Source organism: Eulemur rufifrons, chromosome 1 (genome assembly GCF_041146395.1).
Source record: "Eulemur rufifrons isolate Redbay chromosome 1, OSU_ERuf_1, whole genome shotgun sequence".
Taxonomy (NCBI): domain Eukaryota; kingdom Metazoa; phylum Chordata; class Mammalia; order Primates; family Lemuridae; genus Eulemur; species Eulemur rufifrons.
The window spans coordinates 17,509,784-17,633,592 of NC_090983.1; the positions used below are offsets into that span (position 1 = coordinate 17,509,784).

At 45.5% G+C, this 123,809-nt stretch overlaps 6 protein-coding genes across 22 annotated transcripts; 2 read left to right on the top strand and 4 right to left on the bottom strand.

Annotated features, from left to right (window-relative positions):
* Window positions 1–6,735: 6,735 nt before the first annotated feature.
* Window positions 6,736–43,498, bottom strand: TTLL4 (tubulin tyrosine ligase like 4). Its single transcript, XM_069478610.1, has 20 exons — window positions 43,341–43,498; window positions 26,250–26,340; window positions 20,662–22,249; window positions 19,661–19,770; window positions 19,238–19,301; window positions 17,548–17,669; window positions 17,013–17,123; window positions 16,578–16,654; window positions 15,731–15,922; window positions 15,548–15,630; window positions 15,202–15,330; window positions 14,587–14,709; window positions 14,219–14,317; window positions 13,759–13,893; window positions 12,854–12,991; window positions 11,134–11,236; window positions 9,904–10,114; window positions 9,696–9,766; window positions 9,210–9,295; window positions 6,736–8,759 (listed from the first exon to the last, which is right to left on the bottom strand). Exons 3-20 carry the CDS (start codon window positions 22,149–22,151, stop codon window positions 8,501–8,503), a joined length of 3,603 nt encoding a protein of 1,200 aa, XP_069334711.1. The 5' UTR covers window positions 22,152–22,249; window positions 26,250–26,340; window positions 43,341–43,498; the 3' UTR covers window positions 6,736–8,500.
* A 3,756-nt stretch (window positions 43,499–47,254) lies between these two features.
* STK36 (serine/threonine kinase 36) lies at window positions 47,255–70,415 on the bottom strand. Of its 2 annotated transcripts, none has more exons than XM_069467003.1 (26): window positions 70,284–70,415; window positions 68,443–68,583; window positions 68,249–68,326; window positions 67,023–67,153; window positions 66,528–66,777; window positions 64,843–64,936; window positions 64,471–64,640; window positions 64,126–64,313; window positions 63,518–63,617; window positions 61,050–61,193; window positions 57,353–57,532; window positions 56,288–56,385; window positions 55,699–55,804; window positions 54,285–54,435; window positions 53,961–54,088; window positions 53,325–53,429; window positions 52,822–52,920; window positions 52,647–52,735; window positions 52,307–52,370; window positions 52,002–52,112; window positions 51,008–51,019; window positions 50,404–50,578; window positions 49,999–50,146; window positions 49,590–49,737; window positions 48,281–49,027; window positions 47,255–47,787 (listed from the first exon to the last, which is right to left on the bottom strand). In XM_069467003.1, exons 1-26 carry the CDS (start codon window positions 70,365–70,367, stop codon window positions 47,644–47,646), a joined length of 3,885 nt encoding a protein of 1,294 aa, XP_069323104.1. In that variant the 5' UTR covers window positions 70,368–70,415; the 3' UTR covers window positions 47,255–47,643. The 2 variants fall into 2 exon arrangements, with proteins under 2 accessions (XP_069323104.1, XP_069323096.1); XM_069466995.1 differs by having other exon boundaries at window positions 51,008–51,082.
* Window positions 70,416–71,134: 719 nt separating this feature from the next.
* On the top strand, window positions 71,135–78,284 carry RNF25 (ring finger protein 25). The gene is made up of 10 exons (XM_069467011.1): window positions 71,135–71,207; window positions 73,549–73,623; window positions 73,882–73,984; window positions 74,077–74,144; window positions 74,243–74,312; window positions 75,674–75,745; window positions 75,845–75,988; window positions 76,924–77,016; window positions 77,309–77,443; window positions 77,648–78,284. The coding sequence occupies exons 1-10, from the start codon at window positions 71,167–71,169 to the stop codon at window positions 78,221–78,223; spliced, it is 1,377 nt and encodes a 458-aa protein (XP_069323112.1). The 5' UTR covers window positions 71,135–71,166; the 3' UTR covers window positions 78,224–78,284.
* Window positions 78,285–78,750: 466 nt separating this feature from the next.
* BCS1L (BCS1 homolog, ubiquinol-cytochrome c reductase complex chaperone) lies at window positions 78,751–83,278 on the bottom strand. Of its 14 annotated transcripts, none has more exons than XM_069467043.1 (9): window positions 83,223–83,278; window positions 82,527–82,641; window positions 81,598–81,966; window positions 81,357–81,496; window positions 80,646–80,840; window positions 79,969–80,032; window positions 79,554–79,723; window positions 79,218–79,335; window positions 78,751–79,070 (listed from the first exon to the last, which is right to left on the bottom strand). In XM_069467043.1, the coding sequence occupies exons 3-9, from the start codon at window positions 81,915–81,917 to the stop codon at window positions 78,818–78,820; spliced, it is 1,260 nt and encodes a 419-aa protein (XP_069323144.1). In that variant the 5' UTR covers window positions 81,918–81,966; window positions 82,527–82,641; window positions 83,223–83,278; the 3' UTR covers window positions 78,751–78,817. The 14 variants fall into 14 exon arrangements, with proteins under 14 accessions (XP_069323144.1, XP_069323137.1, XP_069323124.1 ...); XM_069467036.1 differs by having other exon boundaries at window positions 83,166–83,278; XM_069467023.1 differs by having other exon boundaries at window positions 83,155–83,278.
* Window positions 83,279–83,515: 237 nt separating this feature from the next.
* Window positions 83,516–101,710, top strand: ZNF142 (zinc finger protein 142). Of its 3 annotated transcripts, XM_069478745.1 has the most exons (11): window positions 83,574–83,591; window positions 83,920–83,975; window positions 85,589–85,902; window positions 88,246–88,845; window positions 89,914–90,081; window positions 90,596–90,709; window positions 91,202–92,026; window positions 94,177–94,354; window positions 95,573–98,489; window positions 99,090–99,195; window positions 100,599–101,710. In XM_069478745.1, exons 3-11 carry the CDS (start codon window positions 85,623–85,625, stop codon window positions 101,066–101,068), a joined length of 5,658 nt encoding a protein of 1,885 aa, XP_069334846.1. In that variant the 5' UTR covers window positions 83,574–83,591; window positions 83,920–83,975; window positions 85,589–85,622; the 3' UTR covers window positions 101,069–101,710. The 3 variants fall into 3 exon arrangements, with proteins under 3 accessions (XP_069334932.1, XP_069335012.1, XP_069334846.1); XM_069478831.1 differs by lacking the exon at window positions 90,596–90,709 and having other exon boundaries at window positions 83,516–83,975; XM_069478911.1 differs by lacking the exons at window positions 88,246–88,845; window positions 90,596–90,709 and having other exon boundaries at window positions 83,516–83,975.
* A 1,113-nt stretch (window positions 101,711–102,823) lies between these two features.
* Window positions 102,824–118,274, bottom strand: PLCD4 (phospholipase C delta 4). Its single transcript, XM_069467123.1, has 15 exons — window positions 118,253–118,274; window positions 117,959–118,117; window positions 116,535–116,763; window positions 114,613–114,748; window positions 113,799–114,030; window positions 110,643–110,844; window positions 109,548–109,692; window positions 108,783–108,935; window positions 106,859–107,065; window positions 105,414–105,567; window positions 104,952–105,068; window positions 104,537–104,709; window positions 103,827–103,962; window positions 103,355–103,504; window positions 102,824–103,276 (listed from the first exon to the last, which is right to left on the bottom strand). Exons 1-15 carry the CDS (start codon window positions 118,272–118,274, stop codon window positions 103,170–103,172), a joined length of 2,322 nt encoding a protein of 773 aa, XP_069323224.1. The 3' UTR covers window positions 102,824–103,169.
* Window positions 118,275–123,809: the final 5,535 nt, after the last annotated feature.

Sequence of the window (123,809 nt, forward strand, 5' to 3'; positions counted from 1 at the left end):
GGATGAATGAATACGAGTGAGGAATTACTCTCAGGACTCTTGGTCTGGAAAGCCTTGAGTCCTGTGACCCCACTCTTTCTCTTCTACTCTCTCGTTTCTTATTCCTGCATGATGCCCTATTTTCCACCCTGTCAGCTGGGAAACTCCTAGCAAATGGGTAAACAATAACACAATGAAATATTATTCAGCCATAAAAAGGAATGATGTTTTGATACATGCTACAACATGGATGAAGCTTGAAATGAGCTTGTTAAGTGAAATAAGCCAGACATAAAAGGACAATTATTGTATGATTTCACTTATATGAAATATCTAGAATAGGCTGATTTAGAGAGAAAGAAAGTAGATTAGAGGTTACCAGATACTGTCAGGTGCTCGATAAGGAGTTATTGCTTAATGGGTAGAGTTTCTGTGTGGAGTGATGAAAAATTTGAAAGCAGATAGTGGTGATGGTTGTGCAACATTGTCAATGTAATTGATGTCACTGAATTGTACCCTTAAAATGGTCAAAATGGCAAATTTTACATTATACATATTTTACTACAATAAAATATATAGTGAAAGAAAGAAAGAGAGAGAAAGATCAAGACCAGCCCAGGGCTGAAGTAGGTAGGAGTTAGGTGTGACATGGAGTTAGAGGTCAGGCGTGGCGTGTCATTGAACAAAGCTGGATTCTGTGTCCATGCTCCTAACCCCCCAGATTGCTCACTCTAGAAGTTTGTTGCACAGTAGACGGTTGGCTGGGACCCATGGTGAACTGTACTCACTACAGCAAATGACAGACTAAGAATAAAAATTCATCATTCCCAGCAAGGGAAAATGTATAAGAAATAAATTTTATGGGAAAAACATTTATAAATTATTTATTACTTTATAATCACGAATTATGAAGTTGAACTGTTATGAACTGTCAGGGTGCCCTTGACCACCTGGTTAATTCATTGTCACGTTATTCAATCTCTTAGTATTCTTGCCTCTTTCCTTAAGGCCTCATATCTCATCCTTCCTTTAGCCCAGGCTTTCCCACTGATTTCTGAAGCCAGAGACTTCTACAAAGTACTAGGAAATACAGTGGTATATGTACCCATTAACTTCTTAAGTAATCTTGGACAAGTCGTCTAATCCCTTTGAACCTCATTTTTTATCTGAAAATAGGGATGATGATAATACCAATATCAAAGCAATTTTTTAAAAAGAATGTATGAGAATGGTGCCTGAATCATAATAGAAACTCCATTATTTGTTTTGTTCCAGCACCCACTATAGAGAATTGCACTTATATTAAGAAAATGTACATAATAGCTCTTCTAGAGACTACAATTCCTCTTCTGAAATATATCATTTTGAGATTTTTTTTTTTTTTTTTTTAAAGAGACAGGGTCTTGCTCTGTTGCCCCAAGGGTGGAGTGCAGTGGCATGATTACGCTCACTGAAGCCTCAAACTCCTGGGATCCAGCAATCCTGCCTCACGTTCCAAGTAGCTGGGACTACAGGCATGCTGTACCATGCCCAGCTAATTTTTCTTATTCTTTTGTAGAGATGAGTTTTTCACTATGTTGCGAGACTGGTCTCGAACTCCTAGCCTCAAGTGACATTCTTAATGCCAAAGATCCTGATCTGTTACTATCACAGCTCATTAGAAAAGTTATTTGTCTAGAGTAGAGATAGGCTATAGAAAAAAGTTCTTTTATCTCCAGGGATGTGGGCCTTTTCTCTTCTGGTAAAGAGAGGCAAGATGGAGAAGGAAGATATGGGCAAGAGGACCTAGTGAGGTTTATCTCAGGCATGATTGTGACATACCCGGCACTTACCAAGCCCATGGATCCTGATTTTGAGTCAGTTTTTCTACAAGAGAGATGTGTCTTAAAATGTATTGCCCTCTGCCAAAGAATATCCAGATTTGGGATGTCAATCAAACAGATTTTCAAACTCTAAATACACCACACATCTCTATGGTTATCATGATTATTCCAGAGAGCTGCACACAAAGGCTGACAATGCCATTGCCACAGAATTATTAGTAGCTGACCTGACTTGCGAACTCCACTCCGAGGTATATGTCTGTGGTGGGTTGTATTGTGTGTCTGCACCCCTTCTCCCACAAATTCATATGTTGAAGAGCTGACCTCCAGTATCTCAGCATGTGACTTTATATGGGAATAACGTCACTGCAGATTTAAGTAGGTAAGATGAAGTCATACTAGTAGAGTAGGCTCCTAATCCAGTATGACTACAGCCCTTAAGAAAAAGGGAAAATCTGTAGAGAGACATGCACATAGGTTGAATGCTATGTGAACATGAAGGCAGAGATTGGGGTGATGCTTGCACAAGCCAAGGAATGCAAAGATTGCCCGGAAACCACCTGAAGCTTGAAGAGAGCCATGGGACAGACTCTCTCTCACAGCCCTCAGAAGGAACCAACACTGCTGACACCTTAATTTGGGACCTTGAGCTTCCAGAACTGAGAAACAATAAATTTCCATTGTTCTAAGCCACTCAATTGTGGTAACTTGCTATGGCAGCCCCAGCAAACTAATACAATACCCAAAAGAATCAACCACAGGTACTTAAATACATGAATACAAATGTTCACAACAGCACTATTCACAATAGCCAGAAGGTGGAAACTGCCCAAATGCCCATCAATGGAGGAATGGGTAAACAAATTGTGCTGTATACATGCAATGGAATATTATTCCATTGTAATGTATGCTACAAAGTGAATGAACCTCAAAAACATGCTAAAAAGCCAGACACAAATGGCCAAATATTATTCCATCAATATGAAATATCCAGAATAGGTAAATCTATAGAAACAGAAAGCAGACTGGTAGTTGCTAGGGGCTGGGGAGACGGAAGAGTAGGGAGCAACTGCTTAATGGGCACAAGTTTCCTTTTAGGTTGATGAAAATGTTTTGGAACTAGATAGAGCTGGCAGTTGCACAACATTGTAATTTAATAAATACCACTGAATTGTTCACTTTAAACTATTAATAATTTCATGTCAACTTCACTTTAAATTTTTTAATGCTATCCTTAAATTGCACAGGTCTTCAATGTACAATTTGAGTTTTAACAAGTGCATCACCCATGTAACCAACACCCAAACCAAGAATTAGAGCACAGCCACCACCTCAGAAAGTTTGTCAATCTTTTCTTACTACAGTATTAACCCCTACAGGTTAGATTTAATTATATGGTACGCACTCTGGCTTCTTTCAGTCAACTTAATGCTTTGGAGATTCATCCATGCATCCATGTTGATAAACCAGCAGCTTGCTCCTTTTTATTACTGAGTGGTACTCCATACCACAGTTTATCTGATCTCCTGTTGAGTGGCATTAGGGTTGTTCCCAATTTTTTGTTATTACGAATAAAGCTACAATAAACATTCTGGTGGACATAGGATTTCATTTTTTGTTTTTTCCTTTTCTTTGGAGAATACCATGGAGTAGAATTGCTGAGCCATAGGTTGATACATGTTAACTTTGTAAGAAACTGTTAGCATTCCATAGTGGTTGCACTAGTCATGTATGAAAGCTCCAATTGCTGTACATCCTCTCCAACATTTAGATTTGGCTGCCTTTTAAAGTTTAACAATTCTAGTGTTATCGCATTGCGGTTTTAATTTGCATATGACTCATGAAATGGTATCTCCTTGTGCTTTAAAAAAAAATCAGTTTTATTTACTTATACACACTACTACTCACGCATTTAAGTGTACAATTTGATGAGTTTCAACAATACAGTCATGTAACCAGCACCACAATCAAGGATACAGAATCTTAAAGCCTGTGCCTCTTTATAGTCAACCCCCTCCCTCATCTACAGGCCCTGGCAACCATAATCTGCTTTCTGTGACCATAGTTTGCCTTTTCTAGAATATTATGGAATCATAAAGTTTTGTTTCTCGCTTCTTTCACTTAGCATTATGTTAAGATTCATCCCTGTTGTTGCATAAATCAATTTGCTCCTTTTTAATATCTAAGTTGTATTCCACCACATATATCACAACTTGTTTATTCATTGTTGGATAAGCGGTTGTTTCCAAGTTTTTGGACCTATGAATCAAGCTGCTATGAACATTTGCCTGCAGGAGTGGAACCGCTAGGTCATATGTTAAGGGTATGTTTCGCTTTATGAGGAACTGCCAAGCTATTTTCCAGTGTGCCATTTTGCATTGCCACCAGCAACATACGGATTCCAGTTGCTCTAGTCTCACTGATTCTTGCTCTTTTATCTTTTAAATGTGAACAATTTTAGTAAGTTGTGTATCACTGTAAATTGCTCTTCTCTAATAGGGGCTCTAATATTTCTAAGCTAATTATCTCAAATCCTCAGTTTTAAACTCCTATGAATAGAATCAAAGTATATTTTTATCATAGTTTTATAATATTAACATGCTATTGTAATATTATTGTGCACTATAGTACCATTACTTTAAGGAAGAATTATTTTTGGTGGTGGTTTTTGGTCTGTTTTAGAATCTACTATATTAAGACTGTACCATATATATATCAGGCACTTTGTTAGGTATTTGACTTTTTCTTTATTTAATCCCCATAACTATTCTATAAGGTAGGCTTTGGTGTCTCCAGTTTACTAATTGAAACTTAGATTAAGTATATTTTCAAAATTCTGTTAGCTTTTCCTGTGGCAGTCCCTGGCATTCCAAGTGTCTCAGTCTATTATAATAATTAAGGCACAAATAGGTTTTAGAAACTACCCTGCTATTGATCCTTCTTGTGTTCTTTCACCTATGTGAAAAATCTTAAGAGCAACGTAAGACTGCTTGCAGCTTCACTGGTCCAAAGCTGGTGAAGAGGGAAGTCAAATGAGCCTGTGACCCTTGGATATTGATGAGTGTGCAAACTCAGCTACCAGGGGAATCTAAAAGGCAAAGGATTGTCTGAGAAGCTCAAGCAGAATCTCAAAGGGCATAAAATGGAGCTCTTAGCCACACATCTCTGAAAGTCATCAATGTTTCCAAGTCCCAAAGCGGGGGATTTGAGTGGTAGTGAGAGGTGAGCCTTAGAGGACAAATCAAGAAGCCAGGAGGGGAGATCCTCTGGCTGTCTTTGGTGATCACCTTGTCTTGGGTAATTCAACTGAGGAGGAGGTGGAAAGGTCTTTGTATGCAGATGACCATCCTCTTCCATTGGCCCTTACCAGTGTTGGGTTGTCCCACAGGCCATCAGATATCCTTTGGCTCAGGTGACTGGAGCAATAGTCACCCTCAGACAAATAGCCTGATGCCATGAGAATGTATCTGTAACCTGTTCTTGGCTCCTGTTCCATCCAAGGTCTCTATTTTCTGTACCCTGCATCTCTTTCTAGCCACCTGACACCCACTGCCCCCCTGCTCTCCCTTTCTTATCAAAGCCTCGCTTGAAGTAACTTAGCAATCTCATTCAATTCACATACTCTTGATACCTAATGTGCTTCCTTTCCCAGGGAATTTGCATTCTGACTGTGGAACATTTAACCAAAGAAATAACTTGCCAAAACAGTGATAACGTAATCGGAGAATGAATCATGATGATCGTGTTTCTGTGTGCACGGGGGTGAAAGGTGAGGGTGTTGAGGTATCTAGACCCTGTTCTGGCTCCTTCGTTCTACAGTATCTTTATAGCTGCTCCACTTCCCTTGAAGAAAGGGTTTTACATTTCTTGCCTGCCTATCCCTACCCAAGGCACAGAGTTTGGACAGCAAGTGGAGAAAGGAGTGAGTGACCGTGCACGAGTGTCCTCTGTGTCCTAAGCACTTTCACTATACTTGGCTTAAATTTCCACAACCCTGCAATGTAGGCATTATATTCAGATTATAAACAAATGGAGACTTAAAAAGTTAGATGACATGCCCAAGGTCACACAGTAAACGGCATATCTGGGGTTTAAACCCAAGGTCAGCCTCTGAGGTTCTTGATCTTTTCCTGACACAATGCCACCTCGTTGTTAGTATTTATTCCAAGAAACTGAGTTTCCCATCAATCCTGAGTGGATGTGAAATAAGCAGGAATAGTGACCACCCTTCCACTCTCCACCCCACGTCCTTACTACTCTAGAAATAGCCTGTACTTCACTCCTTGTCTCAGGAACACTTGTTTCCCTGCCTCCAAATAGACTGGGTAAGTTATCGACTTAGAAAAACAACTGACATATTCTGAAAAATATTTATTTCACTATACTCCCAAACTTAAACTTGTACAAAAAAATCCCGTTACTTCTCAAAAATCCCTATTCAGCTGAATACCTCACATTGTGGTATTTGGTGCGGAAGTACATATGCTGAATCCTTAATACACAATTTAATTTTCTCTCAAGAGTGAAAGGTAAATGTGATACGTAAGTCTCATACCTTTCGCCCACCCAGCAAAACACCTACACCTATCAGATGCTCAAATGTGATGAAAACTTGAAATAGTGTACATATAAACATGTTTTAACACTGAGACCTCTATATTCTCATTGCTCATTTCTTTTCCTAAGTCCTTCCCCTCTCCCCCACCACCCTCCCCACAACCCTCACCGAGCTGCGGTGCTGGTCCCCTCTCCACCTGTGGCATGTAAATGGACTGGTTGTGCTGCACAGGGATTCTCAGACCAAAGAGCTGAAATTGGTTTTCAAGGAGTAAACCAGCTCAAACACGTCTTCATGCCTAAGTCCTTGCAGGGAGGACCAGCCACAACAAAGCTGCTAAGCAGGTGGCTGGTTTTCTCTTAGGAAGGCCGCATACTCCCCACGTCATCTACACTAGAATACTGTAGCCAGGGGCATGAGAGGGAGTTCGCTTCAATTATATCAGAAAAGATGTACCAGGCCTGTCAAGGACCTTTCCCACTACGGCTCGACTTTAAAGTTCTTATTATTGAGCAGCAGGTGCTGCCCTGGACTTTGCCACCAAGCTTTCTTTACAACTGTCAACATGGCCTTGGGATTGGCAGACAGCTACCTGCTCTGTGGCCTTGAACCCAGGCAGGCCTCTCAGTGATCTTTCCAGGGCTCCGCCCCATCTTGCCACAGAACCCCAGGAGCCATGAAGCAGGAGAGTCTCTTTTCAAAGCTCCAGGGAATGAAGGCAACCAGAGGCCAGGGGGGAGCCGAGTAGCCGAGCTTCCTGCCTGATATGCAAAGGGAAAACCTGTGTATCAGAGAGACATGGGGTCAAATGGCTGCTTGTATGTGCCACTGCTAGAGGAACTAAGTCAAGGGACTACAGGGAAGGGGAGGAGGCAAGCAGCAAGTGCTGGGTTAGAAAGGAGCATGGTTCCAGTGAAAATACCTTTCTGATGCAACTCTCCCACCTTGTGCTTCCCCCAGGAGAGAAAGTAGAACTTCTGGTTCAAGTGCTCACATCCTTCAAGGACTCTGTACGTACAGTTCACTCAGTCAACATTTATTCAACACTCACTGTTTACTGAGTCTAGAGGGAGGTAGATTCTGTTAAGTACAAGAGTTTAGGCTGGAAGCCCATCCTACAATTATTGAGCAACATGGCCTTAGGATTGGCAGATATCTACCTGCTCTGTGGCCTTGAACCCAGTCAGGCCTGTGTTCCCTTAGGAAAACTGGGTTCAAAGGTGACTGCTCCTGAAACCCAGCTGCCAAGCCACCAGAACCTGCTTGCTGGAGGGCAGAACATGAGACTTCTTCCATGTTGTGGGGAAACCACATCCTCCTTCCACCCTCCCCATGGAATGTGTCCTTTGATACATGGACACGATTAACAGCAACTGGGATTATCTGGGCTCCTTCATTGCGGCTGTGGGAAATTCACAAAGTTCACAGGACCTCTCACACCTCACAGAAAGCCAATAGCTAAAGAGGTGACAAGAGAGAAGTCTAGAAGGCTGAAGAAATAGTAATGTGAAGTCAGAAAAGGAAAACCTAGAGCTACTGGCTGTGTGGGTGTATGAATGGAGGTAAAGTCCCCAGTCCTCAAAATTAGGATGACATGAAATGGGCTAAACATGTCATGGCCTCTCCCGTCTGTCCCTGAGGAAGCCCAAAGGTTTCTGAAAGTGGTTCTTCAGGACGGGTGGGGGAGGGGTGAGGAGCGACCTAAGGAAATGTGGACCTCCAGAGGCACCCCCTCAACTGCAGAACAGAGGACTTCTGGCTCAAATATGTTCAGTACGTTTTCTCCTCTTTAGCTTCAACTCAACAACTGCACCAAGGCCCGAAACAAACCACACGTGGCTCTCTGAAGGTAGAAACCAAACCCTGCTTTATAAGGCTGCGTGGCCATCACTGGCTTCTCTACTGAGATACGAGGTGCCAGCCAGGCAGAAGGGTGACGGAGGGTGAAACTTCCTCACCTTCTCCCCATCACCACCATCCCTCCAGCCCTCCAAATACCCATCTCTACAATGCAATCACTTCAAAAAAATACTCTGATGAGGGGCAAGGTGGAGGGCAAGGTCAGGCTGGTCAGCAGGCCGGTTCCCATGAGGTAGCTGGCGCTGGGGCTCCTTGGCAGAGGCTTGTGGAAAGAGGCCAGTTATAGGCTCACAGTAGCCACGAGGGAGTCACTGGATGACTGGGAAGAAGAGGAGGCAGAAAGTCTTGGAGTCCACCCAGAGTACTTGACCACAGGTGACGTCTGGGTGGAGAGGCTGGGCTCTTTGCTGGAATCCTCACTGTCCTTTGAGGAACTGGGTTTCCGGGGGAAAGGGGGAAGGCCAGCCTGAGTCTTCTTGGGCTTGGGTGTGGTCCCGAGTTCAGACAGCAGTGGGCTTCCCTCAGAGGAGCTGTGTTTTCTGAAGGGAACAGGTGGGGAAAGAAGTAGCTGAGACTTTAACCTGGGATTTGCCTTCAGAGTCTGGACCAGGCATTCAGAACATTATGGCACTGTAGACCATAATGATATGAATATATTAATAACCATAAAAATATTTTATTTACTTGAAGACTTGCGTGCTTACGTACGAGTTTGAATGTGGGTGAGGACAGGAGGGCTAAGGACTTCTAAAGCTAGCAGGCATGGCTGAAAATGGCCGCTTCAGCAGATGCTTCTGTGCTCTAGCTTAGCTCCACTGGACATACCAAGAGCCACCAGGAAGAGGATAAGGTAGCTGTATGCTCTGATACTCCCAACTACTCCCAGTTGGATAATGCTAACCTCACTGCCACAGTCTGACTGGGAAGAAAGGAAGCAAACTCCCCAAACTCACAGCCAATAGCCCTTCCCTTGCCCAGGAAGCACTCACCCCAGCTTGCCAGTCTCCGATTTGCTGAAGGCATTGAGCGTTACGTCACCCTTTGGGACAGTCAGAAGTGATGTCGGGAGAGACCACTAAGAGCAAAGGAAGCAATGAGGCCAAAAGGGCTAGGAAGAGGCAAGGCAGGAGTCTGGGGAATTGGGACTCTTTTTCCAGCTCTACCTGAGTGATTAGGGGCTCTCCCCACTTCCCTACCCTTCAGGCATGGGCCCATGTGAGAAAAAGTCTTGGTTCTCTCCTGAATCAGACAAGAAGTTAAGGCCTACAAAGTACTTTTTGATCCTTGAAAGAAAGGCACCCAGGGAATCCTGGAGGTAATTATTCCCTAGAAAGGAGAGGGTGATGAGACACGGAGGCAGGGCCTAGGAGATAGGTGAGAGGGTCTGTATCTACAACCCAACTCCTGCTGTACTCTTAAGGCAGAGGAGGGAGAGGCCTGAGAAGGAGCTGTCCCCCAACACTGGCAGCACTCACCACCGGAGCAGAGTCAGAGACAACTCCTATGTGGAATCCTTTGTAGCACCAATTCCGAAGCAGATCTACTCCTAGAACAAGATTAGCAGGGGTTGGGAGACTTAAGAGGGTGGAATCAGTTGGCCAGTTCTTCTTTCTAGAGAGGCCAATTTCTTGGTGTACTGAAATTTAACCTCTCACTATACATGGCCACCTGAGGGCACATCACCTTTGAGCTTGTTGCCATGGTATTTCTGTTCCCACTGGGTGGTGAGAATGTTGAAATATCGCGGCTGCTCAAAAAAGCGGAGATAGCGAGAGGAGATCCGAGAAGGAAAAATTCGTTCAAATTGACCACGGCGAGAAAACTCATCTTCCATCTCAACCAGAATCCGAACATCATCTGGAGTCAGGACATCCAGCACAGATGCGTAGAAGTCCTATGGTCCAAGGAATAGGAAGGGAGAGAGTGTGACACACAGTGTAAGCTGGAGGCAGAGAATTAAGAAGCTGGGAGACGGGCAGCACGGTCCTGGGGTCCTATGGCTCCAGGACTTTCACGGGACCACCACAGCAGCCTGGTGGGCCAGCTCTGTACCTCATCTGTTCCTAAGTCTACTGAACGTAGGCAGGGCGTGGTGGCTCACGCCTGTAATCCTAGCACTCTGGGAGGCCGAGGTGGGAGGATCGCTCGAGATCAGGAGTTCGAGACCAGCCCGAGCAAGAGCGAGACCCCGTCTCTACTAAAAATAGAAAGAAATTAGCTGGACAACTAAAAATATAGATAGAAAATATTAGCTGGGCATGGTGGCACATGCCTGTAGTCCCAGCTACTAGGGAGGCTGAGGCCGGAGGCTTGAGCCCAGGAGTTTGAGGTTGCTGTGAGCTAGGCTGACGCCACGGCACTCACTCTAGCCTGGGCAACAAAACAAGACTCTGTCTAAAAAAAAAAAAAGGAAGAAATCTATGTCTACTGAACATAGCTGGTGGGGAAATATAACTCTTATTTGGGGCCAAGGGAGCCACTGGGCCTGAGAGGTTAAGTGGTTTGTTGGATAAAGGCAAGATCAGGATCCAGCAACTCATAAGACTTGGCACCAGCCTTGTGCCTGCCACTCTGCTAGCTGGCTCCCTCATCTGCTCAGGGAAAGTCAAACCTCCCAGGTCTCACTGTACCTCTTAGGGAAAGAGGCTCAAAGGATAGGTCTGCAGGTCAGACCCAAGAATGGGCCAAAGCAGCATTTTGCTAAGAGCAATGATTCTTAAAAACATGATAAAGACAATCAACTCTCTCCCAGAATGACATCCATGCCAACAAATCTCTGCAAACCAAGGGGATCAGAGACCTGGGTTAAAAAAATCCTGCACTACAGAGAGGAAAAACCGGTTGCCTTAGGGTCCCAAATGTCTGACCAGGGAATCTTTCTACTGGCAATGAGGGGGAAGACCAATCTCTTACCTGATCAGGGATTTTCTGGGTCAGATAATAGGCTTTTTTCATCTTCTGTGCAGTGAAATGCTCTGGAGTCATTTGACATTTGTCCCTGGGGGAGCTGGGCAGGCTAAGGAAAGGGGTGGAAAAAAAGCAAAGAGTAGGGTCAGCAGCTTCCCATCCTGAGGAAATATGGAGAGAAGGTCCAGCCCAGGAAGACACCCTTCTCAAGAGAAGACAAAGACATATGAACAGATGTTTGTTACTTGAGTAGATCGAACTAAAATACACTACACTGAACTAACGAGTACAAAGCACCTCTTTAGGTTGAATCTGAATAAGAAGAGAGGACCCTGGAATAAGCTAATCACTGTATACTTCAATTAGCTTAATTTAGCGAATACTTACTATGTACCCAACTCTGCCCTTACCCAACTCTGCCCTATCTGCTGCGTGACCCTAGGTAAGGGACTCACCCTCCCTGCACCTCAGTTTCATCATCCATGTTATTACAATTACTGCGATCACTACTGAGAGAGAACAAAGATGACGGAAGCCACGTGTGGTGGCACGTACCTGTAGTCGTGGCTTCTTGTGAGGCTGAGGCAGGAGGATCGCCTGAGCCTAGGAGTTCAAGGCCAGCCTGAGCAACATAGCAAGACCTTGTCTCTAAAAAACCCTGTCTTTTAAAAAAAAGATGACTAAAAAGCAGCCCCTGCCTCCGAGGAGCTTATAGCATGGCAGGTAGAATGAGTCAAATGACCAATGACCAATAACCACAGGACAGGGCCAAACGTGAGTCTACAGGGTACAGTGGGGAAAGCAAGTTTTGTTACAGGCAAATCAGGCCTTGAATTCCAGTCCTACCACTCTCTAGCTGAATGACCTTGGATGGGTTACTTAATCCCAGTGATCTCAGTTCAGTTCAGTTTTCTCATCCGTAAACTACAGATACTAATACTAACCGTACAGGGTTGTTGGGCAAGTTATAGGTTTTTCCTTACACATCTCAGATACTATTAGCTCCCTCCCCTCAAAAGTGGTTCCAAGTGCTTTAGGGGTATGGAGGAAAAAACCCATACTGAGCTGGCTTCATGAAGATGTCTTGAGCAAGGCTTTGATAGATAAGTGTGGTTACAAAAGGTAGGTCTGGCTGAGGCGCATTTCAGGAGGAAAAAACCTTGTGAGCAGAGGAAAGAACACTATAGGGGAACACCAAGGGGCAATGAATGTTTCACAGAGGAGACTGGACTCACTGACCCAACCTTGAAGTTCTGTAAGTAATCCTTTGTCAGAGCAGAGAAGCCAGGAGAAGGAATAGAGATGTATCTCAAAAAAGGAGGCTGGGACCTCAAATGTCCAGGTAAGGAGTTTAGCATCTTGATACATTTCCCAGGCTGGAGTGAAGTAGCTATTCACAGGCATGACCATTATAGCACACTATAGCCTCGAACTTCTGGCCTCAAGCAACCCTCCTGGCCTTAGCCTCCCAAGTAGCTGGGACTACAGGTGTACGCCCATGCACCTGGCTAAGGGGTTGAAATCTGATTACCAGGCCCCGTGATTCCTGAGCAGGGAAGCAATAAAACCAAACATACTTTCAGGCAATGGTGTGTGGGTGGACTGTAGGAGAAGACTGAGCAGCAAAGGCCCAAGCAGGAGGGAGTGCCCAGAAACCACTTCCTTCCAGAATCACACAGGGCTGTTCATGCTGCCCGCCAGTCCTCACAGAAGCAAAGGGGCTGACCTGGTGGTGGAGCTGCTAGAGCTGCTGGAACTGGAAATGACATCCTCTGTACTGGGCAGGACAAAACCTGCCAGGTTCAGAAGGTCACGGATCATCTGGCCTTTGATGCTGATGTCCAGTGGAGAGTTGGAGTGGAGGCTTTAGGGAAAAGATGCAAAGAGTGGTCAAAGTAGCACTCCAGAACAGTTTCTGGTCCTATGCCCAAGTCAGGGCTAGCTTCCTTTACTCCCTGGCTTCCCTAGGATGAAAGATGCTCAAACATTCAAACACACAATCACCCCGTGAGGGTCTCTTGCCCCAAAGAGAGTGAATAACCTCACTTAGGGTAGTAGAGCTGCCCATGACTTTGGTCTGCTAGAGCAGCAGTCCCCAACCTTTTTGGCACAAGGGACTGGTTTCATGGGAAGACAATTTTTCCATGGATGAGGGGTGGGGGGTGGGGGGGGGCAGTGAGGTGAAGCTCAAGTGGTGATGCAAGTGATAGGGAGTAGCTGTAAATGCTCCCTGCTGCTCAACTCCTGCTGTGCGACCCCCTTCCCCTTCTTAAGTTTCATGGGAGACAATTTTTCCACAGATGAGAGGGGGACAGCGGAGCTCTGTGGCCTGGTCCCTAAGAGGCCGTGGATCAGTGGTCCGCGGCCCAGGGGGTTGTGTACCACAGTGCTAGAGGAAAGCAAGTGGTAGGTATCGACTAGAAAAGAACAACTTTTAACAACCTCTCTCCATTCTCAAAGATCCTTAAGATAATGGCAAACAATGAGTAAATGCACAAACACACAGACCATCAAGGGAAAACACAAATTCTAGTGAAGGAAAGATCCTCCCCAAAGACTAGAGTGGCAATGGGATCATGTGAATATAGGAAGGACTGATTCTACTGTGAGTGCCCTGAGAATTCCACCTACCTTGGGGAAATGTTGACTTCCAGGACCCAGGGCTTGAGGTTCTCGTCCAGCATGATGTCGAAACCAAAGAGCTCGTGGCAGCTATAGGGCCGCCGCACATACATCTTGAGCAAGTTGGTCACGTAGGGCTCTGACCTAGTCGTGAGGATGGGGAAGTATTCAGCTTAGTTCTTCCCAGGGGGCCCTACTCAGAGCTACCCTGCTAACTGAGTGGCCCACAGATAGGTGGCAGAAGCAACCCAGGAAAGGTGGCTCTCAAGAGATGCCGCTGATCTGGGAGCTCCTGGGGATAAGTTCAGTAGATGAGCAGAATTTAATTCCATCTACTTCTTCCTATTATTCCCTGTCCTCAAAACTGACCCACAGCATGGTCAAAACCTGGAGCAGAACAGTGTGGACGCCAACGAGAAAGGAGGGGTTCAGTGGCAGGCCTCACACCCAGGGTGGCAGTATGACTCACGAGATGATGGTTTTGACAACAACATCCTTTATCTTGTCCCAGATGGCATCGCTATTGACTCCCTTCTGGCTCAGGTAGTTCCACAAAGCTTTCAGTGCCCTGCAGGGGGAATATCTGGGGTTATATTCTAGGAATGAGTCATGAAGAAGAGAAAGAAAAAGGAACAAGAGGCCTAAAGATATTTTCTTCCTATCTCTTCCTTTGACATTTTGAATTAAGAAAGAGGTGAACTTGGATACAAAGAGATCAATTCTGAACTGACAAGTGTTTATGTCATCTTCCACTCATCATCCCCTGAACCTCCCTAAACCCCAGAACCCTGTACTCCTCTAGGCATTCACTGGACTGGGACACTCTGCCCTCAGTACCATTTGTGTCCCTGGCAGGCCGTTTCATCTGCGTTGGCCTGGTACTCAGCATTCTTTTTATTGACACTGTAGTTGGTCAGGTGCATGAACTTATTGCCAAGGCTCTTCATGGAAGGGGAATACCTGAAAGTAAAGAGAAGACAGGCAGAGGTAAGATGGCGAGAGCACAGATGGAACCTGCAGCCTCAAGGCCACATGTGGCCTTTAAAAGGATTTGTTGTGTAAAATTTGGATTTGGTCAAGCAGCCACACACGAGGATCCGGAGGGCCACATGTGGCCCCAAATCCACAGTTCCCCAAATTCCCAGAAGGTAAAGGACAAGTGCACAGATCTTTTCAGATCCACAAGAGCCTGAGAAGTACATCCGTTGGCAAAGTTCTAGATAACCACAGCTCAACTCATCTCTTTTATCCCATGTCAATCCTGCAGGAAGACCCTCCCCAGATTCAGTGAAGTAGAGAACCTCCTAACTTCCTATTTCCTGCCTTCCCCCTTGCTAACAAAAACTACCAAAACGTTTGTTATCTTTCTGTATAGTGTCCTCTAGTTTCCCTCCCTCTGGGGAAAATAAATCCCCCAATACTGTCAGGGTGACACCTCCCACTATCACATACTTGCAACTAGCAAAGCGGACAAGTCCATCCGAAAAGAGGTAAATCCGTAGAGGATCGTAGGAAGTGACGTAAACATAGATCCGCAGATCAAACTTGCTGCCGCTGATGAGGTAGGGTTTGTGCAGATACCTACATAGGAGAAAGGCCAACTTCTCATCCAGCCAGATGACAGGGCTCAGTGGATAACTGAGCCTTGGCAGAAGCCAGCTAACAACCCCCAAGATAAAGACATTAAAATAGTTGGCCAAGGAAGGTCTTTGGCTAGGAGGACAAAGGGCAGAAGAACATTGTAAGAAGGAAACCTTGAGGCCAAGGAAGCAGAGAAGATGAGGAGAGACAGGCTCACCGCTGTACCAGGAGGGGCCTTCGCTTGGGGAGCTGACTCCACTTGTGAATGACCTGGATGCCAATGCCTCGAGCTGATGCTGGCTAGAAGTCAAGTAGAAAGGAGACAAGATTTGCTCTGGACCCAAAACACTGTCTTTCCTACTCTCAGACCATAGTCTCCTGCCCACTGTGATCTACTCACTGGCTTCACAATCCACTTTTGGCGGCTGCTGCTCTCCCAGGCTTTGCGCAGGAGCTTGGCATCCTGGGGCAGGATAAAGGACTGGGGGAAGAAACTGAACTCCTTCTTGCCAAAGCGGTTCTGCATGCGGGACAGATTCCGCCACAGCCGGTCCTTCCTCCCAATCTGGAATGAACCTGGGAAGTGGTTTAGCTACAGAAAGGAGAAAGGATGAGAGCCAAGGGAGGGCAGAGGTGAGACCACGAGGAAGATGACAAGACTCACTACCATTCCAACTTCCTTAGCAACATTCCAAGCTCCTATTCCATCTTGCTGTCGCTACCCTAATGGTCCTTAAGTACCCAACAGCTGAGCATGCACCCAAAGATGATTAAAACGCAAACAAAACACAATAATGATTGAAACAGACATGGTAATCACCTTAAGTGCAAAGAAAAAGCTGTTAAATCTTTTTCCTTGACGACCTAAGGGACAAGGACTGGAAAGCATCTAGCCTTTAGTAGGTCTGGGGGCAAGACACTAGTTCATTCCAACATGAGACCAGAAGCCCTCTTACACATACTCAGCTTGGGGGAATGGAGACAATGTGTGTGGTTACAGGGGAAACAATAAACTGAAAATAAGCAATGCATCCAGAACACATCAGAAGGAAAAATGTCCTAGAGAGGATGCAACTGCCGAAGACAATATACCTTAAGTAGAGATGTTCATGATCTGCTAGAGTCTCACATTGCACTCTCCCCTCCTGTACTTTCTTCTCCATAAACTTTCCTGACTTTTCTATCATTTTCCTCTTCCTGGCCTAGACCAAAGTCCAGGGGAACAGCTCCTCAGAAAGGGCCCCTACCTTCTGATGCTCTCGAATGGATCGGAAACAAGGAGACTTCATGTGGTGACCCCAGCAGCCCAGCCAGTCATCATTTCCTGCAGAAGGCACAGCAGGGAGTCAGTCCCAGGGACAGAAAGAGGCCCAGGGGCCCCAGAAATACCACTGGGCCTGGGCACAGCTCCCAGACTGGGTTTTTGAAGAGTTGCCATGGAGCTGTCCTACATGAGGGCCTGGGGCCAGGGATAGAACAATGGCTCTCTGTCTCCCCATTTTGAGCAACAGGCTCAGCCCCGAGGGCCTTCAGAGCTACTGTGCCCTCCTATGAGGTTGGAAATTTCAGGACATGGTCCCCAGCTGCCCCTACATAGCAAGAAGTATCTAGGGCTCTCCTCCTACTCAAAGTCCATCTACTGGGGCAAAGAGGACAGGCTCCAAGTAAGGCAAGTGACTTACTCTTGCTAATTTTGAAGTGGGACCGTCCAATGGTCTGCTTGACAATGTTGGGGGTCACTGTGCTCATCTTCCACCGAAGGAACTTCCTCTGCTCCCAGGGAAGTTTCTCCACTGGGGAGAGGTAGGAGATGGGGCACGGAGAAGAGGAGAGTCATGGTGAGGAGACAAAAACAATGGCACTGCTGCCCATCCTCCCCTAGGCCGGTAAGTCCCCAACTATTGTTCCAGATCAGGTTTCACAGGACCACACTTTGGGGAAGAAAGGGAGCTATGCAGGAATGAACAAAGAAAGAGGAGGTTGAAAGGAGGAAAGTGACCAGGTTAGAGGGCACGAACCAAGCATGAGATTATAAGGCTGAGGAGGGTCAGCTGAAGGACAGACAAGAAAATGCTTACATTGGAGTTATAACCAGGTGTGACAACAGCCACAACATTCATTCTGGAAACCCCTTCCACCTATTATCATCTCCTCCCAACTTAGCTAGCATCCCTCTCCTGGGGGATCTTCTGGGCCCTGACACTTGGCCAGGTTTACCTCTCTCATCCTGAGTGCCAAAATAGATGGTCGGGGGCACATTGGGGAAGAGACTATAGGTAAGGGCTGGTCGGACAACTTTCTCAAGATTGGAAGGTTTGGTCAGAATTTCCACACAGCTCCTAAAATGAAAAACAAACATGCAATAGAGAAAGGGAAAGCAACAGCCCTCAAGTGTTGCTACTGTTATATATAATTTCTTTCCAAGTGCTGTCTTTTACACTCGGATTCTAAAAAGACAAGTGCTCAATAATTATTTTGGATATTAATCCATAAGGTGCTAGGGCTAACCCACACACAGCTCACCATTAAATATCATCTAAAGACATGGTTTTCTAATACTTTATTCTGTAATACAGCTCTAAAATTTCCTACAAGTCACTGGCCAGGGAAGTCCCTGAAAAGAGTGGTTCTGAGAGGGGGGAATGAATTTGGGTGGATATTAGAAGAATATGCTACACTAAGACTAAGAAATAAATGAGGAGAGAAAAAGAATGATGTGGATAATTAAAAAGGCAGGCCACAAAAGATCTGAGAAGAGGCGTAAAGATTTTTAAAAAGAAAAGGGCCTACATTAAGAGATTGATGTTATTGGTTCCCTACTCAGAGATGAACATCACTCAAACTCCACCAAAGGCACTCAATAAAATAATCTGGATTAAAGCTAGAGAATTCCTTATATAATTTCTTATAACTAAGGTTAATGCCAGTCTTATTTCCCAATATAAAATTAACCTCATAAGGGAGAAAAAGAACATTTTAAAAAGCTCCAATTAGTGGTATATCTAAGTCAGAATTGACTCTGATATTAATAGTAGCACACATTTATAGTGCAAAGTGGCAATTATCCTAACATAGGTGGCCCAAAGGACTAAGAATTTACCTCGAACAATATGTTTCTTCATTAACTGGTTATTAATTTTTAAAATATTTCCTGAAATAATTTGCCTTTTACTTGACCAGTTTCTTGGAGCCTATACACCCAAATTGCAGCCTAAGAAACAAGGTATTACTGTTAAGCCCAACTGATGAGATATGTTTCTGGTCCCTATTCTAAAACTAAAGTAGTTGGCTGGGCGCAGTGGCTCACACCTGTAATCCTAGCACTGTGGGAGGCCAAGGCGGGAGGATCGCTCAAGGTCAGGAGATCAGCCTGAGCAAGAGCAAGACCCCATCTTAAAAAAATAAAATAAAATAAAACTAAAGTAGCAAACATAAAAATTTGTTGAAAATGCATTATGAGGCTGGGCGCAGTGGCTCACACCTGTAATCCCAGCACTCTAGGAGGCCAAGGTGGGAGGATCGCTTGAGGTCAGGAGTTCGAAACCAGCCTGAGCAATAGCGAGACCCTGCCTCTACTAAAAATAGAAAGAAATTAGCCGGACAACTAAAAATATATAGAAAAAATTAGCCGGGCGTGGTGGTGCATGCCTGTAGTCCCAGCTACTCGGGAGGCTGAGGCAGAAGGAACTGCTCGAGCCCAGGAGTTTGAGGTTGTTGTGAGCTAGGCTGATGTCACTGCATTCTAGCATGAGCAACAGAGCAAGATTCCGTAAAAAAAAAAAAAAAAAAGGAAATGCATTAGGGTTCTCAGGGCCATTAATGACTTGGGTAGTTAATTCCCTTATAATGTCAAAGAGACGAGACAGAAAATGAGCATTTACCAATGATCTACATAACCAACACTCACCGAGAGATCGCTGCCACCGACTCGCTGGGGGAGACAACACTTAATGAGGAGCACTCTGAGTCTCCTGGGGGAGGAAGATCAGAGAAGTTCCAACTGCAAGAGGCTGCCACACAAACTCACCAAGACTAGGCAGCTCTTCCTTGAACATCCTGGGCTCAACCCTTCTCGTAGAGCCACAAGCACCACCCTTCTGCCTTGCTCTGCCTTCCTTGAACTCAACAGCAGCAGGGAGAAGGCAAGGCCAGAGGGACAGGACTAGAGATCAAAGTCCCTCAGAAGTCACTAGCCCCCTTAAGACTTCCCAAAGCAAATCATTAATATAGTTGGTAATGTGAGTCAAGGACCTGATACACAATCATTAGCCCCTTCCCTAGCGGGCCATGCCCAACCTCCAGTTGGAAGTGAAAAAAGTTCCCTACTCACCCTCCTCCTCTTCATTTTCATCATGGCTACAGCAGTCTTCCAAACCATCTATTAGTTCTTCTTCTACATCTTCAGTCTCAGCCTGGTCTGACGGGAGGTCAGTAGCTGAACTAAAAGAAACAAAGAATCATGCCCCCAGCCCAGCCAATTCCGTAAGAGGTCACAGTTAGATTCTCATTCCTTCATCATCATCTCTCAGTATTTGTCTCTTCCCTATTACCAATCTTCTATCTCTTGCCTGGACTTCACAACTCATTTATCTTGCCCTCAAAGCTTAGTTCTAGCCATAGTTCCTCAACCTTACATCCTCCATTTTGCAAAAAAGCACTGTCTTCCATTTTCTTTGATGTCCCTCAGCATGTAAGTACAAAATTCTGCATACAAAAAGCCATCAATGAATATCTGGTAATTGACTTCAAATGTCCATAGGCTGCTCTCTGACAACTCAGAACAAGGCCTTGGTATACCAAGGTTCCAGAAAAATAACAAGACACAAGAGAGGAAACCAACTATGTATATGCCCTAATTGTAAATGTCGTCATGCCAAGAACGATTGGGAACCTGATTTGGCTTGGAAAAAGTAGGAAAGTCACAGGCCCCAATACTGGGTGTTTGTAATTCTTATTTCTCTCCTGGTTATAACTTAAAACAGGGGTCAGCAAACGTTTTCTCTAAAGGACCAAGTAGTAAATATTTTCAGTTTTGCAGGCCATTCAGTCTTTCACAAATATACCGCCGTAACAAGAAAGCAGCCATAGACAATAGTAAATGAATGGACAAAGCTGCATTTCAATAAAACTTTATTTATAAAAACAGGTGACAAGCAGGATTTGGCCCGCAAGTTACAGTTTTCTGAACTCTGCCCTAAAGTGAAAACCAAAACATCTAGGTAGGGCAGCTAAGAAATAAAACCAACCTTCAGAGGTATCGAGTAAGTGCCACCAAATTACGGTGCATACATTCTACTGTTCTAAATGAACCAAAAACAATCTCCAACTTACCCAGTATCCCTAAGAGGTGGATCCAGCTCCCTGGCTTCCTCAGGCCCCTCCTGCCCAGACTGGCCCAGATGGATGGAAGAGAGGTGGGTGGCCACGTCGGCTACGCCAAGGGGCTGAGGGGGAAAAGGAAGAAGTGGAGCTTTGTCTTCTCCAAGTGGTGAGGGGTCAATTACAGATCCACAGTCAGGGCTGTGGTTGAGCCCATTGGCATGTGAGGCAAGGAGGTGAATGCTGATATGTTTGGTACAGAAGACTGGACTGTCCAACCCCAAGGTGTCTGAGGCACCAGGAAGGATCCTACCGTCTGATCCAGCATCCTCCTGAGGAAACTGCTGGCCTACCCCAGGAGGTTTCCACCGCCTATTCCTGTTGTGGAGGTTCCACTGGAAGCTGGGGTTCACAAAACAAGACTGTTCAAGCTGGCAGCCTTGCCTTGGCATCTTCTCAAAGCCCCTTGCAGTCAACTTCCTCACAGCCTCAGTGAACCGAATCTCTTTAGTTGGAGCCTGGGAATCAGAGCTGTCCTCCAGGCCACAGGGATGTGGCTCTGCCCTTGAAGCTAAGTTTTTCCAGCTGTACCAGGAAGAGGCAACACTGGCGGTGGATGTGTTGAGGGAGCTGGGGGTAGACAGGGTGATATGGGCAGTGGCATCATCTAGGACAGTGCCAATGCTCCTGGGCACCTTATGGTCAACAGGCTGGGGTACACAGTCTCCAGTCCCCCCCGGATGATGCCAGGAGACCCGCTGGATCTTGGGGGAGGATACTGGCTTCAGGCCCTCTGTGGCCTGTGATAAAGGCACTTTAGTGCTAGTGCTGTTTGGCCGCATGAAGGAGTTGTTATTCAGCATGGGCTTGTAGGAGGAGGACAGTGGAGATGAGATCTTCCCTGAGAAGGCAGAGGCCAGGCTCTTCCCTGAAGGGTTTTCCCCAGCCGCTGCCAAGGAGAGGTATGGATCTGTGGATGAGGATGCCATGGGCTGGGCCATGGGGAAGACCATGGAAGAAGAGGCCTTATTGGCAGTGAGACTGATAGGGAGGCTCTTTTGAGGGAGAGAAAAAGGTCTTTTTTCCGACGAACGCAAGCAGAAAGACTCTAGTTGCTGGTATGGCTTGTGTCTATAGTTGGAACGGCGGTACAGCACGGTACTGCTGAACAAGTCTGGAAGAGAGTGCAGGTAACAGGAACTGCTGTGGCCTGCAATGACAGCTGTGGTCCCAGAGCTACATAAAGTGCCAGGGCAAAAGAAATATGCCGGCTTGGGTGGGAAACCCAAGGGGCCTGGGCTCGACCCTGCTGATAGTGTACCCACGTGCTTCTTTTCCAGCTTCCAGATTGGCTTCACCTGCTGATGGGCCTGAGACCAGACTCTGCCCTCAGAGAGTTTTTCAGGCGGTGGGGCAGGCACTGTGCCTGAGGGACCACTCTGCTTGAGGCTGTTTCCCCGGCGGAGGCCAATACTGTAGTGCTCTGTTCCTGCTGAGGCCATGAGGGGCCCACATCATAGCCATGTGGCCTCATGGCCAGGCTCAGGTAAGGTGCCACGCACCTCCAGTAGTAGCAGCTGCATTCTTGAAGTCCGTCAGTCTGAAGGGGAGAGAAATGATTGTGAACATTTAATGCCAGGAGGATGGACATCATGCCACAGTGGTCCTCAAGTAAGCAACAGTCCCACTTCAGCATTTCTTGGGCAACCAGCCTTGGTTATCATTTGGTGCCCTGGGGGAAGAACACTAGATTTCCAGAGAGTTTTCAGTGGTCTTCCCGGTGCCATCACATGATCAAAGCTGGCTTCGTCAAAGACCAAGACTTAAAGGTGCCACTGTCCTGAGGCTGGTCATGTGTCCCCATTCTCTCACTCAGAAAATTTCCTCTCTCCAAAGAAGGGTATATCTTTCTGTCTCATCATCCATGACTTTACATGAGTGACTATCTTCCCTCACCTAAAACCAATGTGGCTAGGAATAAGGCAAGTCTGGAAGGGACAGAGAAACCTGCCAATGGCTTCCTCCTCGCCACCAATTCTGAAACTCCAAAGATTATCTGAGAACACATTTTAAATCTACTGCTCCCTAAACCAACCATCAGATGCCTGTGGTCTGCTTTTCACAATTAAGCATGACAAGTTCAGACAGGAGCAGAGAGTTCCCCTGCTGACCCTGGAGTTTATTCTGGAGCTAACACAGCAATTTCATCTGTTCAAGAATCTTGCTAACTACACAGACTGAAATTCCATCCTGTGTGTTGGTGGGGGAAAAAAAGAAAGAAAACGAACTAAACATCAATATTATTTTTACTTAAAGTGACTTCATTTCCAGCAGCCACGATGGGATAGCAGAGTTCAGGGAGTAGAAGACAGAGGCAAGAAGAAGAGGAAAGACGCTTTCTTTACTCCAAAGCTTCAGTCTGGGCTGATCTCTCCTACGTCTTCTCATTCAATGTTTCCTTTAATGCAAAACTTCGGAACAAGCCTTGTAGTTCTGGGACACAAAAAGCTTGCTCAGCATGGTCGCTTACTTTCTAAATTGAATTCACAAAATATTCTCCAGTTTTCACAACTACAGGGAAGGGTGGGCCTGCTTTCATGGCAGCATCCAGGGGAAAATAACAAAACCTGTGCTTCTGAGAAGTCATCCATCAGGGATAACTCTAAATGGATGCCTGACATCCTTATCAGGTGTTTTCAGAGTAGCCAGGGAGAAGAAATTAGCAGAGTGGTTTTTTTTTCTCAAGTTACATTGAAAACACAAAACTAGGGAGAGGATCTTGTATTTTGATAAGAGAATAATGGCCAAGAAAGATCTAAGATTGCTGCCTACAGCTATAGGAATGGACAACACCAACAGAACAACTGCAGAAGCCTCATGAAATCAACCTCTTTTCCTGCAAAAGCTGACCTACTTTCTCAAGGAGAGTACAAAAAACTCACAATGCATCACTGCCAATATTCAAAATCACAGTGGGCTAAAAACAGCACAATGCTAAAACTAGATTTTGAGGCCAGTAACCTCAAAATGAGGTGACAGAAAATAGACCTCCACATAAGTTCAAACCACAGAAATACCACACAGGGAACAATTAGACTGTGCACTTATGGTAGAGAAGGATCCACAAAGGGAGGAGTCAACTCCTTCCCATGAGTTTACGAGACTATGTGGGTGTGAATGTGTGCGTTATGTGCACTCAAAGATTCACGGTCCTGACTCACTTAGCCCTCTTTCAGGAATCTACATCTTGCCCCATGAATGCAATACAACAGACACACCAAAGTGATGGGAGAAAATGGCTAATGAAATGAAAACTCCAGCTGGTATCCCCTTGAAAAACAACCCCACTAGTGACTCTCCATGTGCATCAAGCCATCTCAGACGTTCATGCCTTTACAAATGCTAGTTCTTGAAGAGCTTTCCTTCTCCTTCACCTGACTTAAAAAAATCAGCTCAAACATCACCTTCTCCAGGTAGCCTTTCCTGAAGCATCAGTTTGAATACGGATTCCTCACTTCTGTGCATGCCACCATCATTGTTCACATCACATTAGCTTTAATAATGAACTAACTCATCTGACTAGGAGCAAAAGAGCACGTTTTCCTCCCGCTAATGTCCCCAGTACAGTGTCTGACCAACAGTAAGTGCTCAATATTCTGATGATTAAATAAACTTAGAAAAGTACGGTAAATGAAAGGGTAACAAACTAACACTTATGAATGCCAGTTTGGGCACCTAATGAATGTCAGGTACCATGCTAAGCATACATTACCTATATCATCTTCATTAAACCCTAAAAAAACCATTACATTCAGTTTATTGATGATGAAGTCAAACTCAGGAAAGTGAGGTAACTTTTCTATAATTAAACAATCAGTAAGTAGTGGTGCCCAGATTAAAACTCAAGTTTACCTGACTTCATACTGCCTCTTAAACAGAATGAAACACATATTTAGACAGTATCCCCTCCATTATCTCTAAACTTTGGGTACAAGACAAAAGCCAGATTAGAAACAGTCTTCCATTGTTTATACTAAGGCCCTTCATGGGCGAAGTGCCTAAGAGCACACCGCTGCCTTCTCATCAACTCTGCAGCCAATTCCACTTTCCCTTGTAGCCACAGGCACCCCCCACACAACACCTGCAGGCTGGGTGAAGGGAACCCCTCCTTCTGCACACACTGCTCAATGTTTGCCTCACCGCATCCCACCATATGAATCCTCAGTGCCAAGAACACTGAACACAAGTGGCCCCACACTCAGTTGGCTTGACTTTTAATCCAGATGAGGAAGAGGGAGACTAAGGATACACTCCTAACCTCCTCTGAAACTGCGGGTGGTCTGCTCCCAGGCCGTGTGAGAAGCAAGCCCCCTGGGCAAGCTCCAGAGTAAATTCTCTTCTGACTAATGGGATTCCAGATCTCATGTCTCTGCAGTAGTCACTGCACGCTTCTTGCCTCTTCTCATAGTCCCCATGATGTATAGGATGGCAACCTGGAGAAGGGCCACCTGTCTTTCTAAAGAAATATGTCTGGACTCAAGGGTCAAGCAGGTGAGAGGATGTTTCTGTAATTTTCTTTCTGGGAAACAGCTCCACAGCTAGTAAGAGACACCCAGGGTTGGCTAAGATGGCTAAGGAACTGCCAAGCAAAGACAAATTTGTCATGTCAGATTACTCTGCAGAGAGTAGCTTCAAGAACACGAAGTAAACAGTATCACTCACAACAGTATCATGTACAAATGTTCCAACCTGATTTCAGTGTTTTCGGTTCAGTAGTAGTATCTAGTTCAGACAAGAAAATGATGGTTGCTAAAAGCAACTTCCTTCTTTTCCTTATAGAGATTCCTGATGAAATCAAAAACCTCATGTGATGGGGAAGTAGAGACCTAGCTAAAACACTGAGGCAGCCCCGGTTCCAGGCTCCCTGACTGCTGCCACAAGTCATCTTTTCCTGTATACTGCCCATTGTCCTACAGGGATACAAGTGACAAACTTAAAAAATCTTTAGAAGGTCCAAAATCTAAGAAGTGGAGGAAATGAGAAATTGTTTCAAAAGCTAACACCCTGAGAATAGTGAGTTCTGCCACAAAGTCAAAGTCTGGAGAGGCAAATGTCTAGCACCAGACCCAATAGACAGCACACTCAGAGGACAATTTTTGGCAAGGACATCAAACCCATCCCCTGTGGTATAATCTGGACTCCTGAGACAATGTCTGGGAGATCTTTCTCTCAGCCTCCCTTAAATTTCTAAGTGTACTGTGATGATACAAACTTTGTGCATATGTGTGCCCTTAGGATCTAAAAGACAGGCTGTCCATCTCCCAGGAAATATTTTAGGGTGAGACATAAAAAAAAAAAACAAAAAAAAAAAAACAGGGAGAAAAGGTATTTATATATGTAGAAGGCCATGCACAGACCACTAATGGAAACCTGCTTCAAAAACACCCAACTTAAACAAATCGAAACTCGTAAGGAGTAATTGCTAATTATGTAAATTATAAAGGATTCATCACAAGTTCCATTATTTTCATTCATTTTACATACCTAGTTTAGCTACATATATACACTACTAAAAGACAGGCAAATGCATTCATACTTACTCTCTGTGACTAAGTCCAAAGGATCCACCATCAGCTGACCCTCCAATCAGCAGCTTGCAAGGAACTTTAGGAGCCAATAAATTGATCTCACCTGAAAAATAATATTTTGAATAATCTAACATTTACAGAGCGAATGGTCCAACATGTTTCTGGTTCCCACATATGACCCTAGGGAACAGGAGGGCTTAAGGGGCAAATGGTACAAACACTAAGCTCTAGCCTGCAGAGTTCAAGTTTAGTAGGAAACAAGTCTGTTTCATAACTAAGTTCCTCAATCTAGGTCCGAACAGGAAAATGCCCAGCTAAAAAGAAAGTAAAGGTTACTTTAGAGCAGAGTAGCTGAGGAAAGAGTTCTTGGGAAGAAAAGTCCCCCTGGATAGCTCCCAGGACATCTGAATGTTTGAGCAAAAACAAAGGTCTAGAAGAATATACTCTCAACTTGTTAATGGTGGTTATCTTGGGGAAAGGGATGGGATGAAGGATTGGGCAGGGGAAGGGAGGGGATATTTTCCAGTTTATTTAAAGGCATCTGTGTTGTTTGATTCTTAAAAAAAAAAAGCACATATTACTTGTGTGTAGTTTCCAAGAGCCTTAGGGAACTACTATTCCTCATAGCCACACTGCATCAGCAGCTACCACCTTATGGTGACTCATGCCAAGCAGAGCACTGATCAGTAGTGAATCACGTTCAATGCTAAAACCACACAGCTGGAATGTTCAAGGAAAGACAGGAGAGAAGTACCATAATCCCCATGAAGCAGTGAGAGATCAAATTAGAAAATTCACATAAAGCACATAAAAGCACAGTGCCTGGCCCAGGGTAAACATTCGCAGCATAGTAGATACCACTCTCATTCTTACTGATCTGATCTCCCCTCAGGTCTTTCACAAGTTGTCATAAAAGGGAAAAAATACAAGGATCAGGCAACAATTATTCCACCACAAAATTTCAACTAGGATAAGCAATGTTCTTTTATAAAAGATATAACTATCTGGCTATTTAGGAGCTTTTGTGAAATCTACTACATAACCAGTAACTAGATTCTTTAGTTGCAGGTGTGACTTGGCACTAAAAAGCAATTGGAAAGTGCTCTGGGACATTCCAGGAGAAGAAGGTATATGGTAACCAAAACCTCTATTCCCTTACTTCTGGATCTTACGGTTTTTATAACTAAATGGTTGGGATTTCTGAGAACACTGGGTGAAGAGAATTAAAAAGTGACTGTTACTCAGCTAGTGCCCAGATCCTGGTTTTTAAATACCATCTGTTAATAAAAGGAGCCAGAGTGTCTTAAAAAATAGCTAACTCCAGGGCTGATGCAGGGAAAGCAGGAGATGGGCCTGGAACACCTTGTGCTGCCAAAAAGTAAAGAAGTGCTCAAAATGTGACCGGGACATGTCAAAAGATCACAGGAACAGCTAACATCACATTTAATAGCAAAATATTAGCTGCTTTTCCTGTAAGACTGGGAACAAGGATGTCTACTCTCCTTTTCTTTCCCTTTCCCTTTCCCTTTCCCTTTCCCTTCCCTCCCTCCCTCCCTCCCTCCTTTCCTTCCTTCCCTTTCTTTTTTCAGACAGTCTTGCTGTCGTATTCTGTCGCCTGTGCAGTGGCATCATCATAGCTCACAGCAACCCCAAACTCATGGGCTTCAAGCAATCCTCCTGCCTCAGTTTCCCAAGTAGCTGGGACTATAGGCCCGTGGCACCAGACCCGGCTAATTTTTTCTATTTTTTTGTAGAGATGGGGTCTTGCTCTTGTTCAGGCTGGTTTCAAACTCCCGGCCTCAAGCAATCCCTTCACCTTGGCCTCCCAGAGTACTAGGACTACAGGTGTGAGCCACCATGCCCAGCTGCTCTCCCCATTTCTCTTAGATCCTATACTAGAAATACTAACCAGAGCAACAAGACAAGAAAAAGAAATAAAAGATCAAAAAAGAAGAAGAAAAACTGTAATTATTTGCAGGACACATGATCTTATACACAGAAAATCTCAAGAAATCTACCAAAAACTCCTACTAGAACTAATAAGCAAGTTTAGTAAGGTCGTAGGATACAGTATCAATACACAAAAATCAATTTAATTTCTGTGTACTGGCAAGAAACAAGCAAAAATGAAATAAAATAATTCCATTCACAATAGCATCAAAAAGAATAAAATACCTAGGAATGGGGACTTACAGTTCCAAAATGGTGGCATAGAAGCAAGCTGGCTTCACTCTCCCCCAACAGAAAACCAAAAAGACATATACAGAACCAAGATTATCACTAGCACTATCCCAGAACTCAATTACGAGAAGATAGTTCCTAGGGCCACAGAGAAGTAAAAAAGCTCCAGCCAGATGGTAAGAGAATCAAACTTCCATATCCATGACACCCTCCCTCCAATCTCTCCAGGACCAAGCATATAGAAAATTTTCTCCCGACTCACGATTTCTGCACTGGAAAAAGTGAGATTGAGGTAGACAACCAGCTCTTCCATCACCTTGGGTTCCCTGGCAGGAGATCTGTCCCTCCCTCAATCCATGGGAAGTACTGAGAGTACATGAAGGGAGAAATTTCCCTGAGGATAGCCAGAAACAAAGGGAGGAGGAAGGACTACCATCCCCAGACCTGGAAACTCTGCTCTCTAACTCAACCAAAGGACACACAGAATCAGAGTAACTGATCAGCAGCACCATGCTGTAGGTGGTTCATTCCACAGATCCCCTGGGCACAAACCCCTAGCCAGCCTTCCCATACTGCCAGCATAACCCCTTTGGGACCTCTCCCAATTGGGAAGGACAGTGCCCTGACTGTTTACTAAAGCCAGGGCAAACCTGGTCTTAAGGTACCATCTAGTACCAAAAAGATGGCAATGATCTAACAGGGGGAGAAAAAAAGATATTCAACTGGTAAATTACAGAGAATCTCTAAGCAAATATATCTAATAATAATGAAAACAAATCAGACAGAGAAGGAATAAATAATCCTTCAATGCAAAGACATAGACGTATATCCCAAGAAACAACAGCAAACAGGGAACAATGACCTCCTCAAATGGACAGAGCAAAGAATCAATGACTGACCCTAATGCGACAGTGATACAAGAGATCTCTGAACAGATATTCAAAAACAGCATTTTTAGAAAACTCAGTGATCTCCAAGATAATACAGAAAAGCAATTCAGAAATTGATCAGAGAAATTGAAATAACAATAAAAAAAATCAAACAGAAATCCTGGAACTGAAAAATACATTTCTTGAACTGAAAAATTCACTAGAATCTCTCAAAGCACAGTAGATTAAGCAGAGCTTAATCTTCAATGAGCTTGAAGACAGGCTATTTGAAAAGCAATGAAGATTACCTACAAGATGCAGAAAATTACCTCAAAAGACTAAATCTAAAACTTACTGGTGTTCAAGAGGAACTGAACAAAAGCAAGGGGTAGAAAGACAACATTTTCAAAGTGCTGAAAGACAGAAACTGTCATCCAAGAATACTGTATCCAGAAAAACTATCCTTCAAATATGAAGAAGAGATAAAGTCTTTCCTGAACAAACAAAAGCTGAAAGAATTCACCACCATCAGACCCATCCTATAAGTAATGCTAAAGGGAGTTCTTCAATCTGAACAGGGAAAAAACCATTAACTTGCAAAAAGAAAACATTTGAAGGTATAAAACCCACTGGACAATCCCAGATACTCTAATACTTAACTGTGGTATGCAATCCATTCATAACTCTAGTATGAAGCCTAAAAGACAAATCTATCAAAAACAATAATATTTATAGAAACCTGTTAAGAGATAGGCAATATAAAAATATGTAAATTGAGACAACAAAAAGTCAAAATATGGGATGATAGGGTTAAAGTGTAGAGTTTAATTTTCATTTTTTCCTATTCTTTTCTTTATGATCTAAGATAAGTTGTCATGTCTTCAAAATAACTCGTTATATTTATATGATGTTCTTTGTAAGTCTCCTGGTAATTATAATGTAAAAACCTGTAACAGACCCACTAAAAATAAGAAACGACGAATTAAAGCATACTACCAGAGAAAATCACTTAACCACAAAGGAAGACAGTAAGAAAGGAATAGAGGAGTTACAAAACAATCAGAAAACAAACAACAAAATGGCAGTATCATTTACTTATCAATTATAACACTGAGGCCAGGCGTGGTGGCTCACCCCTGTAATCCTAGCACTCTGGGGGCCAAGGCGGGAGGATCGCTTTAGTTCAGGAGTTCGAGACCAGCCTGAGCAAGAGCAAGACCCTGCCTCTATTAAAAATAGAAAGAAATTAGCCAAACAACTAAAAATATATAGAAAAAATTAGCTGAGCATTGTGGCGCATGCCCGAAGTCCCAGCTACTCAGGAGGCTGAGGCAGAAGGACTGCTCGAGCCAGGAGTTTGAGGTTGCTGTGAGCTAGGCTGATGCCATGGCACTCGAGCCTGGGCACGGAGCGAGACTCTGTCTCAAAAAAAAAAAATAATAATAATAACACTGAATATAAATGGACTATGAATGGATAAAGAAAATGTATATATGCAAAAGAGAATATTATTCATCCATAAAATAAAATAACCTGTCGTTTGTAGCAACATGGATGGAACTGGAGGTGATTATGTTAAGTGAAATAAGCCAAGCACAGAAAGACAAATACTATATGTTCTCACTCATATGTGGGAGCTAAAAAAGTAGATCGCGTGAATATACAGTAGATTGGTGGTTACTAGAAGCCAGGAAGGGATGGAGGGGGGGGGATGAAGAGAAGTTGATTAATAGATACATATATACAGTTAGATGGAAGAAATAAGACCTAGTATTCGATAGATCAGTAGGGTGCCTATAGTTTACAATAATCTATTATAGAAGCCTGGTGTGATGGTACATACCTGTAATCCCAGCTCAGGAGACTGAGGTGAGAGGATCACTTAAACCCAGGAGTTCAAGGCCATCCTGGGCAACATAGCAAGTCCCTATCTCTAAAAACAATAATAATAACCTATAATTCAAATGTTTCTAGCATACAGAAAAGACAATATTTAAGGTGACAGATACCCCAATTACCCGGATTTGATCTTTATACATTTTATGAATGTATTAAATTATCACATGTCCCCTGAAAATATGTGTACCAATTATGTATCAATAAAAAACAACCTAGAAATAAATTTAACAAAAGGAGCATAAGACATGTACATCAAAAACTACAAAACACTGTTGAGAGAAATTAAAGAAAATCTAAACAAATGAAGAGATATAACATGTTCAGAAATTAGAGGACTCAATATTGTTAAGATGGCAATTCTTCCCAAATTGATTTATAGAGCAAAAGCAATGGCTATCAAAATCCTAGCAGGCTTTTCTGAAGAAATTGACAAGCAGATCCTAAAATCTGCATGGAAATGGAAAGGACCTAGAATGGACAAAACCATTATGAAAACAAACAACAAAAAAGTTGGGGGTCTTCTACTACCTGATTTCATAACTTAGTATAAAGCTATGGTAATTAAGGTAATATGGCACTGGCCTGGGCACAGTGGCTCACACCTGTAATCCCAGCACTTTGGGAGCCTAAGGCAGGCAGATTACTTGAGGCCAGGAGTGAGACCAGCCTGGGCAACACAGCAGGACTCCATCTCTACAAAAAAAAAATTTTTTTTTAATTAGACAGGTACGGTGAGATATGCCTGTAATCCCAGCTACTCAGGAGACTGAGGTGGGATGATCGCTTGAGCTCAGGTATTCGAGGCTACAGTGAGCTATGAACATATCACTGTACTCCAGCCTGAATGACAGAACGAGACCTTCTCTCACCAAAAACACAAAAAAAATCCAAAAAAGATAATATGGCACTGGCATAAGAACAGACATATAGATCAACACACAGTATTACATTTTTAGGAAGTATTCAGATGTACAGAGGCATCATGTCTGTAACTTACTCTCAAACATTTCAAAAAACAGATATATAAGAGATAGAATATGAATGAATATTAAAACAAGTATGGTAAAATATTAACATTTGCTGAATCTGGGTAAAGGGTAAATAGGAAATCTTTGTACTATTTTTGTAAGCCTGAAATCATTTCAATATTAGAAAAAAAATTTTTTTAAAGTCATTACTACTTAAAGGGAAGTTTGATTTTCCTCAGACCAGAAGGCAGGTAGCACACAATCAATTTAAACTTTTCTTTGAAATTATATGTCAGAAATGGATTTTACCAGGAAAAACTCAAGCCAATAAAGTTACTCCCTGCTCCATTACCTGACACTGGCTTGCCTGGGGGATCCACCTGTCATCCATAAGGTGCAAGAACCAAGGTCACAGGCCTTATAAAGGGCTTCACCTAAATAAGTCTTTTAAAAAAATGTGGCCACCTTAATATGAACTAGTCATCCAGCACACACTACTCCACCTGCCAGTGAATCTGCAAACTATATGGTTCAGGGCAAGTTCAAGGGAGAAACCAAACACTAAGCCTGGCAGATAAAGTTTAAGGGAAGCATTTTCTCTGGCATCCATCAACACACAATGTGTGTGTGTGTGTGTGTGTGTGTGTGTGTTATGGAGGGAGGGTGTCTCTAATACCTAGGGGGTAAACGCTGCTTAAACCTGATTCTACATAAAACCTCAAAACACAAAGTCTTTGCTGTGCCCTCAACTCAGAAAGCAGTTGCTGTCAGCACCTAGCAGAGAAACAGGAACAAATCTAGAGGCTGAGATAAGGACTATAGAGCTAGAGACAAGGAAACAAGGGGACACTGTGGGAAGCTCAAGGGTTTCTATAATCACCCTTGTTCAAGGAAGGAACACTTTATCTTTTAATCTCCTTAAAATTAGGCGGGAATGTGAGATTTTAGTAAAGTCATGCTAGGGAAGTGGGAGGAAGACTAATGAGACCTGGAAAGATCAGTCACATTCCTCCCTTGCCCAATTACTCTTTTAGAGTCCCAGCAAGAAAAAAGCAATTGCACAAAGAAGACTTCAATAAAAAATATCCAGGCAGAAGGGGCTCCGTCCCTGGGACAGGTGTCCATGCAACACAGAAACTACTGACATGCTTGTGATGATTTCAACCCACCCTCTGCTGATCTTTGCTTCTACTCAATCCATCAACAAGTTTTCCAGCTTCAAATATATGTCCTTGAATCTGTCTATGTTTCCCCATTTCCATTGTCATTATCTTAGTCAAGCCACCATCATCTCTCACCTGTTGATTTCCTTACTTTTACTTTTACCCCTTCTTATAAACCTATTTTCCAGACAGTGGCCATGGTGCTCTTTTTAAAATATAGCTCCAAGGCCCATGTGATCTGACCCTTAGCTCTCTGACCTTATCCAGAACCACTCTCCTCCCACCCCCATCAAGAGTGTTTCCTCTTGTGGGTCTTTGTGGTTCCCTCTGAAACACAGATCTCTGAATGGCTGGCGTAGTCTTTCACTCAGTACTCAGCTAAAAAGGCCCTCCCTGTCAACTCTGTCTAATGTTATCCCACCCCAATCATTCTCTATTACCTTGTTTTATTCCTTCTGTTTCAATCCTCTACTACCTAAAATTATTAAATATTAATATTTCCTTATATTTGCCTAAAGAAACAATAGAAGGATAAACAAAGAACTGATTTTTTTTAAAAATTACCAATGAGGTTGGTAACAAACACAGATAAGATACATCTGTGTATACCTTTCTCTATAATTTTAATTTCTAAACTATATAAATCACCCAGACAAAACATAAATTTAGGCTGGATGCAGTGGCTCATGCCTGTAGTTCCAACACTTTGGGGGGCTGCAGCAGGAAGGCTGCTTGAGGACAGGAGTTCGAGACCCTGTCTCTACCTAAAATAAAATAAAAATATTAGCCAGGCGTGGTGGTGTGCACCTGTAGTCCCAGCTACTTGGGAGGCTGAGGAAGGAGGATCACTTGAGCACAGGAGTTTGAGGTTGCTGTGAGCTATGATGACATCACTGCACTCCAGCCCTGGCAACAGTCCCTGTCTTAAAAATACGTATATTTTAAAACAAAAACTTGAATTATTTATGCATTTCTTTGCTATTTGTCTATCTTCTCTTCCAGAATGAAAGCTCTCTGAGAATAGTGACCTTTTTCACACAGTTTATACCCAGCCCAAGAATTGTAATCAGGCTCACTGCATATATGCTGAATAAATAAATGCATCTACAACAGCAATGATCAGCTAAAGAAAAAGCAAGCTGTTTTTCTACTCCAATACATTCACTCACAACACAGCACAGACTACTTCACCACGCACGCACGCACGCACGCACGCACGCACGCGAAGGAATTCTCCAGAGACCACCAGCTGGGCATCCTATAATTCAATCAATTCTGACATAGTGTCAGATCCCTCAGGTAAGACTGCTCCCACTTCAGATAGCAACTGCAAGCCCCAGGTTGTGACCTGTGCTTCTGACTGATCTGCTATAAATCGGGGTTCCCACAACCCCCTCATCTGGTTCAAGTAATCCACTAGAGCGGCCCACAGAACTCAGGGAAACATTTTACTTACATATATCCATCTATTATAAAGGATATTACAAAGGATACAGATGACAGCCAGATGGAAGAGACAGGACAAGGTATGTGGGAAGGGGCTAGAAGCTTTTATGCCCTCCGCAGGAGTGCCACCCTCCACATACATCTACGTGTTCAGCAATCCAAATTTCTAAACCCTGTCCTTCTGGTTTTTTGTGGAGGTTTCATTACATAGGCATGACTGATTAAAACACTGGCCGCTGGTGATAATTCAACCTTTGGCCCCAATCCCCTTCCCAGAGGTTGGGGGCTGGGACTGAAAGTTCCAACCCACTAATCACAAGGTTCCTTCCCCTGGCAACCAGCTCCCCATCCTGGGGCTATCCAGGAGCCCCCAGACGGCAGTCACCTCATTAGCACACCAAAAGACACTTACCGCTTAGGAGTTCCCAAGAGTTTTAGAAGCCACATACCAGGAACCAGGAGCAGAGACCAAATATATATGCATTATATCACAATATTACAATGGCAAAGCCACAAGCTGGACCTCTGTATATTAAATAGGTGCTCCCCTCACACCACCACCTCCTTGTTGCTACTTCTTTACTCAGTGCATGAACTCTGCCACAGCTATACCAACTCCTTCAACAGTGCCTATTCCTTTTCCTGAGGCCAACTCCAAAATTCTCCACAGTCCCTCTTTTATCTTCCCCTACATCAAACCAATCTGCTCTCACAATTTGAACTATTAACTGCAGAATGGTCATTGTGCAGACTTGACCTCTCATGCTTCATCTCTGCATCACCAACTGTCTGTTCCACCTTTTCCAAATGCATGTCCAACCACTTCAATTCAGATTGTCCAACTAGCTCTCCATTCCCGACCTTCCAATTTCCTTCAGTGGAACCTTCTTTCTCCAAATCACCTAAAAGGAAAACGTAAGTTACTTCTGACTTCTTCCTTTATTTCCCCAAAGCCATACCAGTCTTAAAACTTAAGAGAGTCTGTCTTCTTAGCGTTCTTCCTCCTTTCATTATTTGTACCACCATCCCAGATCTGGACTTACTGCAATAGCATACAGACTGAAGCTTTTGTTTCCAGGGTTTGCCCCTCCTAATTCCATCCTGCAGGCAACCTCCAGATTAACTTTGCTCAAATATTGCTTGATCAGGTCAATCTCTTTTCAAAAACTGTCCATGAGTGAAAGGAGTGAATTAACAGCATCACTATTTTTTTTCTTCTCTTCATCCCCCTTAAAATCAGAGAGCCACTTGGCCTCGCTGCTGGCATTTCCTTTCTCTTTCTTTGGGATGCCATGCTGTCTCTCTGTTCTCTTCCCCCACCCCTTCCCCTCTGTCTTTCTTTTTCTCTCTCTCTCATTCTCTCTGTCCTTCTAAAAGATAAAATAAGTTTTACTTTTATATCTTAATCTCTGAGTGAGGAATCTTTCTCTGCCCTGCTAAGCGTTCCACCCTTACAATGAGCACTCACTAAACATCCCAGTGGCCCACCAACCACCTGCATCAGAATAGCCTGGGGAGTAGATTCCTAAACCTCACCTTCAGAGAAGATTCAGTCTGTGTGGAGTGGGGCTAGGAATCTGCATTTTTAACAAACATTACAGATGACTGTTATATGAATCATTACATAGAATCCAGATTTCTTAGCTGGCGTCCAAAGACCCCCACAGTCTGCTCTCAATATTTCTCCTTTTTTTTTTCTTAAGGCTATTTCCACTTTCAATCTGCCATATGAACTGTGTTGGTCTTACATTAAACTTCTGGAGGAAACTTTTCAAATGCCTGTCTGCAGGCCTCTTCCTTCTGAATCCTTACCATATTTTATTTACCTTTTTCAGACTCACTTCAAGCCCCACCCTCTTCATGAGCACCTATTGTATAGCCCTCCCATTTGATACTTTGCCAAGGGTATCTTATACCCCTGGTTCACTCTCCACATGGATATCCCCCAAAGGCTCTATGATGGTTTTTATAGGAAATCCCTGTGTATCTATAACAGACAAATGTAGAGCCATTCTGGTAGAAGAGGGGTGGGAAAAGCCCTACCCCAGTTTGCCCTCTTCTTTGGCAATACTGCCCAAGTTTTCTCTCCCAACTTCATGAGGCACTAAGGCTTCCTAGAAACAAATTTTTTTAGAACAATTGACGTGAGCATGAAGGATATGTTCAATGTCAATTGTACTTCCACAGGATTGTTCAAAATAAAACAAAAAGTTGAATAAAGGGCTAAGAGTGAATGCTAAACAACTGCAATTATATAGATAAACAAAATATCCTCAAACGTCCCTTTCTTTCTATTTGCATGGCTAGCTCAGCCCAGTCTCTAATGCCCCCATCACTGAGTGTCAGATGTCCCTGGCTCCAGATTCTCCCCTTCTAAAGCACCAGTCTCAGGAATCTGAACATCTTACTTTGTCATCTTTTGCAGCTTTCCAAAACTGCCTATCCAGTTCTGTTCTCCAATCTTTATGGGGTAATTGTGCCTCAAGTTTCCTCCTTAAGTGAGCATGAATGATTAGTAGCCTATGTTAGAAAATCTACTGCAGTTGTCTCAACCACCAAGTCTCCAGGGGCCAGGCCCAGACCAACTTGGACAAGGCACCTATTTCTACAGAAAGCAATTATTCATTGCCACTAATTAAATCAGTCTCCTGTATTACAACAGGACAGTGTAGCTCTTGGGATCTGTAGTTTCCTTTTCCTCCTCCATCTAGCTGTTTCCCTTGGTCACCAGGGGAACTCAGGACATCAGAAATGGTTCAGTCTACAATCCACAAGATCTCTGATGAGATTACTTCAATTGCTCAATGGCTCTGTTAGAAAATACTGACTTACCTGGAACCAAAGAGAAAGGGAGGAGTGCAGGAATCAGACTCATTCTCTCTTGTGAGATAAATGCCAAGGTATGTCTCCTTTAAAGAAAGCTGGAGAAGCAATCAACTTCTTAAAGGCCTACTGAGAGAGGAAGGTCAATACCCCAGCCCTAGTAAGAGGGGTCAGTACACAAGTTGAGGTCAGTGAAATCATAGGCAGTTCTTGTAGAACACACCAAAACAAGTGAGCAAACTTGAGGAAAAGATATAGAGTATAGAAGCTAGAGCTGAGGAAGGTAAATCTACAAATTACTGCAAAGTGAAACCAGTTGAAGGCTTTGTATAATTGGGTGACTCCTTCTCCCACAGCCTTGACTTTATCAGCTTCAGAAAGAAACCTCTTTCCTCTTCCTCAGGTGATTTCTCAACCAGCAGCCTTCAAAGCATGGTACACAGACCCTGAAGGGACCCTGAGACCCTTTCAGGGGTTCTGCTAGGTCCAAACTATTTTCATGGGCAGGGTGCAGTAACTCACGCCTGTAATCCTAGCACTTTGGGAGGCCAAGGCAGGAGGATTGCTTCAGGCCAGGAGTTCAAGACGCCATCTCTACAAAAAATAGAAAAATTAGCTGGGCATGGTGGCATGTGCCTATAGTCCCAGCTACTTGAGAGGCTGAGGCAGAAAGATTGCTTGAGCCCACGAGTTTGAGGTTGCAGTGAGTTACGATCATGCCACTACACTCCAGTCTGGGTGACAGAATGAGACCCTGTCTCAAAAAACAAAACAAAATAAAACAAACTATTTTCACAACAAAACTACAAAGTTATGCCTTTTTTACTGTGCTGAACTTTCTACTGATGGTGCAAAGGCAATGGTGAGTAAAAGTGCTGGCACTCTGGCATGAATCAAGACAGTGGCACCAAGTTAGACTCTTCACCACTACACACTTTTTCACCACACAGTGAAAGAATCAATGCCAGGTTTACTTGGTGGCACAGGAAAAGTTATATTAAATCTCAACCCTTGAGTATGCATCTTTTTCATATCCTGTGTGATAAAATGACAAATACATATATAAGACACTTATACTGCATACAGAAGATGATGGTTGTCTCTAAGTAAAGCGCTTATGTGATTGTTTGAATTGCAGGATTTTTTTGTGGAACACCGTGTTTACTTGAAAGAACAGGCCAGGCGCGGTGGCTCACGCCTGTAATCCTAGCACTCTGGGAGGCTGAGGCGGGTGGATCGCTTGAGGTCAGGAGTTCGAGACCAGCCTGAGCAAGAGTGAGACCCTGTCTCTACTAAAAATAGAAAGAAATTATCTGGCCAACTAAAATATATATATATACAAAAAATTAGCCAGGCATGGTGGCGCATGCCTGTAGTCCCAGCTACTCGGGAGGCTGAGGCAGTAGGATCGCTTAAGTCCAGGAGTTTGAGGTTGCTGTGAGCTAGGCTGTCGTCATGGCACTCACTCTAGCCCAGGCAACAAAGCGAGACTCTGTCTCAAAAAAAAAAAAAAGAATGAATGACACATATGTGATAGTTATTCAGGCTTTGGTATTTGGCAAAGTTTCCAGAAAATGAAACAAAGTAACACTGTCACTTCAAGGAAAACAATAACAGTATTTGTTGCCAGTGATAAAATTTGAGCTTCCAAGAGAAAATTAGAATTTTGGCAGAACTGTACCTACCACCACAAGCTTGACAGCTTCCCAACACTTAACTGTTTTTCTGCAGAGATTGTGATAATATAAAGATGATTTTTTTATATTATATAATAAACTGTGGCAACATGTGGGAGACTGGCATAACTCAATGAAACAGATTTTCCAAATACGGTCATGCGCTGCATAACAGTGTTTCAGTCCATGACAGATAGACCACATATATACAGTGATCCTGTAAGATTGTAAGATTATGTTTACTGTATCTTTTCTATGTTTAAATATGTTTAGATACACAATACCATTGTGTTACAATTGCCTATAGTATTTAATTCAGTATAGCCTAGGAGCAGTAGGCTAGACTATATAGTCTCGGTGTGTAGTAGGCTACACCATCCAGGTTTGTATAAGTACACTCTATGATGTTCACACAATGATAAAATCACCCAACCCATTTCTCAGAACGTATCCCTATCATTAAGCGACTACACGACTGTATCACATGATATTACAGAAATCATGCAAAGTGAGAGAGACCAATGGATTTTAATGTAACTAAGTATGAAAAATTCGTTGATATCATTTCAGATGCCACACTGCAACTAACCTTTACAAAATCACTACTTGTTTTGTGGAGTACCAAAGAATACCCACAATTATATGAGAAGACTATTGAAATACTCTTCCCTTTTCCAGCTAACTGTGTGAGGCTGGATTTTCTTCATTATTCAACCAAAGCAACATATCACAATAGACTGAATGCAGAAACAGATATGAAACCCAGCTTTCTTCTATTAAACCAGACACTAAAAACATCTGCAAAAACAATGCCACTCTTCTCACTAATCTTTTTAAAACAATAGCATTTTTCATTTAAAAATGCTACTTATGTGAACTTATGATAACCATAACTTAGGTTAAAAATGTTACATTAGTAATGGGCTTATTATTTCTAAGTGAATTAATATTTTAGTTTCTAACATGATAAACATTGAGATATATGTCCCACAGAGCTTTCTGAAGTGCATAAAGGAGTCCTGAGTCCAAAAAGTCTGAGCACTGCTGGTCTAGAGAAGCAGTACCTGTCCAGGATATCCACAAGGGCCCCGAAGGGCAAGGTCCTTTGTATTTCACGGCCTGAGAGAAATCAGCACTCCCAGTATTTGTTCCCAGTTCTACCAGAAGAGAGGGTGAGAAGTTCAGGGTATTAAAGAAAAACCTTTTCTCTGCAATTCACTGACAGCCCAAAGCACCTGATCACAGGCTAAAATCCAGGCAGACTGTGATCAGACAATTTCTAGGTCATAGAAAGAACGTAGTGGGAAAGCTAAATCTAACTCCAGATTATGAGTATCAGATAGATCCTGAAGTTAAAGCTTCATCTAGATACAGTTTTTCAGCAAGTAACAACTTTCTATTCACATAATCATTTTTGTATTTGGTTATGTATTCTTTGTCCCCTTCTTCCTTTCCTTTTCCTCTACCCACCCTTTCAATGTTAGTGTTCCTCTGAGTTCAGTCTTCTCACTTTGCCTGGCAGACAGTAAACACTCAACTAGTGGCAGCTGCAGGTATTACCACACTGTCTCCCAGAGCAATCTCTTCCATTCCATGACTTCAACCACTTCCTACATTCTCAAACTCTTATCATCACTGAGACCTCAGAAGCTCCAGGCCTACACAACGACCACCTGGGCCTTTCTACCTGGATGTGCTGCTGCACTACCACTCATACAGTCACTAAAATCAGAAACCTAGGATCATTCTACACTGTTCCTTGTCCCACTCTCCCACATCTACGCTGCCACCAGATTTTGTCAATTTTATCATCTTTAATATCTCTCTCTATTCCAATTACAGCAGCCATAAAGCCTTCATCATCTCTAGCCCAGACCTCTATGATAGTTTTCTCATTAGCTCCTTGTCTCCAGTCTAAAATCCTTCCTATTTAAGCCACACACTGACACTATAGTAATCTCAAACACAAATCTGATGTTATTTTCCTGCTAAGTATCTTTTTGTAGTTTTCCTGGAACATACTCTTCAAATGATTTTACTTCTGAATCTCCAAAAGAATTTTCAAAGCCATGTATTCCTTACACATACTAAAGCTGATATCTAAAGTTTTTCATCACAAGTTGAAACAAGTTTATTTTATTTTATTTTTAAAAGTTTATTTTTTAAGAGGAGGTAGAAAATATTAAACATCTTATAAAAAGGAATAAGTTAAGGATTAACCAAATATTTTATGACCTGATTTTATAAAATAGGTTTTGACTATAAGAGTCACACTTAAAACTAAAAGAAATCTCTTAAAAACTTTTATGCAAGTTTTATCTAAAATAGCTTACAAGACCCATGTTCCCCCCAAAACATTCCAGTTACATTTAATTGTTGTGTTCTTCGGAATTCAGAATAATGCAACATGGAACAAGCTTCCCTCTAACAGCACTGCATATTAGACAAGAAGCCTTCTGGGTTTGGGAGGTAACTTAAGTCACTAAAGGAGGTTTACCTGAAATCATTATTCCAAAATATTCCTCGTTTGGCATCTAAGGAGATTTTTACACTTACTTGGGTCAATACACCATAATAAAATGTAGGAACTACAAGGGATCTGCACCCCTCCTCTTTTTTTTGTTAGGGCAGTTTTAGAAGAGTTCATTTGGAAGTTGAAGGTCTAGAAATTTATTCATCTGAAGCTATATATGCAGGTGCATCCCTTGGAAGAGTTGGTCCCTGATTCCCCCGGTTTGAAAACTACTGCTCTGGAGGATACAGTTCTAACTCAGCAAAACATCCAAGGCCCTTTGTGATCTAATTCCTATTAACTTCTCTATTCCTATTTGTCACTGGATGGCTCCCTCTAAACCCAGCTCAGGTCTGCCAAACTGTTTCCAGTTCTCTTTTCAGGACTTACTGTAATTTTTCTTTTCTAAGGCCATTATTATCCGGAATGTCCTCCCACCTCTTTATTCCCAGAAAACACCTGATAATTTTCCAAGGCTCAGTTCAGTCCAATCAATAAGTAGCTGGTAACTTTCTGGGCACCAAGGGGTGCCTTTAATGCAAACAGAGTCTCCTATTTACTGCAAGGAATGGAAGGATGGGATGGAACACTATCCCAAAGGGTCCCGCAGATGCTTGTTGATTGGCTAAATCAACATGTGCTGAAGTTAAGGAAGATGTGATGTGGACTCTCTGAGAAAGCAGGGATGATTTCATGAAGGATTAAAAGATTTCCTAGATCCAAAATGGGAATGTGAAGATCAGGAGGAATGGGAATAATGTAGTTTTCCAGCTAAGTCCGGGTTAAGTACCTCTCTTCTAGTCTATCAGAGCACATACTACAGTATGGCAAATACTTGTTTACTTGATTAAAAATTTCCCCTAGACTGTAAACTCCGTGAAAACATCCTTGTCTTATCGCCACTGTATCCCCTTAACGCCTTCCATAGTACCCTGGCTTTTTAAATATATGCCGATATTTATTAAAAGTTCTTTAGTGATCTGTTCAGGATACTCACGCAAATCATAAAAAAAGATATTAAATAAAAATAAAAATTAAAAAAAAGTCCTTTAGTGAATGATTAAGGAATGGATGAATGGGTGAATGAACAGTTAAATTCCACAGGATCTAAGATCCTGTTTGAAAGTATTTCTTTATAGATACTTTGGGGTGGGGAAGTGAAAAAGTAGGTATCCATGCTAAATTCGGCTATGAAGCCGAGGAGGAGCTTGGGCTCACACCCAGGCGACAATTTAAACCGCAGCACGGCGGGACAGAGGAAGCATGGAGGCCAGGGCGAGAGGATGCTGCAGGGCTCGGGCACCGAGAGGCGAAGCCGACTAAGTTCACCGGGCGTGACCGAGAGGGAAAAGGGTTCCAAGAAGGCGAGAAGTCTCGGCTAGTGGGGAGGCCGTGGCCCGCTAGCCTCCCGAGGGACGGAGGGGTGGCGGGCCGGAAGCGGGGCTGGGGCGGGAGTGGCCGGAGGGCTGACTACCCGCGCGAACGGACCCAAGCAGAGGGAGGGGCGAACGCGTCGGGCCGGCGGAGGGCCCTAGGTCGGTTCCCGGGATCGGCAGCCACACTCACCTAGGGGTCCCAGCTTCGCCCCGGCTCGGCGCCGGCTCCGCGCTGCTTCCTCCCTCGGCCTGCTGGGCGAGCGGGCGACCTCAGGCGCCCCTAGCAACCACGCACCGCCACGCGCCCCGCGCGCTCAGCCACAGTCGCCGCTGCCGCCTGCCACTCGCTGCGCGCGCCCCCAGCGGACAGCTCAGGGCCTGGAAGGGGCGGGAGAGGCGAGCGGGAGGCAAGGGCGCGGAATCTCAGGGGTTATGGGGCCTGGGGGGGCGGGCCGTCAGCTGCGTGGCGCACGCGCAGTCCCTTCCGTGCCGTGGAACCCGCGAGCGGAATTCTGGGAGATGTAGTAATCCTGAGATTAAAGCCCTGAAAGGCTCCATTCTGGGAATCGAGGACTCTCCTTTTCCACCCTGGTTTCACCTAACCTCTATGGACTCTTTCTTTAGCTGTGCCTCAATTCGCTCTTCTGAAATCAAAGAGCCTAAGCTCTATTAAAGAATTTCCAGTGAAAGCCTCTGAGTTTGACCCCAGGAAAGGGGAGATCACCCTGATTCACCCTGCCTCCCTACAACTCACCATCTCACTAACCCCAACCCACCCCACAGGGCAAAATTACAACCACTTGCTTTAAGGGCTTCAAATGTGAACTTTAGAAATGCTAGCTCAATTCATTATATCATTATTTCTCCAGGCAAGACAGATAGTGCTCCTGTCTCAAATGTCCCTGGATTTGGAAATCTAAAGGGAGCTGGAGGGTGAAAGGATCTTTTCTAAACAACTGACTACAGAAATAAAGGAGGAAGAGATGAAACTAATATGATGAAAGCAATCTGGACTAAACCAAGTATCTCAATAAATTGATTTAGGCAACAGTCGTGGATGGATGCTGAAACAACTAGAGGACTAATGGGGAAATTTTACACGGGAATGATGTGTCATCACCTGTGTGTACTAATCAATCTTAGATCATGAAACAGGACAGCTATGCATTGTGTCTCCTGATGTGATGCAATTTGAATTACAAAATATTTATGAAGTACAGTGTATTTTGTCAAAAAAATTTTAAGTGAATTTAATCAAGTTTTGGCTGCAACTTCCAGTTTACAGGGAATAAAGAGAAACAATTAAATAACACTATAAGAAAACAAGCAGACAAATCCATAATGTGAGCCAATGTACAGCATGAATGATCTCCTCCTTCAACAATTTCAGGGTATAAAAATGGGGGAAGAGGCCAGGTGCGGTGGCTCACACCTGTAATCCCAGCACTCTGAGAGGCCGAGGCAGGTGGATTGTTTGAGCTCAGGAGTTTGAGACCAGCCTGAGCAAGAGTGAGACCCTGTCTCTACTAAAAAAAAAAAAAAAAGAAAGAAAGAAAGAAATTAGGTGAACAATTAAAAATATATAGAAAAAATTAAGCCGGGCATGGTGGCGCATGCTTGTATTTCCAGCTACTCTGGAGGCTGAGGCAATAGGATTGCCTGAGCCCAGGAGTTTGAGGTTGCTGTAAGCTAGGCTGATGCCACGGCATTCTAGCCCGGGCAACAGAGTGAGACTCTGTCTCAAAAAATAATAATAATAATAATAATAAATGGGGGAAGATGTTGTAGATTATAAGAGAGTCAAGAGATTATCAAATGCAATGAGCACATCTTGTTTGGATCCTGATTCAAACTGTAAAAAGACATTTTTGAGACTATGGAGAAATATGGACTGGGGATATTAAGAACATAAACAATGTTAAGAAATCATTATTAATTTTGTTAGTTATTTTAACAAGCTGAATGGTGCCCCCCCAAAAAAAGATTTATCCATGTCCTAATTCCAGGAACCTGTAAATATTACCTCATATGATTGAAGAAATTCAGGAAATGCCATCCCAAAATATGACACTTTAGTATGGTGATTATTTGGACTGAGGACACCTGGGAAACAGTAGATACAGGCCGGGATTTTCTCTGAGCTTCTTCTTATCTGCCTAAAAATGGATCCTCCAAACTCAATTGTCATGAATCCCCTCCCAGAGAATCTTACCAACCAGGGAAAATTAACTCAGGTCACAGGAGAGGAAACTGGAGGTTGATACCATGCCCAATCACCTATTCTCCTGAGGGCTGCTCTGAGATAACTTTTATTTCCCATTTTTTTTTTGTTTGTTTTTTTTTTTGAGACAGGGTCTTGGTCTGTCACCCAGGCTGGAGTACAGGAGCCCAATCATAGCTCACTGTAACCTCAAACTCCTGGGCTCAAGCGATCCTCCCACCTCAGCCTCGTAGAGTGCTGGGATTACAGGTATAAGCCACTGTGCCCCTGAGAGGGGGCAGTGGCTTACATGTTCAAAATATATTCAAAATCTGACTACTTTTTACCACTCCACTGATACCACTGCAGTCCTCATCCAGGATACCATAATCTCCTGGGCGGATTAATTGTAACAGCCTCCTAACTGCTTGCCCTACTTCCCACTCCCCACAGTCCATCTGCAAGAGCAGAATGAAGATGATCCTTTTAGATGTTTTTAGATCCTTTTAGAATGTAAGGTAGATCACATCATTCCTCTGTTCAAAACCCTTCAATAGGTGCCTACTCCATTCAAAGTAAAACCCCAAGTCTTCACCAAGATCGACAAAGCCGACAATATCCCCCACCCCCCATTACCTTTCGTTCCTCGCTCAGTCCAAACAGGCTCCTGTAGCTGCTCAGGCACATGGGGCATGCTTCCACCTCAGGGCCTTTGAAGTGATCAATCTCTCTGCCTAGGCTTTTCCCTCAGATGGCTGCACTGCTCACTCCCTCACTTCCTTCAAGTCTTTGCTCAAATGTCACCTTCTAGTGAGGCCTACCTTCACCATACAACTCAGCACTCCTCATCCCCCTTTCCCTGTTTTATTTTTCTCCAGAGCTTTTATCACTGTCCTACATATTACATAGAATTCACTTTTTAAGTTTACTATCTCCCCTACTAGAATGAAAACTCTATGACACATAAGCACTGTTTTAACTCCAGTGCCTAGAATAGTATCTGGCACATACAAAGGACTCAATAAATATATATTGAATTGAATTGAAATAATCTGGATAGGAGTAAATTATGGTAGTCCCTACAAAAGCATTTTTGCTAAAGTGTAAACAGAGTGGGCAATGAAGATGACGACTAAGCAAAATTCCTTATAAAAATAAGGGCATCTTGTCTTTCATTTCTAAAACAATTGGAATTTAAAGAAGGGTAGAAAGGAATCTCTTCCTTTTATGCATGGAGAAATCAGGGCCCTGGAAGCTTGTCGTAAGCCATCCATGAGTCAAGTTTAAGCCTTCCAGTGTTTCCAGTTAGATTACAATTCTAATGGGTCTGCCTAACACCCCTTTCTGGTAAATTGTAAAATCTCCATAAATAACTGCCCTTCTAAACCAGCTGGGATTCCCTATAAACATTAAAACTCCACTATAAATTAAAACTAGTCACTAGGCCTGAGGTGTCAAAGCAACCACATTTATCTGTTTAATCCTACCCTTTCCTATTTCAGCTCCACTGGCCTTGGCTTGAAAGCAGGTGACCACATGTAGCTCATTTAAGATGGACGAAGCTGGAAGGCAGGAAATGATATAAATAAGGCCCTAAACCAGGATCTTGTACGAACAGGACACCAGTACTTCCAGCACCACACAGAAGCTAAAAGAGGGGCTGAGCTTCCCAACCCCTTGCCCTGGAATCTTCAAGTATGGTGAGGCATAATTTTTATTAAAAGAGTTTACAAACAGAACTACCAAAAAAAGAAAAAAAGATATACTCCCCACTTCCACTCATGGATAGGAATGTTGGCTAAGGCTGGACAACCCCTCAATAACAGGGACTGATGGCATTTATCCCCATATCCTAGAGCTGAGAAAAGCTCTGTCTTCATCACCGTCCTGGGGCCAGCGCTTCTAAAGCAAAAACCTGCTGGGAGGATTAAAGGAGCTCCAGAAATGAAGAGATCTCTCAGGTAGAGGTTTTTCCCTAAGGTTGGGAGGTAGGTTCGTGGGGTCAAAGGCACATTACTGGAGAAAAGACCCCTGGACGTAGAGAAGGAAGGAATCTTCTCTGGCACCAATAATAATGAAGTTTACTGGTTGAAATCATCCTGAATCTGGGAGAAGGAAGGAGCTTTATACATAAATCTCTTCTAGTTTCTCATTCTTAGTTGAGTTGGCAGTTTCTCTCTCTTTTTTAGTCTCTTTAGCTCTCAGTCGAGTTGGTAGCTTCTGTGGTAGAGTAAGGAAGTGTTGGCAATAGTAGGGCAATGAAGGTTGAAGACTGGACCCCAGGAATCTGGGATCACGTGCTATGGGTTGGCCTCAGGAGGTGAATGAGTTTCCTGCAGTGTTTGGCAGAAGCAGGCCTGGAGCTGCCGTGTGGCAGTAACTGATTCCCCACAGACAGCAAGGCTAATTTCTCACTGGCACCCAGGGACACCAGCACCTGGAGGATAGGGAGCAGATGATAGAACAAACATGAGGCTCAGAGAAACAGTGATATCTGGGGCAGGTGCAGAGGACTCTCATTGAAGCCTAGCAATTCCCACTCTAGAAAAAGGGGGAAAAAGGATATGCTCTCTTGGGGATGCAGAATAGACTGAATGGGAGAAGAGAAACCTTGGAGATATGAATCATCAGGACCAGAAGTTTACTTCCATTCTCTTTGGTTAGAGACCATAAAACCAAGCCACCAAAAGACTCATACACTTGTCCCCAGAAAGAGGTGATTAATGCCCCAGTGACTGACAGTGAGGGGCATGGGGGAGGATGGTAAATGGAAAATTCATCTGTAAGACACTGTCCCTGAGTTTCCTGCACTCAGGGAGGAACACAGCCTGGGTTTCTGGATGTCTCAATTCCTTACAGCCTACCTCAGAGAAATGCTGTGAACTACAAGGGCCCTTATCATCACGGTTCATAAGCCCCCTGGGGTATACCTGATGGATGCAGGGCTCCTGTTGGAGGCTCCGGAGGGCAATGAGGGCAGCCTCCTTCACGTTTGGCTGGGGGTCTCCACACGCCATCTCTAGGAGCCGCTGGGGTACTTGGCACTGTAACAGTTCCTCCCCTAACCCTTCAGGTCCCAAGTTGCCCAGAGCTGATGCAGCATTGCACCGGATACCAGCCTGAGGATCTCCAAGTAGCTGGGTCATACTGGGCACTGCAGCTCTGAGGGCAGGTCCCAGAGGACCAGCCTGGTAGGCTGCGTTGCCCACAGCAAAGCTGGCACTGCGCCGCACAACAGGATCCTTGTCTCCAAGCCCCAGCAGCAGAAGGTTGAGCAATCCAGACTGGCTCTGCAGTGCCCCACGCAGGGCCACGCTGTGTTGGAGCAAGTGTCCCAGGAGCCCATAAATGCGGGCCCGCACAGAATTTTCTGGGTGGCCCAGGAGGCTGCGCAGGGGCCGATAGGATTCATCAGAGCCAGCCAGGAGCTCCTGGATAAAGGACAAGTGGCTGGGCGACAGTAACCGGGCTGTGTGGGCCAGTAGGGAGAGAAGGTCAGAGGTCAGCAGCGGCTGGTCACTCAGGAGGGCAACTGAGAGAAATGAGATGATAGTTCTAGGGGAGGCAACCACTGTGTTCACAAACTGCTTGAGAGAGGTGGGATCCATGAGGGCCAGGCGTGCAAGGAGGCTGACGGGCAGTTCGACTTGTGGCAACGGAAGATGGTAGCAGCAGACCTGGGAGAATGGGAGTGCAGGTAAAATGGGTCAGGGAGAGGGAGAGTACACTGCAGCTAGGTAGATGCAGCCCAAAAGCTGAGAGACAGAAAAGCCAGGCTATGGTGAGAAATGCCACAGACAGCTGGAAGTCCTGCCCCATAGCACTCCACATGAGACACAATGTGGAGCCTGAGGCAGCAGGTTCTTTCCAAGTTCATTCCTTGCTCTGCAAGGGCTCAGTCTCTCTGCCTTCAAAGACCCACTACATAATGCCAAGAATTGCCAGAGATGTGATTCCTAGCCAAGGAACTCAGTCTCTAGTGTCTATACTAGGATGTTCTCCCCACTGAGCTCCAATAGAACAAGGTGAGGAACTGATAGAGAGAAGGAGGCACCAACTCAGCTCTAAAAACATGCCTCTGTTCAGGCCTGAGTACTGTCTCCACTCCAACTCTTAGGTCAAGCCAGATGCTCCACTCTTACAGAGGCCTGGAGCTATGGGGAAGTGAATTAGAAGGCACAACGTTGGCTATTTTCCTCTCCCACCTCCCAACTTCATGCCTGGGTAGCTTCCAAGTACCTGCAGCAGGTGGGCTGTGACTTCTGAGTCCCTGAGGTCAGCCAAGATACCCACAAGGAGGTCAGCATCCACATCCAGGGCAAAGGGGAAACAGAGGAGCTGGCAGACAGACAGCACCACAACAGGGAGAAACTCAGACCCATGAGGCCTAAGAAGGGGAGTGTAGAAGAAGAAACTTGGTCTTGCTCACTTACCCTTTATAATTCTTCCCTCCCTTTTATCAGGTTCCTTTCCCTAGCTCCCTTCTCCAATCTCAGTGACTCCTTAAGTTTCCAGCTTAGTCCTTATCCTATTTCTTGCCTTATAGCTCAATCTACCAGTGACTTCCCTCCTCCCTTCTCCTCCTGCCCTCCCTCCTCATTGCCAACTCTCTGGATCTTCCATTCTCCTTCCACTAGCTCAAACTCACGCCTGATCAAGTTGACGCAGGAAGCTAGGGCAAAGCAGATGCTTCAGGATGGACATGAGGATACTTCCATGCTGGGACAGGTAGCTCAGGCATAACTGGGGCTCCTGGGTGAAGGTGGCCATGGCCAGGCTCAGCAGGGCTGCCATACCTGGAAACATGGAGAATGGAGACCCAGTGGGGCAGGCAAGAGGCCCAGATGCCCTTGCTTGCTCATAGCTCCCAGGGCTGCCATCTATTCAGCTGCTTCCCCATCCTTAAGCAGCTCCATTGCAGACTTTGTCATCCTCTCCCCAGACAGTAGCAGAAGAAATCTCTGCGGGTTAGCCCAGTTCTAGGCTGCCTCTTCTTGAAGAGGGATCAATACACTCCCACAAAGGAGGCCGTGCTGATCTGACAGAAAGATACCTTGGGGTGAGATCAGAGTCCAATCTGGCTCTGGGCTCGGTGGACTGGAAAGCAATAGCTCCTCTTCCTGTGCAGACACCTCCTTGGGTAGCCTCAGGGCCATGGAGAAGCGGTGCCACAAAATGGTCCACATTTCCGAGTTAGCCACATCCCTGATCAGGTTAGCTTTCCCCTGCTGGAGACAAAAGTGAAAGAGAGTGGATGGGGAGGCAGAAGTCAGGAGTCCAAATGCCTTTTTTTATTCCTGTCCCTGACCTACATGGAAGAGAGTCCCAGAAATAATTCCTTCTGTTTTCCCACCGTGTATTTACCTGTTGTCTTATTCCTCTTTCTTGTCACACCTTAACCGCCTGACTTCTCAACACAAGTGTATATCTGCTGAAAACCAGAGATTTTTCCCTACTGAATCCCAAGGGATGCAGCTGAATGGTTTCCTTCAAAGGGCCCATACTGAGGGCAGGTGGGGCAATTCTAAGGCTAGTTTGATTAGTTTGAGAAGAGAGGCAAGTGTGGGTTGAGTCTTCATTCCTATTGTCCGGTGCCTCCCCCAAAATGCCCAGTTGCTCTCTCCATACATCTCATCCAGCCCATGATGCACCTATACCTGGGTGAGGAGCTGCAGCAGAAGGATGAGGAGGCCATCATAGAATCCACAACTACCTGGTGGAGTCAGCCGGACCTGTCCAAGAGAGGCAAGAAGAATGCAGATCCCTGAGAGGGATGGGGTGGCCTCGAAACTAAGGCAGGTCAGTGATGGTGCCATGGAAGGAACATTTGACAGTCAACTGGAAGGTAGAATATATGGGACCTGCAGGAAGCAGCTGGGTGGGGGAATAATGGGGAAGAGTCTCTGATGGCTCCCAGGGTTCTGACTTAGCACTAACATACATCCAGGAGCCTATCACTAATGATACAGCCTCTCTGAAGCTTAACTTGGGCTGGAAAAAGCAGATAAGAATATTACATTTGATGTGTCTATCTTTCAAATGCATTGTGGGATGACTTGTGTGAAAAGTGCTTTATAAACTACAATGAATTCTTTGTATATAAGGGAGACAATAATTTAATTATGAAGTCTATCCTTCTTTTTACAAAATGAGGGAAATATGAGTTCCAAAAGATCTAAAAAGGAAAGGGGGCAAAGGTCTGGAAACAGAGAAAGCAGAAAGGAGGCTACATAATGGACTGAGTTCCTGAGGAATTCACAGGATGTCAGCCACCTTTTCCATCTCAGTTAAGGAGAACAAGCAGAGTGGAAACTGCACTTGAGGGGAAGAAACCACATATTAGGAAGGACTTTGACAACAAGAGCATGAGCTTCTGGAAGAGGGGACTGAAGTAGGCAGGGACATCTTACTCCTCAGAAAACTTAGTTGGGCTTCCTTCCTCCTTCCTTTCCTTCCTCCCTCTCCAGAAATCTGAAGCCCTGACCAGTCTGGGCTCAAGGGGCCGATTATCTGGGATGGAAGCCTAAGAAAGGAAGGACTTCCTTTTCCATTCCTCAGTTTACTCTGGGCTTGTTCAGTGCTTTCCCTCTGAATGCAGTTGAGTATCTGACTCAGAGAAAACATGTCTGTGCCTTCCCTGGGAGGCCTCACCTCTGCAGGGGCAGATAAGGCATGTGTGGCCGCAGCAATCCATTCCATGGGCTGGAGCTCAAAGGTCACCCCTTGCTGACCAAGCTGTCCCAATAGACAGGCGGCTGCATTCTGTGGGAGAGGTAGAGGAGAGGAATGTCCAAATCTGAATGGTGTTCAGGACAGGCAGAGAGAGGATTTATGTCTCTGTTCTGGTCAAAAGAATGCCTCCAGCAACGGCTGCAAATGGGACAGTGAATCCTCTGCTCCCAGAAGGATTGAATGAGAGGGTGAAAAGGGGAGGAAGATGAAGGGTGACAACTTACCACAAGAGAGACGACGTGTGAATGGGTAAAGAGAGTAGCAACTTCACTGCCTAGCTTCTCCATTCTGGAACAAGGAGACACATCAAGGGATGCAGCAGTGATAAAGAAGGTGGGTAAGTGGCCTTCCCTTTCCCTTAGATGGTGCCCTTCACCTAGGCTGTATGTCCACAAACAAGGCACAAAGTTGATGGGAATCTAGGTCTATTCTTTGTAGAGAAAGCTTCACTCTCTCTGTCCCAATCGCTCCTAAGGATAGGTTTTGGGTGCTATTCCCCATATTCTGTGTCAGGATTAGCTATGTGGGTAGATTTCAGTGGAGAGACTCTACTTTATGACTCACCCAGAAGGTAGATCTTGGAGCCGAAAGATAAGAAGGGAGAGGAGGTAGAGTGTCACTTCAGCAGACTCTTCCCAATCCACTACTTTTACCTATAAAGGAAACCTAAGATGTCAGAACCACCTCTGATTGAGATGGTGGGGCCACTATGAGACACCTACCTGTGTTGCTGGCCTACCTTGCCCTGGACCAACATCAACAGTGACTCCAAGGCCAGGGACTCCTGCCCTAGAAGACAGCACAGTTGCTCACTGACATGGCAGCAGGAGTAAAGAACCTAAGGGGGTGGGAAAGAGTCTTTCAGTGAGGTGGAGCAGCCCTGGGCTCTGAGATTGGAAGGCCCAGCTGAAAAGCAGGCCAGCCTCTCAACAGATTGGGTATCCACACTTGGGAGTGTGAGAGAACTTCTGCCTCTTGCTGTGAGACAGGGAGACAGAAACATTTCTCAGTTCTGGTGAAGACTGGCAAAAAGTGGGGTCATCTCAGTTTAACAGATTTAAAAGCAGAAAGGAGTCCTACAAGGGGGTCTCTTGATTGGTCTCTCTCCGTCTCTCTCCATCTCTTTCTCTCAGTCCTCCTCTCTTGGTCACTTCCCTCTCAGTCCCTGTGTCTGTCTGTCTCTCTCTCTCTGACCTAGGAGTTAAAAAGTAATCTGAGGTGCCAGGAGTTAGAAGCAAGTACCTTGAGAAGGTGTAGGCACAGGATGGGATGCTGCAGGCCAGAGATAAGGGATGGCCTCAGCTGGCTGCTGTCTTCAGTCAGCTGATTTGCCAAGTGCCAACAGACCTATGGAGACATACCTGAAACTCAATCCTATCCCATTACAATCTATTCCTCACATATCTCCAATTGATCAGGATTCTCAATCCCTTGTTAGTCGTTCTTCCCAGGTTCACCAGAAGCCTCAGACCCCATTCCAATCCCACCTTCATGCCCAATGGATACCCAAAAGTTATGGCCTCGTTTGACCCCAGTATAGGCAGGTACAGAGGAAAGTGTTACTGGCCAACAGGGAGCAAGAAAGCTGAGTCCTGAGGCCTTGAGAAAGCATCACTGGTGGCTTCTGATCAGCTGCCCTCCCACCTGGGCAGTTTGTCACTGAGCTTTCTCCCTCCCCAGCTGGCCACAGGCTCTGGGATTCTGGCTATATCATATTCTACAAGTGGCCCAGACCCATAGTGGGAGCATCTGTTTCTGGAACTGGTGAATAAGGAGAGGCATAAAAGCTTGTTTTTCTGCCTTTCTAAGAAACTGGGACCAGCCTCCCCAACTCCTCTGGCAGTAGGGATGAGACGAACAAGCAAGTGAAGTTCAGACCTGCTCCTTGGCCTCCCAGCAGCCAGGCAGTCCCACAGGAGCAGTGCATATAGCTGCCAGGGCAGAGGAAATGGCTCCAGGTAGATCCTCACTCTGCTCTCGCAGTGGCTGGCTCACTTGTGGGGCTCCTGTGGAGAAGAGCAAAGAATGCTGGGTGAGGTCTGATTGTTTCTCTCAGGTCCCCATTCATTATTTCAGGTCATAGTTATTTACTGAGCACCCACTAAATGCCAGGCACTATTCTAGGTGATGGCAGTAGACAGAGAAGAGCCTGACCTACACAACAATTAAGTCAAGAGAACCTCCCCTCCCCACGCTGGTTACCTGGAGGGGTGTGGAAAGGGAGTTGTGGAACTGTCAAGCCATGAAGGAGCCCATCCAACACAACCCGCTGTGTAGTCAGCAGGCTGGAGTAAAAGGCTTTGGAGATGGCCCGGCTGTTCCCATCTATGGCTTCACACAGGACAGTGAAGCACTAAAGGAAACAAGTACAGAGGTAGCATCAGGGCATCAGAAAACTGACTGGGCTTAGTGTAAAAGCCAAGAATATCCTGAGAACCTGAGTAAAGAGGATAAAAACCCAGGGCAACAGCTGTCTAATTCTAAGCATTCCTCACACAGACAGTACATGATAATTGCCTTCATTCATGCTTCAAGGATAAGAATTGTAGGTGTCAATCCTATTCTCTGATCAGCTACTCCCTAGATGATGTTTCTCAAAGTGTTATCTGTGGATCAGGAGTGTAAGAATTCGTAGAGATTCCTGGGTCCCTCCCAACTCAGTCCTGCTGATTCAGAATTTCAGGAGGTGGGATAATGATTCCAAACTCCCTATGCTACTCATTACAAAATGACGTAAGAAGGGCTGGCCAATAACATGAGTCACTGCTGGCTGAAATTTAGGTGAATCATTAAAAGCTTCCTGACTTGAAAGGGTGAGGGATATTAAAATAGGATCTCAGACTAGGAAATTTTGAATGGACTGCTAGCTGGAGACAGGAATGTAGCCCAGATCTGTGTTCCCAATTACCCATTTCATCAATGACCAGGCAGTTGTTTACTTCCTTGCATGTAGGTCTTTCTCTCTAATTATTTTCTCTGAGATCAGTCAAAACTCAGCTATTGTCTCATTCAATCCTCCATTCTCCTGCCCTTCACCTCCAAGGAATAAGGACAAGAATTGCATAGTTTACTAGTCCTTAGGACAAACAAGTTTGGGAAATACTAGAGGATCTGCAAGTCTCTTCAAGAAGAAATATTAGTACTTCTATTTGTGGGACCCTGAAACATGCCAAACTGCTTAATGCCTGTGGGCCTTTATATATGTTGCTCTTTCTGTCTGGAATGTCCTCCCTACTCTCCTGCCTCATCCACCTGCAAACTGCTATGCCTTCTTTAAATCCTAGCATAGGTGATTGCCTTTCTTCAAGATTTCTTCTATGACCCTCCAAATAGTGTCAACTGCAACTTCTTCAGTGGTGTTCCTGTATTTTATGCCAAGTTCTAATGTAATTTTCACTGTTGTCCTTAACCACTTTTCCTCTCCCCTACTGGACTATCCCTAGTCCCTTGAAGACAAGGACTTTCTCTTATTCACATGGCATATGGCACGTAGTGGGAAGTTAACAAATGTTTGTTGTATTAACTTGATCTGACCCTATGTAGTCATAAGAAAGAGGATGGGAGAAACATGGAGAATGACAGAAAAGACAGAAATCTGGAAGTGGAAGCAGATTACCATAAGGCTGTCCCTCCGCAGAGTCTGTTCATAGTCATCTGGTTGGGCCAGTAATTTCCCCAAGAGATCCAGAAAGAGGCTGGCAGCCTCCTGAAACACCTGTAGGCTGGGAAAAAATGAGCCCATGGTTTCTTCTCATCTCTGTACCAAAAGCCCAGATACAGTGAATGGGTCAGTTCTGGGTAGAGTAGGTAGGAGAACCTCTGAAAAGGGACACATCGGAATGCTCCTCCCTTCTGCTCTGCTAAGCACATGCACACACCACACACACACACATACATGGTCTCAACATTTACATCCTTCAAGCCCCTTCTTTGCCATTTTCTCTAGGTTATTCACATCTTGACTCTTCCATTTAGGATCATGGTGACTGCTGACTCTTAGAACCTGAAAGTCTTAGCACAAAGTTGGAGGTATCTTAGAGTCCTTAAGAAGACCAGCTGGGTACTGATGGGCCACTCAGCTAATCCCTAAACCCATGACAAATCATAGCTTCTTCTCACTTGGCCTCTTTCTAGTAGGGAGGGGAAGAAATGGGTAGAAACTGAAGCCAAACCGGCCAATGGTCCAAAAGTGTCTTTTATCCCACCTGTCACCTGTCTGGCTCCTCTCCAGATTGAAGGTGCAGGCAAAGTAGGCCTGAATCACAGCCATCAGGTCCCGTAAGAAGGTCCCATACCAAGATTGCTATCAAGGAAGAGGAGAGAAATAAAAAGGGCAATGTGGAGGATGGAGACAAAGAATAGAAAAAGCAGGAAAAAAGATGCACAGAGTCAAGTTGACTAATCAGAAAGAAACAAGGGAAAGAGAGGTATAGGCAGAGAGAGAAGATCTAGAGGTAACAAAGTGTCAGCCAATGGGCTGTAAACAGCCCGGAACTATCTGTCTTATTTAGCCTGAATAGCATTTTGGAGTGTAGGAGGTTCTATTTTTCAAAAAACTTTTTTTCTAAATTCCTTAAAATCACCCAAGATTCATACTCATTAGCTTTCCAACTGCCTCAGTCCAGGCCCTATTAAACATTTACTCTGACTCTGGAAGAGTTCTCCATTCTCTCCTCTCAGCTGCAGCAGGACACAGCATGGAGAAGTACAGGTATGGACCCAGACACACTGAGTCTCAATCCTAGCTCTTCCATTTACTGTCTCTGCAACCATTTAAAAGTTAGTGACTGTGTCTGAGTTAGTTAATCTCTAAACATCAATACCCTGCTCTGTAAGATCAGGTCAATAAAGCCTAGGATCAAATAAATTTAAAGCACAGTACTCTAAATATCGGGAAATTATGGAGAAAAATCTGAATTTCTACCTTCTCTCGGAAAATTGGAGGATCTGGCAATACTGGGTCCGTATTTCCACATGGCAACAGTGGGCTGGAGCTGAGGAGAGGATGCCTCATTTAGAGTGGGCATGTGATCTCCACTTTATCATATTCCCCACTACTCGTATGGTCACACACATAGCCTGCTTCACTGACTGACATTATCTTCCTGGCCCCATAAGACACTGTACTTTGCAATTGATGAGGTCTACTAACTATAAAGAGGAGGAAAGAAAGTAAAAGTCGGCCCAAATAGAGATGGCAATCCGAAGGAGAGAAATACAAGGAAAAGAACCTTCTATCAGTCTCCAGAGGCCCCTGGTATGGTGCTTACCTGTTGGATATTGTTGCTCTCCTGACTGTGCCTGAGTAGACTGAGCAGCAACCCAGGCAGCCCTGCCTCCCGGCAGAAGGAATACAAGGGGACAGAGTCACTGCAGCTGCACAGAAGACTGCTCAGAACCCGGAGAGCAGGGAGGATGTGGGAAGCACCCTCCAGGATGCCTTTCAGGATCTGGGGTGACAGGAGGGAAACAGGCAGCCATTGCTATTATTGGAGGTAAAAGAAGGAGAGCCACAGATACCATGTATCCCCAGGGAGCTGGCAAGCAGACCAAATGTTTGCATTCCTTTCTTTGGGAATCTAAAACCCAGAGAAGGAGAGTGGGGAAACAGGGGAACTGTATCAAGGAAGAGAACTATAGATAGTCAAGTCACCTGATACAGACACCAGTGACCAAGAGGCAGGGGACCTCCCCCTAGGATCTGTGTGTCAGACCCAGTGCCATTCCTGTTTGCTCTCTCCCTTCTCCAGCCCTTCACCTTAAAAACAAAATGTACACACATGCTTCCAAAAATTAAAAACAATGGACACAAAACAATGTTATTCAACTCTAGATCAGGGGTTAACAAACTATAGCCCACAAGCCAAATCCAGCTCAACACTTATTTGCACACAGCCTACAAGCTAAGCACAGTATTATGTTTTTAAATGGTTTTTCTTCAAAAACAGAATAACATTTACATCAAATGTTTTACAGCACGCCATTCACTGTTCTAAATCTTGGCATTTATTTGCTCATTTAATCTTTATAATAACATTGTGAAGTAAATAGGATTACTCATTTATAGATGAGGAAACTGAAGCTTCTAGACAGGTTAAGTAGCCAAAGATCACCTAGCTAACGAGTAGTTCAGCTGGAACTCCAGCTCTGGGAGTCATATCTCTAAAGGCAGAGCTTTCAACCTGCTTTCCCACATTAAAAGCTATTCAAGGCCGGGCGCGGTGGCTCACGCCTGTAATCCTAGCACTCTGGGAGGCCTAGGCGGGTGGATCGCTCGAGGTCAGGAGTTCGAGACCAGCCTGAGCAAGAGCGAGACCCCATCTCTAGTAAAAATAGAAAGAAATTATCTGGCCAACTAAAATATATATATACAGGCCGGGCGTGGTGGCTCACGCCTGTAATCCTAGCACTCTGGGAGGCCGAGGTGGGTGGATCGTTTGAGCTCAGGAGTTCGAGACCAGCCTGAGCAAGAGCGAGACCCCATCTCTACTAAGAATAGAAAGAAATTATATGGACAGCTAAAAATATATATAGAAAAAATTAGCCGGGCATGGTGGTGCATGCCTGTAGTCCCAGCTACTCGGGAGGCTGAGACAGGAGGATCGCTTAAGCTCAGGAGTTTGAGGTTGCTGTGAGCTAGGCTGACGCCACGGCACTCACTCTAGCCTGGGCAACAGAGTGAGACTCTGTCTCAAAAAAAAATAAAATAAAATAAAAAAAATAAAATAAAATAAAATATATATATACAAAAAATTAGCCAGGCATGGTGGCACATGCCTGTAGTCCCAGCTACTCGGGAGGCTGAGGCAGTAGGATCACTTAAGCCCAGGAGTTTGAGGTTGCTGTGAGCTAGGCTGACGCCACGGCACTCACTCTAGCCCAGGCAACAAAGTGAGACTCTGTCTCAAAAAAAAAAAAAAAAAAGCTACTCAATACTAGGAGGATGATGTGTTAGTGAAAAAAGACAAATGCAAGGTACCAAGGTGATTCAATGAGAGAATGACAGTTTTTTTTCAACACATGGTGCTAGGACAACTGTATATCCACACGCAAAAAGATGAACTTAGATCCTTATCTCACATTATGTTAAAAGAATCAACTCAAAATGGGTCAGAGACCTAAATATAAGAGCTAAAACTGAAAAAATTTTGGAAAAAAAACATAAGACAAAATCCTCAAGACCTTGGGTTGGAAAAGATTTCTTATATATAACACCAAAAGCATAATACAGGCCGGGCGCAGTGGCTCATGCCTGTAATCCTAGCACTCTGGGAGGCTGAGGCGGGAGGATTGCTCGAGGTCAGAAGTTTGAGACCAGCCTGAGCAAGAGCGAGACCCCCCCCCATCTCTATTAAAAATAGAAAGAAATGATCTGGACAGATGAAAATATATATAGAAAAAAAAATTAGTCGGGCATGGTGGCTCATGCCTGTAGTCCCAGCTATTCAGGAGGCTGAGGCAGAAGGATTGCTTAAGCCCAGGAGTTTGAGGTTGCTGTGAGCTGGGCTGATGCCATGGCACTCCAGCCCAGGCAACAGAGTGAGACTCTGTCTCAAAAAATAAAAAAAAAAGAGCAAAAGATTTGAACAGATATTTCACCAAAGAAGATATGCAAATGACTAATAAGCACATGAAAAGATGCTCCACATGCATATTAGTGAAATACAAATTAAAACAACAATGAGATACTATTTCATGCTTACTAGAATAGCTATAACAAAAAAGCCAGACAATAATAAATGTTGACAAGGATGTGGAGAAACAGGGACCCTCACATGTTGCTGGTGGGAATGTAAAATGGTGCTCCACTTTGGAAAATAGTTCAGCAGTTTCTTAAAATGTTAAATATTAATTTACCAGATAACCCAGAAATTCCATTCCTAGGTATCTACCCAAGGGAAATGAAAACATGTCTATACATAAACTTGCTTGTGAATGGTCATAGCAGCATTATTCATAAAAGCCAAAAAGTGCAAACAACCAATGTCCACCAACTGGTGAGTAGATAACCAAAATGGGATACATCCATACAATGCAATACTAATCAGCAATAAAGAGGAATGAAATACTGATACATGTTACACCATGAATAAACCTCAAAGTCATCATGCTAAGAGAAAGGTGTCAGTCACAAATGACTGTATATTATATAATTCCAATTATGTAACATGTCCAGAAAAGGCAAATCTATGCAATAGAGAGTAGATTAGTGGTTACCTATGACTGAGAATGATGACTGACTATAAATGGGTATCGGGGATCTTATTGGTGTGATGAAAATGTTCTAAAACTGTACTATGGTGATAGTTTCACAACTTGGCAAATTTATTAAAAATCATTGATTATACATCAAAAATGAATAAATTTTATGGTACATAAACTATACCTCAATAAAGTTGTTTAAAACATAGTTAAAGAAAAGACAGGGAAAGTGACACAAGCAACATAGTTTGCTGAGTTCACTGTGTTTCAGAGAAGCAAAGAAAGGCTTTGTAGGAGGGAACACTAACTCTGAATGTTAATTGAGCAAAATATTATCCCCCCAAAGAGGATCTTATTCTTCCTACTAGTATACCTGTAGTACAAAATATTGTATACTCAATTGTTACACTTACACTTTACTTTCATGAATTAAAATTTTGTGGAAATGTGTTTTCCCTCATTATGTAAGTACTTACATAATATCCTCCATTTTGCCTCTTGGCCCACAATGCCTAAAATATTTACCATCAGAAAAAGTTTGTTGACTCCTGCTCTACATAAAAATTTTCCCTTCAGAAAGAGAAACCAGAGGCCTGCTCTTTCTGTGTTACTAATGGAGGTTAGCAAACCTCCTCAAACTAAACAGATAGTCTGAAAGAATTAGAAAAGGACAAACTTTCCCTTTCTCTTTATGTCAATGTATTTTAATGCTTCATCTGTGAAAATAATCTCAAATCCCTTCCACAGCATCCTCCTGTCCATTACCTGCCCTCCGGACTCGTGCAGCTGACTCTGGATGCGCTGGCAGAAGTCAGGATTACACAGCAGGGTGAGAGGGGCCTTCAGTTGAATGGATACAGGCTCGGTGGTCTCTAACAGGTGCTGCCACTCATCATCACTGTCTGGCTCCTGAGGCAGAGGAGGAAGAGAGCGGTCAGGAGAAGCGTGTAAATCTAAAGGTAGTAGCTCCCTACCTGCGGTTAAAAACCCTCAAAAACCCTCGGGAATCATGAAGTAATGCAAGAATCCATTGACTCAAGTATTTCCTCAGGCACCAGTTTAACATACTGACTGCCAGGTCAGTTGTATTTAACTCAGGCTAGTTTTGAGCCAGAGGCCTCATGAAGCAAAACCCTGCAGTTGGTTTGTGAAAATCTTAACTTGTTGATGTTCTTATTGTTACAATTAATATTGATAATTTAATTCTAAAAACGTGGACTGAGTTGCATATAACTCACAAACTGGAAACAATAAAAAATAACAAATTAGAAAGGATCGTTTTGTTTCGATAAAACACCAGGGCCCCATGCAAAAAAAATTTTTTTCTAGTGTGGCAGTGAATGTGTTAAAAAGGTATAGCTGGCAGTATGCAAGGGGTCTTGAAAAGTCTCTTGGAAAGTCTCTGGTATGTGTGCATAAAGAGATACCTAGAAAGATGTCCACTGCAGCATGGTTTATAGAAAGTTTAAAAGGGAAACATCATAAAGTCAGTCACTAGGGAAATAAAAAAACATGGTACATCCATATTAGAAAATACTATGAGGTTATCAAAAAGATTGTGGTGCTGAGAATTATCACTTATGTTGTATCCCTACCAAAAATGTATAACCTGAATCTAATCATGAGAAAATATCAATTTGTGGAACATCCTACAAAATAACTGACTATATACCTCAAAACTGTCAGTTATAAAAGACAAAGAAAGACTAGCAACTGTTCCAGATCAAAGGAGACTAATGAGGTATAACACCTAAACGCAATGTGTGATACTAGATCGGATTGTGGACTAGGAAAGAAAAAAATTGTTTATGAAGGACATTACTGGAGCAGTTGGCAAAATTTTAATATGGGCTATAGATTATTAATCTATTTACTATAACAGTATCATATCAATGTTAAATTTATGACTTTTACAATTGTACTGTGCTAGTGCAAGTGAACGATGCACTAACGTATTTAAGGGTAAAGGGGCATGTCTGCAACTTACCCTAAAATGAGTCAGAAAGAAGATATGTCCATATAGAGAGAATCATAAAGCAAATGTGACAAAACTTTAACAACTGGTCAATCTGGGTAAAAGGATTGCTATGGTTTGAATGTTTTTGTCCTCTCCAAAACTTAATTCCCTATGCAACAGTGTTGGGAGGTGGGGCCTAGTGGAAGGTGGTTAGGTCATGAGGGCTCTGCCCTCATCAGTGGACTATGTTATAAAAAGGGTTTATGGGAGTGGGCTCGCTCTTCTGCAGTGTGAGGACATAGCATTCCTTCCTTCTGGAGGACTCGGCATTCAAGGTGCCATCTTGAAGACTAGGCCCTAACCTGCAGGCACATTGGTCTTGGACTTCCCAGCCTCCAGAACTGTGAGAAATAAATTTCTGTTTTTTATAAATTACCCTGTCTCAGGTATTCTGTTATAACAGCACAAAATAGACTAAGACAAGGGTATACAGAAATTCTTTACGGTATTCTCATAATTATTCTTTAAGTTTGAATTTATTTCAAAATAAAAAGTTAAAACCCTAGAAAAAACACAAAAAATTGAGGTAGAACTATATGCTCTCATTCTCTAGTGTAGAAAGATCCCTAAAACAGATTATATGGTAAAAGAGGTATGATGCAAATTAATACAGATAGTATGAACTCAGTAATGTAAAAACAGCCAAACTGTATATATTGCTCTGTGTGCACATACATGTATATGAAAATACAGAAACTCTGGAAGGGAACAGAATAAGTTAATGACTGGTCACCTCTGGGACTAAGGTCAGGCTCAAGAAGGACTTTCATTTTTACTTATATGTTCCAATTTTTTTTTTTTTTTTTTTGAGATAGGGTCTTGCTCTGTCACTTGGGCTTCTTCCTGCCTCAGCCTTCCAAGTAGCTGGAATTACAGGCACAAACAACCATGCTGGACTAATTTTTCTATTTTTTGTAGAAACAGCCTCTCACCTTCTCTCAGGCTGGTCTCAAACTCCAGGTCTCAAGCAATCCTCCTGCCTCAGCCTCCCAAAGTGTTAGGATTACAGGCATGAGCCACTATGCCCAGCCCTAATTTTTAAAAATTACATGTTCAGATACTGTGCAATTACAATCTATAAATTAATAATACAACAATTTTTAACATAAAGGAAGCTCATACCTAGAGGGTTGGGAATCACTGTTCTAGAAAAGTATCTACCTAGACCCAACAACCCATGGCAGGGACAAGGCCAAGAAGAGCCCCTAGGGCTCACCTCGTGTTCTAAGTCCACTGCGTCGATGCTCTGCTGGCTCACCACCTCTGGTCTCAGCTCTGGGAATGCTTGTTCACAATCTGAAGTGATCCGGTTTTCCCTGCCAGAGGAAACCAGGGATTAGGATGAGTTCCAGACCTGTAAGTCTTAGGGTTCATTAACTTGGCCCTCCCCTTAGGCCTAGGATAAGAATGAAAAATAAACCATATAGGATTAGATAGAGGAGACTTCTTTCTGGGATATGGAATATGACCAGTACAGGATACATTGACCACTACACAAGTATCTTTATCCTTCCACTTTAGGTCTCATTGTCAAGTCTACTTTGCAGTTTTCACCTCTGCTCTCAACTCAAACAATCTTCCCTTTTGGGTGGAGACAATCCTTTCCCTTTCAGTCTATGTACAACTGAGGCATAAAGAAGAGAAAGTCCCCAGGTTTCCTGATGAATCAGGAAAGCATCTGTAATTAGAACCCAAGAACCCAGGACTCAGACTCCTAGGGCCCTGTCCATATTTAGGCAGTGGCTAGTGACAGGAACCATTTCATTTTTGCTTTGGGTAGAGTCAAAGATTCGCCCTACAAATCCCTTGCGATACTGTCCTCACCAAGGCGCAGGGGGGGCCTCTCCAGTCCCCCACTCAGCCCAGCTGCTCTTCATTTCTGAGGCCAAGATCCCAGCCAGGAGGCTTGATTCCTGAGGAGTGGCTCTCAGTCTGGGTAGAGGGCCTGTTCCAGGAGCTACCTTGCTGGTCTCGTCTTCTTGCTCAAGGGCAGGTCCTGTGTTCTGGTGTTTCTGTGGGATATGGGTGGGAGACATTGATTAGAAATTTTTTGTTGCCATCGGGCAGCCTATTCATGGCCCCTTCCCAATCCTAGGAAATCACTCTCCTTCTCCAACTCCCCCAGTCACTAGTCTGGCCATGTTACATATCTTCCTCTGCTCCACACACCTTCTGCTTGGCCTCCTCAGCCATGCGTTTACAGGCCCGACGCAAGATGCAAGACTGACTGCCCTTGGGGGCCAGTCGATGGGCCTGTTCCTCCTTTAGGACCTGGAGTTCTGGGGGCAGGCGACTGGTGAATGGGGTGCCCAAATCTGGGCCTGCTGGCTCAGTTATTACTGTAGGGAGGGAAGAGGGGGAAGACATAGCCACCATGTCCACTTGGCAAGGGACAACTTGAGTGTCTCTAGGCTTCTATGGAGGAAGACCCTTTCAACAAAATGACAAAGAGAGAATGGGGTTGCTAGGGGAATAGCAAAGGGGGGTAGACTGAGGAAAGTACTGGGAAGTGAAAGAGCCCTAGGAACCCTGATGACTCACTGGTGACACGACCAGCAATAAAGGGGTGGTGTAAGAGGTCTGGCCAGGACAGACGCTGCCGGGGGTCTTTGGTGAGCAGTCCCTGCAGGAAGTTCTGTGGAGAGAAAAAATGTCCTATCAGCCCTTCTTTCACTTCCCTCGAGGCTCTCTACCTTATCAGCAGAACTGGCAAAACTAGACTCCCACATCCATTCTCACAGCAGACTAGCTGCTCTTGATCACTTCCTCTGTAACCCTTGTCTTAGGCCCCATTTTCCTGGCTGAAATCATGGACAGACCACTGTCTCACCTCCTAGAGTGTCCCAATTCCTATTGACGGACATTTTGTATCCCCAGAAGTAAAAACAGAAATCTCAATGTCACCAACTTTGTGAAGAAAGGAGAAAAAAGTGGGAGAAAAAGGGGATGTCACCTTCACAATCATCTTCAGAAAGCAAACATTCAAAAGAGTTCCAAACTGCTCACTTTGCCATCCCTTCCTTTTTTTAAAATTTGAGATGGGGTCTCGCTACATTGCCCAGGCTGGTCTCAAGTGATCCTCCCATCTCAACCTCCTGGGTAGCTGGGACTACAGGTGCACACTACCATGTCCAGCCTGCCCTCCTTTTGATTATGGTTTATTTGTGGCTGTGTAGGAACAGATGCATTTATGGATAAAAACACACTCACACACACAATTAACTGTGTAAAGATGTGTTTGGGAGCAGTCAAAAACAAAAATCTTTCAGCAAGTCTTCAGACGTGGAGGGGTAGGGAGACTGTTTCTGAAAAGGGTACATTTATTATCAGGTGTCCTTGGAAAATCCTCAGTTGGGCCTGAAACAATAACAGAAGGTACTAATTGATTATGACCACTGTTCTACAGTTAAACAGGCCACCACTTATACAAGGGGATCTGTACAACTACAGCTCTTGCTGAAGATACCTGCATATCTGCCCTAAGGGAAAATGAATATCCTACTTACACCTCCCCCAATTGAGTTTCCTTTGTTAGATTCTTTTTGATAATTATTTGGGCCTCCCAAACTAAATAGGTTGGGGAGAAACTTGTCCCTTCTCATCTTAGACAAAGCAAAGTTGTAATGAGATTTTATTCTGGGAGAAGATGACATTTAAATTCCATTGACAGCCCATAATCTTGCCCTAGATAAGAAATAAAAACAGTTCTACTCCTCTCTGTCCCGCATTCCCTTCTCAAGCCTGCTGAGACTTAGCTACAGTGAGCAAGCACCACCTCTACCATCTACCCCTAATCACTGAGTCAGTCCCACTAGCTCTGGCCATGCTGATGTCTGAAAAGGACTGAAAGCTGTGTGGGAAATATCTAGATATCACGTGGACATTGCATCTGATATGAAATAAGTAGAATAGCGGGCATGTAAAAGGACCTGGCACTTAACACTTAGCAAGGCACTGGATCTGCCTCCGATGTCTTAAATCTACCTCATGATAAACCATAGCCTGGCTCAAACAAAGGCTACCATTCCTAAGTTTGGCAGACCCCAGAACACCTTCCCAGAATAAGCCACTGCAGTAGAAAAGGAAGGCTGCTTGGCCCAGCTCCTGCATTTATTCAGTAACTGCAAAGCCTGTCCAGCTCTGGAAAAGGATTTTGGAAAAGGGAACGGAGGTAGAGGGAAATAGGTTTCCAAGGCAAAAGTAATCTCCCTTTCAGTATTCATTACCTTAAAGCAGGGACTGATGGTCGAAGGCCAGCGCACAGGGTCCTTGAGAATGAGGCTCACCAGCTGAAAGATGCTCGTGGTATAGAAGGGAGGGGTGCCTACAGCCAGCTCATACAGTATGCAGCCCACAGACCAGAGGTCTGCTGTGTGGTCATATGGCCGCTCCTCCACCAGCTCTGGAGACATATAGAGTGGTGTGCCTTTGATGGATGTCAGCACCATCGTGTTGGTGCTCATAGCCCGGGCAAATCTGCAGAAGATGATGGGAAGTGGAAAGGGAAAAGATATTCTACACCTGGTCACTACTGCCTATCACAGTATGAGATATCCCAAACTGGAGCAGAGTGAGCACCTTTAATTAAGTTCCAAAAGACCCAGCAGGAGTCCCAGTCTCCATCTCAGGTTCTAAAATGAGACCCAAGTAGGTCAAGCATATGGTCTAAGATAAGACTCTCTGCAGAACTGGAAGCACAGATAGAAGCTCAGAATCCTTACCCAAAGTCACAGAGCTTGATGCCACCACCCTTGGCAAGGAGAATGTTCTGGGGCTTCATGTCTCGGTGCAGGATGCGGTGGGAATGCAGATAGTACAGGGCTGACACCAACTGGGCAGCAATGGCCTGAACCTAAGAGTCGAACAGGCAGGAGAAACAAAGAAAAGGTCCGAAGAAGGAGCCGGTTGACAAGCCCAAAGATTTCTCATAATACTACTGCTGTGTGACCTTTTCTTCCTTCCCTTTCTTCCAGAGCTTCACATCATACCTTCCTTAGTTCTTGCTCACCTTAATTCATTCTTTCATTTGTTCATTCAATCATTCCTTCAAGAAAAATTTGTTGACTCTCACTTACTAGCTGCATGACCACAAGCAATCTAATCTATTCCGTGCCTTTCAAATTCATCATCTATAAGGTGACAATATATTTAATGATACCACCTACCTTGTAGGATTATTGTAAGGATTAAATGAGTTAAAGTATGTAAAGCAATGTTCAGAATGGTACCTGGCACTTAGCAAACATTCAATATACATTACTTAATTAAATAAAACAAAGTCCCTTTCCTTAAGAAAAGTAGTCAAACAAGACAGATAAAACGAATAAGATGATTACTTATAACTAGTGATGAGTGCTCAGAAAGAAATGGAGTGCTATAATAAGGAATTCCGAGGGGGTCTACTAGCTAGGGTACAGAGAAACCCCTAGAATAAATGTGAGTGGAGAATGTGTTCAACCAAATCCCTCTGCTAATCACTATGTCCCGGTGGCGAATTCTGCCTGACCACAACCTTTATCCTTACTGCCTCTGTGGTACTACCACACTGGCCCTGCTTCCCTAAAGGTACCTAATAACAACAACATTAATAATAGCTAACTATTTAAACACTTTACATGAACTAACTCATTAATCCTCACAATAGCCTTATGAGGCAGATATTATCATCTCCATTTTACAAATGAGGAAACCAAGTGCAAAGAGATTAAAGTAACTTGTCTAAGAGGACCCAGCTAGTAAGGAGCAGAGACAAGCTTCCTACTCAGATATTTTGGCTCCAGTGTTCACATACTTTATTCTCACCACACTGTCTCTGTACACACTTAGATTCTTATATTCTTCTCAGGAGTCTTTAAAATGGAGACTCTCCGTGCCCTCAGCTTGCCCTACCAGTCCTTAACGTGGAGAGAGGTAAGGGGTGGGGAGAAGTTTAAGGCAGGAAGCGTACCTGGTCTTCGGGAAGTTTTCCATCATCTTCCAGGATCTGAAAGAGTTCTCCCTCAGCATAGTCTGTCACCACCACCACCTGCAGGGAGAAGGCGGTGGCACCAGTGGCTCAAGATTCATGCATTCTGATGTTGGGAAGTTCCTAGGACCCTTCTGCTCGGGGAGAGGTGACCCAAGACCATCAAAGAGACTGACCTCTTTGTCAGTCTCAAAGCTGTCAAGCATATGCACAATGTTGGGATGCCGCAGACCCCGCATGATTTCAATCTCTCGTTGCAGATTCTTCAGCTCCTTCTCTGAGCGCCCCAATTTTGGGATGAACTTCAGGGCCACCACCTGTCAGTGGTGAGGAGAACAGTTAGTGCCTAACTACACCATTGAAAAGAGCTATAATTTCAACTTTAACCTCAGAGCTCCAGAACTAAGATTTTAGACTGTTTGAGTAACTCTTATTATTTCTGTTAGTTTTCCAACTCCACTTTCCCCATGGTACCCTGTCCTTAACAAGGCTTCCTCCACCCCTCACCCCAGGAGGAAATAGCCTCTGCCAAACAGATTCCTTTGGTGGAATCTAGGAGAGGTATTCTCATCTGACCAAGATGAGATTTAGGGGAAAGGGAAGGAAGAAAAAATGCAGAGGGAAGAATAATTTCAGGTGGTTTACCTCTTCTTGCATGGTATGCTAGACACTAATAATAATATTTATTTATTGTTCACTAGATGCCAGGCACTGTACTAAGTGATTTAGTGTGACATCATATTTAATCCTCAAACCCCATCAATCAGATACTGTTCTTGTCTCCATTCTATAGACAGGAATTTGAGACACAGGGAGGTTAAGTAACTTGTCCATAATTCTATTTTTTAATTTTTTATGTTATTAGTTTTTTTAGAGAGAGGATTTCACTCTGTCACCCAGGCTGGAGTGCAGTTGCATGATCATAGCTCACTACGTAACTGGCTCCATAAGCAGAAAACATGTTTTAATAGCTGTTTTTCTTTTTGTAGTTCTCTTGTGCTTCAAGTTCCCAGATCAGTAAGATTTGCTGACCAGAACTTTGTAACTTTCTGCTGGGCTGATGTATTCCCTTTTGAATTTCTTTCCCAGAAACAGTAGAGCCTCCTTGCAGCCACAAGGTAACTACTACAAAGCCTTCTACCACCTGTTTGACTGGACAAGTGACACCCTATCACAGATTGTGCCCAAGGACCTGCTGAGCAACCTACTCCCTGCATCCTGCCTGTACACGAGACTGAAAGAATGACCCTAGCTCATACTACTAAAATCTCCACCCTGGTAGGGACCTATCCACCATTTTTTGATCATGGGATGTATGTAACAGCATGATTTTTCACTGCACTTGTGTGCCCTGCACTCGGCCCCAAACATGTAATGATGCTCACTCCCCTTATGCATTATTCATTTCACCTCTACAAAAACCCCTGGACCTGTTGGTTGTGGAGGCAGATTTAAGGCAGTCCATACTTCCCACCTCCCACCTCCCACTTGACATGTTTCCAGCAATAAATCCTTTCTTCTTTGACAATCCTCATTGTCTCAGTAATTGGCTTTTTTTGTGGTGAGCAACAGTGAACCCCCCTTTTGGGTTCATTAACAACTACAACCTTGAACTCCTGGACTCAAGTGATACTCATGCCTCAGCCTCCTGAGCAGCTGGGACTATAGGCGTGCTCCACCACACCTGGCTAATTAAAAAAAAAAAAATTTTTAGCGATAGGGTCTTGCTATATTGGCCAGTCTGGTCTTGAACTCCTGGCCTCAAGTGATCCTACTGCCTTGGCCTCCCAAAGTGCTGAGATTACAGGCACCACACCTAGCCAACTTATCCGTAATTCTAAGGCTCAAAAGTGGTGCAGCTGGAATTTGGACCTGAGTAATACAACTTCAAAACTCATACTCCATAAGTATGAAAAAGTCAGTGCCTTAGGAATACAAGTTGGCATAAAGGCATCCCTTTTAGACCCATTTTCCACTGAAGTTGGGGGTACCAGATCTTAACCAAAAGATATCCCACCTGAGCAGTGTATTTTCTTCGACCCTTGTACACCCTCCCAAAAGAGCCTTCTCCAATCATCTCCAACACGTGGTACTTTTCCATTTCAGAGGTTTCAGGATCTCCCAGACGGAAGAAGGTAGAGAGGGTAGTGAAGAGCTATAGATCTAGGGACAGTTCCACACATCTGGAAGGCCTGATTTGTGCATGGGAGACAGTAAACGTTAGCCGTCTTGTCTTTTCCTCTTTTTCACAATAATGCAGGCCTCAGAAATATGGTAGGGTGGAATGTATGGAAATATGATGAGATATTGAACAAACATAGCGCCTCCTTGGGGTTCCTCCCCGTTCTTCAGTCCCCTCCTGTCCCCCAACCCAGCCAGGAGACCACCTGACACCATGTTCCCCTTCTCCCTCCCCTCAGCCTCCCCCAAGTTCCTGCCACTCCCAACCCCCTCAGCACCTCCTCCCAGAACGCTGCCCTTGTGCTTTGCTGGCCAGGGCCCCTCTCTCACCCTCAGCCTAGGAGCTCCATGCTCCTGGGCCGAGGGACGCTGGCCCTGGCCTTCAGGGCCCCATCCCTTCTGGCTGCCTGCCTACTTTGCCTGACATACTTTTTCTCCAGCCCCCACTGCTGATCTCTTTAGGCTCCCATTCTTACCAATTTTACTCACTTGAACTGGCCAGAAGTTCAGAGGACAAAGGAGCTCAGAGATGTGGGAGGGACGGTGGACAGCCCATGGGCAGTTCCCGGGGCACTTAAGAACAGTCTGTTGACCATCAGGCCCCACTAAGGGCCTGGAGTCTGCGGTTGCCTAGAAACGGCGCAAGCCGCCTTCGCTTAGTTTTCCGCCTCCGACTTCCCGAAGGGCATTTCCGGTTCCGGCTGCGGGCCGGAGAAGATATGGCGACGTCTGCGTCGGCGGCAGCAGGGGAGGAGGACTGGTAACTTTGGGGGTATGGGCTTTGGCCGACCGCCTGGATCTGGTCCGGGAGCCTAGCGGCGGCCACAAACAATCCTCACGGTGGACGGATGGGGTGGAGCGAGGGATGAGGGATGGCAGAGATGCTGACATCCCTAGGAGAGCTTCTGGATTGGGAAACGGGAGGGCGGAGGGGCGCTGATGTGAGCGAGAGAAGACCCAGTCTGCGCCGGCCAGGCCAGTTCGGGCCGCGCCTTACCCGGTTCGGTTCCCTCTCCTCCAGCCCCACACCATCCCATTGTCTCCTGAAGTGAATTTTCTCAGGGGCCTTGGGGATGCCTGCTCATGAGACCTCCTCACCTCCCTTTCACCTCCCAGAACCGATGTCCTCCAGCTCCTGTGTCCCCTTCCCCTTGGATCAGCCTTTTGCTGCTTACGCTTTCCTCAACCTTCTCTCTCCCCGGCAGCACTAATGAGGATTATTGTCTGATAAGCCTTACACCTCACAAAAAGCCCTCCTAGTCCTTCTCTCAAGCATCCTTAACAAAAGACCAGAACCTGGAAGGACTCTGGGGTTTGGAAGTAGGATAAATGTGGGTTCACTCCCCATTTTATTGGCTGTGTGATGCTGATTAGGCCACCTAGATTCTGTGAGTCCGTGTCCTCAGCGTAGAGAAGTGGGTGTGGCGTATACCTCATAGAATAGTTGTAAGGATCAGGATAGATTGTAACAAACATAAGCCTCCTTTTTATTAATAACTCTGAGGTATGGGCACCTGAGGAGACTAGATGATCCCAAAGAAGTAAAATGATTTGCCAAAAGGAACAAAGTTACGACTAGGAATCCAGATCTACGTAACCCCAAATCTTACATTCTTAGTACTAGGACATTCTACAAGGCCCACCCCCCGCCTCTTTTGTCATCACCTTACCACCCTCCCATCTTGTGCCTCACATCCAGGACCCACACAACTAGGGTGAGTGAAGTATTGAAGGGCCACTTGACTGAGACTACACCTCAGTGTTACATTGTTTCAGAGAGCTCAGTTAGTGCTGGCCTTTATTAAGACCATCTAGACTAGTAGTTTTCAAACTGTTCAGGTGAACTTTTAAGGTTGAGAGGAGACAACTTGAGCCATGGAGAGGGCAGCAGTGAGTGTAGGAGCTAGCCTGTGGTGCTCTGAGACTTCCACTCCCATGTCAACCAGAACTATTCCACTGTTATCTGTGAGGTGTGAAGCTTTATTTTTTATATTTTGAGGTTTCTGCCAAAGACTTAAAAAAATAAAAATATAAAACCATTGATGAAGGTCATGCTGGGTCAGCCCTGCTCTTGGTGAAGAAGGAACAATATAAGAAAGCAAAGCATCCATTTTTCCATGTATCACCTAGGTAGAGCTGTGAACTCAACTGATCAGCTCGACTTCAGTGTCATCCCAACTGCTATTTCTATGCTTAAACATGTGTGTCCTCTGATACACGATAGGACCATGGATCCTAATCGGGACTGACTGATCTAGCTCAACTAGATGGCCAAAGTCGTAAATACATCCAGAGTACTCTACTAACTATCTCCTTCCCTCTTTCCTTTTATGGGTGAAGGAAAAAAAGAGGATATAGACTAACTATTATGGTCTAGATTCTATTAAGTACTTTATACAAACTAATGGCCTTTAATCTTCACAATAATCCTAGAGAGGAGGTGGCATTATCTACATGTGGTAGACAGGGTAACTCAGGCTTACAGATGTAAGTTAACTACCCAGATCACATAGCTGATAAGTGATTAGTACCTATTACCCCAAGGCTGATGGCTCTTCTATTACAACACAGCCTTTATACCATCAAGACCTGTTGTGTTGAGACTGGTATCTGCTTTGAGCAGGCTTGGGGTGACTGGTGCTAGACAGTAGCCAGGGCACTGGGATTCACACTGAACAGTGATGTAGGGAAAGGCGGGGGTAATACTGGTAACTGTGATGCTAATGAATGGATTCTGTATTTCTGGATCAGAGAGATGGCCACCAGGGAATAACCAATAGTGAAATGAAACTTAAACAGGGAGTCAGGAAACCTGGCTGTGGTCCCAGTTCTGCCTATGTTATATAGCCTTGGCTAGTCATTTCACCTCTCTGACAATCCATTTCTTTATCTATTTGCAGAAATGATTGCTAAAATTCTGATTTCTATGCTTCCTACCTGACCACTTGACAACTTAAGGAAATATTTCCCTCATTGTTAAGGAGTTTAATAAATACATTCAGGCAGATGGCCACTTTTCTAAAAAGCCATCCTTTATTAGCCTTAGCAGGCTTCAGCTGGGAAAGCTGCAATGGTGAGTCTGTCTACCCCTGTCTCTCTAGGGTCCTTCCCTCTGAAGTCGAAGTATTAGAATCTATCTATCTGGATGAACTACAGGTGATTAAAGGAAGTGGCAGGTATGTATTCAACTAGGGGAGGGCAGGAGTCCCCTAGTAATGAGGAGAGCGTTCTTTATGGAGTCTGATTTTAAGACTTTGTGAGCCTTGACTGAGAGATGTTTTTCTTGCGTAGACAAAGGCTATTCCTGTAATCTTTCCAAAAGAAAGAGCCTGATGCTCACTTCCTCTGTCCACTTTACTGTCTCACCCCCATCCTCCCCAGCCCTCAAGCCCCTGCCCAGTCACATCCTGGGTCTCCACTTTATCTACTTGCAGGTCTTCACCATGGGAGATCTACATAACTTTGCACCCTGCCACTGCAGAGGACCAGGATTCACAGTATGTCTGCTTTACTCTGGTGCTTCAGGTCCCAGCAGAGGTGAGGCCCCTACTCTATGGCAGCAAAAGGAGGAAGGGGAGAGTCCTTGGGGTGCATTGCTTTAGCAGTAACTTGTTATTTTCCCCCATTAGTATCCCCATGAGGTGCCACAAATCTCTATCCGTAATCCCCGAGGACTCTCAGATGAACAGATCCACACGTAAGTTGGGCTGGTCAGAGCAGGGAGAACTCAGGATATACCTCTGCCTGGTGAGGGAAGGGGGCAGGCCTAATACTTGGTTTGCCCTCTTCCTCCAGGATCTCACAGGCGCTGGGCCATGTGGCCAAGGCCGGGTTGGGCACTGCCATGCTCTATGAACTCATTGAGGTAAGAGGTGCTAGCCTGGGAAAATGTCCTTTCTTTCCAGCTAGAGCAGTTTCTCTCAAAGGAAACTGTGGGCCTAAAATCTTAAATGCATATGGAGTCATTATGTGAAGCCTAAATTAATCCAGAAAGATGAGAATCTTTTATTTAAAAAACTTCCCAAAAGACACTTCTGTGGTTTCCCTAAGTTGCCTGTTCCAGCATCCTGACAGAAAATTATTTTTCCTCTTCAACTTGCATATTTCTTGCTTCAGTTTCAGTGCATTTCTCATTATTCTCTTGGCACTGACAACTAAATGTTGCAAAAGATACGGATCTTATCTGGGGGGGGGGGCGTTGGGGAGGTCTTAGCCATACATGAACATTTGAAAGCTAGCCTCCCACTGGAGTAGACTAGAAAAAGTCATGGTTCCTTTGCTCAGAGTTTATACCCTGGTAAGGAAACAAGCCACATGAAGCAACCCCCACAGCTACATGCAAATATACGTAGATAACTTGTTTGAAGGGCCACTTGACTGAGACTACACCTCAGTGTTACATTGTTTCAGAGAGCTCAGTTAGTGCTGGCCTTTATTAAGACCATCTAGACTAGTAGTTTTCAAACTGTTCAGGTGAACTTTTAAGGTTGAGAGGAGACAACTTGAGCCATGGAGAGGGCAGCAGTGAGATTAAAAACACATAATTAAGGACAGTCTTGTTTTCTTTTACTTTAAATTTTTTTAAGAAAAATGTTCAGAATAGAATGAAGGTGGGTGGCCTAGAGTCAAAGCGAGTGGGCATAATAGACCACCGTAGCACTCCTAGATCAGGCCTCCACAATGCAGCCTTGAACTCTGTGGAATTCCAGAGGACAGTATTAGCTATTCACATATCAATGCAAATGCATGTTTCACAGCCCAACTTGATGCCTTTTGAATTCTCAGTCCATTTGGGTTTCCATGCCTTGGCTTTCTTTCTGAAAGCCAACTCCAGAACAAACTCATTGCCCTGTGGGGGAGTGATACACAAGGCAGCTTAATCAAGAAAGGCCTCCCAGAAGATGATTGTTAATTGAACTTTTTTTTTTCTCCAAGGTATATTATTTTCATCTTAAGATATATTAAAAGTGACTTAATGAGAGGAAAAATAATTAAGTTAGATTTTGAAGCTAGGAGGATCAAATGTGAGGGGAGAGGCAGGGAGGTGGAGAAGGATTGTTTCTAAGCAGAGGGAGTATCACCAAGACAAATGCGTAAACACGAGAGGTAGCGAACTGGCTTGGTGAGAGTCGAGTCCAGCCAGTTACTCTTAGGAGTAACAGATAGGCTTTGCTCACAATTCTTGCCGCTGCCACCCTGTTTGAGCACTGTCTTCTCTCATCTCAGAAAGGGAAGGAAATTCTAACAGATAACAACATCCCCCACGGCCAGTGTGTCATCTGCCTTTATGGTTTCCAGGTGAGTTTGTCTCTTGGGACCTGGGATCTGCTTGGGACAGGCAGATGAGGGCTCATGAGACAGCTCTGATTTAGTGCTCTACATCTGTCCTTCCTCTAGGAGAAAGAGGCCTTTACCAAAACGCCCTGTTACCACTACTTCCACTGCCATTGCCTTGCTCGGTACATCCAGCACATGGAGCAAGAGCTGAAGGCACAAGGACAGGAACAGGAACAGGAACGGCAACATGCTGCAACCAAGCAGGTACACCTTGCCAGCCCCTACTCTCTCACCTGACACCCTTAGGCACTGATTTCACAACTTTTTCCATCCCTCCACTCCAATGGCTCTTAACCTTTTTTAGGGTCATAGATACCTTTGAGGTTAATGAAATTAATCTCCAGAAAAAAGGGCATCCTTGTATCTACTTACATATTGCATCCAGTTCCAGGGAGTTCCTAGACCTCTACTTAGGCGAGCCTTGCTCTGTCCCATCTCACTGCTAAACAGGTATCCCTGTGCCCATCAGTCCCAGCCTCCTGCGAATAAGGCTAGCTGATGGGTCAGCACCTGGGGGCACCCTGGGCTGTGAAGCAGCGGTATGATTTCTTCTCTTTTTAAAATTTTATTTTTATTTTTTTAATTTTCAAAATTAAAAATTTTATTTATTTATAAATATTTATTTATTTTTAGAGACAAGGTCTTACTCTGTTGCTCAGGCTGGAGTGCAGTGGCATGATCATAGCTCACTGTAACCTTGATCTCCTGGGTTCAAGCGATCCTCCCACCTCAGCTGCCCAAGTACAGGTGTGCACCACCATGCTCAGCTAATTTTTAAGTTTTTTGTAGAGATGGGGTCTCGCTATGTTGGCCAGGCTGGTCTCAAACTCCTGGGTCAGGCATCCTCCCACCTTGGCCTCCTGAAGTGCTGAGATAACAGGTGTAAGCCACTGCAGCCAGCCCTATTTTTTTTTTACTGATGCTTAATAGATATACATAGTTTCAGGGTACATGTGATAATTTAATACATTCATGTAATTTGTAAAGATCAAATCAGTGTACTTGGAATATCCATCACCTTAAATATTTGTCTTGTCTTTATGCTAGAACCATTCCAATTCTTTTCTTCTAGCTATTGTGAAATATACAATAGATTATTGTAAACTATAGTCACACTACTGATTATCCTCTATTTTTAGAAAGCAGTTGGTGTGCAGTGTCCAGTGTGCAGAGAGCCCCTCGTGTACGACCTTGCCTCACTGAAAGCAGCCCCTGAACCCCAGCAGCCCATGGTAAGGGGATTCCCTTCTAACGTGAACCAGGAATACTGGGCATTCTCTAAGGAGGGAGAGTGGCATCTTGTCTGTGTCTGATAGAATCTCTGGAATTGGGCTTGACCTGCCTGGGACCTCCTTGCAAAGCCACAGCCCCCACTGGGAGCCAAAGGCTTCAGGAGCCCAAATCTGAGTGACAAAATCAAGAACTTGTACGGATCTCCTGAGGCAGTCCTGGAAGAGTAGGAGTTCAAGTCTGCCTATTTCTCCTGTTTATTTCCTCCCTGCTGCTGTTCTTCCTTCCCTGTAGGAGCTGTACCAGCCCAATGCAGAGAGCTTGCGCCAGCAAGAAGAGCGCAAGCGGCTCTACCAGCGGCAGCAGGAGAGGGGAGGCATCATTGACCTTGAGGCTGAGCGAAACCGGTACTTCATCAGCCTTCAGCAGGTGAGGGAAGGGTTTCCCACTTGCCCCACAGTGCCACCAACCTTCCTACAAACCCCATTCTGGATATGGCCGTAGGATGAGCTTTGTTCTAACCAGGGAGATTATAGGCCGATGGTGGTTAGGGAGGGTAGTAGGAGAGGGGCCTATAGTTCCCTGCTTTGAGGAATGACATCTCCCTCACCGCATCTCCTCACTTCTTTCTAGCCTCCTGCCCCTTTGGAACCTGAGTCAGCTATAGATGTCTCCAGAGGATCCCACCCACCCAGTGCCCTTGCTGCAGAACTGTCCACCTCAACAACTGCCCAGTCCTCCCTGCCAACTCCTCTGCCTGTGGCCACTCAGTACATGTGTGAGAAGACTCAAGGGGCTGGGCCACATCAGAGGTTGAGCGAGACCCAGAAAGCTATGCTAGATCCCCCCCAGCCCACTCGAGGCCCCTGGCGACAGCCCGAACGGAGGCACCTGAAGGGAGGGGAATGCTATGCCCCCAAAGGTACCAGTGACACCCAGGAACTGCCACCTCCTGAGAGGCCCCTCAAAGAGCCCATGGACCTAAAGCCAGGACCCCATAAACAAGGGGTTGAAGGTCCTCCCCAAGAGAAGGGGCCTGGCAGCTGGCAGGGTCCCCCACCCCGCAGGACTCGGGACTGTGCTCGCTGGGAGCGCTCCAAAGGCCGGACACCAGGTTCTTCCTACCCCCGCCTGCCTCGGGGCCAGGGAGCATACCGGCCTGGTACTCGAAGGGAGCCCCTGGGCCTGGAATCTGAGGATGGTTCCTAGCAGTACTGTGGGGGGACAGGGAGTTGGGGATGGGAGGGGGGCAATAAAGATATTTGGCCTTGTTTGGCTTTCTTCATTCAGCAGTGCCTAGCCTGTGAGATATGGCTCTTTTTCTAAATTCTTAGTAAGACTGGCGTGTGACAGAGCAGCCCCCAACTTTGCTTGGAAGTCTGTTCTTCCAAGAGATCTGGGTAAAGAGAGTTTGACATCTCATCAGTTAGTACAGCGGGTTTCAGGGAAAACTAGTGGGATGCCTACATTTGAGCAGATTCCTCAGGAACTACTATTACACATAACCTGTTGTATATACTCTCACATTTTTATATATATGCTAATTTGAATGCTTTTAGGTGGAGGAATTTAGTTTCCTGTTTACTCTGGTGTCTCTTCCTTCCTATGACAAAGGTCTTAGGCTATGCCCCCATCATTTGTGGCTGCCTGCCGTCTGTAGGCATCTGTGATTGCAGCCCCTGCTTTTTACTCAAGCACCAATACAGTGACTGAGGGAGGGAGTCAGAGACCAGAGAAGTGTGGCAGGTGTTTATTGATTTTCCGGGGGGGGGGGGGGGCGCTGAATAAGCACAGCCCAGCTGATCACTTCCTCAGCAACTCGGCATTGTGAATCGCCGCTGCCGGGTCGTTTTTATACAGCATGAAGTAACCCTGCACCTGGGCAGGACTGATCTGGGTTGCAGCTTTCAGGACACGTTCTGCAAAGTCCTCAGCCGAGGAAGGTGCTTGCCCTGGATAGAACCTCTGGAACATCTGGGTCAGCTGCCAGTGTGAGCAGTAGCCCACGTACTCCTTCAGGTCTACCCGCCCTGGGCGTATCAGGGCAGGGTCCAGTCTAAGGGGAGATAGGGAAAGCAGAGTCACAGGCAGCAGTCATACTAGCAACCAAAAAGAAGATGCCCCTTGACCTCCCGATCCTCCCAAGGCACTGAGTGGGTAGCCTTGCCTCTCAGTCTCAGAGTACCTCACCCTTCCCTCTTACCTGTCAACATGGTTGGTGGTCATGAACACAATGCGTGCCTCAGTAGAAGCCACACCATCCAATGCATTGAGCAGTCCACTGAAGGTTAGACGGCCTAGACCTTGGTACTTTACTGGGTCTAGAGGAAGGCAGAGATAAAGAGGCATGGGTGGGTCACAGCTCTACTTCAAGTTAACACCCCACTTCCCACCATGTTCCCCTACTTATGGGTGCCTCTGTAGGTTCTTGTGACTAACCCAGGCATCTTCCATCAGCCCTCTGGACTTTTACTTATCCCACTGTTCCTCATTTACTCTTAATTAGAACCACTCCCCTTCCCCCAGCGCCTCCACTTACTTTCTACAGCCAAATCTCGACTGAGAAAAGCAGCATCCACGTCCTCTAGGAGCACCAGGCTCTGCTGCGGGGCTGCGCTCAGCAGGTGGTTGAGCCGGTCATCGGAGAGGCTGGAGTCTGTGAGACTCAGCAGGCAGATGCTGTGCTCCAGTTCCCCAGCCAGGGCTGTGCTGTGGAGATGGGATGGCAAGAGGCAGTAGGCAACCTGGGACCCTTCCCTGGGCCCAAATGCACTTTCTTCACAGTCCTGGGAGGTACGTCTCAGAGGCCTAACTTCTACCACCAACACTAATGTTTCACGGGTCTCATGTTTATCCTTGTCCCTGTTCCCCAGATTCATTTCTCTTTCCAACCCATCAGCCCAGCTTTTCCACAAAGACTGTGTTTTGCAAAGTTAAGAGAAATTTTGACTCACATAAAACTGCTCTTTCCGCAACCAGGGGGCCCATAAAGCAGGTAGCCACGTCTGTAGGGAATCCCTAGGGATAAAGCCAGGATGATTGAGACCTAAAATGAATCATGTACTTTGTCCCAAATATTCATTCCCAGCCCTGCCTTCTGGAGGCCTGAAGACCTTGAGAAATCATCCTTATAGGCAACTTTTCTTTCCTGTTTATCTCTGGGAACTGGGCAAGAGCTTTTTTTTTTTTTTTTTTTTTTTTTTTTGAGACAGAGTCTCACTCTGTTGCCCAGGCTAGAGTGAGTGCCGTGGCGTCAGCCTAGCTCACAGCAACCTCAAACTCCTGGGCTTAAGCAATCCTACTGCCTCAGCCTCCCGAGTAGCTGGGACCACAGGCATGCGCCACCATGCCCGGCTAATTTTTTTTGTATATATATATTTTAGTTGTCCATATAATTTCTTTCTATTTTTAGTAGAGACGGGGTCTCACTCTTGCTCAGGCTGGTCTCGAACTCCTGACCTCGAGCGATCCACCCGCCTCGGCCTCCCAGAGTGCTAGGATTACAGGCGTGAGCCACCGCGCCCGGCCAGGGCAAGAGCTTTATATCACCCCATCTAGCCAGAGACCAGCCTGTCTCCTCCTGCTCTGAAATGTCAAAAACAGCCCAGCCAAGATCCCAGCTGCTTCTCACCTCTATCAGTGTACCACTTGGGGTTATCGATGAATTCCCGGATATCTCTGACAATTCGGTCGGCCAGACCCTGTTGTAGAACCACAGAATTCAGTGGCCGCCGCCGGCGGGGATAGCCAAAGGGGCGCCATTCAGAGCCCACAGCTGTGTACATCACGGTTTTCCCTTCCTCCTGCTGCAAGGCTAGCTCTCGAGCTGGGAGGGGAAAGATGAGATAAGGCCAACAGTTCTCTTCACCATGGCTGATTCTCCAAGTAGGTAGAACTGTGCCAAACAGCTTCCTTCTGGCCCCCTGCTCCCATGGGCTCATATACTTTTCCTTTTTTTTTTTTTTTCTTGAGACAGAGTCTTGCTCTGTTACCCAGGCTTGAGTACAATGGCCTAGCTAACAGCAACCTCAAACTCCTGGGCTCAAGCAGTCCTCCTGCCTCAGCCTCCTGAGTAAGCTGGGACTACAGGCACACAACACCATGCTTGGCTAATTTTTTCTATTTTTAGTAGACACTGGGTCTTGCTGTTACTCAGGCTGGTCTCAAACTCCTGCGTTCAAGCAATCCTCCCACCTCAGCCTCCCAGAGTGCTAGGTAGCGGTGTAAGCCACGCGCCCAGCCCATATCCTCTTATTCCTCTTCTCCAAATTGTTCTTTTTCTGATGTCAAATGTCCCCACCCCAGCAACCCCCCTAGAGTGCCCGCCTGTGCCATCCCACACCTTCCTCCAGGATGTTGAAGAAAACCTTTCGGTCAGTGCCCAGGGCTGTGAAGGTGACAGATTCCCAAGGAGTCCCTGTCTGCAAGTCTATCATTTGCATTTCTCGACTTCGTTCTACCCGGATCCATTTCCCCTGATACCTGAATAAGAACAGTCAAAGTAGAGTGAGTGAATGGGTCAAACCCAGCTCCCTTTGTTCTCTTTTTTTACTCTCAGAGCCTTCCTTGGCTCCCAACCTTACCAGATAAAGTGGTTTCCAGGGCTGGGGACAAATTCAAACTTGGTGGAAATGCGGCCACTCTCATGCTGAAGGTACGAAGTCTCGACACTGAGGTGCTGAGTACGGGTACTGTGACGGGTAAGCCAGCTAAGCAACCAGGCATAGCTCCTGTCTCGAGCAGGGACTTCCAGTGTGATCATGTAATGGCGCCGGAATGCCACCAGGCCCAGTTGGGCACCCTTCCGGGCCAAGGCCAGGGCTGTGCCCACACCCACAAGCCCAAATCCAGCTCCAAAGTAGGGATTGTCCTTCAGGGCCAGAATAAAGTCTGAAAGTGGCATCTTGAAAGGGAAACACCGACCTTTACAGGCCCTGGAGCATTATCAAAACCTAGGGGTGGGAAGCAATGGAGATAGGGCAAATCACAAGATTACTTTAGAAACTGGACTCCATGATACCTCCCCAGCCCCACCCCACTCTTTCCTACAGAAGCAGGAAGGAAAGGTCAGCACGATTGTGTACTTCAATATCCTACAATTGTGGGGTAAGGGTGATGTTAGAATGCAAGGGCCAAGACTCCAGATCCTTCATCCTATTTTGCCCTTCATCATACCTCAGTTTCCTGCCAGAGGACCATGTCTGGAGATTCCTTAAACTGGAGAGAACAATGTAACTGGCTTCATATCAGGATAATGGATGGACAGAATTTTTGTGGTCCCTGGGACCAGCTGAGATAGAAAGGGGTCCGCTGGCTAGAGTCAGCAGGAGTGACTCTTCCATTGACTTGTCTGTAACCACATGCCTTGTTACTATGAGTAATGTCCTTCAAACATCCTCTCCCTCACACGTCCAATTCCTAATGTCCTGTTTAGACATTATTACCTCCCACCTAAACTGTCTCTTTAAAATCAAATTTTAGTTATTGAAATGGAATTTTAATGGGTCTCCACCTCTGACTCCACCAAACAACTACACAGGGGTCCTGATCTTTCTTCATAAGGATCAGCTCCAATTGTATCACTTTCCCTGCTCCAGCACCTTCAATGCCTGGCTCCCAACAGACCCCTGAATTGGGTATAAACTCAGCCTAGTACTCAAGGCCCTCCACAACACAGCACCCACCCACTTTTCATGGCTTAGCTCCTAATACTCCCTGTTCGACGAATATGCAAACAACTTCCCACCTCCTCGCTCATGCAGTTCTCCTGACTCGGAAGGTCGGTTCTTTATTCTTTCAATTCTCCCCGGCTGAAATCCTGCCCATCTGCTACTTCCTCCACAGAACTTTTCCCGAATTCCGCCCCCACAAGATGTTACTGGGCCTAATTGTAGACAATAAGATCCCGAGGGATGGGGCAAAGTTGTTCCTAGGACACCTCTCCTCTCACTCCCCTACTCTAACCCACCTCCACCACTTTGCTCTGAGCCTGGAACGCAGAGCAGTGAATTGACAGCAGTGACCTCGGTTGAGGCTCAGAGATGGGATCCAGCATTCCAAAACACCTATGCATCGAGGACCACAGACAAAGGTCGCCCACCCCTAATCCTTGCAGGACACCCACAAACCCCCTCCCGAACCTCCTACACACGCCAGCTCGCGCCTCCAGCAACGTGGTTTGGAATAACCCATCACTCCGCCCCCTTACCGCCATGACTCTCTGGCCCTCTGTCTCGATGGTTTCACTCTGCAATTGGGGAAAGCGGCTGTCGGCCCCGCCCCCGAGTTCTTTCATCTACTTCCCGCCACACCCACTGAGAAGCCCATGGCACTCTGCCCCACAACTCTCTATGGTACTCCATCGGCTTCAGAGTCGCGGGGGAGGGGCGGGAAAAGCGACACAGGGGAAAAACCATAGAGTCTTGGCAGCCGCTAAGAGGAAGAGAGAGTGGCCTCCATATGCCCGATGTCCTAGAGGCGGCTGGGCCAGAGGTGGTCGCACAAAGGGAGCCCCGGGAGGCCGCTCCAGCCGCTGTCGACCATAGAGATGCGGCTCCCGCCGGCCCTGAGCTGGGAGGTGAGTGAGCTGCTGCGGGGCGAGAGCGGGGAGGGAGTGCGGGTGGAGCGAGCTGGAGGCACAAGTTTCTCGAGCCCTGGAATGAGAGTGGGCCTGGGCCTTGGGAACTCTCGGGAAGAGCTACTGAAGAGAGCACGCTGAGGAGCCGGGCCCCGGTGCCTCCGCAGCGTCACGGCTCTGTGGGGTACCCGCTTCTTCTCAGGACCATAATCATGACGAGGCTCCATTCCAAGCTTTACAGGTTACAAAACGCCTTTCCCGTTCTCTGGCTCTTGTGATTCATCTCCTACCCGACGTTGTGGACGTTGTCATTGCCTCCATTTTACAGATAGGAAAGCTGAGGCCCAGAGAAGCGAGGCGACTGTATCTGTCCAGGTCGACGCGGTGAGTCAGAGCCCAGAGGCAGGTGGGAACCCTTGTACTTAGGCCGGGGCTCGTTGTTTCCCCAGGCCTTCTCTGCCTTAATCTGTCCTTTCTCCCTCATTGCTCCTGCCCCAAAGATAAACACATTTCTTCTCTAGTGCCCACCTGTCTCCTACCTTACTCCGCCTTCTCGCAGGTGAAGGTTCTCAATCTAGACGGCGCCACGTCCTCTTTGGCCTCCCTCCAGAGGCCGTCGGGAAGATTCTCCAGAACAGCGATAATACTCATTAAGTGGAGGCTGTGGTTACCAGAGAATCCCTCTGACTGCTTCCCTGCCATCTTCTCAATCCTTGTGATCAGATGTTTTGAGTCGTGGGATTCTGGAGAATAGAGACCATCAGATTGCAGGATCTAGGCTTCTTTTTCCTTTTGCATCTTCTCACTTGCAACCTGGCCTTTACTCGATCTCTGAGACTCAATTTCATGAAGTGAATACTGTCATTCTTGCTAATTATTAGTAATTCAGCTTAAACTCATCTTAGCCATGGATAAGAGGTATGCAGTGTAATTGCGATTCATTTCTCAGTTATGTTCCCATGTTCAGTTTGAGGCCATAGTCAATTAATGAGTTTGAAATGTCTCCAAATGTGTTACTTTATATGTGAGGAACATTTATATGTTTGGTATCTTGGTACAACATATCTCGCTTTACTCTGATTCAGCTGCATGTCTACAGTTCTTCGCTAGAATCTTATTTGTCTGATTTGCATAGATTGTTGGTGATTTGTGTTTGTTGAAATGATAGTGTCAATAAACTACTCAAAAAGCTGTACCTGTAGAGAGGGAGACTTATAGGTAAACAAGAGTGCAGTGTGACACAGTTGCTGATAGGGCGGTGTACAAAGTGCCATTAGGACCCCAGGAGAGAGAAAGTAAGTTAAGCATGTCAGGAACCCTTCATAGTGGAAGTGACTTTTGTGGAGCTTCTTAAAGGATTGTTAGGAGTTGGTGAGCTAGATGAGAGAGAAAGAGAGGAAGAGGGAGATTGAGAAAGGAAAAAGGCACATCAAGCCAAGAGGGAGACAAACGGCTGTGAGGATGTGGAAGCAAAAGAGAATGTGGTGAGTCTAGAGAATGGCAAATCATCTGGTTCAGAGATCTGTTGAGAGGAGAGATGGAAGATGAGTCTGGAGAGGTCAGCAGGGGTCAGATCATGAAGGAAGGACCTTATACCTATACTGAGGAATAGTGACATTATCAAATATTCAGAGGGAAAGGGACCTCTGAGATCCTTTGGCCTCACCTAATTTTGTTGCAGATAAGAAAACTAAGGCCCAGATTGCTTAATGATTTGACTAAGGGCACTTAGCTAGCAAGAAACATAACCTGCAGTCATTAATATGTTGGCCAAAACTTGTTAGCTCTCTCCTGATATTGACTCTTACAATCTGTATACTTTTTGGTCTGAATATTGTTGTAAAAAGGAAGCTTCTATTTAGGTTAATAAGGCGTGGCATGCTGCCACATGCAGGGCAGTGACTACGTGGGTGGGCACTGGGCTGTGTCCCAACACCAACCTGGAAGAAAGCAAGAGCTCTAACAATATTTTGTTTTTCTTCTGGTTGGCTTCTCAGCATTTAAGAGGCCAGAACACACAAGTCGCTGGTGATGACAGACCCTGTGTTGGACTCACAGCCAACCAACAGCACTGGGGAGATGGATGGACTGTGCCCTGAGCTATTGCTGATCCCTCCGCCTCTCTCTAACCGTGAAATCCTGGGGCCCATTCAGAGCCCCTGCCCTTCTGGGGACCCCACCCCTTTGCCTACTGATCCAGGCTGCCTGCTGGTAGAGGCCACAGCAACTGAAGAGGACCCAGGGAACATGGAGATCATTGTGGAAACAGTAGCTGGAACCTTGTCCCCAGGTGCTCCTGGAGAGACCCCAGGTACAAACACAGTTGCAAGCAGGCCAGTGGGACAAACCGCCCTGAGGTTCTGTCTGTGCTATTTTTGGTTCTTTTGTATAAATATGATGAGAACACAAGGTAGTATCCTATTTTTATACTTGGAGATGTTGTAATTTGGTTTGCAGTTGGTGCATGTTGACTGAAGGCTGGTGAAGTGGTGCACAACCTTGTACCAAGCTTTTGGCAGAGCCTGTCCCTGTGAGGGCTTCATGTCTGCTAGGCGCTAATCCAGAAAGGGAGACCTTTCTGACCCCTCTGCCCAATCCTGGCTTGTCCTTACTCTTAGGTCCTTGGGGATTCTTTCCTCCATATTAACCCTTCCACCAAGGAACTGCGACCAGGGATTAGGGAAAAGGCCTAACATGTCTCTACCACCCTGGGCTTGGCAGGGCTTTCCAGAGATAATCTGGTGTTTCCCTGCCCTAGTTTCTCACGTATAACATATTTTATTCATCCAAGGCATGCTGTTAAGAGTAGCAGTTGAGGCTGGGTGCAATGGCATGCGCCTGTAGTCCCAACTATTGTGGAGGCTGAGATGGGAAGATCTCTTGAACCTAGGAGTTTGAGGCTGTAGTATGCTATGTTCACGCCTGTAAATAGCCACTGCACCCCAGCCTGGGCAACATAGTGAGACCCCGTCTCTTAAAAAAAAAAAAAAAAAAAGTAGGAGTTGAGCATTTGTATTTATCCTAGGAGGAAGACTCTCCCTTTGTTCATCCCATATTTATAACCTCTTATTTTTAGGAAACTTGTCTGTTTTTTAACTACCATCCTCCAGCTATAGTTGTCAGTACTTCCCTTGGCAGTGTAGTATAGTGATAAAGAATACCGGGAAAGATTAGCTAATTTGACTATGTAGTATTTCTAAATTTGTGTGTGGTAAAAGGAATTTTTTTTTTAAAAAAGAGCCTGGGAAAAACACTTGTAATATATAAGAAAGAGTTAATAAGATGAAAAAGAAACAGCTTTACTTAAATGGGAAAAAGAAAGCTACATGCCTTTCACTAAAGAAGAAATAAAAATAGTTAATGACCATATGGAAGGATGCTTAATCTCACTAACAAATTTCAGTTAAAAATAACTATGAGGTGCTATTTTTGTTTCTCAACTTTGGCAAAATTAAACATTTTTTTATAATGCCTAGTTTTGGTGAGGCCATAGGAAAACATTGTCTTAACAACTTATGGGAAATTAATATAATCTACATTTAGCTATGTAATGAATTTTACAGTATGTACACTCTGACCCAGTAATTCCACTCTAGGAAACGGTCCTATAGAAAGACTCACACACATACACAAAGATACAGAGATAAGGATGTGTAGGGCAGCTTTATTTGTAATGGTTGGAAACAGCCCAAATGTCTATCAGTAAGGGCAGAATTTTTTTTTTTTTCTTGACAGCCTACCATTAAAACAGCAGAATTTCATTTTGATTTATCCATGCTCTGAACTACCATGATCTGGGGAAAAAAAAAAAAAATGAAGTAGATTTAAATGTACTCATAAATAAAAATATCTTTAATATATAGCAAGTGAGAAAAAAAAAGGCCCGAAAGGATACACACCAAGCTATATGTGTGAGAGTGGGAATGGTTATTCTTTCTTTGTATACTTCTGTATTATTTGAATTGTTGCATCAAACTTTTAAACAAAAAAATGATAAAAAGGACCAGCAGAATAAATGTAGGACAAACGTGGGCTTGAGTCATGGCTCTACCACTAATAAGCAGGGTGGCCTTAACTGCATAGAATCCTAGGTCCCTCTTAAAAGGCCGTTGGAGGACCAAATGAGAGCATTTCTTAAGCTTTTCTTTATCAAGTTCCTGCCCATTGCTTTAAAAATTGCAGCAATTATTATGGAGATGATTTGGCTGCTCTCAAAAAGGATGTTCTCCATTTTATGAATTCCTCTACAGAATTTGAAGGTAACACTTTGTCAGTTATATTGCAGATATTATTCCTAGTTTGTCATTTTCTTATTTTGGAAGCTTCTAAATTTTATTTGGGCAAAACATGTTGCCTTTTCTTAATGCTTTCTGGATTTGATTAATGTTTATTTATTCATTTAAAAAATACTTACTAAACACCTGTCTGTGCCAAGTGTTGTGTTTGCTGGATACTAGAAATCCAAGCACATGGGCCAGATAGACTATCCCTGACCTTATGGGGCTTACGGTGCAGGTGTAGAACCAGACCTTAAAAGTCCATCTGTACTCCATGAATATTAAAAGATTCACCTACATTTTCTGCTAGTAACTAACTCCTATGAGTCTTGTTCCATCTGATTCTATGCCTTTCTCTGTCGGTCCTCTGCCTGCAGGTGTCCTGGTAAAGGTGGTGGAGGTGTACTTCTGTGAGCGCTGTGAACAGAGCTTCGCAGAGCCCACTCTGCTGGCCCTGCACCAGTGCAGTGAGACCCATATACAACCAGTGCAGGGCCTCTCTAGCCCCTCGTGCTCTGTAGAGCTGCCCCCCAGCAACCTTAACCTCCCTGGCTCTCTGCAGGCCCAGAGCCCGCCAGATAGCCCCCTGCTATGCCCTGTGTGTAGACAGGAGTTTGCCCAACCCCAGGCCCTGAAGAGCCACTTCAAGATTCACCGGGGCACTCCCGACACCTTCTCCTGCCCAGAATCTGGCTGTGTGTTCTCTGCTGAAGATCGCAAGGGTCTGCAGCACCACCTGAGGCAGACCCACAGAGCAGTTCCTGTGCCCTGTTCTTTCCGCGGCTGCCCTTTGCTTTTCGGGAGCCAGCAGGGCATGGAGCTGCACCGGCAGGCCCATTACCCTTTCCACTGCAGCCATTGCAGCTTCATGGGCTCCAACGTCAAACTCTTCCGGCAGCATCAGTGGAGCCATGGGGCTGGGACACAGGAAGAACATTCTGCCCTTCAGGGCCTTTCATCTCAGGAGCTGCTGCCAGGTATGAGGCCAGGGGCCCAGCAGTCCCCCTCTTGGAATTCAGCCACAGTTGATCTTATGGCACAGGCAATTGTTTCCAGTGCCATAGGTGTGCATGAGTTCAAGGGAATCCAGATAATGGGTCAGGAGATGACATGGGAAGGCATCTAGAAACCTTGAACCAGTCAGAATATATGGGCAAAAGAGGAAGTCTTTGTCCGTAACAATGAGTGAAATTTAGCTTAGGCTACATACAGCCTGCAGTTAATCAATATTAACAAATCCATTTCAGAACTTGCTGAAAAATGGGCAAAAGCAAAAATGCCCATCATTGGTTATAGCCACTGGTAGAATGCCCATAGATTCCCTTTTAGAGCAGCTGGGATTAAGAAATTGGGCAGGAGAAGTTGGAATTATTTTAAAAAGGAAACTTCAAGGGAGATGTTGTTTTACTGATTCTTACTCCTCTTGGTCTCAAAAAAAAAAGTTCATGGGGATGAATAGAGGAGCATATGGAAACAGCGAAAACAGGCCAGGAGAAACCAGGATTCTGATGAGAGAACTTGGCTTGCTAATACTCACTCATGCTTTAGTGCCTAAAGAGAAGACCTTTTTCCTGGAAACTAGTCATATGTCTTTGCTTTACTCAGGTAGCTGCCTCTGTTGGAGGATAGAAGGGATGGATTTGGGGGCGGGAAGGGGGGCACTAGAATACTTTAGAAATCAGGGTGTGTTCACACTCAGCCACCAGCCATTATCCCTGGGTACCTGATCCTTGGAATTATAGTCTACCCATTCTCTACTCTCAGTTCCCTGACCCCACCCTCATGACCTCAAAGCTCTTAGAATTAAGGGTTCTGAAATGAGTGCTGAGGTTTGATTTACTTTAGACTGGAGTATTGCTGATAGATTACCTTCTCATCTTCCTGTCCCTGCCTTGAGTGAGAATAAATTTATTTCTTTAAAACTCAAGATTCTCTCATGCTAAAAGTGGAGGAGGGTGATTCTTTCAGCCAGTAAATGGAGAAGGACAAGCATTCATTGCTGTCATTGGCTCCTGTAGACTTTATCAAGTTTCATATGTCTCCAGCTCCCAAACTGCCTCCAGGAGAGGGAGAACCTTCAGAGGAAGCAGGTACAGCCTTGCCTGGGCAGGAGTCAGCTGAAGAGGAGGACGTAGAGGAAGAAGAGAAGAGTGAGACCCAGAAGGACTCCCAGAAGGCCCTGGACAAAGGCCAAGGGGCTCAGCATTTGGAAGGTAACGTCGTCAGGCTTGAAGCTGTTGGTGGTGAGGAGTGGATTGTGGAGAGCCTGGCATTGAGGCTCTTGGATTTGTTTTCTGAACTTTGGTTCAGATCCTTCCATTGTTCCCATTTTACCTTGACTCAGAAGTCAGGATCTAGTGGGAAAATGATAAATGGGTAAGTGGTAAAGACGCTAGTAACACAGGGTGGGGATAACTAGAGTTTGCTTTTCTGGGCTGATTTTCCACAGACAGAAAACTCTTTTGCAGAGGGTGATGTTCATAGTGTAAAGATGTCAGAAGTTATTGATGATTAGGAGTCTGTTTTGTCTGGCATTGAACCCCCTAAGATTTTTCTCTGAATCCTTGCTTCCTGTTTTTCAACTCAGTAAAACATTTAAAACACATCCCACAGGGGGCAAATTTATTGTCAGCTGAATTAGAAAGATCTGATTGTATTATTACCAACTCTTTACTTTTTATTTTATTTATTTATTTATTTTTAAATTTTATTTTATTTTATTTTTAGAGACAAGGTCTTACTCTTTCACCCCAGCTGGAGTGCAGTGGCATGATCATAACTCACTGCAGCCTCAAACTCCTGATTCTCCTGCCTCAGCCTCCCGAGTAGCTAGGACTACAGGTGCGCATCACTGTGCCCAGCTATTACCAACTCTTTATTATCTAGCACCATTGAGCCAGTGTTTGGAAATAAGAATACTTTACTTCTTTCCTTCTGCTCACTCTTTTTGGGGCAACTTTACTTTTAACCTTTTAACCTTCAGCCTTGCTGATTCTTCCTCCTGCTCCAGTAGAACAAGGGCAGGAAGAATAATAATGCTACATCCTGATTGTTCTTTTGAGCAGCTGTAAACAAAGGCTCAAGAATAGCTGGTGGCCAGGTGAAGCACTTCAAACAGGCAAGGTCTGAGAAGTTCTTATAATGTTGCTTCTGTTAATACTTTAATTTCTCATCTTTTCTTTGAGACTACAATGTTTGAGACCCTATTACTTACTTTCCTGGAGAGAAAGGCTGCACTGTTTGTATCCAGGCAAATTGTGGTTCTTCCATTATCTGGCTAGCCCTGACCTGTTGAAGAATCTCACTCTCAACCCTCTGTATTCCTTCTCCCAGGGGATGTGGCTTCTGGTACTGAGTCCCTCTTCAAGACCCACATGTGTCCAGAGTGCAAACGCTGCTTTAAGAAGCGGACCCATCTGGTGGAGCACCTGCATCTCCACTTCCCAGACCCCAGCCTCCAGTGCCCCAACTGCCAGAAGTTCTTTACCAGTAAGAGCAAACTCAAGACCCATCTGCTGCGGGAGCTGGGTGAGAAGGCCCACCACTGCCCACTGTGCCACTACCGTGCAGTGGAAAGGAACGCACTCAACCGCCACATGGCCAGCATGCATGAGGATATTTCCAACTTCTACTCAGACACCTATGCCTGTCCTGTCTGCCGTGAGGAATTCCGCCTCAGCCAGGCCCTCAAGGAACACCTCAAGAGCCACACAGCAGCAGCTGCAGCAGAACCATTACCCCTTCGCTGCTTTGAGGAGGGCTGCAGCTATGCAGCACCCGACCGCAAGGCCTTTATAAAGCACCTGAAGGAGACCCACGGAATGCGGGCTGTGGAGTGCCGCCATCACTCATGTCCCATGCTGTTTGCCACAGCTGAAGCCATGGAGGCCCACCACAAGAGCCACTATGCCTTCCACTGTCCCCACTGTGACTTCGCCTGCTCCAATAAGCATCTGTTCCGTAAACACAAGAAGCAGGGCCACCCTGGCAGTGAAGAGCTGCGCTGCACCTTCTGCCCCTTTGCCACCTTCAACCCAGTGGCCTATCAGGACCATGTAGGCAAGATGCATGCTCATGAAAAGATCCACCAGTGCCCTGAGTGCAACTTTGCCACTGCCCACAAGAGGGTGCTCATCCGACACATGCTGCTTCATACGGGTGAGATGGCTTCCATCTTTACAATAATGTAGTAGTAATGATGGTGATGATAATGGCTAATATGACCTTTAACTGTATTCTGGACACCACAGGAAGGGCCTTGCATACATTGTCACATTTGACCAAGAATTCCTAGAGAGAGATTCCAAGTTTACAAATGATCCTTGAAGGCTGGGCACAGTGGCTCACACCTGTCATCCTAGCACTCTAGGGAGGCCAAGGTGGGAGGATCGCTTGAGGTCAGGAGTTCGAGACCAGCCTGAGCAAGAGCAAGACCCCGTCTATACTAAAAAATAGAAATAAATTATCTGGACAACTAAAAATATATAGAAAACATTAGCTGGGCATGGTGGCGCATGCCTGTAATCCCAGCTACTCTGGAGGCTGAGGCAGAAGGATTGCTTAAGCCCAGGAGTTTGAGGTTACTGTGAGCTAGGCTGATGCTACAGCACTCTAGCCTGGGCAACAGAGCGAGACTCTGTCTCCAAAAAAAAAAAAATCCTTGAGTGTGTCATTCAGCCATTCAGCTAATAAAGTAGTTGAGCTGGCATTTGAATCCAGGCAGTTTGATTCCAGAGCCTGTGCTCTACCTACTATGCTGTTGTGTCTTGCCCTTAATCCCCTGTCAGGCTTGGGTGGGTCAACACTAAGTCTATCAGAGTGAAGAAACCTAGACCAGGACAAATACCTTCATTTGCAATTCAAGTTTTGGGATGTGCTGTGAGAGAAAGGGCAAAGGGACTGAGCCATCCATACACATCATGGCCTTCCATAGCTTGGACATTCATGACACTGGAACAAGATCATCTCCAGTGACCCAGAAGTTGCAGATGTTTCAACTCCAGCTCGTAATTGTTTACCAGCATTACTGATGCTTTAGGTGACAGCCAAATCAAGCTTCCTGCTATAGCATCATTCCATTTATGATCTCTCTATAAACATCAGTGGATTATTAGGACATTAAAAAAATTTCATCAAAGACTCTGGTTTGGGAGAACAATTTTTAGGCAGCTTGGGGCAAACCCATTATTTTTCCCATTAAACAGTTCATTTTTATATAATACATGCTTTAGTCACAAAATCTCATGTTTCTGAGGCCTTTCCTAAAGCCTTATATCTGTATAGTGCTTTATAGTTTACAGAGTTTTTTCATATATGTTATCTCGTATAAGGTGTAATAATATTGTAAGCAAGGCAGGTAAAGATGAAAAAAAGGACAAACTCTGAGAAGTTAAATTTAGACCTACTTTAAAATCACACAGCTGGTGTTAGAACCAGAACCAAATACCATGTTGCTTGCCTTTCTTTCACCACAGGGAAGGAGGCTGGGTGAGTGGGCAGGAAACCAGGGAGGGGTCCTGAAGGAACATAGCCCCCAGCCTCTCACAGCCAGATCTTGACTATCTACATGGATAGCTCAGTTTTGAGTTCTCACTGGGCACCACTGAGAACTTTGGGACACATCGTTTAATCTTCATAGCAGTCATGTGAGGTTAATATTTTTGTTGCCCTCTTTTTGGAGACAAGGAAACTGAGACTGTTCAAAGCCACATGAGTAGTGAGTTGGGATTTAAATCACTGCTTAATAGCTCTGTGATTTCTCTGTGCCTCAGTGTCCTCATCAGTAAAATGGGGGTGATAACAGCATCTGCCCCATAGGGATTCAGTGAGAGGAGATATTTTTAGAAAGTGCCTGGCACATAGCGAGCACTTTGTAAATGTTGGCTGTTTATATTTTTATTACTGTGTTGGACTTCAGAGTCAGAGTTCTTAATTACTATGTTGCATAGTCTAATTTCTTTTTCCTTCTGTTCCAGAACATGAAAGGAATAGGGCTAAGTGGAGCAGTTGGCTATTAGTTAGTGCCAACAAGCTATAAGACAAACCAGGGGGATTTTAAAGCTAGTTTTGAAAAGCTCAGTCTTTACTTTTTCCCCATCTTCATTGCTGTAGGATTTGGGGAGTAGTTGTCTGAGAGGGTTGTGAAGCAGCCTTGATTATTGTGAAGTCTTCAACGTCTCAGGCAGTACATGAAGCTTTTGCTCCTTCCTGGCATCAGGGTAAGCTTGCTGGAAGAAATGGTCTGTCCACTCAGTTGATCTGTGTCTGACCTGTGTTGTCTCCTCTCTCATCCTCACCCCCCATATAAGGTGAGAAACCTCACAAATGTGAGCTATGTGACTTCACGTGCCGAGATGTGAGCTACCTATCCAAGCACATGCTGACCCACTCCAACACCAAAGATTACATGTGCACTGAATGTGGCTATGTCACCAAATGGAAACACTACCTCCGTGTGCACATGCGAAAACATGCAGGGGACCTCAGGTATGAGCACACATGTGCCTCCATCCCTATCCCAAGGACCTTATGCCAAGTTAGCCTCCTCTTGGATTCATCTTCTGGCCCCATTGCTTTTTCCAGTCCCTGGAATGGAAGTGTCTCCTGACACCTTTCTCTGCTCCCACCATCTCAGCTATTGCCTAAGTCCTCAGAGTTTGGCCCTGGGAAATTGGATAGATTTTACACTTATGGCACCAATCTTGGCCACTTCCAAATCCAGGCAGGTTCTCTGACCTCTGGGCACAGCTGGCTAGAAGAGTTCTTTGTAGCTTTCATGCCTCAGTGGGAGATTGGGAATGAGGCACAGAAACCTGCCCTGTGGAGCTGTAGCCATGTCATCTCCTTAAAGTCGAGGGTGTGTTGTGCTGATACATAATAACTTTCTTCTAGGAAGCAGTATAGAGTAAGGCTTAGAACACAGGTCCTGGCTGTCTCTGCCCCTCACTTCCTTTGTAACTAACCTCAAGCAAGTTATTAATGTCTGTTACTTAGTTTCCTCACTTGTAATCCTCACTTGTAAACTAGATACCTGTTTCATGGGGCAGCAGTCCCCAACCTTTTTGGCACCAGGGACCAGTTTGGAAGACAATTTTTTTTTATTTCAGCATATTGTGGGGGTACAAAAGTTTAGGTTATGTATATTGCCCTTGCCCCCCGCCTCCCCACCCCGGAAGACAATTTTTTTTATGGATGAGGGGTAGGGGATGGTTTCAGGTTGATTCAAGTACAGTCAAACCTCTCTGCTAATGATAATCTGTACTTGCAGCTGCTCCCCAGCGCTAGTATCACTGCCTCAGCTCCACCTCAGATCATCAGGCATTAGATTCTCCTAGGGAGTGCACAACCTAGATCCCTCACGTGCGCAGTTTACAGTAGGCTTCCCGCTCCTAGGAGAATCTAATGCCACTGCCGCTGATCTGACGGGAGGCAGAGTTTGTGTGGTGATACGAGTGATGGGAAGTGGCTGTAAATACAGATGAACCTTTGCCCACTGCTCACGTCCCGCTGTGTGGCCCGGTTCCTAATAGTCCATGGACCAGCGACTGGGGACCACAGTCATAGGGTAGTGGTAAGGAGGGTTAAATCAGATGGTGCGTGTATAATACTGAGTGTAGAGCCTGGCCCATAGTAAGTATTTAGTGACTCTTGAGTTGTTATGATGTTTTATTATTGTGATTGCCTCCCCGTTTTGCTCCTTGCCAGATACCAGTGCAACCAGTGCTCCTATCGCTGCCACCGGGCGGATCAGCTGAGCAGCCACAAGCTGCGGCACCAGGGCAAGTCTCTGATGTGTGAGGTGTGTGCCTTCGCCTGCAAGCGAAAGTATGAGCTGCAGAAGCACATGGCTTCCCAGCACCACCCTGGCACAGCAACCCCACTTTACCCCTGCCACTACTGCAGCTATCAGAGCCGCCACAAGCAGGCCCTGTTGAGCCATGAGAACTGCAAGCATACCCGCCTCCGTGAGTTCCATTGTGCCCTCTGTGACTACCGCACCTTCAGCAATACCACCCTCTTGTTCCATAAGCGCAAGGCCCATGGCTATGTGCCTGGGGACCAGGTCTGGCAGCTCCGCTATGCCAACCAGGAGCCAGAGGGGGTCAGGCAGTGCCCCACACCCCCACCGGACTCAGAGCCCTCAAGCCAGCTGTCTGCCCAGCCTGAGGGGCCAGGCCATGATCCTGGGACTATAATAGACTCCAGCTTGGACCAGTCCCTGCCAGAGACAACTGAGGAGGTCAGCACTGAGAAACAGGATGGCAGTGAGGCTCCCCATGGGGATGACCTGGTTGGCAACCCCAGCCCAGCGGAGGTAGAGGAGGGCAGCTGCACTCTACATCTAGAGGCCCTGGGAGTAGAGCTGGAACCTGTGGCTGAGCCACCTCTTGAGGAAATCACTGAAACAGCCCCTGTAGAATTCAGGCCCCTGGATTCCTCAGAGCCCCTGGGACTGGAAGGACCAGAGCTGTCCAGCTTTGAAAGTGTTGGGACTTCAGGCTTGGGTGCTGAAGAAAATCCCATTCTGGAGAAGCCAATCTCTGAGCCCCCTAGAAATCCTCCGACCTCAGAGGAGGCCTCTAATAGCTGGGTGGGAACGTTCAAGGCAACTCCACCTGCTGAGACAGCACCCTTGCCCCCATTCCCTGAGTCAGAGTCATTACTCAAGGCCCTAAGGAGGCAGGACAAAGAACAAGCAGAGGCATTGGTGCTGGAGGGGAGGGTGCAGATGGTAGTGATCCAGGGAGAGGGGCGAGCTTTCCGTTGCCCACACTGCCCCTTTATCACTCGCCGGGAGAAGGCTCTGAATCTGCACTCCAGGACTGGGTGTCAGGGCCGCCGAGAGCCCCTGCTGTGTCCCGAGTGTGGGGCTCGCTTCAAGCAACAACGTGGCCTCAGCACTCATCTGCTAAAGAAGTGCCCTGTTCTGCTCAGAAAGAGCAAGGGCTTGCCCAGGCCAGATTCTCCCATCCCACTGCGTCCTCTGCTCCCAGGTGCCCAGGCCTCAGAGGACACAGAAAGCAGAAAGCCCCCCCCTACACCACTAGAAGTAGAGCTACTGCTTCCAAAAGATGCCCCTTTGGAGCTTCCCAGGGAGCCAGAAGAAATAGAGGAGCCTCTTGTCACACTCTCTAGCTCCCCAGTCCCTCCTACAGGAAACCCCTCACCCACAGAGACCCCTGAAAAGTACCACTTTGAGCAGGGCAAGTTTCACTGCAACTCATGCACGTTCCTTTGTTCTCGGCTCTCCTCTATTACCTCCCACGTAGCTGAAGGCTGCCGGCGGGGGCATGGTGGGGGAGGAAAGCGAGGGGCCTCCCAGACCCAACCTGTTGTGTCCTCCTTGAGCAATAGAGACTCCGCTCCCCTGAGCAATGGGAGTACAGAGTCCAGCCCTAGTGATGGGGACACAGTTGTAGTTCAAAAGCAGAAGGGAGCTCGCTTCTCCTGCCCGACATGTCCCTTTAGCTGCCAGCAGGAACGGGCTCTGAGGACTCACCAGACCCGGGGCTGCCCCCTTGAGGATTCTGGAGAACTGCACTGTGGCCTCTGCCCATTCACTGCTCCTGCTGCTGCTGCCCTGAGACTCCACCAGAAGCGGAAGCACCCCACTGCAGCCTCAGCCCGCGGCCCCCGGCCCCCTCTGCAGTGTGGGGACTGTGGCTTCACCTGTAAACAGAGCCGTTGTATGCAGCAGCACCGGCGGCTCAAGCACGAGGGGGTGAAGCCACATCAGTGTCCTTTCTGTGACTTTTCCACTACCAGACGGTACCGGTTAGAAGCTCACCAATCCCGACACACAGGTGTTGGCCGCATCCCCTGCAGCTCTTGCCCCCAGACATTTGGTACCAACTCAAAACTGCGCTTGCACCGGCTAAGGGTACATGACAAAACACCCACTCACTTCTGTCCACTTTGTGACTATAGTGGCTATCTTCGCCATGACATCACTCGCCACGTCAACAGCTGCCACCAAGGCACCCCAGCCTTTGCCTGCTCCCAGTGTGAGGCCCAGTTCAGCTCAGAGACAGCACTTAAGCAGCATGCTCTGCGCCGACACCCCGAGCCTGCACACCCTGCCCCTGGCTCTCCTGCAGAGGCCACAGAGGGACCCCTGCACTGCTCCCGCTGTGGGTTGCTATGCCCCAGCCCTGCTAGCCTGCGAGGACACACCCGTAAACAGCACCCACGGCTCGAGTGTGGGGCCTGTCAGGAGACCTTCCCTAGCCGACCGGCACTGGATGAGCACCGGAGGCAGCAACATTTCAGCCACCGCTGCCAGCTCTGTGACTTTGCTGCCCGGGAGCGGGTGGGCCTAGTGAAGCACTACCTGGAACAGCATGAGGAGACTTCAGCAGTGGCAGCGGCCTCAGATGGGGATGGCGATGCTAGCCAGCCCCCTCTGCGCTGCCCCTTTTGTGACTTTGCCTGCCGCCATCAGCTAGTGCTAGATCACCACGTGAAAGGGCATGGGGGTACCCGTCTCTACAAGTGTACGGACTGTGCCTACAGCACCAAGAACCGGCAGAAGATCACCTGGCACAGCCGTATCCACACTGGGGAAAAGCCTTACCACTGTCACCTCTGTCCCTATGCCTGTGCTGACCCCTCTCGCCTCAAGGTAAGGTCAGAGGACGTGGAACAGGGAGTAGAAGGAGTGACCTTTCCAAATATTAGCTCTGTGTCTTTGGGCAAGTTCTTCAACGTCTCCAAGCCTCAGATTACTCATCTGTAAAAAGGGGATAATACTTCCCAATGCATAGGATCGTTGTAAAGATAAAATTCCATAATACATGCTTGCTATGTCATAAAGGCATGTAATAGGTTGGGGATAATCTGGATGATAATAACAGTTAACATTTATTGAGTACTTACTATATGCCCAGCACTATAATTCTAATCCTTTCATAAATGACATATGGCTACTTTTACTATTCCCCATTTTACAGATTGGTAGACTGAGAATTAGGGGTTAGATCACCCAGAGACACAGCTAGTAAGTGACAGAGCTGAGATAGGGAAGATCTAGGGAGAAGCCAAATGAGTTAGGCTGGTATCAAAACTGACCAGACTGGGGGATGTGGCTGGTAAGCAGAGTATGTATAGGATGGGAGCAGAGAATAGTCATCTGCCAACAGGTTCCATCTCCTCATCCCTATTTCCACATCCATTGAATATCAAGGGGTGCACGTTTTCTGCTTTTTGCTTTTCCCTTTTCCAGTACCACATGCGGATCCACAAGGAGGAACGGAAGTACCTGTGCCCTGAGTGTGGCTACAAGTGCAAATGGGTTAACCAGCTCAAGTACCACATGACCAAACACACGGGTGAGTCTGCATGGTTTTGACAGGGCTTGAGGGTTCCCCATTCCCTGGCAAACCTAACCTCACTGAGGTGGTGTTTATCTTGCTCAGATTCAGGGCTGACATTGATTTTCACCTAAGGAGTAGGCTGGGGGACTATGTACCAGAATGGCTCCCCAGCCTACTGAAGACCTATCAGAATCAGAAGAGGGATAAACCTGAGAGCCTGGGCATATGTATAATACTTTGCAAAAGCTTCCCAGCTGATTGTGGTACAAGGTCACATATCCCCTGCTGGAAACCGCCTACTCAAACTTGAGTGACTAAGGGCAGGTATACCTGGTTCCTACACAGATGTGATGGAACTACCATAAGTAAGAAGGAGAAAGTGGAGGATTCTCCTGTTCCAAATTGTCCTTTTCTGCTGGGTATGGAATCTACAGACTATGGGTTCTCCAAAAAGCACACAATTGTGTGCCCGTGATTATTATATACTGTCCCCCATATGTGTAAGAATTGATCAAATGCATTTCCAGACCCTTTGCTTCTATGAAAACGGCTTCTTTCACTTCTACCTCTTCCCTCTTAAGCATTTCTTTTACTTTTTGAGTTGAACAAGCAGTTATGGGCCGGGCGCGGTGGCTCACGCCTGTAATCCTAGCACTCTAGGAGGCCAAGATGGGCGGATCGTTTGAGCTCAGGAGTTCGAGACCAGCCTGAGCAAGAGCGAGACCCCATCTCTACTAAAAATAGAAAGAAATGATATGGACAGCTAAAAATATATATAAAAAAAAAAAAATTAGCCGGGCATGGTGGCGCATGCCTGTAGTCCCAGCTACTCGGGAGGCTGAGACAGGAGGATCGCTTGAGCTCAGGAGTTTGAGGTTGCTGTGAGCTAGGCTGACGCCACGGCACTCACTCTAGCCTGGGCAACAGAGTGAGACTCTGTCTCAAAAAAAAAAAAAAAAAAAAAAAAACAAAAAAAACAAGCAGTTATGGCTCCTCCTCCCCCCACCCATATTCACCCCTTCCTTTCCCTTCTCTCCCCCTCTGAATATTAAACAACAATAACAAAAAAAATAACAAGCAGTTATGTTGAAGTGGATTCTCAAATGCCATGAGTATCCTGTGACCGAAGGGGGCTGAAATTTCCCATTGGAAACCCCACCATATCTGAGTATTCATTACTAGATGGCTAGTTGGTTAGAGGTCCAATTAGTCATCAGCATCCACTGGGCACCACATATACAAGAGGTTATGCTGCAAGAAGGGCGTGGAAATGTCAGACAGGATTCGAGCATTACAAAGGTAGCGTCATTAGTCAGCTTGCTGCTTGTGTTCTTTATACCCCAGAATCACAGTGACTCTTATGGCCCACTGAACCGTGTTCTGCCTCCTTTCAGTGATGATTTTTCCCTGTCCCATAGGGTTGAAGCCATATCAGTGTCCTGAGTGTGAGTACTGCACCAACCGGGCCGACGCACTGCGTGTGCACCAAGAAACACGGCACAGGGAAGCACGGGCCTTCATGTGTGAGCAGTGTGGCAAGGCCTTCAAGACACGCTTCCTGCTGCGTACCCATCTTCGCAAGCACAGTGAGGCCAAACCATATGTGTGCAACGTGTGCCACCGTGCTTTCCGCTGGGCTGCGGGCCTGCGCCATCACGCCCTCACCCACACCGACCGCCACCCCTTCTTTTGCCGCCTTTGCAGCTACAAGGCCAAGCAGAAATTCCAGGTGGTCAAGCATGTGCGCAGGCACCACCCAGACCAAGCTGACCCAAATCAGGGTGTGGGCAAAGACCCCACCACCCCTACAGTGCACCTGCATGATGTGCAGCTGGAGGATCCTAGCCCTCCTGTTCCTGCTGCTCTACCCACTGGACCTGAGGGCTGAGAGCCTACCTCACCTCCCAGACAGCAAGAGGATGTGGTCCGAGATGTGTAAACTGGGACCAGAGCTGACCTGAGGAGCTCAGGGCCTACGAAAGGACTGGCTTTGGGGTATCAGGGTGACTGGAACCCTCCTGGAACTGTAGCTAAAGTACTTTGAAATTAACAGCTATATAAGAGAGAGACATGGATCACAACATTGATTTCTTGTTGAGGCATACTGTGTTTAAACCTGTGAGTTCCCAGTTTCTTCACCATTGCTCTATCGTAGTCCCTGGCTATAAGAACTTGGTTTTACCCACTCTATCTTCTCTTCCCTTCTTATTGTGTCAAGTACTATTTTCTTTTAGCATCTTCAAAACAGCTGTATCTAACTGCATGTGCTATTGTGCCTAATGCTCTATAAAGCATGTTAAACAGAGAATGATTACTAGCTTATAGAATCATCCAAATCCCTGTCTTAACATTTCCAATGTGTCATCTTGATCTGGTCTGTCCCCTCTCAGACCTCTGCCTCCTCTTTGTCTCCATCCATCTTTACTCAGTGATTGATTCTAAAACAGGCCGTGTCTTTCTGTCCTAGAGCCCATCATGGTCCTTGCCTTCCTCCCTACTCCAAGCCCCTTTGTCTACCTACAGAGGAAGGATTGTCACCCACTAAGCCTCCTTTTGGAGGCAACCTTTTTTTTTTTTTTTTTTTTTTTTTTTTTTGAGACAGAGTGTCGCTTTGTTGCCCGGGCTAGAGTGAGTGCCGTGGCATCAGCCTAGCTCACAGCAACCTCAAACTCCTGGGCTTAAGCGATCCTACTGCCTCAGCCTCCCGAGTAGCTGGGACTACAGGCATGCGCCACCATGCCCGGCTAATTTTTTCTATATATATTTTAGTTGTCCATATAATCTCTTTCTATTTTTAGTAGAGATGGGGTCTCGCTCTTGCTCAGGCTGGTCTCGAACTCCTGACCTTGGAACTCCTGACCTTGAGTGATCCACCCGCCTCGGCCTCCCAGAGTGCTAGGATTACAGGCCTGAGCCACCGCGCCCGACCTGGAGGCAACTTTAATTCAACATAAATCCTCACACTGGCTCAGTAGCTGTGCTAAGGTGTTAAAACACAAGGATACTGTGAAAGGCAAATGGTTATGGAGGTAAATCTCCAATTCAAAATTATATAAGTACCTCACAGTATAATTCTATAGTGCTTCACTGTATGGTTGATCATCTAAACTGGGACACACTGGGAAAATTAAAGGGGGTACTATTAATAATTATTCTGGGACAATGGACATAAACCAGGACAATTCCAGGCAAATTCTTCAGAAGGGCTGGGACCACATAACCCTTTGTCTCTTCCCTTTGCCCTGCTTCTTAAAAGTTGTACTCTGTGTCCTTCCTTTGTGGCACATGCAGGAGGTTCCCTGGAAAACTCTTTGTCCACCTTTTCCCTGTCCCACCCAACTACCCAAGTGCCCACCCAACCCTTGTACCGCCCCTTCATGCCTAACAATAACAGACCATACTCAAGCCAAATTGGAGAGAGAAGCTGCATTTATACCAGTGGGGACTCTGAGCGCTGCACAGTGTTCTCTTGAGAGTCAGTACAGTTCTGCGGTAGGTCTCCTTCCCCAACCTTTGCCTAGGAAGCCTTGAAATTTGATTTATCCTTCCCTTGGCTCTGGGCTTTGAGGAAGTCAGGCATGGAGGGGATAATGCATCTTTAGGTTTCTCTGCGCCACACACCTCTCTGGATTTCTAGTTGCAATCTGCTTTCCGCACCAGAGTAGATGGGAAAGATTAGTTGTAGATCTGGGTATGGGATTGAGCCTACAGCAAGAGGAAGGCGAGAACTCCAGTATAGAATCTAGAATCCACAAAGGGAAAGGGCAGGAGAGATAACCACAAGCTTGTGGAAACAAAGGAAGGGAAGAGAAAGAAGGTGAAAAATCAGATCCTAGATTTGTTTGAGAGGACGAGGTAATTTTGTGCCTAGGAATGCACAATCCATAGCTTGGTTTTCATCACCTCCATTTGCTCTCTCTGGAGCATCCTTCCAGGTTTTTCTCACCATCTGAAGCCAGCACATTCACCCTTCTCATGAGGTGCCTACCTCAGGATTCATCCTCCTCCAGGTCTTCCCGGATACAGATGTACACAAAGATGGAAGCTGGGTGGAGGCTGGTGCCATCCTTGGAGAGCAGGTGTATGTGGCGGTAACCTGGCAAGGGACAGGAGAATAACATCAGGAAGGCAGCCAGAGCTGGGGTGTTGGCCAGGGGTCAAAGGGCTGGCTCACCTTGTTGCATGCATGTCCATGGCAGGGTGTACTGACCAATAAAGTCATTTCGGGATTTCCAGTTATAATCCTTTACTAGAAAACGCACCATGGCGAGTTCAGGCACCAGGACCCGGAAGCATAGTGTCTGCCCCCAGTATGGATTAAATCCTGAAGTTGGGGATAGGGGGAAATGAAGGAACAGGCATTATTGACTGTCCTTAGGCCTATGCTGGGTTGCTTTCTCTGTGTTCTCAGCATTTTATAGGCAAGGAAACTGAGGCTCAGAGTGGTTAAGCAATTTTCTCAGGTCACTGGAGCTTTTAAGTGAAGGGCCGGTATTCTTTCTACTGTTTCACACTGCTTCCTCCCCACATGGTGGGGAGGGGTGAGGGGACATGTGGTAACATAGACTCTACTTAATGGAGGGCAAGATAGAAGGAAAACTGGCCATGCTCCCAACACCTCCCCTGCCAGCATGCCAGTCTCTCACCGTTGTTCTGCACATAGTTGGTCTCTTGCCGGGTTGTGTCTGGACGGACACCAAAGATCTGCACTCTCACCAGTGGATCCACAATGGACCCCTCTTTGGTCTTGTTCACTTTGGGGAGTTGCTGACCACTGATCACCTGCAACCAGGGCTCTGGAACCTCATGAATTCTGGCTCAGCCCAGCACCCCCCTCCAGCTTTCACACCCCAGGGGAGAAGACAAAAGACCTTGCACTATTGGTTTTTGGTCTGCAAAAATAATTCTCCAAGGCTAATATATTTTCTTCTAGTATTCTATCTGCAATTAAAAATGCATCCAAGTAGAAATTTAACAAGGTCTGAAAGTAGGCATGCTAATGGCAGCCTCTTTTATAGCACTTACTGTGTACCAGGATTTGTTGTAAGCACTTTATATTAACTGCTGTGATCCTTACAACCCCGTAAGATAGGTGGTAGTGTTACCCCCATTTTGCAGACGAGCAGACTGAGGTACAGAGAGGTTGAGCTTGCCCAATGTTACACACCTAGGAAGTGGTTTTGAAGCTATGAAGTTGGCTCCAAATACTAAAGGTAGACACTGTTAATCAGGCTATCCTGCCTCTCACAAGGAACTTTTTCAGTCAATTACACTCCTGTCAGGCCTAGCCACCTCTTCCCCTACTTCTACCCCAGCTATCCCAGTTTCTTCCCAACAGTTTCTCTTCCCATCGTACCTGGATTAAGAGGGTCTGGGCCTTAAAAGGGCTAATGGGCCTTTCTGGGTAGAAGGAACTCTGAGCATCACACAGGAAGTCTGGCTTCAACACATAGCCACAGCCACCGTTCTGGCGGAAGAGCCCATCATAGATGTCCATTTCAAGCCCTGCAGTCTGCATATTCATAGCCACTGAGGGACCCAGGAGAAAAGAAGGGAAAGATTCACCTTGGGAGCCTTCCAGCCCCTCTTTTAGGGAATTAAGAAGACAGATATTGGGTGCAAGAGTGCCTGCTGGGAATGCCTCCATAGATAGCATCTTTCTCAGTCTGGCAATTGTTATGAAACATTCCCCAGCCCTACTGCCACTAGGGAACCCACTTCCCACCTGCTGCTCCTCCACTCCCTCCTCCCAGCCCCTGCTGCTGCCTCACCCATCTGGCAGCCTGCATTCCACAGTTCCTGGGGGTTGTAGTTGGAAGAGTCTGTCCTCAGGCCACTGGGGTACACACGACTTAATTGCCAGGCATTGTGCTGCACAAATTCATTGCCTGTAAAAGGGTGTGGGGAAGGAGATGGAAGTGGGCTTCCCTGGTCCCAACAACCCTGCCTGCTCATTTCACTCTTTTCCCCAACATCTCCTGAGGCTAGCTCCAGAAAGCATCAATGTCCCTCTCTATTCTGTTTTATATAGACCATCCTCCCCCAGCTTGCTTTCTCTAGATCCTTGAGCCCACTACTCGTTACTCTTCTCCCCCTTACCTGTTCTGAGGAGTTTCTTAGCTCCTTCATCTCTCCTTAGCTCCCTGTTCTCTTTCTTGGGACTTACCTGCCTGCCCACAGGCCTGAATCTACCCATCCCACTTCCCTCCCTGTCCTTCCATTTTGGTCCTGACCAGCCTCCTTGACCAGGCGCCTGGCCTTAGTTTCAGAGAAGGACGACATCTCATAGCAGTGGTAGTGCTCCTTTGAATGAGCGAAGCCATGGAATGAGACAGTCTTCAAGTAGACAACCAGGTCAGAGAGGGCTGGACACAAGATGACCTTGGACTTCTGGAGAAGCAAAGAGGAGAGGAAGATAGAATTGAGCCCTCAGCAGTCTGAGAGGAGAGAAGCTAACAGCCATCCAACCTAAGCCTCTGCCCACTGCCTCCCCACTACATTCTCCCTCCTGCCTCACCTGCTGGGACAAGAGAAGGGGCTCAGGCTTGGAAATAGAAGCCTGGGCTGTAGTCTGACAACAGATAGGCAGACAAAACGACGGACACGTCACAACCTGGGGGTGGGAATGGGAATAAAGGCAGTCTGCATATACTGCTGGGATCACTTTCAGCCTCTGGGCTTGGAGGGTCTGCTCTGTTACATCCTGGGTAACAGGTTTTTAATATTATTATTTTTAAAAAGAGAGTTACCATCCTCCCTACCTCTTTTCTGTTAAGTGAACAATAATCTTTGGTCAAGATGTACATGAATTCAGACAGATATATCAAGGTATGCAAATGGTCATGGAAGTCACAGCTGAAAGGACATGAGAGTCCCAGAGTAATATCTTTGGATTTGTCTCCTGAATTCCCATTTCCATCCCTGGACATGGCAGCAGGTTAGACACCACAGCCCCAGAGAGGACAGGATAAGCTAGAATTAGTCAGCTGAGTGAGCCAGGCAAGTGCACAAGAGAGAAATGCAGACTTCAAACCAGGATCTTGGAGGTCCCACCAATGGCACCCCTCTGCCTCCCTTCCCCATAGGGAGATGGACCACTCTGTCACAGCCTTCTCAGAGCCTTCACATTCCCCACCCCAAAGCTCTCCCCTTCTTGCTCCTCTTCGGCTATTTCTGGCCCTTCCTCAAACTCACCCTTTCCAAGAATCTTTCTCTAAGTCTTCCTTAATTGAAGTCACAACAATCATTCCACTAACCCCGCTTACCCAATATAATAATGCTACACATATACACACACTCCCATCAGTGGTTTTCAAATTGGTCTTTAAGAAGACCGAGAAGTACAAAGATGTCTCAGGAGTAACCTGGGGGACCCAGGGGAGAGCCAAATGGGTGTTTCAAGTACGATGGTTCTGCATTTATCTATTTTGTATACTGAGCTTCCATATAAGATTTTATTTAAAAAAAGAAAAAGATTGCATGGCCCAAAGCAGTTGGAAAGCCACTGCAATATATAGTGATGCCAGGTATGCACCCTTATGCCTCTTTCATTGGGAGGAAGGGTCATTTTGCATCTTGGCCTTCCACTTTGGCTGACTCTAGTCTCTCCACAAATGGGTCCTCAGCTTGTGGTGCAGGCTGACCAAATGCCACAGCAGAAAGACCACTCCTGGCCTACCTTCTCCTTTTTGTCCTTACTCAAAGGTCTCAGTTTCTGGAGCTCAGGCTTGGGCTCTGTCTCATACTGGTACTCTAGCACCGATTCTGACTCCGGCTGTCGCTCTAGCTCAGAGTCTGGCTCCTCTTCCTCCTCTTCCTCGTCCTTAAGATCCTCCTCAAGCGCATCTAATTTCTTCCCCTTCACCAAGATCTTCCTCCGAAGCTCCTAGGGGACAAAAATAAAGAGGCCTGTCTGTCTGTCTGCTCTGGAGCCCTGCTGGGGAGCATGCAGTTTCCATTGTTCTCAAAGCCAGAGGAAGTGAGTGAATGGTCAGAAGTTCCCACAGGAAGAGATCAGCAGCTTGATACATGCAGTAGGAATTCTCTTATTGTTAAGTAAACTTGTAACATCTCTATCCCTATGGGAAAAAAATGTGGACCCCTACCTCACATTTGACACACTAAAAACTCCTCATATATTGAAGATTTACATGTATATAAAAACATAAAAATGAGAAAAGAAAATAGAATCTTTTTGAATAATCTTATGGGGGGAATACCTTTAGAAACATGATATGAAAACTCAACTGGGCGCGGCAGCTCACACCTCTAATCCTAACACTTTGGGAGGCCAAGGTGGGAGGATCACTTGAGGCCAGGAATTCAAGACCAGCCTGAGCAACATAGCAAAAAATAGAAAAATTAGCCAGGCATGATGGCACATGCCTGTAGCCCCAGCTACTGGGGAGGTTGAGGAAGGAAGATCAGTTGAGCCCGGGAATTCAAGGTTGCAATGAGCTATTATGATACCACTGCACTCTAGACCAGGTGACAGAGTGAGACCCTGTTTCAAAAAACAAAACAAACAAACAAACGAAAAAAACCCACAACTCAGAAAACATTAAAAAAGTGACAGATTTGACTACATAAAGCTTAAAAACTTCAGTAAGGCAAAAGATGCTAAAAAGACAAAAGAAAAAATAGGCTGCAAAAATATTTTCCAAAGATTAATATCTTTAACATTTAAAAAATTATTAGTATATACCAATAAAAATTATAAACTCTAATGAAAGTGAGTAAAAGTTGTCAAATAATTCAAAAGAAGAAAACACGAACTTTTAAAAAATATAACTTTATTTTTGTTCAATGTTTGCCATTATAAATTATCTCACTCATAGAATTATTTGTGGTCACTCTCTTCTCTCGGTTTGAGTGTAATTTGATATTTTTTCCAGAGGGCAAGTTAACAACAAAAACCAAAATAGTCAGAATACAAACTCTTCAACCCAGAATTTCATTTCAAAGAAAATAAATGGACAAAACTATATGTACAGATGAAACAACCCAAATGTCTATCAAATAGACAGCTGATTGAATAAATTAAAGCCCATAACATAAAATGGAAGACTATAGCCCTGTTAAAAAGGAAAATATTATTCATGATATATATGTGAGACATAAAAGGGATATAGAGGGTGATGTCATTCATGTTTTTTAAAAATGTGAATATACACAAATAGATGTTTATATAAGCATGTGAATGTTTATATAAGCATTAAAAAATCTATTTTTTTTTTAGGCTGGTCAAATGAAAAGATCTATTGATAGCTGTCTGTCATTATGGGAGAGGCTGGGATTATAATGGGGGGGTGTTTCCCTTTGTATTGTTTGTATAGTCTACAACAATTATGAACTATCAGAAAAAAATTAAGATACTTTCATTGAAAAAAGAAATATAAAGTAAATAATTAATTGAAAACTTAGAAAACTGTAAATAGGATTGTGTGTTCAATTAGATTTTTTAAAAATTCAAGTTGTCTCCAAGGATATTAAAGAGCAGGATGGTCCATCTGAGGATAGAAAGAGGGGCATGGAGGAAAGGGCCAAGGTGGGGGAATGTGGAAGCCATGGTAGAGTCTGAGATGGGGGAACAGGGTCCCTACCTCAGGCGAGGGCAGCTGAGAGGGCAGCAGCCCATCCAAGGTGGTGGTCAGCAGCTGCTCCCCGAGGATCTCAGTCAGATGGCGTGCCATGGTCTCCTGCTGTTCCCAGCTGCAGTGGTTCTCCAGAGACAAGATGACTGGGTAGTCTGATGTCTGGTGGTGAGGGGAGGGGACGCTGGATCCAGAGTTCTAAAGCCCTGTCACCTCCTTCTCAGAACACCTGCTTCCTAGGCCTTCCTATTTATTCACTCGAATGGGTACCCTAATTGCTAAACTCCTCCAACCTCATTACAGAGTTTGCTGGGTCTGAAGCCCACCCCGGGACACTATCCACATCTAAAGGGATATCTACATCTTAAGATACCTAATCTCTTACCTGTGTCAAGTCCAAACCAGGTCCCTCTGGGACCTTTGAGCATTCTGGTTTATGTGTTCACGTTACACTTCTATTATCCTTCAGCCCTACTCACCACTGTCTATTTCCTGTCTACCTCTCCCAGATGGGTGATAGAGCTTAGAAATAATAGTTACTAATAATTTGTAATTACCTCTATGACTACTAATTACTAGTAACACACCCAACACTTATTCATAATAATCCTTTAATATTTGCCTGATGCTTTTCAGTTAAGACCTCTTTTACACATATAATGCCATTTGATGTAACTCCCCCCCCCAGCCCCTCTACCCTCCTGAGACCCAGAGCCAGTCACTCTTCCCTCCGACCTTCTTGCCTCACCAATGTTCCCATCCTGGGGCTACTACCTGGAAGGCATACTGTGCTACTGTGGCCACAACATCTTTGAATAGGATGCGGGAGGTCAGGGTGTGTCCATGGTAAACGACGGGTTCCCCACTAGGTCCATCCCATACATCCACCTCTACGCAGCGGCACCCCTGCTTCAGGGCCCTGCAAGAAACCCGACCCCCAGAGTTCGGAGAGGTCAAGAGCTGATCTTTCACCTAGGGACCCTCTCCCCACTCTGGAGAGCACTTACCCACTTACCCATCCAGACCCCTTCAAACTACATCTGCATGGAGCCTTCTCTGTCCACGGGACACTGCCGCAGCTCACACTGATCTCCACCCCATCTCACCCCGCCCAACTCAAAATCTTTCCATTATAACCCATCACACATTGACTCATGAAACTTCTGGTATTCTTGTTTTATGTCCCTATATAACACCTGGGTTATTCAAACTCTCAGTAAATTTATACCTTATTTTCTCAGCTAGACTCCCTAAGGTAGACATTATATGTTCCATCATCTCTGTATCCATTAAAACTACTAGTTCAGTGCTGGCACTACAAAGCTATCTTGACTATTCAATCTAATCCATCATTAATCACAATAAAAGCAGCTACCACTTATTAGCTATTGACACATGGATTATCTCATTGGATCTTTACAACAGTCCAGATGCTGTTATCATCCCTATTTCATAGATGGGAAAACTTAGGCATAGAGAGGTTAAATACTTAGCCCCAGAGTACCAAGTGAGGGAACTAGGATTTGACCTCAGATGGTCTGACTCCAGAACCTGTGTTTTTAACTCCTATGCTCTACTGCCTTCCATTTAACATCCACTTTATTTGTTCATTATAATCTGTCAGGGCCTCCGAGTTCCAAGAGAGTTTCATAGCTTGCAAAAGAGAAGTTCCATTTACCCATAGAGTTTCATTGCCATTTTCCTATCAGTCTTCAATATCTCCTCCAAGTGCCTCAGGTATCGAGGAACCCTCAGCCACTACCCACCCCCCAACAACACCTGCTCAATCTGTTATACACTGACAGCACCCTTCAGTTTCCCACAGATGATCTCTGTCATGATCTGGACCCATGTCTCCCACCACTGCACCATATATATCCCTCGACGCTGCTCTGGCCACAAAGCTGGTCTCTCATTAGGTAGGTGTTGTGCGAGGAGTTGATGAAGTAGTGGCTCAGGGGTTGAGTCATATCCTGGTAGATGGGGAGGCAGGCTGGGTTGAAGATGTCTCCGTCCTTTAAGCAGAGGTAGCTGAGGAAGCCATCCACGCTCAGCACATGCCGCAGTTTGCCTAGGGTGTGGAGTGGGGAACACTGGAGTGAGAAGCTCCGAGTAGGAACATTCTGGTACAGCCACGGCCCATCCTCCACCCCACCCCCTCCAGGCTCCTGCCTTTCCATTCCCAGCCTTCAGAAGCCAAACTTGCTCCACCCAATGTTTATCAATTCAATCATTCCCACCCTCAGGGAATATTAAAGAGAATCATTAAGATAATTCGATTTAAGGCCGGGCGCGGTGGCTCACGCCTGTAATCCTAGCACTCTGGGAGGCCGAGGTGGGCAGATTGTTTGAGCTCAGGAGTTCGAGACCAGCCTGAGCAAGAGCGAGGCCCCATCTCTACTAAAAATAGAAAGAAATTATATGGACAGCTAAAAATATATATAGAAAAAATTAGCCGGGCATGGTGGTGCATGCCTGTAGTCCCAACTACTCGGGAGGCTGAGACAGGAGGATCCCTTGAGCTCAGGAGTTTGAGGTTGCTGTGAGCTAGGCTGACGCCACGGCACTCACTCTAGCCTGGGCAACAAAGTGAGACTCTGTCCCCCGCCAAAAAAAAAAAAAAAAAAAAAAAAGATAATTCGATTTGGAAGCCACTGGGAACCAAAAAAAAGATCATTGGAACTTTCTACAATGTTCTATTCTGCAGTGTCAGATATGGTAGCCTCAGCTACATGTGGCTATTGAGCACTTTAAATGTGGCTTGTTATGACTGGGGAACTGAATTTTAAATTTTATTTGATTTTAGTTAATTTAAATTTAAATAGCCACAATGGAGCTCACAGTTACCATAATGGACATCACAGTATCCAAAGGGCTAATTTTATAGATGGGGAAACTGTTAAAAACTTGTAAGTGACACAGCCAAGGTACCTATGTTTTCTTTATTGGGCTGTGTAGCTGCCACTATGACCTGAGGTTTTTTCCACCCGTATAGCTCCCATGTGAAGTTTTGAGGAGCATTTGTCAACATCCCCTTAGACTACACTCTCACTGAGGGAAGGGCCCTGTTACTTCTTCCATAGCTCTCACCCATCTCAGCCTGGGCTTTATATAGTAACAACAATGACGACTAACAGTAATTGAACATTTACTCTATGCCAAGGACATTATATGAAGCATCTCACTAATGTTCTCACTAACATGATGCGGTAAATATAATCCACCACGAGGGGTTAGGTAACTTGCCCCAGGTCACATAACTAGAAATTGGAGAAGCTAGGATTTGAACCCAGGCAGCCAGCTGTCAGAGCCACGCCCTGCACCACTGGACTGTGCAGTTTCACTGAGAGTTATGTTGCGCAGGGAGGCTTCAATAGGGGAACAACTTGACCTTCATGCCCAGCTTCCTAGCTCCAGGTTTCACAAGGCCTGGAGATGGTGAAGAATGACAGGAAGTTGGGCAGCAAGTTTCATTCCTGACAGTTATAACTCAAATTGCTCAGGTAAGTCCACAGTTGCCAGATACTTTCTATGGGGATTATTTCATTTGATCACCAATTATTTATAAATGAGAGAAGTTAAGTGACTTTCCCAAGGTCACTCAGTCAATAAGAAGCAGAGTGGGGACTTGAGCCCAGGTTTTTTGACTGATAACCACAATCTACAGTCAGAGTGTAGTATCTGATTGTCAAGTGCAAGGGGAGGGAAAACCAAGAGGGGTGGGTGGTAGAATAAATGTAACAGATGTATAACTGGCTCCTGCACTAGGAACAGAAGATCCTATGTCTTCACTCTCTTCAATTTCATTTCCTGAAACGATTGCTTTACAGACTCCATTATTCTCTGAACACCCACACAAATCTGGAATCACTGATTCTATACTTTCTCTTTGACTCTGAGTTCATGAAGGCAGTGTCCTTGCCTGACCTAGGCACTGCTGTATCTCTGGTGCCTAACATAGTCCTGATATATCATAGGTAGTACTCAGTAAGCCTTAGCTGAAATAGCAAATGAATGAATGAATGAAAGGGAGTTGGAGTTGAGGCCCAGGAAACCTGGATCACTTGTCCAGCTCTCAATCATCCCATCTCTTACCCTCATTCTCAAGGGAGGCACCAGGTAAGAATCGGATTACCTGGGTTTGAATCCCGATTCGTCTTTCATTAGCTATTGGCTTTGAGCAAGTCATTTAATCTTTCTAAACCTCAGGTTTCCTCTTTTATACAACTGACTTAATAACAGAAGCCATTTCAACAGGTCACTGGATTAGAAAAGGCATGTAGAGAGATTAATGCATTATAGGATACTTAGCAAAGGTCCTATAAAGATTACTGCTATTGATTTACAAGGTTTTAGTGAAGATTAAATGAAGTGAGGAATGTGAAAGTGTCTTGTAAATCATTTATTATTAATGTAAATTCCTCATACCCTGAAGGGAATGGAGGGCAAGAAATGAGCTTACAGAAAGGGCAAAGGGAGGAAGGTTTGAGGACAAAGAGGGCATAGTTTAGCTGCACTTGTTAAAACCTAGGTAATTGGCTTCCTCAACATCCCCTCAGCCATGGGCTGACTAGCTTTTGGCTCAGGGCCTTAGAGGCTTAAAAACCACTTGAAGAATGTGAAGAAAGCCCAGGAAAGGGTAGAGAGCCTGCATTTAAAGGGACAGCAAACAGGAGCCACGAAGAAGAACCAGAGGAAAAGGGATTATTTGCACTAAAGAAGAGGCCAAAGCAAGAAGAACAAGGGTTTTCCATTTCCATTGAGGATGAAGTTAATATCAGGAAGAACTTCCTGAGAGTAAAGGATATGAAACATAAGCATAGCAGAGGAAAGGAAACCTGTGGAATCTTCTTCCTCCTGAGAGATCTATCATTACAGAGGAGACTTCTGTCTTGTCCAGGCAGGCAATGGCTGTTATCTTTCAGGAGTGGCTAAATTAGATAATTGGGCAGGGGGCCAGGGTAGGGGTGGACTCAGCCTTCCCCAACACCCATGTCTGATGCCTCTCCATCTGGCTGCTCTTACCGCTGTCTGAAGGTTCATAGCGGTCGATGAGTTCCAGAGCAAGCTCACGGGCACAGTCTCGTTCTTTCTGCTCGTCTCGGAGGAAATCCAAAAATTCCAGTAAGGTCAGCTTCTGCTTATCAGCTGAAAAGCTTTCAAACAGTTCCTGTACCTCATCACGCTTAGTCAATGCCTTATAGAACTGTACAAATTCTTCACCCTCTAGAGTCCCAGACTGGGATGTGTCTGCTTCCTGCAAGAGAGGGTTTAGGGAAAGTGGATGAACCCTTTAATGGGACATTTTATGACCTTGACTTGCACTGTGAGAATAACCTTACTGACATACTTCCATAAAACATGCTTCCATAAAACTCCCATAGAACTCCTGACATTTAGTGTTCATAGAAAAAATCACTTCAGTAAGTAAAAAGCAAAATTTTAGCATACCATTTGCTACTAGAGAAAATTTTCAACTAGAAAGAGTTAAATCTCCCAAAGGTCCCTAAAAGGTCAAAAGATTCATCCTTCTATTTGCTCACATTCCAATTGGGGCTTTCCATTGCTCTGTGTACCTGCAAAATTCTGGCCATGGACAGAGAGGTCCTTGAGGTACAACATAACATATTGTTATTTACCTTTCATAAAATTATTACACATCTTTCCAACAAGACTGAAGGGCAAGAATCATGTCCTATACTTCCCACTGAGGCTGGCATGGTGCTAGGGCACATAGTAGAGATTCAACAATTGAGTGTAGCTGATTAGTGTCAGAGGACTTATAGCCAAGGGAAAATGTGGCCTGCCTGGCCCCTGCAAATCTTTCCAGTAGACTTACCTGGAAAAGACTCAAGGCATATTCTTGGTCCATTTCCACATTCATCAAGTGCAGTAACCGCTGAACTTCCTGGAAAGTCATCCGACCATCCTGGTTTTTGTCTCCACGCTGGAACCAGTCACTCAGCCATCCAGGTCTGAGTTAAGGCAAAAAGCACCATATGTGTGTGTTTGTGTGTGCATATTAATCCATTAACATCTCTCCCTTGTCTTTGCCGCCAGTTTCTCCTTAGTGCAAATCCATTTTCCATCTAGCTTCTAGAATAATCTCTCCAGAGCACCAATCTATCTTGTCACTGCATGGCTCAGGTGCCTGCAGAGACCTCCCTGTGGCCTGCAGAAAGAAATTCATATTCCTTAACATAGAAGCTAAGATCTTGGGCCCAGCATGGTGGCTCAGACCTGCACTCTGGGAGGCCAAGGTGGGAGGATCACTTGAGCTCAGGAATTCAAATCAGGAATTCAAGACCAGCCTGAGCAACAGCAAGACCCCCGTCTTACTAAAAATAGAAAAATTAGCTAGGCATGGTGAGGCACGTCTGTGAACCTAGCTACCCAGGCTAAGGCAGAAAGATCACTTGAGCCCAGGAGTTCGAGTTTGCGGTGAGTTGTGATGACACCACTGCACTCTAGCCCAGGTGACAAAAGCGAGACTCTGTCTCAAAAAAACAAACAAACAAAAAAAGAAGTTAAGATCTTCTTTGTCCCTGTGATCTGGGCCCAACCCAACCTCTCAATACATCTCTGTCCTCCTTGTACTTTAGCCAGACTCAGAAACTCCCTGTTCTCTGATGTCCCACTCTCTCTTTCTCTCCTGCTCTGCAATTGCTCTCTGAGCCTTTACTCAGGCTGTTCCCTTAGACTGGAGTGCCTTTCCCTCCTCCTCTCTTCATGCTCATATTCTACTCATTTTCAAGGCCTGGCTCACGTGCTATTTCTTCCCTAAAGCTTTTTCAGAACCCTCTCAGGAAGAATGAAATATCCTTCCTTTAAATATTCGCAAATCATGTAAGTACTTTACCATTTCTATGGCACTTAGATTATTTACACAATTCCATCGTTTCTACTAACTGAAGCAATATCTGAGTCTCATTAATCTTTGTATTCCTGGCCAGGCGCGGTGGCTCATGCCTGTAATCCTAGCACTCTGGGAGGCTGAGGCGGGTGGATTGTTTGAGCTCAGGAGTTCGAGACCAGCCTGAGCAAGAGCGAGACCCAGTCTCTATTAAAAAATAGAAAGAAGTTATATGGACAACTAAAAATATATATAGAAAAAATTAGCCGGGCATGGTGGCACATGCCTGTAGTCCCAGCTACCTGGGAGGCTGAGGCAGGAGGATCGCTTGAGCCCAGGCGTTTGAGGTTGCTGTGAGCTAGGCTGATGCCACAGCACCCTAGCCCAGGCAAGAGGGTGAGACTCTGTCTCAGAAAAAAAAAAAAAAAAAAATCTTCTTATTTCTATAGCCTGGCATAGTGCCTGATACATTCTGCTTAATAGATGGTAAATGAATGAATAAATGAACAAACTGGCATATAATCCAGGAAACTTGAAGTGAATCTATGCCACATCTGTCTAAGGGATTGCTTCCCACCCCTATGGTAGTTAATGATACTGAGATCTGTTCAGCTCTCAGGAGCAGCACCTTCTTTGCTTCTCTGCCTCTCACTGGCTCATCCTTCAATTCTGGGTGTCCTGATTCATGCCCAGCTCTGCCTGGCTATGTCTTTACCATCCCTAGTATCCAATCCTCCCTCAGTATCTTCAGCCTCACACTGGCCTGAGCTGTCCTTGCCCTTGCTGGCATATGGACCCTTGGGCCTCTCTAACCCCACACCCCTTCCCACCTTTCCTAGACCTGCAGCATCTGGCTCCTTCAGTGTCCCCTGCCCCCCGCCCCTACTCTGACTCCATCCTGCTGATACTGGTCCCGCTGTTCCTGTTGGTCCATGCTGGTGACAAGGTCCACCAACAGCTGGAGCCCTTGCATCCAGATCTGGGCCTCCTTAACACTGTTGGCCACCAGGTCCAGGTTGGAGCGGCGGCCATGGAAGACAACGGTGAAGCCCTGCTCCAGCGGGAACTCCTCTGCCAGGCTGCGCAGCAACTCAGAATCGTGGCCCTTACGCACTGTCTCCACATCAGAGATTGAGACTGCCAGAGAAGAAGCAGGTGGAAGCACTAAGGAAAGGAGTCCAACAAATTAGAGGGGCTCAGGGTCAAGGACTAGCACTCTCTTCTCCATGAAGCCACAGAAAGGAGGAACCCCAGCCTCTGCAGGCTGAATCCCAAAAAGCATTAGTACAGAGAGACACAGACCCCTGGGGTTCATGAGTCCATGCAAGTCCTTGATGTTTGCGTGGGCAGCACGGCAAGGGGCCAGTGCTGGGAGTGGCAAGACCTGGCTTCCAGCCACCAGCTGGCAGTGTGACACAAACCAAAACAACTTAACCCCTCAGTGTCCTCATCTTAAATAATGGATGGTCCCCTTCCATGGCCAGTCCTGATGGTGATCACAGGAGGACTGGTGGGGATGACAAATGGAAACATATTTGAAGGGTAGAAGCAGTTACAACAAAGCATTATATGCCCTAGTTCAGTTCTTCCATTCCAGGTTTGAGGGCTTCCTCTTTCTAGATGCCTAAGAGGGAGCCAGAGAAATTCTTCCACCCCCTTACCTCAGCTGGGGGTGGTGTGGATCATGAGCTTTGATTATGTCTCTAAAGCAGACTCTCTTACATGTGTCCTGTGATCAAATTGTTAGAGGTATCATAAAGAGTTTGGCCTATAGGATGCACACTGTTATGATGTATTTTTGTTATTTAAAAATATTTGTCATAATGGCTAATATTTATTAAATGCATCTTGGTTTCAGATCCCATGCTAAGTGCTTTACATGTTAATTCATTGAGTCCCTGTAACCTACTGGGCAGGTACTATTTAATCCCCATTTTACAGATGAGGAAACTGAAGCTTAGTTTAATTACTTTAACTCGTCTGAAGCCACCCAGCTAGAAAGTGGCAGAGCCAGGGCTTTAATTCAGCCAGGCTGATGCCTGACATCATGCTCTTATAATAGTAATAATAGTAATAACAAGATATAACCTTATGATTTATTGAAACTTACCATGTGCTAGGACTCTTATGAGCCCTATAAATGCAATAAGTAATTTAATCCTCATAACACCTTATAAGACAAGTGCCGTTATGATCTCCTTTTACAGGTTCAGACGTAGCCACAGTGGGACAGCACAAGGGCACACTTGTAGGACCCTGGTCCCTCCCCTTCCCTCAGGCTGCAGGGCCCTAGCCACCCATGTGCCCAACCCTAGCTATCCAGGTCACTCACAGCTGGGCTTGGCCCTGCCCCTGGCCTGCCGCTCATGCCAGACTGTCATGCCGTCATTCTGAAGTCTGAAGTATCTTAGCTTCTTCCAGGTTTTGGACTTCACCTTGTACATCAGCATGCCTTCCTGCATCAGCAGCAGGTCCTGATGAGCGGTCAGCTCTGAGCAGGAAAAGCAGGTGCTAGGTAACCAGCAGGGAGGGCAGAAGGCCCAGGAGGACCTCTGGAACAAGGGTCCACACTCCTCCCCTTCCCTGGGCTGTCCCTCAAGCCCTCTTCCCCTGCAAGGGTACTCACGGTCTTGCAGCAGGGATGCCATCACCCACTGCTCCACTAGTTGGCGCCAGAGTCACCTAAAGTAGCAAGGAGGAACAAAGGGCTTTGGGTGAATCTTGAAATCAAGGGAGTAAGAAAAGGAAACTAGTGTTTCCTGGGTGCCTACTACGTGCCAGGCACTTCATCTGCATAGTCTGTAGCTATTTTTACTTCTAATTTGAGTTTGGTGACTCTGAGGCTTAGATAGAGTAAGGAACCTGCCTCAAATCCCATGGAATCTGAATTGAAACCCAGATATAGTAGATCCCAGAGCCTCTGTTGTTTCCCATGGCTATCTCCAGAGAGGGCTAAACCAGGACAGCTGTCAAACACCCCCTTCCTACCTAATACCCCACAATCTACTAGGTAATCTCGTGCCACTCTTTTTTTTTTTTTTTTTTTTTGAGACAGAGTCTCACTCTGTTGCCCTGGCTAGATTGCTGTGGTGTCAGCTCACAGCAACCTCAAACTCCTGGACTCAAGCAATCCTACTGCTCAGCCTCCCAGGTAGCTGGGACTACAGGCATGCGCCACCATGCCCGGCTAATTTTTCTATGTATTTTTGGTTGTCCAGCTAATTTCTTTCTATTTTTTTAGTAGAGCTGGGGTCTTGCTCTTGCTCAGGCTGGTCTCTAACTCCTGAGCTCAGTCGATCTGCCCGCCTCAGCCTCCCAGAGTGCTAGGATTACAGGCATGAGCCACCGCACCCGGCCTTTGTGCCATTCTTTGAGTATTCCCCGTCCTCTCGTTGTTAGGAACCACCATCTTGCTGGCTGTCCCCTTTTGGAACCTGGAATCTCTCTGTACCCTCGCCTTCTCTTTTCTAGGTGGAATCATCCCAGCTTCCCTATTCTGGGAGCCCTTGCCATACTCCTATGTAGATTGTCCATCTCCTGAAGGGCTAGAGCAAAGTATTTCTTTTCTCTCTTCTATAACACTTAGTTGTCTTTCACCTTCACATGGTATAAAACATATTTTATACTCTTTTTTATAGTAGTTATTCCCATAGTTGTTATGGACCAAACAAGTTCTAAGACCACACAAGTCTTAGAACTGCATTTTCAAATTTTCTCTTCCTACCAAAAAAGGGTACCTCCTTTAAGGTATATGCTGTCCAATTTAGGACCTAGTTAAGTTGTCCTGGTAGCTAATAACAAACTTCCCTTTAAAAGAACTAGATTTGATATGTGGCCACAGTGATTCTAGCTCTGTCCCTATAGAAATACTCAACTTTTGACCGGATCAAACCGACAAAACTCATGAAACATAAAGCCCTATGCTGTATGTGTGTGTGTGTGTGTGTGTGTGTGTATATATGTATGTATATATACACACATATATATATTTTTTTTTGAGACACGGTCTTGCTCTGGGCACCCAGGCTGAAGTGCAGTGGTGTGATCACAGTTCACACTGCACCTTTTAGCTCCTAACCTAAGTTCAAGTGATCTTCCTGGTTCAGCCTCCCAAGTAGCTAAGACTACAGGTGAACACCACCACACCTGGCTAATTTTTATTTATTTATTTATTTTTGGTAGAGACAGGGTTTCCCTCTGTTGCGCAGGCTGGTCTTGAACTCCTGGCCTTTAAGTGATCCTGCCACCTCTTACTCCCAAAGTGCTGGGGTCATAGGTGTGAGCCACTGCACCTGGCCAAGCTCTGTTTTTTCGTATAAGCAAAGAACCTACACTTGAATAGAAACATGTTGTGTTTCTTAATTTAAAAGTTTAAAATTTTGACAGTGGTGAACATCTAAAACAACTAAAAAAATTCATAAAGCAATCATTCAGTGAGTGTTCCATTAATAAATACATCATGCAGTTCAACTCCCTATATTTTACAGATGAAAAACCTGAAGTCCAGAAATATGATGTGACTTGTCTGAGGTCACATAGCATATTAGTGTCCTATCTCTCTTTAGTGGGAAGACCCTATAAAGTTATCTAAGAAAGACTGAGACTTCAAGGAGAAGGTGCAGGTCACTGAAAATATGGCTTCCCTGAATACAGGACCTAGAGAAGGCTTTCTAAAGGGGTAGCAGTGTGCAGGTACCCAGAATGAGAGGGGAAGGTTGGGAAGCAGTCTCTCAAGAGAGAAATAGTTCAAGGAGGAAAAGAATGTTTCTGCCTGGGAGAGACTAGAAGAAACCTCTGGATGGAGGAAGGGACATAAAGTGCTTCCTGAGAAATAGAAGAGTCTCTTATGAGGTTTACAGAAGCTTTATGACTGAAGTAGAAAGTAATGGGTCTCTCTTAAATTTCTTAGCTCCTCAAACTATAGGGGAGTGAGGTTGGCCTGGGGCCAAAGTCTAATCTGCCTTGCCAACACCCTACCTTATCTCCTCTCTGAACTTCAGCTGTTATCTCTGGGGCATAGAGACCTTGGGTTAGGGTGAGCTTTGGGCCTGCAAGAAGATGGATTTACCTTTCCTGACCCCTGTGTTTCTCACAATGATGTCCTGAAACACGGGAAACCTGAGAACAGAGCCCAAGTACCTGAACACCCCTATTTTGGAGACTCTCTCCTCTCCAACCAGTCTTAGAAAAGTATTTTTTCCTCCTCTGTGCAAGTCTTCCAACCCCAGGCATGACTTTTTTCTTCTACTTCTGCTCCCATTCATGAATCACTATTTAAAGCTGGTATCGGCCAACTAAAATATATATACAAAAAATTAGCCGGGCATGGTGGCGCATGCCTGTAGTCCCAGCTACTCGGGAGGCTGAGGCGGTAGGATCGCTTAAGCCCAGGAGTTTGAGGTTGCTGTGAGCTAGGCTCACGCCACGGCACTCACTCTAGCCCGGGCAACAAAGCGAGACTTTTTCTCAAAAAAAAAAATAAATAAATAAAGCTGGTATCTAGGCCTGGCGCAGTGGCTCATGCCTGTAATCCTAGCACTCTGAAGGCTGAGGCAAAAGGATCTCTTGAGCTCAGGAGTTAGAGAACAGCCTGAGCAAGAGTGAGACCCCATCTCTACTAAAAATGAAAAAAATTAGCCGGGTGTGGTGGCACACACCTGTAGTGCTACTTACTTGGGAGGCTGAGGCAGGAGGATCACTTGAGCCCAGGAGTTTGAGGTTGCTGTGAGCTAGGCTGACACTATGGAACTCTAGCCTGGGCAACAGAGTGAAAGGCCCTGTCTCCAGGGAAAAAAGAAAAGAAAAGAAAAACTGGTATCCAGGTGACATCTGGCCACCATAAGAGTGTCAGTTTCAACTCAGGGAGCCACAGAATATCAGAGCTGGACTTCATTTTACAGAGAAGGAATCTGAGGACCAGAAAGATTAGGTGAACTGCCAAGGTCACTTAATGAGTGACAGAACTAGAACTAGAACCCAGCTCTCCACACAACCAACTCAGGGATCTTACCAAACTTTGCCCTTAAGAAGAGTCTGAAGCAGGTTGAAGCAAGGCTAGGAATCAATGAGGGACATTGACATTTTGTCTCACTCCTCCATCATTTTTTGTTCCCTCTGTATTCCACTGAGTAGCCTTTCTTTTCTTTCTTCTGGTTTTCTTTCCTTTCCTCAACCCATGCCTGGCTCAGTCCTTTTCCTTTCTCCCCAGCTCACTCTTCTCTCTTTACATTCTCTCTGTGTTTTCCTATTTGCTCACTTAAGTCAGCCTCTCCTCTTCTCATCCTTCTTCTCATCCCTTCTCCCCTTCACCTCTTCCTGTAGGTTCCCTCTTTTGTCTCCACTAATTACCAATAGCTCTGATTCTCATCCCCTTTGAGGATTTTGAGACTGTGGTGCAAGAGGAGGACATTTGGGTTCAGATACTCATTAGCATGCCCCTCTGCTGTATCCTAGGAGATTGACCAAAAAAACTACCCAGAGAATGCAAACTAAAACATAGGTATTCTAGGTCTTGGTGTTTCCCCTGGTGTCTGAAGGTAGGTTGGGAAAGATGGTCACAGCTGATACAGATGTAGTGAAGAGGGAAGGAACAAAGGGTTTGGGGTGGGCAGGCACCGTCAAGGGCACAGAGGATGATGTCTGAGAGTAAGAGAGCTTAGATCTTAAATATGACACTTATGTGGAGATCTTCAAGGATACAGGTAACTACTTCTCTCACATAGGTGGGAAAACAGAGACACAAAATAAGGTGGGAAGTAGCCCAGGGCTGCAGATTTAGTCCTCAGCTTCTGAGTGGCTTCACATCACCTAGAGATGGACTTTGGCAGAGTCGCCAATGGCACCAATGAGATTACAGTGGGATTCACGATGTCTCAGGTCTCTCTGAGGGGCAGGAAGAAAGAGAGTCATTTTGTCTATTCCCTTGCTTCAGAGAAGAATGATGCCTGACCTGGTTCATACAAAGAAGATGGAATGCTCTGGATGAGGTCATAGCCCTCAGAATGTTAGAGCTTGAAAGTTCTATTATAACACATCTAATCCAGAGGTTCCCAACTACAGCAATATCCCCTGGAGAATGTCTTAAAATGTGAATTCTTTAGCCCTACCCCAAATCTACTAGATCAAAATTTCTAAGGATAGGCTTCATGAACATATTTAATAAGCACATCTGGTACATGGGAAAGTCTGGGGAACTCTAAACTCTCTCCTATCACAGATCAGGAAGCTGTGGTTTGAAAGACACATAGCTAGCTAATGGCAGAGGCAGGACTAGAAGCAAGTGTTCTTTCCAGCATAGCACTCTGTGGACCAAGAAATTGTCCTGGTCCATCGAGCAAGCAAAGAATGAGGCATAAAACTCAAACCCTGACTCTTTCCAAGGAAGTCTCATAATTTTTTCTCTATTACCAAGGGTTTCTGACTCCCCATGGGTTTTGGCCAACCCTCATTTTGCAAGCCTCAACAATCTGTTAATGAATCTAAGCTAAAGCTTGGCTACTTCAATTCTTTCTCTTCTCTTGCTGGGGATGAAGCTCACCTCTGAGGCGTGGCAGGATCACCGCTGGCTCTGCACAGCTAAGTGGTTCCTCATATACAGGGGTAACTGACACAGCCAGGAGTAAAACTGTAAGAATCAAAGAGGATAAACTAGAGAGAACCAGGTCAGATCTCTGTAGAGATGTTGGGTAGGTAAAGCAGTCTAGGAAACAATTTAATCAGGGTGGATAAATATCTGGAGGGCAGAATTAGGGACTCAGGCAAGACAGAGCTTAGAGCAGAGGCTGGTCAGAGCGTCCAGGCCCTTACCGTGGGCAGGATAGCAGAATTGTAGTCCTGTGTCTGTGAGCTATGCCTCCTGAGCTCTGCGATGGTCTCCACTGTGGATGAGGAAGCTCAGCCTGGCTTCTTTTCTCCTTTACTCCTCTTGTACTCGCTTGCTTCCTCCCCTCTTCCACTGCAGTTTGCTGCTGTGACTGGCAGAGTTAGAGCCAGATGGAAGGAGTGGGGTGGACAGAGGTGTGAGCTCTCTCCTTAGTCCAGCCCATCCAACTCTTAAAGGCCCAGGACACGGGTCAATGTGACGGAGTAGTGGGGGTGGGGTGGGGAGAAAAGGATTAAGGGAACCAGGGTGGAGCCTGGGTGGAGCCGGGCTGTCCATCTTTATGCCAGCCCTCACTGACCTC

Excerpts from the sequence above, each read along its gene's own strand:
- TTLL4 (XM_069478610.1), bottom strand. The coding sequence starts at position 22,151 with ATGGCCTCAGCAGGAACAGAGCACTACAGTATTGGCCTCCGCCGGGGA. Across the intron at positions 17,670-19,237 it reads TCGGTGGCAGCGATCTCTCG|GAGCTGTGTGGAAATTCTGA; the intron begins GTGAGTGTTGGT and ends TTTTCATTTTAG. Across the intron at positions 15,923-16,577 it reads CCATTCGAGAGCATCAGAAG|CTAAACCACTTCCCAGGTTC; the intron begins GTAGGGGCCCTT and ends TCCTTTCTGTAG.
- STK36 (XM_069466995.1), bottom strand. The coding sequence starts at position 70,367 with ATGGAAAAGTACCACGTGTTGGAGATGATTGGAGAAGGCTCTTTTGGG. Across the intron at positions 52,113-52,306 it reads CACACGTCGTCTCTCTTGTG|AATGCAGCCGCCTGTCTATT; the intron begins GTAAGTTGTCAC and ends CCTCTCCCACAG. Across the intron at positions 47,788-48,280 it reads AGGAGCCCTGCATCCATCAG|GTGCTGGTGTCCCTGGGTGC; the intron begins GTATACCCCAGG and ends CCTATCCTCCAG.
- RNF25 (XM_069467011.1), top strand. The coding sequence starts at position 71,167 with ATGGCGACGTCTGCGTCGGCGGCAGCAGGGGAGGAGGACTG. Across the intron at positions 73,624-73,881 it reads GTGATTAAAGGAAGTGGCAG|GTCTTCACCATGGGAGATCT; the intron begins GTATGTATTCAA and ends ATCTACTTGCAG. Across the intron at positions 73,985-74,076 it reads TGCTTCAGGTCCCAGCAGAG|TATCCCCATGAGGTGCCACA; the intron begins GTGAGGCCCCTA and ends TTCCCCCATTAG.
- BCS1L (XM_069467085.1), bottom strand. The coding sequence starts at position 81,917 with ATGCCACTTTCAGACTTTATTCTGGCCCTGAAGGACAATCCCTACTTT. Across the intron at positions 81,497-81,597 it reads CCTGGAAACCACTTTATCTG|GTATCAGGGGAAATGGATCC; the intron begins GTAAGGTTGGGA and ends GTTCTTATTCAG. Across the intron at positions 80,841-81,356 it reads CTTCAACATCCTGGAGGAAG|CTCGAGAGCTAGCCTTGCAG; the intron begins GTGTGGGATGGC and ends TTCCCCTCCCAG.
- ZNF142 (XM_069478745.1), top strand. The coding sequence starts at position 85,623 with ATGACAGACCCTGTGTTGGACTCACAGCCAACCAACAGCACTGGGGAG. Across the intron at positions 85,903-88,245 it reads TGCTCCTGGAGAGACCCCAG|GTGTCCTGGTAAAGGTGGTG; the intron begins GTACAAACACAG and ends CTCTGCCTGCAG. Across the intron at positions 90,710-91,201 it reads CCGAGTAGCTAGGACTACAG|GGGATGTGGCTTCTGGTACT; the intron begins GTGCGCATCACT and ends TCCTTCTCCCAG.
- PLCD4 (XM_069467123.1), bottom strand. The coding sequence starts at position 118,274 with ATGGCATCCCTGCTGCAAGACC. Across the intron at positions 114,031-114,612 it reads ATGCCTTGAGTCTTTTCCAG|GAAGCAGACACATCCCAGTC; the intron begins GTAAGTCTACTG and ends CCTCTCTTGCAG. Across the intron at positions 104,710-104,951 it reads GAATGCAGGCTGCCAGATGG|TGGCTATGAATATGCAGACT; the intron begins GTGAGGCAGCAG and ends TGGGTCCCTCAG.